The sequence below is a fragment of the Cupressus sempervirens genome, chromosome 4 (assembly GCF_028749045.1).
Source record: "Cupressus sempervirens isolate cs-2001-9-10 chromosome 4, ASM2874904v1, whole genome shotgun sequence".
Lineage (NCBI taxonomy): Eukaryota > Viridiplantae > Streptophyta > Pinopsida > Cupressales > Cupressaceae > Cupressus > Cupressus sempervirens.
Genome location: NC_143121.1, coordinates 512449453 through 512593631, shown reverse-complemented (window position 1 = coordinate 512593631; position 144179 = coordinate 512449453). Strand labels below are relative to the sequence as shown.

The following is a 144179-nucleotide window of genomic DNA, read 5'->3' as shown; positions in this document are numbered from 1 at the left end:
CTACAAAGTTGACCATTACTAAGAACCTCAATGCTACCAAATTTTCTTTTCTAAGACTATGTGCATGATTGAAAAACATTTTGAGAGCATACACAATAGTGGTTCTAGGAATTGGATTCATACTATGACACTATTATTGTTCATGCACAAGGTTGCTTCGTCTCTTGCCCATTTCTTGTAGATGTTTTCTTGAAATCCCTGATTGTTGTTCTATGTGTGTGGTTATTATTTATAAATCTAAAATTGATCTTAGTTGGTTAAAAAAGGACAATTCACCATTCATCATTTGGACTCTAAAGCAATCATGTTTTTGTTATTCCTAAGTTGATTTGACCATTGTAGACCTAATCTTGAGTGTCTAAACTTGTTGTCACTTTGAAATCTTGCATCATAGCTATCTTTGAGTTAGTAACTCTTGTCTTGTCACCAACATCAAAACTTGTGAAGTTAGAGATTTCCCTAGTGGAGAGTTTTCTTTGGGATTCTTTGATTTCATCCTTGGATTGTGGGTATTCACTTGTCTAAACATATCAATTTATCTCATATTATTAAATTTTATTACATAACATTATAACTCTTGGATAATTTCACACTTGTGAGACCAACAATGGCATATTGTGTTAACCAATTGTGAGACCTCTATTGGTTGACTAAGTTAATGAGAGTGATAGAAAATTACATTATTACACCTTATTAATTGGAAAAGTGATTAGTTTACTACCCAAGAGTGATACCAATGCTTCTTGGAATCTTCCTATTTACTAGTGTTTCCCCTCTCATGCCGATTACAACTAGGTTTCAAGTGAGTCATGATAAACAACCTCAAGTTAACTTTGTTCAATTACCCTTAGTTCCAACTCATCAAAAACGTAAAGGAAAAGAACCTATATTTGATGAAACACCTAAGGGAAAAATGGAAATTGAGTTTACTCCTCCTAGCAATCTTAGTAAATTGAACATACCTAGGCCCTCTTCACTATTTGAGCAAGACATGTTATTCACTGGAAGCAAAGATAAAAGCATGGATGCAATGATAAATGATAGATTATTGAGGCAACATGAGGTTGAACCTTTGGGATCTTCCATAACTCATGAAGATATTGATGAAACTACATCAAAAATTTACTTTTTGGAGGAAATCAACAGTACTCTCCATTTTTCGCTCCTCCTAGATTATCACCTAAATCTTCTTACCGAATGGATGATAAAATTAGACAAGATGAATTGGAAAAGATAGCATACTTGGAGAAGCAAGAGAAAAAAGTAGCACAAAAAATCAAAGAAAGTTTGGCTAGGTCTCAAGAATTTCTCAACAAAACTCCAAGAACCCCTAATTGGTCAGTTTAGTAAAGAAAGTACATATATGGAAGCCCAAGCTAGAAAAATGGCTAAAGATATGGCTCAACAAATGGTTAATGATATTATTTCTCAGAGAGGTAATGTTTTTCCACCTCCTATATCTCCTAGAGATGATGAGGAGAGATGTCTTCTACAAGAAAAACAAGCTTACATGGATGCATTCATACAACGTGAGGCAGAAAATAGAGCTCATGAAATAGCACATTAGAGACTTTTTCTTGGTGGTGGTAATGGTTCTCCACCTCCTTCTCCTCCTCTTAGAGTTACTAGACATATGTCACCTTCATAATCATCTAAGGGAAATAGGAGACAACCATCTCCTCCTCCTAGATATTAGCAAAGGCAAATATCTCCTCCAAGGAATTCACAACAACATCCTCAATTTACTACAGGTGGTTTTGGTGTGGATTATGATTTAGTAGAGAAAGACTTAGAATTTCACAAGCACATGGATCAATACATTTAGATTAATAAAGATAACTACTTCATGGATTTAGTCAAAAAAAGGTGTTCAAGTACCTTATGATTTTGATGTGAATAAGAAAATCAAGAGACAAAATCCTTCATTTCAAGAACAAACTAAGAGAAATATGAAGATGTTAATGGATAAAATTACACATAAGAATCCATTTTCTCTATAGAGTGTTTGTCCTCTACTTTTTGAGAGGATTATTCTAGAGGTTGAATTTCCTCATTATGATAAATATGATGGGAATGGAGACCCTAGTGATCATGTGAGACAGTTTAATGTTTTGAGCTTGGAATTTGCACATAAAGATGCTTATCTTATGAGATTGTTCCCTAGGAGTTTAAAAGGTCAAGTATGGAATGGTTCACTAAGATTACTCCCCCACCTAAGAATTTTGAGGACCTTGTTCAAAATTTTATTCAACACTTCTCTTACAATGTTCAAAAACTAGTTTCCATGTTGGATTTATGCAACCTCAAACAAGATTAAGGAAAACCCTTTGTTACCTTTTTGCAAAGATGGAGAAAGTTATGTTCTCGTTACTCTAGAGAAATTCTAGAAAAAGAGAAAATTTATATACTTGTGAGTAATTTGGTTCCTGAATTAAGAAATAAAATTGGAAAATGGGTGTTTGAGACCTTTCATAATATGTTAGAAACAACTTTCCTATTGAAGATGTTTTGAAGAATCAAGGAATTATCAAGCATAATAGCAAAAACAATAATAAAAATAATGGAAATAAGAATGGGAGTACTTCTTATAAAGGGAATCAACATGTGGTTAATGATGGTATAGTTGATGCACCTAAGTCTAATGACCAAGTAGTTTACAAGTTATCAGATAGTGTTCATGCTATGAAACTTGAAGCATCTTCTCAACAAAATAATAGAGATAATTCTAGATACAATTATAGTAATAGTCAAGAGAGAAGAACTTTTACAAAGATTGGTAGACCTTATGAGGATGTTTTGGAAGAGTTGGTTGATGGAAAGCTATTAACTTTGATTGAGAATTGGCAACCACCTCCTGTGAAGGGTCCACGTTGGGATGATAATGCCTATTGTAAATATCATCAGAGAAAAACTAGTCATACTATGGAAAATTGTCAAAGGTTCAAACATGATATTCAAAATTTGATTGATAATGGAAAGTTAGTAACAGATGGTGCCAATCATGCTACTAATAATGATCATCAAGCTTATAAGGATCCATTTCCTAAGCATGAAAAGGGTGAATCATCTAAGAATGGGAAAGCTCAAGTGAATTATACTTATTCTAATTAAAATTATGGATATTCTAATGCAGACAATGTTATCAACATGGTTACAATTAAGGAAAATGATAAGGATTTGAATCATCCACATAATCTTGCCTTGCATATTGAAGTCATGATTCACAAAACTCTTGTTAGACGTGTGTTGATAGATGGGGGTGTTGGGTTGAATATTTGTCCTTTCAACATACTTGAAAAGTTAGGATATTCATAACAAGATATTAATGCTAGACAAAAGGTTACTATTAGAGCTTATGATGGTAGTGAAAGACAATCTAAAGGATTGGTTGTTTTACCTATTTGAATTGAGTTAGTTGAGAGGAGATCTTCTATTTCATGTGGTTGATATTAGTACCCTTTCTTATAACATTTTATTGGGTAGACCTTGGATACATGAAATGAAAGTCATTCCTTCCACATATCATCGGTGTGTTACATTTGCACATAATGAAATTGAGATGTGTATTTCAAGAGTTAATACTTTGGCTATCAATAATATTTGAGCAAAATCACATATGCCTTTGGATAGAGTTTCAGATGAGATAGTTGAAGAATCTGTAGAATGTGTGACAGAATCTAAGACACTTCATAGTGAATTGGAGGGATGTGAGGTTGTTTCTTTGGTTGAACCTTTACTTCCTATGGAAGAAGTGGAAGAAGGAAGTGTTGTTGGAGATTGGATTTACAAAGAAGAAAATGATGATGGACCCATCTTTGATGTTTATGATGATGAGGAGGAGGAAGTGTATATACTTGATCAACAAGATATATGTGATGATTTGATCCCTTTTACTAATCTTCTTTGGGGAGATGGACATGGTTTAGTTAATGAAGCTTCTTCTTCAAAAATTCAAAATGCTTCAGATATACAAAATAGTGATGAAAGAGCATATTCAAATAAGTATAAATTGGATTTATCTTTAGAGTCTTCTACAATTAATTTGGGTATTGATGTGATTCATGCTTATGATTCTCAACCCAATATAATTAATGAGATTTCAAACTCACATATTTCTCATGACCTAGATTCTCTAGTTATTAGACAACTTTATGATTCAATAGAAAATGAGAGGAACTTGATAGACTCCAATTCTATAGTTGCCAGCAAGGATTTTATTCATTTTTTAAATATTGAGCCTTTAGAGGATGAGATTCCATCATTGAGAGTTACTCTTAACATATTAGTGACAAATGAAGATTACAAAGTTATGAGATTACAAGAACTTGAGTTACTTGATGAGAAGAGAAAAACTACTTTTGATCACATGAGATTTTATCAGAAAAGATTGTCTAAGACTTATGACAAGAAAGTTTTCCCTAAAGAGTTTTCGGTGGGAGATCTTCTTTTGCATGAGAATCCTAAGAATTAGAAAAATAGAGCTCAAAAAGGAAAATTTGAGCCTAATTGGTTGGGTCCTTTTATTATTATAGCTACTTTTGGATCAGGTGCCTATTTGTTGTCTATACCTAACGGAGATTAGCTCCCTGATCCTATCGATGTGCTTCATTTGAAAAAGTTATAACCCTGATATTCATTCTTGCTGGGGGCATCTATACATATTTATGGGTCCTAAAAAAATACAAGAAAAGTGATATATTCCAAAAATACAAAAAAAAATTATAAAAGAAAAAAGAAAAGAAATGGTATTTTTCAATATCAACAACGGTGTTCCTTAAATATCTTAAACACCAAAATAATTTTTGTTAACATTACCCTAAGAGTCTTGTCTTGATTATCATGCTTTAGTTTATACTTAATGTTGAGCTATGCTTTGATCTTTCTTTGTATGATGATTGTTCATTACTTTATATACATGTTTACTGCACTATATATGTATGTTTCTTTTATATTCCCTCCCTAGTCATTTTTGCACTAGGGGCATGTGGTTAATTTTATTTTTTGAGTGATTTGATTAGTATTGATGAGTGTCTCTATGGTTTTCTTCAGGATGCATAGCTAGAGAACTATGGACCATGAGACACATTTTTAGTTGATTTCTTGCTTGTGTGGTTTTGATCTCAAGACTTGCAATGTTTCTCAACACTACCAAATCCCATTCATATCATCATAGTTTCCTTGGTGACTAGTGATGATTGTGCGAAGATTTCAATCACATTCATATCTTCAGATTACTTCGGTGATTATTGATGATTGTGTGATCTTTTCGATAGAGTTACATTCATATCTTCATGGTTCCAACCAGTGAATGTTGTGTAGCTCAACTCGATGATTAAAACTAGGATCTTAATCTTGTCCAAAATGAGTAAGTACATAGAATGGACAGAAGCGTCATATGGACATGAATATGCATTTTATTCCCTTGTCTTTTTGGAGGTTTTGATTTGTTTGTTTACCTTTTAGAGGTTTCCTTCATCATTTCTTTGCTATTAGCTTTGATCATGATTATGCTTTTTAGTACATGTCACTTGTTTGTGATCTCAATCAAAATGCCATATCTTTCATAGTTGATGGTTTGTGAGGCATTTTACCTTTTCTTCTTTCCATCTTCTTGTCTTTCATCCGCCCCCCTTCTTTCTTTTGATTTGGGGCATGCTTTTCACACTTAGTGATTTAACCTTGGTTTCTTGATTTATATCTTGTTTATCTTTCACCATGAACCTTTTTTCGATTTGATCATATCTATCTTGTTATTGCTTAGCCTTTCCTTCATTTCGATTTTGATCTCGAGGGGGCAAGAACACTCTATTGAGCTTCAATGTTTGCACAATTGATTCAAAATCTATTCATCTTTTTCTGCTTAGCTTGGGGCGGATGATTATTGTACCTAGGGCAAGTCAATGCATGATTTTTTCATTTTCTGGGTGTTGATATTTTTCTTTTTCCTTTATATATATTTCATGAATTTTATAGTTGCTAAAAACTCTTTGGGCAGACCTACAATTATAAAACCTGCAGCGACATATTGTGTTCCAAGCACTGTAAGACCCCAAATGGCATGTTGAGGGAACAAGAGTTGGATGCTTAACCTTTATATATTTTTGACATAAATAAATCTTTATGCACACTTTATTTTATAGTTCTTTGACTTAATGTGCTTCTCATGTATGTGGACACACATTAGTCAAAGAGGGGCAAACGTATGCACCCTAAAATGGTCACCTTGACTATGTGCCCCAGTTTTATAATTTATCTCAAGCTTGAATCGATATTTACATCACCATTTCCTTTGATCAAATTAAATTATTTGAATTATTTAATTAATCATTATTATTTTACATCAATTTTCTTGATTAAATTGGAGTTAATTTATTTAATTCATTTCAAATAATTGGTTGGATCATCTTGATTTTTGTATTATTTAATTAAAGGAATTTGCTCCCTTTTAATTAAATAAAACCCCTCCTCACTTAATTTAATGTGCAACAATTATTATTTTAAAAGAAATAATTAAATAAATGTCACACTTTATTTTATAAGAAAGGGGATTATTTTAAATTTAAACTAAGTAAAAACACCCCTCATCTTATAATGTGTATGCAGTTTTACACTCTACATCTCTTAGTTAAATGCTAATTGCACATTCTCTTATGTGGGTCACACCTTTTCATTTCATTTTCATTTTCCCTCCAATTTGGGAATGCCTCTTGGCTTTGGTATATAAGGAGACCTCCTTTCTTCATTTTGGGAGGCATTTTTATTATCACCATTATTTGGAGCTTTCATGTGATTTCCTTGAGGACTTGGAGCCTTCTTATGAGAAGATCATGACTTCTTACGCTACCATTATGATATACATTTTTTGAAACTTTCTTGGAGACTTGGAGATATCTTGCATGTTCATGATCATTTGAATCTTATGTTCATTGGATGTACTTGTGAAGACCAAGGCTAATGTTCATATGAGAGCCACCACTTCAAACCTTTGAAGGTCTTTGCACAAATTAATGATAGGAAGCTATGAGTCGATTCTTGAGATCTTGCATTTTCATGGTGTTATTTTGAAGGATTTCAAGTATAAGGATTCATAGAAGTGTGTTTGCATATTTGTCCACATTTTTCACACACAACTATCATATAATATAATCTAAAAATATTTATAAATCTATAATCTCATATGTAGTTAAATATTTATAAATGTATTGCGATTAAATTGTAATGCAAAAGAAGAAAATTAAGAAAGTAAAATTAAGAAAAAATGATAAAAAGTTACATTTTTTGAAATAAAAATTTGAAAATATATTAAATCACATGTTAAATGAGTAACAAAAATTAATTTCAATTTCAAGTTTTTCTGAAAAATAGTTTTTAAGAAGCATTAAAATATATTTTAAAACTATCTTAGAGATATTTATCTATTTTTGAAAATTAGTTAATTTTAAAAATTAAATATAGATGAAGTTATAGATTTTTATACAATTTATACTTAGAAATTATTAAATATATAATTTAACATTAAAAAATTATCTAATAATATAAAGAAAAGAATGTAAATAAATTTAATTAAAATTATGAAAAATTAATATAAAATAAATTGAAGTTCAACTCCAAATGAATAATGATTAACATAAATAAAATATTTTTTTTAAAAAAAATTATTCATATATATTATCTCAAATAAATCAATTGAAAAATTAATATAAAATAAAAGAATAATATAAGAGTATAAGTATACATTATCATTGTTAAAATAATAAAGCAATCTTAACCTTTTTAAATTTAAAAATATAATGAAAGAAAAAATTATTTTAAAATAAACAAGTTAGATACCTATAAAAATACAAACTCATGTAAATAAAAGAACATATTAAGTTTGAATTATATAATCCCTAAACGAACCTACATGAGCCCTTTATTTCTGACAATATTTACTTTCCGTCTAACAACACATTAGGTATGAAATATGACAATGCCTATGATTGAGATGGCATCCGGCCGATGCAAATATGTTGCATTGTAGCTAGTGCCTGCAAGGGAGGAATTATTAATGTGCATGCATAAAAGAAAGTACAAATGGTGGGCCATGGCTAAATACTAAAACCATTAGTCCCACACACCCACCAAAGGTATGTAAGGATCTTTCATATTATTAAACTAATAAATATGTTTATATATATTGGAATCAATAATTATTCATATTAAGTTTCCTTATTCTATGTGTGTGTGTGTGTGTGTGTGTGTGTGTGTGTGTGTGTGTGTGTGTGTGTGTGTGTGTGTGTGTGTGTGTGTGTGTGTGTGTGTGTGTGTGATAAAATCAATAATTAAAAGTAATGAAAGATAGAATGGATATAGTATCTTCGATACAAGTGCAATCTTGGTGGAGGGTATTTATTGTGAATTTCATGACACGATCCAAGTATAACTTGGTGGAGGGAATTCATTGTGAATTTCATAGTATGATCCAAGTATAACTTGGTAAAGGGCATTCAGGTGGATGTCATAATGTTATTCAAGTACAACTTGGAGGAGGGAATTCGTTGTCTATGTCATAATATAATCCAAGAACTCTTGGTAGATGATATTCTATATGAATTTCATAACTCGATCTGAGCCAAGACTTGTGTAGAACATTTTTATGAATATTAATTATTTCAAATTAGATAACTTATGGAGATCATGATAAATATATGAAATATTGAGTTAGACTTTTTATGACCTTACCAATTATTTGCAATAATTATTATCCCAATCTAACCCTAATAATGGGGACATTACCTCTCTCTCTCTCTCTCTCTCTCTCTCTCTCTCTCTCTCTCTCTCTCTCTCTCTTTGGTATAATCATTATAATATAAATAATAATATACTAATACTAATATCATTTTTAATAATAATATTACTAAATATTGTACTAATATTAATATAGTATAATATTAATACTATACTATCATACCATAGTAAAATAAATAATAATATAATACTATATAAATATACTAATGCTAAAAAAAATTGAAATTTTTGACATTTCAAAACTAGCAAGACAAATCGAATATATGTTATATTATTAGATATACAAAATATTGGATATCCAATAAGCCTAGTAGGATTGGTATTTTCCTTTGGTTTTGGCTTTGAAATTCCAAACATGCATAGTCAGCCCAAAAAATGTGTTTATAATATTTCCTTTGATGTCTAGACTTCAACCATGTAGTTGATGACCTTTTTTCACCCAAAATTAATGAAATGCAAAGGGTATCTTATAAAGTATTGACAACCATTCCAAATTTTTGAGTAGCCCCTAATAATGTATCCCTATGAGTATTGACAACCAAAAATGTCTTCAATACTCATCTGCACAATAAATTAAAAAGTCTAGAAAATGTTAAAATCGATAGAAAAGGTCTTCAATATTCATCTAGACCTGTTGTCTCTATGAGTATTGACAACCATTCTGACAATTGGAGAGATTCCAATCTTACCACTAACTAATTATATATCCCTTTGTGTTTGAGATGGGCACCCTCATCATATGATAGGGTTGTTTGGTATTTTCTAAGTACTTTCTACCTAAAGTACATGAAGGAGACAAAACTAAAATAAAATAAATAGATGGCAGAAACCTTAGTAGTAGACATATGAATATGATATGAGATTCCCAAAGGATAACTGATTATAAGGGGGTTTAGCTCAAAATAAGTTTGAATATGCAATAATGAAATAAGGATAACAAATCTCAATATGTAAGCAAACAAGATATCTTACACATTCAAACCAAGATATCAAGGCACACTTGCTTGATCATAATTGGTCTTCATGGGAAGTTGTGGATGGGACACTAGCAAAGGTCATTGAATTTGCATAGATAGTTGAGACAGTCCATCAAGGTATATTATCTTGAGTCATTGCGTCAAATATTTGGATTGCATCCTCTATCATTCTATATTTGCAAGTGTTCTTTTAGCCATTCTTAAACATCACATATTAAGGGAAAATTAAGCTTGGAAAAATTAAGTCTATTTTGACTATTTAACACTTTTAGTCTAAAAGTCAAGCCTTATTTTGTGATGTCTAATTCATCTATGTTCCTCCTATAGAAGTCGCGACACCTACATAGTCTATAATTCCACATTAAACATTTTTTCCTTGTGAGCACTCCCCATGAGGTGACATTCACTTCTTTTAATTTCTATGATAACCTTCTTGAGACATATCCAAACTACTATATTCATGGCTCCATTTCTTCCATGTATATCATTTAGTGGAGTTTTTCAAGGTAGTTATAAATTCAAAAGTTAAAGAACTACTTCTTTACATTCTCTTACAAGTTAGCTAACCTCCCATTTTACTATATTTTTATTTTTATCTTTATAAGAAGTTAATGAATCGTTATGTTTTACGTATTTTTGTAAGATTGATTAACCTTTTCTTCTTTTGCGGGTTAATTATGAATGTGGGAAAAATATGCAAAAAATAGGGCACGATTAACCAAACATGACTTTTGTTTGGGATGTACTTTTTCTAGAATTCTAAATTCATGGCTAAGCTGGAGAGTTTCCAAACTATACTAAATCCATAAAATCTAAACAAAAGATTGGGTTTTTTTAAGATTGAATCTCGATGTGTTTCTCTTGTCATTAGACTTTTGAAAGCTTGGTCACATATTGACCGTTATAATTTGAAGACAACCAAGCAAGGAGAACATTAAGTTCTTTAAAAGCCTTTATTACAACACAAAAGTTCAAATTTTTACATGTACAAATACATGAGCAACATATTTAAATAATTAAATTTTAAACGTTTTAAACAACAATCAACAACCATAATGTTGTATTAGAAAGAGATAAATAATAAAATATTGTGCAACATCCAAGAAGCGGTAGGTAGACTTAAGCCCAAGCATTGGTCATAGGCTTCATTCTATTACCCTTTAACTTGCATTTTGAGGTTAATTCACTAATCATTGACTCTCTTGGATCCCCCCAAGTCCTTTTTGTTGTTCCAAAGAAGTAAATATTAAGTTGTTGTTTGCTTAGCCAACTATATCTCAAATTACAAGATGAAATCATAGTTGATGACATTTTACAAAGGTAGAGAAGTTTCAATGAATTTAATATATTGAATCCCCTTCAAGATGGCAATAAGATTTCTACTTTTTTCATCAATCCACTTGGACTGAAATATTTGGGAAAAGTTAGATTTTGATAATTTCTTGTCAATGTTAATTTGTATTAGTTGGCATGCCTTTCTTGCCTACTAATTGCACTCGGGGGCATAAAGTACTAAATAGGATTTCAATTGAAATGATTCATGGGTATTGTTGATTATCAAATTCTTTTGTAGAAAAATTAAGACTCATTTTGTAACTTTTCATTTAGCTCTCTTAATTGAGAATAATTAAGTGTTAAACATATTATTTATGTAAGTTGTTTACCCCCATGTACAATCTTCTTTATTTAATGGATTTGTTTAACTTTTTTCATATCTTCAAATAGTGAAATATAATTGATATATGCATTGGTATAATTTGTTACTTCCATGTAACTTATGTCTATTTATCTAGATTTTTTTTTTAAAAATTGTTTAAAATTATTATTGAATCTTATATGTCAAAACCATGTTTATGTCTACAACTTGTTCACATCTTTTGAATATAAAATATTTCAAATTAAAACTTCATGAAAATAAATTTAAGTATGTTCTAACTCAAAATAAACAATATTATATATTTAAAACTTGTTAAAAACTCATTAATCAATTGTTTCTTGAAAGAAGACTTAAAACTGATAACCTTGTTTTCTTCTCTAATGTTAAGTTTAATAGCTTATAAAACCGTCCAACAAATTTACAAGAATACATTTACCATCCACAAACTAAAACATACACATTTATTTCGATATTTTAAAGTGATATTTCATCTATATGTTGTTAATATTCATTGAAATCAATGTGCACCTTGCACGTTGAGAGAAGAGACCAAAAATAGGGAAGCAACATAAAAATGATTTTATATTTATTCACTTTTAAAATGGGTAAAACAAATACAAGATATCAGCTGATTTGGAGGACCACCACGAGAGTAAACGACAATGAATCCAATGGCCGCCCATAAAAAGAAAACATGAATTGGTTTGGACGCTACCCTATGCTTTATTTTTTCAATCTACTCTCATCCTATTTGTAGGTATAATCATTTTAAATTTTGCTGCTTTCAAAGAACAAATGTATGGGTGGGTGGGTGATAAAAGTCCCACCATTTTCATTTTATATTTCTAGCACTACATATTTTGAAAACAAAGGCTTCAATGCTGATTCATTGGAATATGTCAACATTATTTAACATTATAAATGTTGTGTCTCCTTAGACAATGTTTGATGCTCCTGAGCTTCTGTGACCATTACTAATGGTCAATGATGTTTCCTTCGCCTTGTCATCTTGATGCCCATCCTCTATTGTTGTTGATCCTCCATTTTGGCGGGTCACCCCTTGTTCCCCAAGTAATGGGTTTTAGATGATAGTATAGCAAGGACTTTGCTCATAGAAAGAGGAAGGGTCCCTCCATCTCTCTACACTCTTCAACTGGTGTGAAAGAGAAGCTTATTGATTAAGATCAGGTTCTTTGCTCCACTCAAAAGCATTTTTGTTGTTTTCTTCTTTTAATATTGCTTCTGAGAGCCACTTTTCCTTGCCTTATGAATATTTTGTTTTGGGTCTAGGGTTTTATATTTTCTTTTCTTTTCAAATAAAGTATAAACATGTTAGATTAACATCTTGAATTATTTAACTAGAAGTTTATTATAAAATGTTAGAGTAATGAATAATCAGTTGTATATATGGTAATTCAAGTTTGAGTTGTTGATAACAAGTGTTCAGTTTAATTGTAGTTGTGTCATAGAGTTCCAGTTTGAACAAATGACTAATTGTAGATTTGTCTCTTAGACCTAGTTAGTTGTCTAGAGTAGTCCACTTGTCTATTACTCTTATCGTGCTGTCAAACCCTCTTAGTGTGTTGTCAAATTCTTACAGTTTGTTGTCAATCTCTTTTGCAACATTTTAGGAATGTAGGTTGTTAATTCAGTTGTATAAATAGGCTTCCATTATTCAATAATATTAAGTTGCTAGTTCTTCTTCTCTTTATCTATTTTCTTCTTGTGTATTACAGCTTTGTTTTCAATATGGTATTGTTGTTCTATTTTTCAATATGGTATCAGAGCCAAATCTGAGATTCATTTAGTAATTTTTTCAAAATCATTTGGAGTGTTGAAGGTGCAATATGTTTGCAAAAGGAGGACTTGTGTGATAGAGGTTGTTGTTGCAAGTTATAGTAGCTAGTGTGTTGATATCATTGGTGTTATTTGGTAAGAGTACTCATTGTGACAGTACTCTCAAGTGTACCTATTTTTTTGGTAAAGAATTCTTGTTAGTTTTCTCTTATTTTGTGATGGCTAATCTTATAGATTCTTATCTAACTGAATCAAATAAGTTAGATGGTTCCAGTTATGTTAATCAGAAGTTCAAGATGCAGACTCTAATTGAGGGGCATAATGTTTGGGCCATTGTAAATGGCAAAGAGACCAAACCTACAACACCACGATTCATTGTCCAAGATAAAAGTCGAGATTTTCTTATGCATGCCAATAAAAGACTCAGTTATCCCTCATATAAGAGATGTTACCACTTCTAGTGGTACATGGTCAACTTTGAAAGGTTTGTATGAGATCACAAACTCAAATAGAATTTTTGGAAGTAAATGGAAGTGTTAGAAATGCAAAGTAGTGGAAAATGAGCAGAGCGAGGGCTTCCATGAAGGTGGAAAAATATTTTCAAACAAAGGTTGGGAATGGAGTTTTTCCAACAAGGATCATGAGTAATGGCGTTCCAGCAGGGAAGACCGGTAGTTTTCCAGCAAGAGAGGTCAGTACATCTAACGGGTGTGTTGCTTACGCTTTGCCCAAAGGTGGGGCATCTCTGGGAATCTCCATGTGTGCGGGTCAAAGTGGGGACAAGGCTGAGACGAGTAGGAAAGGGGATAAGGTTTCTGATATTTGAGACACACGGGTAAATGGTCCTTTTTCTAGAATTTCTAAAGGTCATCTAGATCCTCCAATAGTAGTATCTAGATCTGGACCCAAAAAATGGTCTTCCCTTTTCAGTATTAAACCTATTCATAAATCTTGTTTTTTGGGAGTGGACAACATTTCTAATATCCCCAAAGGTGAGTATGCTATATTTGTGCCTGACCCTCTTATTGATCACTCTGTGTCATTTATGGCTCAGTCTCTGGTTGGTAAGTTTCCTGGGGCTCGTCCTAATATAGGTGTGATCAGATCCTTCGTTAAGCAAAAATGGAAAGTTGGTTAGGTTGATGTTGTTGCAATGCCTAACGGGTTGTTCTCTTTTGTTTTTTCTAACGCTAGGTACCTCTCTGAAATTATTTATGGGGGTCAATGGATGATGGGAAAAGCCTCCTCAGCATTGCAGAAATGGACTCTTAATCTTGATCTTAATGAATCATTCTTTGAGTCAGCTCCAGTTTGGATTAAACTTCCAAGATTACCTTTAGAATATTGGAATGGGGATGTTTTCAAAGGACTAGCTGATTCTTTTGAGAAATTTCTTTCTATTGACCCAATGACGGCTTCAAGATCTAGATTTATCTACGTTAGAATATGTGTGAACATAAATAAAAATATTGTTATTCGTCGTGATATCATTATTCACTCAAGGCTAGAAAAATAGAAACAACCTTTAGAATATAGGGCATTTCCTTTTTGTTTTTATATATGCAAAGAAAATGGACATTTGGTTAAGCAATGTCCCCATAAGATTCAAATGGAGAAACTTAAAAAAATAAGAACAAAAAAAGGAAACAAAGGAAATAAAGAAAATATGGAAGGAGATTGTACCCAAAAAGGGTATTCGGGGGGGGGGTTCAACTTCATATCTTATTGTTGACTTTGTGTTTGTTGTGATCCTTCTAGTACAGAATCCTCGGGATGTTTGTTTGAAGCTAACAAATCAAGATCTAAAACCTCAAGGCAATCCTTCCATTTCAAATCCACCAAATCTCACTAAGCTTGAAAATAATAAATCCAAAGAAGAGGAAATAATCTACAAGAAAATTCTAGATAGTGGGGCTTTAGAATCAATAGATCTATCTCAACCAAAAATCATAGAGAAAGAGATCCTAGCAATAGAAAATATTTTAGATTCAATTTTGAACTCAAGAAGCCTTGAAGAAAATCCCTCCAAAAAGGGAAATGATGAGGTCTACACTATTTCTAAAGACTTTTAAGAGTCTGGATGGAATACAGTTAGTAGAAGTAAATGGAGTGGAAAAGAAAAAAAGGTAACAAAAAGGGAAACTCATAAGTGTCTTCATCACAGGCAGGTGTTCAAACAAGACATAGGAAAGCAGATGTTGGCACCCCCAAACAAAAACTAGCAAGGAATAGAGACAAGTTTAATAGAGAATTGGAAACTAATAAAAATATAGCAGATGGAAGACAGCCTACCATCCAAGAGATTTTTTCAACATTTAAGAAATGAAAGTTATTTCATGGAATATAAGGGGTCTAAATAGCCCCCATAAACAAGATGTGCTAAGAAAAATTGGCAAAGATCACAACTCTGATATTATTCTAATACAAGATAATAAAATGAGTAAGGAGAAAGTGGAAAAAATCAAATTGTTCAAAAATTATGGGGTCACTAGAAGTGACTCAAAAGGTGCTTCAGGTGGTATTGTTGTTTTTTGGAACTTGAATCTTTTTAAAGGTGCCCCGATTCTAATTGATAATGACCTTGTTGTGGTTAAGTTTTAGAATACTAAGATTAACTTTGAATGGGTGTTGTCCAACATTTATGCCCCTAATACTAAAGTTGGGTTGGCATCCTTTTGGAAGAATATTGAGATATAAATATTTTCCCTCAAGCATGTTGGCTCATTATGGGAGACTTTAATACTCCTTTAAATGACAGGGAAAATTTTGGAGTTGTGGCTTCTCAAACTAATAATAGAATTGATTTAATGGATGTTATTAATAGACAATCCCTAATGCACTTGGATTTGGAAGGTCATAAGTATACATGGTCAAATAGAAGAACTAGAACTGATCTCATTCAAGTCAGACTAGGTAGAGCCCTAATCTCTCAGGATTGGTTACAAAAATTTGCTTGCAGTCTTTACTCTTTCTCTAGGATAAGATCTGATCATTTTCCTATTTCTTTTAGTGCTGACATCCTTTCTAGAGCTAAAACTAGAGCCCCTTTTAGATTTGAAAGGATGTGGTATGATCACCTTGATTTTGAAAAGTGTATATGTAAGTGGTAGGATATTAAAGTTGAAGGGATAGCTTTGTTCAGAGTGGCTAAGAAGTTAAGAAATGTTAAAGAAAATATAAAATATTGGAACAAGAATGTGTTTGGTAATATATTTGAGAATAAAGATATTATCCAAAAACATCTTATGGTATTGTAAGATCAAATTCAGTTATTTGGGTATTCTGATCATCTTTTTGAGGATCAGAGTGAATTATAAGTCAAATACCATGATTTGATATCAAAGGAGGAGGTTTTTGGGAGTCAAAGATCAAGAGCTATCTATCTTATCCTAGGAGATAGAAATAATATTTTTTCATATGACTATCCTTAATCATAGAGCGGATAACATAATCAATCACATCCAAACAATAAATGGGAAGGTGGATAAAGAGGAAGATATCAAGAATGAGATGGTAGGTCACTTATCTAATCTCATTACTATAGATCCTAATCTAAAGTTGCAAGAACAAGATGAGTTGTTGTCTTTTATCCCTTCATTAAACTTGGGTATGCAAAAAAAAATGCTTTCTACAATTCCTCATAATGATGAAATCATAAAAGTTGTTTTCTCCTTTGAAGGGAAGAGTTATCCTAGTCCTAATGTGTTTCCCATGTATTTCTTCCATTAATATTGGGATGTTATCTCTAAATATTTCTCATATGTCATTAAAGAATTCTTTGGATCTCAATCTCTACTAAAAGAAATTAATGCTACCTTTATAGCTTTGATCCCTAAATCCCCTCGAGCTAATTCTTTAGATGGTTTAATCAAACCTATCATCGTATGTAATTCTTTGTATAAGATCATTTCTTAGGTTTTAACCCCTCAAGAATTTTTTTCTATTCTTCCTAGGATCATTTCCTGCCAACAAAATGGATTTCGTCAGGTAGACAAATCTTTGGCTCTATTTCAGTGGTTCATGAAAACATTCACTCCTTCTAGTCATCAGGTAAGAAAAGGTTTCTTATGAAATTGGATCTCTCTAAAGCTTACGACAAATTGAACTGTTCCTTTCTTTGCAAAATTCTTAAAGCTTTTGGGTTTAATAATAGAGTCATTAAGTTCATTTTCTAGCTCATTTCAACTTCCTCCGCTACTATGATGGTTAATGGATCTTCTTCCAAAAAAATTAAACCATCAAGAGGATTAAGATAGGGAGACCCCATCTTACTGGTGCTATTTTCTATTATTGTTGAATCTTTAGGAAGATTCACTAACAAATTTATTCAAGGATGAAACATTTACAGGCTTAAACCTTCTTCTACTAATCTTACTTGCTCTTGTCAATAGTTTGTTGATAATACCATAATGATTGGAGTTGATATAATGAAGGAAGCTAGAAATTTGAAATTCATCTTTAATATGTACACAAAGTCTACTGGTCAACTCATCAATTGAGAAAAAAAGTAGTTTATTCTTTATCAATACTCTAGAGGAAAGACAAACAAAAATATCAAATATCTTGGGGTGCAAATTTGGGTCTTTACCCTCTACCTATCTTTGTCTTCCGCTTGGAGAAAATCTTGATGATTCTTTTTGGAACTTGATAATTGATAGAATCAATAAAAAATTGTTGTGTTGGAAAGGATATTTGTTGAGTCATGTTGGTAAAATTCATCTTTTGAAGTCTATCCTCCAGAACATGCATGTTTATGCTCTTAGTTTGTTTTCTATCTTGGCTAAATTTGTTGACATTATTGATAGTATTCAGAAGTAGTTCCATTGGTATGGAGTGAAAGAAATAGCTAGGCTTCCTCTTGTCTCTTGGGAAAATGTGTGCAAACCTAAGAATAAAGGTGGTATGGGTTTAATAAATATTAGATTGATTAACAAGTCCATGCTAGCTAAATAGTGTTGGAGAATCTTTGAGATTGACAAAGAGTGGAATCAAATTTTAAAAGACAAATACCTCTTTGAAACTCCTAATCTTGAGGATTTTCTCAACTCTAATTTTACAATTCATGGATCTGGCATTTGGAACAATTTTATGAAAGGGAAATCTTTAGCCAATCAAGTTAAGAGGTTATGGAAAAAGGACTATGTTATGGGAAGCATGTTGGATCAGATTTGCTCCTCTCGATGAAGATCCATTTTTTGGTCAGCTGGCAGAGATATGTAAAAAAAAAATTGGCAATTTTGTCTAGGACTATTAGAGAATGGATAAGTGGGTCTTTCTAAAAGACTTCAATCTGGTTATTTATCTCATTGATCTAATCCTATAAACTTGGTTAGGCTGAATGTTAAAGATAAAATTGTGTGGGGTTTAACCCTGAGTGGTAGATTTTCTACTTCCTTTTTTTTTTCACATGGTTTTCAAAGACTTTGATTCCCCCTTTTGGTTTGAGGCTAGGAGTAAAATTTCAACTCCTAAGAGTAATATTTTCTTCTAGATCTTTTTACAAAATAAAGTTCTCACTCTAGACAATCTCAGTATTAGAGGTTTTGTTATTCCTAATCATTGTTGTTTATGTTGTCAATAAGATGAATATGTTGAACATTTGTTGCTTAAATCTTCATATTCTTTAGATGTTTGGAATTGCATCTTTCAATTTCTTAACCTCTGTTGGGTCTTTCCAAACAATATAAAGGATTCTTTGATCAATGGTCCTCTCCCTTCAAGAATTTAGAAGCTAGAAGTCTTTGGAATATTATAGCACCTCATGTTATTTGGAACATTTGGAAAGAAAGAAATAATTAGACTTTTAGAGATCAAAAAACCCTTGCTCATATTATTGGAGAAAAAATCAGAATAAATATAAATGAAAACTTCATACATAATAGTCCAATGATAAAAAATTATAGCAAGAAGACTACATTAGTTGGAATATGGTTGGATTGAAGAAGAAGAAAGATCAAAAGAGAGAGAGAGAATTTGTTTTGGACTGCTTTGCCTAAGGGGTGGGTCAAGGTCAATTTTGATGGTGTAGCCAAAGGTAATCCTAGCAAAGTTGGATGTGGTGGAGTCATCAAAAATGATTATGGAATCTATCTAAGTTTTTTTGCCTTCCCACTAGGTGTGCAAACTAGTCACATGGAAGAAACAATGACAGCTCTTAATGCTATAACTCTCGCTAAAGACAAGGGTTTTCAAAAGATTTGGCTAGTGGGTGACTCCAATAATATTTTTAACTATATTAAAGGGATAACCAAAGCTTTGACTTCTATTAGTCATCTAATTGATAAAATTGTAAGTATATCGAAAAGTTTCCAAACTTTTTAAATATCACATGAGTATAGAGAGATTAATAATGTTGTTGACAAGTTGGAAAATATCAATACCCAAAATGATAATGTGATTTTTTGGGAAGGTAAAATAGATATGGGAGATCAATTAATTGATTTCATAAATTATGATCATGCACCCTAAGAGCAGGGTTTATTCTGAAAGATGACTAAAAAGACTTTTAGTATAAAAGATAATTATTATAATGTCAACTCGAGCTCCCTTGTGCAGTTCTCATTCTTTTATGGGTATTCTTCCTAGTCATCTTTTTGATAAACATTAGCAAAAATCAAATTTTGAGTGAAGGAGCTACCATGGGTGGAGATCTTAACAAAGAGGAACCTAGGATCTGCAAATGGAAGAAGGATAAAGAAGATTGGAATAAACTGAAGAACGGAGGTGGGTCCAATTATCTAGAAAAACTACATGATGTTGACAAAGGGATTACTAAGAAAATTGTTAAAAGTTGGAAGGATAGATCTGTGATAATTTATGGATGAAGTGTAGAGATTATTGTTGACCTCATTGCCAAAGTTACAAGTCTTCCAAATACGAGTATGAGCTATTACAAGAAAGACCTCAAAACCTATAAAAATGTAGTTGAATATTTTCCAAAGAAACTATCTGAGAGGGCTAAGTTGATGACAGACAAAGTCAAAGGGAAGGGTGAATCAACATTTTATGATATAGAGAAAATTAAGCCTTTCTAGGTCAAAATGTTAAAGGTAATTATGGAGTATTTTACCCTAGATGGAAGATATACGACGGTGTGTAATTTCTATTTTCAAGCATAAGGTGAAGATATATTTCCCTTATTACTTATTTTGTTCTCTATAAGATAGTATTATTCATCATAGGAAGTATTCTTCTAAGTTTGTGTTGTATGAGGGCCTTATTCTCCTAATTTTTTAGCATTATTAGGATAAAAAAATTGTGTTTTTCATTAAGCCTAAGAAGGAGAATAGGAATAGAAAGAGTGAGGAACCCCAAGGGGGAAGTTGAAAAAAGGAAAAGGATTCTACTTAGAAAGAGGAGACAGTGTCTGAGATTGAGGAGGAGATTTTTGAAGAGGATAATAATGTTGAGATGGATAGTGAGTCTTCCAAAGAAGAGAGAAATGATGGGGACTCAAAATCTAAATCTAAAGAGTCTGATGATACTAAAGATTCTAAAGGTAAAAAGTAATTATGTAGATGCCAAAGGATCTAAAGCTAGGGACAAGGAAGTGGCTACCATTCTGGAAAATAGAAGTAGAGATAATAAAGAAAAAGAGGAAAGAATGGATAGTAATTTGGACAGGAAACAAAATGATTCTGAGTATCAGAATAATGGCTACCAACCTATGGGTGATCTGGATTAGAATGAATATGTTCAGGACCAACAAAGAGTGGATGATCAAATTCAAGAATAGAACAACCAGAGTGGGATTAATCAGCATGGTTCAAATCAAAGGCCTAATGACAAATAGGAATTGCAACTGGAGGTAGAGGGTCAAAATGATGAACATGATCTCACCATGGGTATTTTGGAGATTACTAGAGCCAGATATACTTACTCCTACACGATGGACAAATGGATGGTTAAGAAAATTAAAGACATGCATAATAACAGTAAGATTATGGAAGGTAAACAACCTGAATGGTGCTATTGAGGAAGGAATTGAGGAAACTTGTGATAAGGGTTTTATTGAAAATATGGTCAATATTATGGTTGATACTAAATTGTACAGTGTTATTGAAAGACTTGAGAGAAATGAAACAATTTTGATATCTATTATCATCCATAATCATGAAGGTCTTAATTCTTATGTTGCTAACCTCAAACACATATTCCTTAATGTTGGAAAGCAAAGATAAAAGTGTCATTAATGTTGAGCAAGATTCTGATGATGGTGTTGATACTAGTGTTGGCCCTAGTAAGAGAACCAAAGCAATTTTGAAGAAGAAGGTTGTTGTTGAGCCTAAGGATGTAGAGATCAAAATGATGAAGGACATCCACCTCTATTTTGATAGGATGGGTGATATAAAAAAGGAAATTGAAGTTCTTCTCTAGAAAATGATGTAGTTTGTTGTTATGTTATGTTTTATGTACTGTGGCTGGGATTTTTTATAGTTGTGAGTGTATATCCTCTTTGTTCCCCTTGGTGGGTTTCATTCTACTTTTATTTCTCTTTGGTTCTTGGGCCAGCACACTTATCTTTCAGTTATGTTATTGTAAAGGGTTCCAGGGTCCCTTCAAAACCTATTTTTTCTTTAATCAAAAATAGTTACTTTGAATGGAATGGTTAGTGACTATCAAGTTTCCATTACTAGTTTGGTTGCATCTTCTTTTGAGAATTTGGCAGTTCCTTCTATAAGAAGAAGAGAGAAAGAAGCATGTAGATAAGATATTTCAAAGTTTAGAGTCGGCTTTCATGGTGAAAGACAACAAGTCGCATAAAGGAAAGCAATGGTTAAAGAACAAAATTTGGGGTAAAATTGACAACCATAGGAACAAAGAAGAAAAAAGGTATCATGATGGGGCAACATCTAAATCAAATGTAAAGAAAAATGGAAATTGTAATTATTGTGGAAAACTTGGCCTTTGTCCTAGAATAATGAGTCCAAAAACAACAAATATGAGAATGATTTTGTGAAAAATGAAGATACAATAAGTGATAACCTTCATGATTTAAGGTTTTTTTTATTTTCATTATGCTCTTTTAGTTGAATCAAGTGATCGTAATGATTGATTTATAGATTTAGGGTCATTAATCCACATGTCATGTCATAGAAATTGGTTTAGAAAATTTCAAGAGAAAAATGATGGTAGAAAGATCTATTTAGGAGATAATAGGTCACTTGATGTAAAGGGATGTGGTGATGTAAGTGTACATCTACCTAATGGTCATGTAAAGCAACTTTCTAATGTTATGTATGTCCCAGGAGTTAAGAAGAATTTAATTTTAGTTTCAGCAATTGTTGATCAAGGTCTAAAAGTTGAATTCTGGAAAACATGTTGTCAAGTTAAAGATATGGAAAACCGAAGGTATCAATATGGGAGGTTTGTATAAACTTGATGTCAAAATGGAAAGTCATCATGTAATGACTGCTACATGTGCTATTGAAGAGCTATGGCATAAGAGGTATGGTCATTTAAATTTAAAAGATATGATTTCTCTACAAAGAAAAGACATGGTGCAGGATCTTCCAATATTTAAGGATGAACATATCAATTGTCATGAATGTGCATTAGGCAAACAACATAGAAATAAATTTCTAATAAGAATAAATGTAAAGGAAAGAAATATTCTTGAATTAGTGCATTCATATGTGTGTTGTCCTATGCAAACTCAATCACTTGGGGGAGCATCTTACTTTCTTATATTTATTTATGATTGCGCTAGTTATACTTAGGTGTATTTCTTAAGGAATAAGAGTGAAGTTTTTGAATATTTTAAAGAATTCAAAATAATGGTAGAAAAATAAACATCTCACAATGTTAATATTCTTAGATTAGATCAAGGGGGGAATGTACTTTTTAAAAAAATGTGAATATTTAAAAGATAATGGCATTCTTAAACAATATGTAGTTTCCTATGGTCCTAAACAAACTAGTGTAGTTGAAAGAAAAATATAATAATTGTTGAATGTGCTAGGAGTATGCTAAAAGAAAAGAATCTCCTTAAGTGAAGCAGTTAATACAATTGTGTGTTTCTTAAATAGAAGACCTACCAAATATCTTGCAAACAAAGCTCTTTACGAAGCTCTTCTTGGATTTAAGCCAATTGTTAGTCATTTAAGAATTTTTGGAAGTAAGACATATTGCCATATTCCGAAGGAGGGTAGATGGAAACTTGATGAAGATTCATTCAAATGTACATTTGTTGGTTATTATATTGATTACAAGGCCTACGGGATGTATAATCCTACTATTCATAAGGTATTTTCTAGTAGAGATGTTGTATTTCATGAATTTGTAGATGATGTTCAAGAATAAGAAAAGGTGGACAAAACCATTTCATTGAAACTACTTGAAGAAGGCAATGAAAGTTTAGATATTGTAGATCAACAAACTCAAGATCAAAATGGGCATGAGATAGAAAAGTTGAAGCAATTCCATCCAATAATGATATAGTAAGAAGATCCACAAGGTAAATCAAGGCACCAATTAGGTATAATGTTTATGGTTTAATGTGTATATATACATATATGTGTATGTATATACACATATGTGTGTGTACATATGTGTGTGTACATATATATGTATGTGTGTGTGTGTGTGTTTTTATTTGTACACACACACACGCACGCACACACACATATATACAAATGCATGCACTTATATCTATATCTATATATGTGTATACACACACACACACACACATATATGTATATATACATATATATTATACTTTTATGCATATTTGAGTGTATTAGGAATCTACTTCTTCAAATTGTCAAGATGAGTGCAACCTAGTATTGCATTATCTCAAAGGTAAGAGGGGAGAAATCATAAGGCCTAAATCCTAACCAAGTCACCATTTGTCATAAAATAGTGGACAAATATTTGATTAGCTACCTTACTCAATTCATCAAATGATGTGAATTTGTGAACCCTTGTTGAGTATGCTTATATTTGTTAAATATTTTTTGGTTTTTGTTCTGGTCATATTCCAATGTGTATATAGTCATGTAGGTCAATGTGGTATTTTGTCATGACGACAATACAAGATTAATTGAAGATTAATTATAAAGATTAACAATTAAGCCTTCTAGAATAGAAAAATATTAATATATGATTATTTAACTAATAGATATTAATTAAATACTTATATTTATTCAATTATTTAATTATTAATTCAAAAAATATTAATTAAAGAGTTAATTAATATTAAATCAAGAATTAATATTAACTATGCAATTTAGTAATGTATTACTTCAACATTACTTTTATTTTCAAAAGTTGCATGTCTAAATAGATACTTCAGCTCTATTATTAAATTTAATTAAAAATTAAATCATGCATTTCGAATACTCAAATATTTTATAAAGTTAAAATTGAACTTTAATTAAAAGTTCAATTGAGTAACTCGAGATGAAAATTAATAATAAGTCTTTTTTATTGGTTTTTAAGTTGAGATTATATTATTTTAAGGGTTTCTTTATTTGAAGCCCTAGGTTTTGGGTTCTCTTTTAATTAGTTGGCATTGTTAGTTTAGGGGTTGGTTGTTTTGAGGTTGGAAGATATTTTCTAGAATTTCGGAGATATGTTTATTCTTATTATAAGTCTTGTTGGGAATTTTGGAGTTAAAGAATTTATTGAAAGCTTTGGATTTTGGAGATTGAGAATTGGTCTTGGATGATTGCATATCAATTTATGATCTTATTTGTGTCTCGATAATTTATACTTAATTACCTTATAACCATTTATTACCATTTTATTTAATGCACTATTTGCCCTTGTTTTTCTTGTTTGATTATTTCTTTGAGTGAGGTCTGGTGTTATCTCCTTAGACAAAGGGAGTGGGCCTTTTTTGGGTTCCATGTAGTCGAGTGGTAGTGTGATTCTTTTAGCATTAAGAACTGACATACGTTATATTGTCATTGGATGATCCTTGTTGTCACTTCTATATTTGTGTTCATTACTTGTAGACTTTCATATTGTTCATCATGAGATGTTATCAAGTATTCTATGATACATCTCTATGTGGCATCCATTCAGGAAATGTATAGTTATACTTGTATTATATTCATGACTTGATTCATTACTATTATCTTTGTGATATGTGCAGTGGAAGATGTATTATTGTGTATGCCATGATCTATCATTGTATCTTATGGGTTTCAATTTTCTTATATGGATACAATAAATTTAACTTGATTCTTGCTATGACATGTGTATACATTAATAACCTTGTTGATATGTATTTATTTCATTATGGCTACTTAAAGGATTAGGAATATTTCATTTGGATTTTTAAATGAATTGATAAATCATGTGTTTAAGTTATGGTTAATTTTAGTGGTTCAATTAATGTAGTTAAAAGAAACTAAGTCTTAGAACCCTTGGGATAGTTTTTTGATAAGAAAAATAGGTTTTACAGGGATCCTAAAACCCAAATGTTAAAACAAAAACTAAGGTTGATAATAAGCATATAATGCCCATCCAAACAAACACAAGTCACACGACTAATAATAAGCATGAAAGCCCAACCAATCATAAAGGCCAAAGAAAAGGCTAGTTCAACTTAGATCAAAAAAGCTAGAACAAGAAAAAGCCAACTACACAAAAAATAGCAGCAAACTAATAGCTAAAGACAGGAATAAATAAAACATGATTACTCTTATTTCTTTCACTCAAGCTCCTACATCGTCTGAGCTACTTCATAGACTTTGTGAGTCTCCTCAAAAAATTTCTTCTGACTCTTCTAGGCTTCCCGGTCCAAGCTATTGAAAGTAATTTCAGTCATTGCATCCTCTTCCCCCCTGGCTCTTTCCCTATCCTTGTCCTCACTCTCTTCTTTGCTAAACTGATTCTATCCTCTGTATTCTTCTAATTTCTTGGACCTAGCTCCATTCTAATATTTTCCATTTGGCCAAATTTTCCCTTAACCTCTTCCAATTCATGATAAATCCATTTGATTGACTTGAAGTTGTCAATCATGCTATTACGAGCATTATTCAACAGATTCATACCCATTTCTCGAGCATTATCCGTTATTGCCACCATAGTTGGATCGATGAGCTCTTCAAACTGGAGTTGGTCCTATTTTTCTTCTAGAATTTGGTGATTCATTTTCTCCCTGACTATCCCCATCTTGGATGTTCTGACATTAAAATTTCTCCATGCATTTCACCTATCCTTAATAATCACTTCTCCACCCTCTTCTCCAATATTCTCCTTCTCCTGCTCCTAGGAATGAATAGGGGAAAGAGGAATAGTAGAGATATTCGGCCCTAACCCTAAAACTCCCTCTGCATCCATCTGTTTTTCCCTTTTCATTTTCTTTATAACTAGTTCCTCCCTCTTAATTTTTGTCTCCTCTTCCTCATCATCATCAAATTTTAAATCCTCCCCTTTCTCATTATTTTCCTCATCACCCTGGCCTGTAATTGTAGGCCCATGTCCTCTACGAATCTTCCTACTTGGGATAATTGGTGAGGGAAATTTTTTCTCTAACTCCTTAGCCTTCTTTCCAAAGGAAACTTTTTCCTCCCCCTTTGAACTACTACTTTCAATATCCTCATAATCAGAGGAAAAACTAGAGTTGTCTAAGTCCTAGAGGCATCTGCACCAGGTTGAGGGGATTTGCTTAAAGTCTGGGCTTTAAAAAACTAAAAAATTAACAACAATAATCTCTCATGTAGGGCAGGATTCACAAAGGGTTTTTTCTTATATCCTATGATGGCCTTGCTCATAGAAGTAAATAAGTAACAGGGGAAATAAATCTTGATGCCATGATGAAAATTTTGAGTAGTTCTCCATTGCACTCAAATGTGTGATGTAGCTTATTTTCTTAGAATGCACTTTTATCTTATTTTCCTCACAAGTTGTAGTTATGAGGAATGTTAGTGTAATATTGCACCTATTAATAAGTTTAGTTAAGAAATTAAGAACACTCGTTTATTCTCACTTACTAATAGTTGTGTATTTTCACCTTGATTTAAAAAATGTTATCGTTGTCTCATCAATTATTAGTTAAAGTTAATTAGATGCTACCTCTATTTTGTTAATTTTTTCTTTATCTTGGTAAAATTGAGTCAAATTTTCTACTAATTAGCAATTTAACTATTGAATTTAAGATCGACTATGTTAACTCACCTCCTAATGGGAATGACTTGTGAATTTAGACACTATTTCCTTGGATGATCAATATATGTATTACTTGAATTCATTAATATATGATGTAAAAGTGTTTACTTATATAGGAAAAGAAATAAGAGACCATAATAAGGAGAAGATAAGATATCACCCACCCAAGGTGCAATCACATGTCCAACATTCACGGATCATCCTCTATTGTACAATGAATTATGTGAAAATATGTAAAACATTGTAAGGATGATTATTGATAAGTTCACTTACAAATCATATGTGATAATTTCTATCATCACCTAAATTGTAATTTATCCTACACCATGCAAAAAAAAAGGTGCAAACTCCTAGTTGTCTCATATGCAAATCATTATTCATGTATTATCCTAAATAAGATAAAGTAGTGTGTGCTTAATAATATTTAAGTACTACAAACACCCCCCACCCACCACACCCCCCTCCCTTCCCACCCTTAAGATGGATTAAAATTATGGTGTTGGGGTTTAACCATTAGAGGAAAGCAAATTTTCCATTTTCAAAGTGATTGTAGAGAATGGCCCTCCTATCCTTCAAATTTTTGAATCTAGCTATAAAGAAGTTAATTGCCAAGAAAAAGATTTGAGTTGAGTCTATAGTGTATGATTCCCAATGCTTAGAGATCCAAGCATGGATCCTAGGGAGAGTGGTCTAAAAACCCCTAAATTGATTAATACCAAAATCCATATTAAGGGCATCGGTCCTCTACTCAAGATCTGTTATTGTTTTATCATCTAGATCCAATAGAAAAGAGCCCAAAAGAAAAAAGGAAAATGTGTTGTAACTTTCCTTCTAGTAACGACCCCCAAACCTCCTTCAATACTTAAAGTTTTGGTATAAGAAGGCCCATTCTTAGCAACCAAGAATCCATCACTAGAAGATAGTAGTTTAGATCCAACTGAGATACCCTTATCTTGCACAACACCAACCTTGCATTGAATTGCCCACAACCACAGATGATACACCAACATAAAAAGAGATTCTAAGATGTCCCAACCCTATAGAAGGAGTAAAAGGAAACCCCTCACCAACAGAAGATCTGACAAGGGGAGACCTATGATGTAGTGCCTGCCCCTAGTTCACATTTTGTTTTAATTGCCAAACTCTTTTAGGCTAGTTTTATACTTGATGTTTAGTAGCATTACTTTCAGATTATCAAATATTGTTTTACATTCAGTTTATTATATAGTGAGATTACTTGGTACTCTATACTTAATATATGTATGATGATTATTCAGTGTTTTCAGTTATCGATGATGATTAGTTAGACGGTTTATTATCACATGTGTCTTCTTATGGATACTTACCCCATACTGCATGTGTATGGTGTACATGTTTGTTTTCTTTATGTATGGTGTCTCTAATGTGGTTAAGGAAGGGAGTCGTAGTCACCTGCTAGTCGGGATCTACACGATGCACCACTTCCTGCCATTGCCTATTTAGCTTAGAATATTTTGTCTGTACATGCGTGGATTTTATGCAGGTTGCAGGTACCAGGTATTGACTTCCCTGAATTGCCAAGATGAGTGTACCCTATCGCATTATCTCAATGGTAAGAGAGGGGACATAAATCTTAAGTCCAAATCCTAAACCTTTTAGCCATTTGTCCTAATTGATAATTAGGACAAGTATCCTAGTTGAGTACCCTCCAAATGCGTCAAATGATGTTAATTCATGATTATAACCCTTTGTTTGATTTAGTATATGTTTTGTTATGATGGGTTTTCGTATGTATCTTTATGAGTCTTTGGTGTATTTTCTATTAATTAAGTCTAATTAAAAGATTAATTAATGATTTAATTGAATGAAAAATTAATATGATATTTTAATATTTAAATTAATTGAGAAATTAATTAAATAAAAGAATTAAATTTGGAGATAAAAGTTTAAAGATAAATTTAGAACGTGGTAATATTTATTTAATTTAATAATAATATATTTAGAGTTCATTTTTAAATAAATGCTAAAAATTATTGTTATTTAAGTTAATTAAATATTTTATCAATTAAGTTTCTAAAATAAGTTAAAAGTAAAAGATATTAAATTATTAAAAGATTTTATATCGCATGATGTGAGCATGAGTTGAAAATAAAAGAGATTAATTAAAAGATAAAATAAGTGAAAATAATAATGCTATAAAGTGTGCATGGGATTAAAAGTAATAAATGATTAAAAATAGAAGTCAAGTGGAAAAATTAAATAAAGTTATTTAATAATTCATTTAATGTGCATGAAAAGATGAATGAAAGATAATGCAAAGATTAATGAAAGTTAATTTTGAGTTGGAGTCTTGTGAGCAAGGAGTCCTCTCGAGTGAATGCACAATTAGTGCCCCGATTTGAGGAGAAAACTCCTTATCACAACTTTGGGGGTTCATTTTTGAGGGACAACGAATTTGGGAAGGAATTTTGGAGATAAGAATTTTGGGAGACATCTTTTGGCAGCGAATTTCAGAAGGAGAATTCTAAGAAAGATTTACAGAGAAAAGTTATTGAAGGGGAGCAAATTCTCTCTTAGGTTTTTGAGGACTTCGTATTAGCATCAAGATCAGGTAGGGTCTTGTGTTTGATCGCTGATTATTTACGCAATTTCCTTATTTCCTATCTTCTTCATGTCTGTGGATTATAGACCTGAATTCTCTATGATGAATGTTTAAACATTTCAATATTGGGATCTATCAGATGCTTGTCAATTAACTTCTGTATACATAGGATTTAAACGGGAAGGGTTTGAATTTAAGGATGAAATTTTAAATTAAAATTTGGAGGGTTGATAATAATTTCTCTATCAAAGTAAAGATGAAAACAATTTCAAAAAAAAAAAATATATATATATATATATACATATATACTGTAATTAAATTTATTTTATTACAATTTGTTGATTACAAACTGTAATGAAATAAATTGGAATCTATTTCTTTTTTTAAAAAAGATTGATAATGTAAATTGCATTTTTTTTGAATTGCTAAAATATATATATATATAAATAAAAATAAAAAATGCATATATAATTATGGGGGGGGATGGAATTACCCCATGCCCCACCCTTGTCGTTGTTCTGTGACTAGTACATTGTGTCGCAGGTACTGTGATGGTAGGGTACTTTGTACCCAGCCGTCGCAGGCCCTGCGACAGCAGGCACTATGGTACAGAGGCTGATAGCCTTTAAAAAGGGTTTTTTTTTTAAAAAAAATTAATACATGTTTTTTTAAAATCGCAATCATTTTATTGAATTTTAAATAATATTAAATTTATAATATTAATTATTAATAAATTTATATTATTATTAAATCAAATTTTATTATTAAGTTATATTAATAATTAAATAAATTATTAATTAATGAAATATAGTTAAATAAATTATTAGTTAATTTAATTTAATTTGATTTAATTAAAGATTACTAATAACGAAAGTATTTAACGAAGTTGTAAATTTGGTTATTGTTGTTAATCATAAATAATATTGATTTTTACTAAAATTGTAATTATTCGATTAAGATCAATAATTATTAATTTCATAACTTAAATAATTAAAGGATTATTCCTAGACTATTTTTAGGATGTTAAATCTAATAATAAGGGTAACTTTATATATATTTGAGCCAATAAATTAATGGGTTGACTTGTAAATTAGGTGGAGAATCTCATACACTTGGAACGTACATTGAAACGCAAACTGAAACTTTATTGTTAACCCTATTATGTATTTTGAAATCAACCCAAACTATGAACTGTATTGTTTTCTTTATGTTATCTATGTTTTTGGGGTTGTTTTAGATGTTGACCAGTTTAGGTTGTTACCAAAGGCTCGGGGGTTATGTGATTGTGATGTTATGATGATTTGATCTCAATCTTTTAAACCCAACCATGGTGATGTGATCAGAGTGCTCTATGATGGATGTTTATATTGTTTCCTATTGCTTTCCAATTTCCTGGTGAGAAGTTGATGGTGTATGTATTTGAGTTACCCAACTTAACCATTTTTGAGTGATCGATCAGTTATACTTGGGTTGATTTCCAGTTGCCTTGATGGGACTAAAGTGTTTTTCTATGCTCTTGATGATGTCATGTTATGACATGTTTGACTTGACCATTTTGGAGTCTTCGATCAGTACTGTGATTTATTATTGGGATACTTTCTATTTGCTCATTGGAGAACCTTTGGATATTGTGATTTATCATGGATGCCTTCAATTGCTGATAGAGAACCGTTGTGATCATTATGATTATTATTTGATACTTATCAATTGCTCGTGGAGAACTGATGTGATTATTGTGGATTATATTTATGGTGATTTCAGTCGCTTGTATAGGACTGAGGTGATTTTATTATGATTCTTTGATTTGTGATGTCATGAGCCTAGGGTAGGTTATCTATGTGTAGTTTCGGGAAGTGGCTTGCAATGGGGGTCAGGGCCCTAAGAGGCTACCTGAAGAAACCCATTGTAAGTTGTTTTAATAAGTGAAAACATCTCACCTAAATACTGACTTAAATGAACCTAATAAGATAATTGTATGTTCTCTCCCATGCCTTGAGTGCTAGTATATACTAGGATGGGGTAGAGAAAACGCTTGGTTACGACCTTGCATTCCGTAGTATGGCTTGTTAGTACAAGAGGATACTAGTGGCTGTAGGATCATAGGGGACCCGAGATTCCTAAGGGATTGCTCGGGTAACTTCCAACTTGACTTTTGCGATGACACTTTCTCACTTGCATAGTAGGTTTCCTACATGTCTTTGTGTGCCTCTGGGTCTAGATGTCTATCTGTGTTGGAACCTTTGAGATAGTATACTTTTAGGATTTCCTAGACTTAGAGAGTATCTGTGTTATGTGATTTGTTATCCTATTTGGGACTTGAGATTATCTCCTCAGCGCAATGGGAGTGGGCCATTTAGGTTCCACACGGTCGGGTGGTAGTGCTTTTTACTCTTACCATTGAGATCCGTCTATGGTCACCGTGGCTGGAGCTTTCTTGGTTGGCATTTACCTTCATTCTGTTCATGGATTATTATGATGGATGGTTAGATTTTATGATGGATGTTTCATCATTGTGTATGTATGGATGTGTCATGTATGGGGAATGGTTTCATTTATTTTATTGCACATGTATCATGGATCCGAAGAGGATGATGTATAACTATTTTTACTTATGTATATTCTTTTAATCCTTTCATACCCTATGACATGTACAATGGATGATTGTGCATTCCGAATTAATTTTCCAAGAGGCATTCGGAACAAATGTATATTATGGACATTAGACTTTCTTATTATTCTTTCATGTGGATGTAGTAGTTGTTAGACAGAATTAATTAAATTTAAATGTGACTCAACATCTTGGGATCCTTAAGGAATGTAACCTGTTATGTATGTTTGTTGATGATTACATGTTATTGCTTCCACTACTATGTGTTTGATGTGTATGTTATACTTTCTTACCCAAAAAACAATGTTTAGCAAACTTAGTAAAACTTTAGGTTAATTCTTTTGGATCCCTTGGTGGGGCATTACATATGATGTTGGGGTCCAGCATTCAAGCCAACCCTACACACAAATGAAGGAGCATAATGGGGAGGAGCCTTGACAGAGCCACCAAGTTTTGGATTTAAACTCGATGGGTGGAAAGAGACAACAGTCAGGGGCGAGATTAGAAGCCTTTTTTTATGAAAGCTAAATATTAAGCATAATAGTTGATTAAATTTTTTCTTTAAATAATAAATTGAATTGACATCATTTTTCTTTGCAAAAAATGGGTCATTAACAAGGGGCACAAGTGCCAAAGTTCTTGCATTTAGTGAGATGGGTTTTGAGGTCAGAGTTGAGTGATATTGTACATTTAATTGTAGAATGAATGCTATTGTATTATAGTCAATGAATTTTGAAATTAAAGCACATAAATTAAAGCTTTGGAAATGGTATATTGGTAATGAAGAATTAGAACAACTATTTCAATATATATGTCATTCAATACTGACCAAGGTTTAAACTCAATTATATTTTTTAAAATTTTATTTTTAATGGACATCTCATATTCAATCTAGAGTTTTAAGAAATTCTTATGAAAGAGTTCATGAAAGAATGCAATTGTTAATTAATGTTTTTAATTTAATCTATCAAATATTACAATATTTGTTAACTAGAAGTAAAAAATATGTTTTTGAAATAGAAATTTATAATTTAAAAAAGGAACAATCTACAATTTTATCATAGAAATTATTTAGATTTAATTTTGACTAATAATTTTTCTAAATGAAAATATTTTAATACTTTAAAGAGATTGTTTTAGATTATGGTAAAAACAAGTTTTGAAGGGACCCTGAAACCCTTTAACAAATGCAAAAATGATGAAACATGAAGCACAACCAAGTTTTACAAGGACCTAAAACCTACTTGTTAAACAATTTCAAAATCAGGTTTTACAGGGACCTGAAACCACAAAAAATATCAAAAAAATGAACCTAGGTTTTACAAGGACCTAGAACCTAGTTTAAACAATTGATAAAAAACTAGATATCACAACCATAAATAGAAACCATTTACCAGGACCAATAAATAAGACCGTGACTAGAACAAAAACCAAAGACCAAAGACCAAAAAAAGTTGCTATTGTAGCCCTTTGATCATTTTGAACACTTCTTTACCAATCTCCGCAATAACTTGAATGAAATTAGCAACTGATCCACTAGTAGCCTCCATAGCTCTCTTCTTGGTTCTCTTACTAGGACCCCCTCGTGACATAATTTCTTCATTGATATGCTTTCCATGACTTGCAGCAGCAGCACATATACTGGATGTAACATGTTCCATTTTATGTAGCCAAAGGTTTTGTTCATAGTCTTTGAGTTTTTCTAGTATGTTTCCCACCTAGATTTCCATCTAATTGAGGTTAACTCAGTCCATATCCTGATTTTGCTGCATATTTTCCACTTTCTTTTTGAGACTTATTAACTTGTTATACATCCATGAGTTAGCTTGCAGCATGGTTATAGCATATAGTTTTGCAATGTGCAAAAAGGAGAGCATAGAATCTTTATGAGGTGAGCCATTTTTATCCTTCTCCACATCTACTATGGCAAGAGACACCACCTTTACAGTACATTCCTCCTCCCTCATATTTATGGGGTCCTCCTTAGCCTGCTCCATCTCCTCTTTGTCATCCCTTACTTCTTTCGAATGGTCACTCTGGTTTCCCTCATCACCAACATTACCCATCTCTGTATTCTCCTCACTATTCTCTTCCTCATCCTCCTTCCTGCTTTTTTCCTTACTATCTGAGTAGCCTTCCAAATTGGAGCTAAAATCTCCCTCATTTGTGTTTTCTTCTTCCTCCAAGTTTTTGTCCTTCTTATTTTCTGAGTTCTTAGATTAAATGGCCTCTTCCACATTATGTTGAGGAGATTGTTGGGTTTCATGTTTCAAACTCCTCCTCTTAGCCTTAACAATTTCATCACCCTTACTCTTCCTAGAGTAGGTTTCAGTGGTAGAACCCTTTTTTTTATCTACCGAAGTAGAAGAAACAATGGCCATATTTTTATAGTGACCTTCTATGAGAAGAATCAACCCTTCATGCAATATAGGACGCGACTCTTTTTTCCTATGAGCTTGCAAGCTTTGAAAAAGAGAGAATCTCAAATAAAAAGGAAAAGAAAGTCTATCCTTATGCCTAAAATGATTAAGGAAGACAAAATGAAACTTATGCACTCATTTATTTCTACCATCCAGGATAAAATATTCACAAGTACATGAAAACACATCTTGCCATATGATCTTTATCTGGTCCAATTCATAGAAATCCCCATTTTTCTCCAAGTTTTTCTCCTCTACTTCCGTTTTGGGAAATTTCTTGAATGCAGCATTTGAGATGCTCGTTTGTTTGCTAAACTTAATGCCTTCCATGGGTAAACTCATAATCTCTGCTATGAATTTCTTTGTCAATTACACAGTGATGCCATGTAGAGAAACCCTATCCTTTGTCCAATTTTTAAAGAAGGTCATGGTAACATGGGGTTTAAACCCATGAAGGCACTCCAAGAAATTAGTCACCTTCCCCTTTTGCAGAATCTTCCATACATCCTCTTTGTCCTTCCATGCTTTGCAATTTGGGGGTTCCTATTTTTGTGGCTCTCCTCCCATTTCCAGAGAACTCAAAATGCTATACCAAACAAAATTTAGCAGAAGATGAAAAGAAAATGAGTTAAACATATACAATTTTTTCATTAGGACAAATAAAACCCACTTTACACTAGATACGTGCATTACCAGGATTGCAATCACACAAATGTACTTCCTCGAAGAAGGAATTCTTACAACCGTAGGCACTTTTCCAAAAATCATTAATTTACTAATCTTGGAAAATCTTTCCCACCATTGCATGAGTAGCATCATAATTAATGAGGGTTTTAAGATCCACATTTTTACTAAGGTCACTGTTCCATGTCATCTTATATCCCATTTGGACCGCATAGTTGGCAACCCAGTCAGCCACCCCATTACCTTCGCAATAAGTGTGGGATATAATCACTTTTTCAAATTTATTTATTAAAGTTCTAATCTCCATAACACTTGCCTCAATCAACCAAGTGATTGATTTTTTATTATTAAGCATATTTATAATGTTTAATGAGTCACCTTCCAACTAGAGGTAAGGACAACTAGTTTCAGCTACTAACCTTATAGTATATAGAGTAGCAGTAGCCTCTGTTATATGGCTATTTGAATTACCTATAGGGATAGCAATGACATCAATTATATTACCTGTATGATCTCTTAAGACTCCTCCACACCCTACTCTGCCTGGATTACCCTTAGTAGCAGCATCGAAGTTTCCTTTGATCTAACCAATAGGAGGAGCCATCCATCTAGTACTCAATCTTGGGTTATCTTTTTTCAAATGAGAACCTTGTGATTGCATCGAAGTATCAATTTGGAAAGTTTGATCACTTTTCCTATGAGACTTGAAATTTTCCTTTATGGCTCTAACAATATTTTGTCCAAGCACCCATCCTGGCAATTCTTTGTTTCTAAAGATTCTGTTATTTCTTTCTTTCCAGATGCCCCACCAGAGATGGGGAAGAGTAATTTTTCATAGAAAATCCACATCGGGATCCTTTGAAGGACACCTCCAACTTTTTAAAAAAAGTTCAACATTATTTTGATGGACCCAAGTTATATTCTAGTAGGTGAGAACAACATTCCACACTTGTTGACTATAAGAGCAATTCAAGAACAAGTGATTTATATCTTCAAATCCATCTTTACATAGTGTGCATCTGTTAACTACATTAATACCTCTTTTTTGCAGATTATCCTAAGTGAGGATTTTGTTTTTAAGTAAAATCCAATAGAAGATGTTTATTTTAGGAATAAGACCCTTTATCCAGGCTTGAAATTATAAAGGTTGAATACCTTTCTCTTTTGAAGTAAACAAAGAAGAGACTTTAAACTGACCACTAGGATCAGCATTCCATATCATCTCATCCTCATGGTTAGGATATAGAGAAAAAGCATTCAGACTTAGTTGTATATTATTAAAACCTTTTTCAACATCAGTCAAGTTCACCCAAGTATTGTCATGCCTATAATGTCCCACTAAAGTACCAAACATTTTCTTACATCAGTCTACTTGAGTGGTGTCTTGAAAGTCATCAATTAGAGGATGATCCAATAACCAAACATCTTCCCAAAATCTTACTTTTTGCCCATTTCCAATTTTCTATGAATAGCTCTTACCTAGAATGTTCTTTATTCCCTAAACAGCTCCCCATATAGCAGATGGAGAAAGAACATCTAGAGATAAAAGGAAATCAGCTAAAGAATTAGCATTAAAAAGGTATTTATGTTTCCATATAGTGCTTCATTCCTTATCATCATGATAAGTTCTCCAACCTTGTTTTGCCAGAGGAGCTCTATTCATACTTCTTATAGACCTGATTCCCAATCCACCATCTCTGATAGGTTTATAGATTTGATCCCATGCAATAAGAGCCATTCTCTTCTTTTCCTCAGTACCAGTCCATAAGAAATTCCTTTGAATTTTATCAATAGTATCTACAAATTTGACTGGAATTCTAAAAAGACTCAAAGCATAAGTAGGAATACTTTGAAGACGGGCTTTAAAAAGAGTAATTTTACCTGCTTGGCTCATAAAAATTCCTTTCTAGCCTACCAACTTCTTATTAAACTTCATGATGAGATGTTCCCAAAAGGAATCAGGAACCTTCAGGCCTAGAGGAAGACCCAAATAAATAGAGGGAAAAGATCCTATAGAGCACCCAAGAATTTTGGAAATTTTATTATGTCTAAGGATAGGGGTATTGATAAAAAAAATAGTACTTCTATTCCAATTAATCAATTGACTCGAAGCTAAAGAGTACAAATTAAGGGTTTGCTTGAGGTTTCTTGCTTCATTAGCTTCAGATTTATCCATAAAAATGGTATCATCTACAAACTTACCATGAGAACAAGTAAGGGGTTGAGAGTAAGGCTAAAGACCTTTAATAAATTCTTTTTGAACCAAATCCCCTATATATCTTCCCAGACAGTCAGCCATAATAACAAAGAGTATGGAGGATAAAGGGTCTCCCTATCTCAGACCTCTAGAAGGATTAAAAAAATGAGAAGAACTAACATTGACAAAGACAACTATGGATGAAGTAGAGATTAATTGATAAATAGCTCCAACAACCTTATGATCAAAACCAAAGCCTTGTAAAATTTTGGCAAGGAAGACCCATTCAACTCTATCATATGCTTTTGCAATATCAACTTTCACAATAAACCCCTGATTATTAGAGCAAGACAAAGAGTGAATATTCTCATGGGCCACAATAACTGAGTTAAGAAATTGTCTAACTGGGATGAAGCCATTTGTTGAACAGAAATAAGAGAAGGAAGCACAAGGAGCAAGAAGTAAGGACATTTGAAATAATCTTGTAAAAGGAATTACACAAACTAATCAGTCTAAACTAGTCTAGAGAGTCAGCCCCAATCTTTTTGGGAATCAGACAAAGGAATGTGGAATTGATTTCCTTAAGCATTTGTTTTGCTCCAAAAAATTCCTTCATAGCATCACACAAATCTTTTCCAACTAGTTTCCACGACTTTTGGAAAAAGAACATGGGAAAACCATCTGGACCAAGTGCTTTGTCTCCACCTAATGAACACACGGCTTTAAAGATTTCTTCTTCCTTGGGAATAGATCCTAACAATTTATTATGTTCCTTCATAACTAAAGGTGGGATCACCTTTAAAAGATCATCCTGGTGAAGAGGATTAATATTTGGATTAGCAGTCATTAAAGAAGAGAAAAAGGAAACCATTTCTTCCGTAATATCCTTATCCTCAGAAATCTTCACATCTCCCTTTTTAATGTATGAAATATGATATTTGGCTCTATGCTTCCGAGTAGAAAGATGGAAAAATCTCATATTCTTATCTCCTTCATTCAGCCATATCAGTCTGGGTCTTTGCCTCCAATAGATTTCTTCTTTAGTGATAATGTCATGATATTGGGCCAATTTTTCATTTTCCTTAGTAACAAGTTCAAGAGTATATCCTTCCTTCTATATGTTATCCTGAATGGTTTGAAGTTCTTCCTTTATACCTGCTTTATTCTAAAAAATGTTACCAGAACAATTTTTGTTCCAAATTTTAACCATCTTTTTAACATTTCTAAGCTTAGAGGAAACTCTGTAAAGAGTGGTACCTTCAACATCTATGTTCCACCATTCAACCAGTTTACTTTCAAACTATGGGTGTTGCATCCACATTTTTTCAAATCTAAAAGGGAAGTTTTTCTTAATTTTAATCTTTGTAGCAGTAAAGATTAGAGGGAAATGATCTGACCCAACTTTTTGAAAAGCTTCTAGCTTACAAGTAAACTCTTTAGTCTAATCAGGTGAGGTAAGAGCTCTATCAAGATGAACCTAAATACAATCAATGCCAATTCTCTTATTGCTCCAAGTAAATTGAATTCCATGAAGATCCATATCCATTAAACCCTCCTTATTAATAAGATCCATGAGATCCAGTCTACCTTCCAACTGACTCACACTTTCTCCCTTTTTTTCATGTTCATAAAGAGGAACATTAAAATCTCCCATAATGATCCATTGCCCAAAATAGTCATTACTTTTTATATGTGAGAGAGTATCCCAAACCTTTTTCCTAAGGTTCTTAGTATTGGAAGCATACATATTGACAATATACCACTCCTTATTGTGATCAATACTAGTAATTTTAACCACCATTAGATGTTTACTAGCATTCAAAAAAGTTCCTGAATAATAATTCTTCTTCCATAACATCAAGGTTCCCCCTAAAGCTCCTTCTGAACTGCTAGCTTTTAAACAATAATCTTTAAAAGATTTAATTTGTTCGGCTTTCTCTTTTTCCATCTTTGTTTCTTGCAAAAGAAGAAAATTTGGCTTCTGCTCTCTAACAAAATTCCTAACAACATCAAGTTTGTGCATAGCGTTCAATCCCCTAATATTCCAAGTAATAATTTTCATTTCTATTTTCTAGGAGTAAAATCCATAATAGTTGCTTGTCTACCATCAGCACTATTCTACATACTTTCCATTTCTCTGGTTTTCTTAGAGGATCTTCTTCCAGGTTTATCCGAAGTACCAACATTTGGTTTAACCTTATCTTGTTGATCCACTTTATTGCTCCTTGTCTCCACTCCCTTAGGGGCTATATTGCTCTTCTTTTCAGCTTTTCTCCTTTGATTCGGTTTATGTTTTGGATCCTTCCCTTCCTCCTTCATTTCTTCAATATCAAGATCATTCCTAAAGGGAACAATATCTTTACAATCAGGCATCTCTTGAGGAATTGATTCAAGTTCCTGATAATTAGTCACATGGGTATTTTGGGATTCTCCCTTCTCCATCAGATTTCCAGAGTCAGAATAGATTTCCCCTTCCTCTAATACATCCATCTCAACTAGATCTTCCCATCTTTCATCCTTCTTTTGATAAATAACCATTTGTTTCATTAAATCCACCATATCTTCTTAGGCATCACGTAATCCCCTTTATTTTCAATATTCTCGCTTTCTTTTATAGTCACTTCATCTTGAGAAACCAACTCCAATTTCCCCTGCTTCTCTTTGTGAGTGACCTTAAGTTTCCACACTTTCTTCTAAACTTTAGTATTCTTCACTTCCTTTTGAATGTTTGGATGATTCTTACTTTGATTAGGATAGTTTTTGACCAAATGACCCTATTTTTTACAGGCATAGCAAAAATTTGGAAGATCTTCGTAAACAATTTCCTATATTCTTTTTCCTAACTTTGAGATTAATTCCACCTTTTCTGGAAGATGATTCAAATTTTCTACTTTAACATATAGTCTAGCACTTTGAAGTTTAGATCTTGAAGTTGTTGCATTATCCAAGGCCACTAGTTCACCAAATGAACTAGTGATTCCTTTAAAAATATCTTCATGCCAAAATTCTAAAGGAAGGCTAGGGAGTCTTGCCCAGATCGGAGTGGTTAAGAAAAAAGCATCTGATAAATCCATATTTGGCTCCAATTTTTTAATAGTGAGAGAGCTTTTTCCAAATGACCACGGGCCTCCACACAAAACCATATTCATATCTTCCTTGCAATTGAAAATAAAAGAGAAGAATCCATTCGACATAGGAGCTATATCAACATCACCCTAGATAACCCATTTCCATTTAATCATTTTTTTCAAAGAATCTAAATCTAGTCTAGCCCCCAAAAATTTACCCACAAGAGTGAACTCCATGGAAGACACAGAAAATTCAACTATAGGATCTGGGATAAAGATTTGAAACTCACCTTTCTCCCAACATGATTTAGAGGTCATTGGCAGGAAGGATGATTTTCCATCAAGTTTTCTACCAAACAAGGAAGACCATGTCCTTTGATCTGAAAACCCTAACTTTCTTCTGAATTCTTCTCAATATTAGCCTCCACATTATCTAAGGGATTATTTTCCTTATCAAATACCTACCCATGCACATGAAATGCAGAAGAAGAATCCAAGGAGGGGTCCCAGACCCCACAACTAGTGGTACCTACTTCAGACAAAGCTTTTCCAGATTTTGCATTATCCAAAAAGATGCTTTCTGTCCCATTAGCATTTGCCATATTCTTCTCTAAACACCCTACTATTCCTCCAAGATCAGTACCTCCTACCAAGTTCTCCCCTACTAGTTTCCTGCCTAGCTAAGAACCAACCAATTCAAAAACACTGAGAGCGCCCATTCAACTTTTTACTTTTAAGAGATTTTTCTCACTATTTACTTTGTAATTAAAATATTTTTTACTATTTACTTTAAAATTAATATATTAACTTTAAATTTTAAAATATCTTAAATAAATCACTTTAAATATAAAATACATTAAAAACATAATTATATTTATTATTTTCATATAATATGGTATAAAATATAACCATATAAACAATTTGATATTATTATTTATTTAAAAATAGTACTTCATTTATTATAAAAAAATTTTGATTTATAGAAAAAATATAATTAATTTTTTTAAAAATTTAATACCCACCCAAATTTAAGGATAGATAAGATATGATAAGCATTCGTTCAAGTTGCAATAAATAAGCTTTAATTGTCAAATGGGACAAGCAAGTAGGGGTGGAAAAAAATTAAAGACATATAGTACACATGGTATTTTCTTGTTTAATGTTTGAAAAAATCATTTTTTCCTTGCAATTTCCTAATATGAACCATAAGATTTTAAACAAAGAAGTTTTTAAATTTTTAATAAATACATCTAAAACCTAGCCTTGAGAAAAATGTTGAAAACTTTACAAAAATCTTTAACTTAATTGGTGGACAAAAGTTTTTTATTATTTTTAATAGAACTAAATGGTTCCATAAGTTTTCATGCTTACTACATGAAATAATAACCGTTATAAATTTAACTCTTTATGTAGTTAAAATAGTAAGGCGTAATTATTAAATTATTTAAAGTGTAATGATTTGAGAATTTAAATTTATATATTATTCAATCTCATTTTTTAAAAAAGCTTAGAATTATTTATTATTATTTTTAAATAGAAAAATTAGATCTCACCAAATTCAATTGGGTAAGAAAAAATATTATTACTGTTCATATCTTTCTTGGAGCTCATCTAATGACTCGACTCTAAATATTTTAGGGAAACATCTAGTGAAACTTGATCATTTTCTTTTTTTGTTCATCTTGACTAACAATACAACCATTCTCTCAATAGACACTCCATCTTGCATTGATTGGGGCCTCTCATTATGTAGACCCAAACTATTGTATCAATTCTTTGTTATATTTTAGTGAACAACATTTGCAAACAAAGGGGTATGATTGGACCTAATAGACATTGCAAATAAAATAATAAATTGTACCATTGAAATTTAAATGGTTCATAATTTTTAATGTTTATTAATAATTAAATTTTGTGGATCTATTAAGAATTACTAGCCTATAAAAAACAAAGTCATAGAAATGTACAAAGACTTGAACCAAATATTTGCTAGTCAAATTCCTTGCAAGGGAGAAGTATGCTGGAAAAAAAAAAAAAGTCTTAAAATGAAGTTTAACATAGCCTAAATACCTTGTAGACCTGGATCAAAACATAGCTAAGAGAGGGATTTTACAAGACTTATGGAGAAGTTGAAAGGTAGTAACCCTTCCATTACCTGGCAATTTGTCAAAACTTGTAAAGATGGGAGTATATTGGTGGGTAATCAAAGAATGGAGGTATCTAAAGAAATTATTGCTGAAGCAACGAGTCTTGACATTGAGGGTATCAACTTCTATCGGGACAAGAAGCTTTCAAATTGGGTGGTTGAAGAGTTTGCAAAAATGGCTAAGGAGCACAATAGGCTAGTGAAAATTGGTAATTCATACTTTAGCCTTAGTTCCATTTCCCACCCTTGGAGATTTGTTATGTTTGTGTTGATTGAGTATCTTACTTTAAATGAGCTCTTTAGTAAGATATATGGACACCATTTTATGTTGGTTAACCATTTTAGGCATAGGGTTAGGCTTAATTTACCCTTCTACCTCAGACAATATTTGGGTAACATTATTTTAGTCATTCAAAATGATTCTAAGGGTGATCATGCTTGTCATGAGGGTTTAATGGTTCTAGTTATGAACCTTCTGAAATCCAAAAAAGTGGAGAGACTCTATCAGAGCAAGAAATCTTTAGATTGTGAGACGGAGGGAAGTGAACCAAAGGAGGGTTTTGATAAGGACATAGAGGATGAGGTTTTTGAGGTTGAGCTTAAGAGGAGGAAGAAATGTGATCTAGGGAGCTCATATAAGAAGACAAGGAAGGATAAGGAGATTGATTTTGAACAAGACATTGATTATGAAGAGGACTAGCAAGAGGGTATTGAGAAGAAAGGTACATCGAGCAAGGTTTTGGGAAACAAAGGGAAGAAATTTGAAAGGGATTTTATTCCCTCTGATGATGAAATCCTAATTAAGAGGATGGAGAGAAAAAGGAAAAAAGTGCTTTCTCAAGATTTGGATGTTGATAAAGGGTTTAAGGAGACTGAGTTGGATGAGGAAGACCAGGATTTTTTGAAGGGAATATTTGGTAACCCAAGGCTTATGATGAAGGATATTGGCAATCTAAAGCAGTAGATGTAGAACATCTCGAGAGAATTTGATTAGCTCACCAGGATGGCTAGGGGGGAGAGAACATTGGGTCAGCACATTGACAGACTATTTGAGGTTATAGGCAATATTGAAGAGGTAAAGAATTTGATGAAATGTGTTCCACCACTTGAATCCAAGAATAAAAAATTAGATCAGCTGAGAAAATACCTTCCAAAAAGAGTGGATGGTCTGGACACCAGAGTGGGTAACTTGGAGAAAACGGTTAAGAAATTGGCCGATCAGAACTGCACTATCTTGAAGATAGTGGTTGACAACTTTAACACCCTGTTGAACAAGATTGAACAAAGTAAAGGCCAAGGCTCTAAGGATATGAAAGAGGAACAAGGTCCTAGCAAGTGAACAAGGGATAATTCCAAGAATAATTATTGTGTGGAAGCCAAAATTTTGGATGATATGAAAACCTCTGTAGAAAACATGAACATCCTAGTAGACCAAGCAGCGGATCTTCTGAAGATGTAGCTATCTCGGGGCTATCTTTTTGTCATGCCCAAAATTTACAAGGAAAAACACAACTATTTTTCTTGAAAGGTAACATTTAGGACATAACATAGAGATCTAAACATTGCCATACTAGGTTATAGAAGACAAAAATTTAACGACACCTATTAGTTATGTTTATAGGGTTGTTACATAACCTCAATTATTTAATCGAATTGATCTTTATTAGTGTGTTGCAAGTTCCAAACTTACTTCAAGTTTAGACACACATTGAATTGATAACATTTCAGTATGTTTCCAATTGGAGTGGTGGAGGAATAGTTTTTACTTAAATGAAAACCACATTTCTTGCTATAGGCATTGCAATGGGTTTATAAGTCCTTTACGCATCTCTTGGGTGTTTCTTAGCTATGTTGTTTATGAAATTAATTTAAAGTTCACTTATGAGACAATTTAATAAATTCCTATAAATAATGAGTTACGTCACCTTCTTAGAAATCTCCAAAAGTCTAAGTATCCAATTCAAGATAATAAATAAATAAATGAATACTATTTAACCTACATTTATCTTTAATATGCACCTCAATAACATTCTTTATACATTTTATAAAGATGATTCACAAGATATATAAAGTGTTATATATTAACAACATACTTCATTGATTATATTACTTGAGCTATATAATAATTAACATTTAATTTATACTTTTACTATACATAACATCATAGAAAATATATATATATTATAATAGTCTTATAATAGCTATACTAATATAACTCTATTATACATATTCCTAATACCAATAACTATCCTAACAATTATATAATTCATATACTATACTTAGGATGAGGGGCCTCGATTAGTACATATATATCATATGATTTACATCTACAACTTACCACTAACCATCCACCTATACATTAATAACCGCTACTAACTTCTACCCTTGCCCTTTTCCATTATTAAGCATTTTGGTTATATAGAGATCTATACTCTAACCAAAAATTAAGCATTTGCCCTTTCTCATATACTTCCTAACTACTAACCTAACTAATCTTTAGTAACCACTAGCTCCTATAACCATAAATCTGATTTACTACTATATTATTTGCTAACTTACCACTACTAACTCATAATCATTTACTAATATTACATACCAAATTCTAAACTAACCTTACTAACTGTATACCATCACTAGCACATACATGCTAATTACTTATTTTAATATTAACTATCTTCCAAATGTTACTATTCAATTCGTTATATTTATCTACTCATCAACTAAACATGACACCACTCTAATACCAACTCTTAATTCCTCTCTATCTCCTAAATTCCAACAAAACTAAACTAAGTTCCTACCCACTTCAAGAACCGAGGTATTGATATAAACATTGCTCCTTTACCTAGGAGACCGATGGGACAAGCGGCCACTTGGGCTATCATATCCTTGCTAACATGAGCAATGCAATAAATGTGCCTAGGAGAGAAGAGGTGTGTGGATGGGAAGGGTGAGGCATGGCCCACCTTCCCTTTTCCCTAGTCATGAGTTGAAAGGGATTATTTTAAGCCCTTTTTTCCTTTAACAAGGTTTGAATATATATATATATATATATATATATATATATATATATATATATATATATATATATATATATATATATATATATATATTTTTTTTTTTTTTTTTTTTTTTTTTTTTCTTTTTTCTTTTAACAGGTTCACTTGTTGATTGGATCAACTTTCCATGGGGAATTTTAAGAGTATTTTTATATTTTCCTTGTCCTTTGGTGGAGTACGTACCCATTGAATATTTTTATATTTCATTTTCCTCTACCTAAGTCGATTTGTACATGGTGAGTATAAATTTTTTTTTTTTTAAATTTTTGATGTGACTTCTCCTTTGACCCTAGTCACAGGATTACCTTTTGTGTTTACTAAGGATAATGCTATTGTTTATTTTCTTAACCTTATTATTTTTCTATTTAGAAGATTCTTCAAAATATTATTTTAATCATTTTATTGGGTTGTAATAATGAGGAGGTTATTTTTCACTCCCCATACAAAATCCAAAGAGCTAAAAAGCAACTACAGGTTTATTTCCTCATGGGAGTTTATGCTATTTTATCCATTTTTATTTGACTTCTCTATTCAACTATGATGTTAAGAATCTTGGCATGGTAGTAATATGATGTTGCTTTAATATTCAAATGTAAGTATCTAGATTGAAAATCCTTAAACAATAATCTTAATACATGAACTCCAGTTGAAACATGATCAAGCATGAGACTTCTAGATAAATCCTTTACATCTATAATGGAACTTTAGTTGGCATTACCCATTGAAGTATTGCATTATGAAAATTTATTTTTATAAACAACCCTTTGAAATTCACTTACTTATATTTATCTATGATTCAAATGAATATGACTCTACATATGCATCCTCATTCATTCAGTGTTAAAACAATATTTTATCCTTGGAGATGATTCCATTCTTACACTAAACTATGACTATTATGATGCCATAATTCTCCCATTTAAAACATCTAAATGAATGTCATTGAAACTAAAATCAAAATACATATGATCTTAGCCATTGAAGTATTGCATTATGAAAATTTCTTTTTATAAACAACCCTTTGAAATGCACTTACTTATATTTATCTATGATTCAAATGAATATGACTCTACATATGCATCCTCATTCATTTAGTGTCAAAACAATATTTTATCCTTGGAGATGATTCCATTCTTACACTAAACTATGACTATTATGATGCCATAATTCTCCCATTTAAAACATCTAAATGAATGCCATTGAAATTAAAATGAAAATACATATGATCATCTCCCAAGCTCTGCATCTTTTTTATGAAATCGCTCCTCACAATAATGTACTTAAAATGGTTTCCAACCTCACAAATGTAATACGTGATAACATAGGTGGAGATTTCAACTTTACAAATGAAATACACAAAAGGTTCCCTTCCCTATTACATCAATAAAATCATTGGTTGCAACAACACAAATCAGATGGAGAGAGATTCTCCAAGGCATGTAAAAGGTACAATGACATTTTTTCTCCTTCAAGGGACATCTATAAGATGATCTTTCCAAGCTTTTCCCATCGCTCCCTCAAGCAAAAAATTTGCAAATACATTACAACAAAACAAAAAAGACCATGGGTAGTTTCCTCCCAACCATAGGCACCCGTAGAGACCACCCTCAAGCTAGGGGAACAAGGCTCAAACCAGGTTTCATTCCAATCTTACAAATGCATATACATCACATTACAACACTTGAATAGTTTCATCCCAAGAGTATTTCACAATGGTTCACCAATGGAACCTTGAACATAGGGTGAAGGTGTGCTTTCAAATAGGAGACTTTCCATATCAAACCATATCTACAATAAGCAATTTTTATGCCCTTTCAGGGCTTTCACAAATCAAAAAATTCCATGCCCTTTCAGGGCTTTCACAAACATCCTCCAAACATACTACTATCAGTTGTAGCTTCCTTGAAGCCCATACTCCATAAACTTCCTTTCTACACTATCTTTCCCTTATCACCCGCAAAGCAAGATATGAATGAATATGGCATACAATGGAGCCCATACTCCAAGGTTGTCAACTATATTTCAAGCCCAACTAACCCCTTCACCCTAGACTTCTCTTCCCTGCCTAAAGGGTGCATGAAGCCCTCACACCCATAATAAAACTCATGCACAAAATCATGGAAAATCAAAAGCAAGAGAACAATGAAAATTCAAACTTCATGCTCATCACAACACAACATAACATGACACAAGATGATGCCACACATTTTGCTTACAATGGAATTCTTACTACCTACATTCTCATGAATACAATACCAAGATTCAACTTCAAAATGAAAGATATTAGCTACATGGAAAGAAACGCCAACCTTGAATTCCTTTGCAAAATGGTAATGAAAGGTTGTAGAAGAGCTCCCTCCAAGCTTCCAAACCCTAAGAGTCTCTAAACTTAGAGAGTGGGTGCACACCCCACTAGTTTGTCCAAGTTCCTTAAAATGACTCCTCCACTATCCCTTTTGGCAAAAACATCAAGCCACTATCCCTTACAACTTTGTCCCTACCAATTTTGCTACCTTTGACTAAGTGGAAAGATGGAATGAACTCATCAAAAAACTCAATTTTCGAATTGGTGGAAGAATGCATTGGTTAAGGAGCCCCCTAGGCTATGTAAGTGCTAAAGTGGTCAAATTTATGCCCCTAACATGTTATGTTGACATATGAGTGGCTTATTTTCACAAAAATGGCACTTTGGGACCACTTATTGACTCTTAAAAATCCTTCTCAAGTTTGAATTCGAATTTACCTTGATGGTAACCCATCCTATCCTTTCTCCAAGTGGATTTACTTAATCTTATGAAAGGTAATTAGTTTAAGGTTAAGTATAACCATGACCAAAACCCTAGATGAAATGTCATTAACACACCAACAATTACAAGTGTCAAGTGACACATTTAAAACACATTACACATCACCATGACATGTCCCTAATGTATTTATAAGGCTAAATTTACCATGCACATCCAAGCTTACATTTATGAAATAAACACATCACAAATGAGGCTTTGAATCTTCCAAAGATTTGCCTTGGCTTGTCATGTTTACATGAGTTCAAGCCTTGATTCCTTGTTAAGTCTTATGGTTAAATTCTTGCACACTAATCTCGAGCATTAGTAGTCCAATAAAATCATGTAAGCAATATGTAAATATGTGCAATAAATCATTATCACATTCAACACTAGGGTTTCATACTTCATCATTTCCAATTAACTTTCTTTTTCTAATCATTTTCACTAAAACATTCAAAACATTAAAATATCAAATTCTACTTATCAACATTAAACTTTACTTAACATGATCAAATTAATATTCTAAATAACTTCATAATATATTTTCTATCATAGTAACAAAATATTGAATCCACGACTGTTGAGTCCCTAGGCATGTGAATTAGGTCCTAGTGCATATCGCGATCTATCCTTAACTCTAATTTACACTCAAACATTACAACTTCACATTACAAGCATTTCTGCAATTTGTTTTCTATCAAAGAAATTGCAAAAGATTAGAACATGAATGAAATCATTAAATATATCATTTAGGTCTTAATGTGCAGACATAAGTGTGGATCATCAAAATGCAAGTATTAAAATAGCATAACACTATAATCTCGAAAGTATATCAAAACATTAAATTACAAGTATCATAATGCAAATATGTCATCTATACTATGATAGATTGGGTGAGGCCTCATACTTTTTTTTTTCCTTTTGTTGTCTTTTTATGCATAGTTGTATTCTGGCCTCTTGTTTTTAGTTTGTCTAGTCTGCTCTTTTTTAAGGTTCTAAGGCTTTATGTTATCTGAGTTTCTCTACTCTTGTTTCTTTGATACTTTGTACAAGGTTTCGGGTCCTTTAAAACCTGCTTTTACGTAATTAAACATAGCTAAGAGAGGTGTAAGACCTCTATAAATATAAAATTTTCAAGGCACATTTGTTTACACTAAACACTGTATTACTAGAAGCAATCCTTCCCTTTAAAAAGAAATCATATATTAGTTGTTGGACTATACATGGGGTGAAATAAGCAAAACATATTTTATTACAACATAGGAAAAATGAACCTTTTGTTGGAAAAAATATTAATTACATATGACTAATAATTAAAAAATCAATGGAGAATTCAAATTATGGGAAAAATAATCAAAAAGTTAGGCAATCACCAACACTAAACATATCAATAGACCCTTTTCATTCATAATATGAGACCCTCTCCAAATGAAGATACACATTAACTAAGGTTGATTCACCAATTGCAAATTTTACTCTTATAGGAGCTATAGGTTTATAAATGAATCTCACTTTTTTAGAAAGAGCATTTATGTTTACTACTTTGTATTTTTTATTGTACGATAAAATAATCAATTTTTCTCACTTTACATATTATTATAAAGTCATATTCAATTATTCCAAACCAATTAAAGGAATTGTCAACCAAAGTGTTCAAATCCTTCGAGCCTAAATTCCAACCATGTTGTTTGTTTCCTATAAAAGTTTCTTTAAAAATATGAATGAATGCCTTTAATTTGCATCGTTAGGCTTAGGCCCAATTTCTATTATATTTCATACACAGACCTAGAATCGCAGGACTATAATCACCAACATATGGAATACTTGAGTTAGCTACTATTAAGAGTATATTCAAATATCAAAGTCCACATATATGCTCTAATTAAACAATAAAAGTGGGATACACATTCTAAATACCACTATTATATTTTTGGTGGTTGATAGCATATGAATCACAATATTTGACCTATTAAAAAGACATTGTTTTGACACTATAAAGATAAAAGTTTTGACATGTCACTCAATGTTTCTTACCACTAGTGTGCTTCAAGTGCCTCCCCTTGCATTGCAAGCATTGGTGGTGATGCTCTGAATGAGGGTGATTTGTCCTCTTCTAATGGTGGAGGCACTCTTTCTACTATTGTTGTACCCACCTCCTAGTTTTGCACTTTAAAGGTGGGGGTGTGCACTCTATCGATGGTTTATCTACATCACCAGGTAGTGTTTTTTGCTCTTCCTCTGTTGGCCCTGATCATGTTGGGATTGATGGTTTTGAGCCATCAGAAACCTCTACCTACTAGTGTGGTTGTTTATGTGGCTAGGGTTTCTACAGCAAGTATCCCTATTGTGTTTATTAATCCTATGTTGGTGGTCAAGGTTCTCATTTCAAAGAAAAATGATGTTGATGTTGCTATAGTTGGGGCTATGACTACTAAGTGCATTGGTTCTGCTTGTGGTTCCTCTAATGGTTCTTCTTATGCTTTGAATGCAGTAGATGGTAATAAAAAATTGAAGGTTTCTCCTTTCCATGTCAGCCATTCTCTTATTATCTCACTGGCTATGGATTTTGTGTGCAAGACATCAATTCTATGGCCTTTGAACTGTCTACATGTGCTATCATTTGTAGATTTAGAGGATTTTGGCCTTCTCTGACTCAACTTTACCATCATTAGTCATTGGAAGCCTTTTATTTCAAATATAGTTCACATCTTCCCTTTAGCCAAAGGGTTTTTTGAAACTAAGTTTGAGAGGGTTTTGGATAGATAGATTGTCCCTTGCAAGCATTTTTTTACCTGGGAAAATCACTTTCCTCTGATGATGAAGCCATGGCACACAAATTTTAACCCGTCTTTGAAAACCTTAAGCAGGGTTACAATTTGGGTTCAAAAACCCTACCTCCCTCTTCATCTTTGGGTGGATCTTATCCTGGAAAAAGTCAATGATGTTCTTGGTGACTTCTTGATAATTGATGAGGACTCATCGAATATGCTCCAATCTACCTTTGCTTGCATTCTTGTTGATATTGATGCTTCTAAGGGTTTACCTAGAGAGATTGATCTCAAGTCTCTAAGGGCTCTTGGATCCATCCTCTAGACTATGAGGGAATCCCTTTCAAATGCAAAAAGTGTTTCAAGACAGGTCATGTCGTAGCTAATTGTGGGTTAGGGAAGTCTAAATTGAAAAAGTCTTGCTCATGGTGGAAAGGTGATTCTAATGATCATTACACAGTTTTTAAGCCACCCTCCCTCCCATTTAGATAGGCATGCTAATGACTACAACATTGGCCCATGATGGTAAGTGTCCTCTCGGCTCCACTAAGGGTGTTACCTTTTTGGAAGGTATTTTTGCTATGTCTAATGGTGAAACTCAAGGTGGGTATATTGTCTTTGCTAATAGTATTTTAGTTAACTCTACTAGTGTTGTTGTTACTACTACTCCTCCTACTCCTAAGGAGATTGTTGCCCCTACTACAACAAGAAATGTTGTGTCCTATGTTGATGTTGGCTCTACTCCCCTTGGTAAGCCTATTATACCTATCATTGTTGGTGTTGGCTTGGCCTCTTTAGGTGAGCCTACTATCCTTGTCATTGTTGGTTTTAATATATGTAGATTCATTGGCTTGGCATTCTAAGGTGGCCAAGGTCAGAGATGGATGGATTATGGTCAAAGGAAAACATTGAAATAATCCCTCCTTTTGAAATGACCCTTAGATCCCACAAGCGTTGCTTCTTCTTTTTTGTGGGTGGTCATTTGATTTAGTGTTTATCCTTTTCTTGATCACCAACTTGTGTTTGTGGGGGTTGTGAGTTATTTGGCACCCCCTTCTTTATCTCTATCATGTTTTATCCTTTTTTTTGTATGTCTTTGTAGAGCATATTATATATCTTTCATAGTGGATTTCAGGTCCCTCTATTTAAAACCTACTTTGCATCGGGTTTTAGGGTCCCTTCAAAACCTATTGTCACTCAATCAAAAAAAACTATGAAGTTGTGATAAAATATGAATGATGAGAAGTGGGAGTGAATGAATAATTAGGGTTTCAAATGCTAAAGAAGGTGAAGAACATGATATAAGGTCTATAATGGTGTTTTGTACAATACTTGCCCCCTCCTTTTTGTTCAATGGTTCCTTTTTGTGGTAATGCATTTGGGCTTCAACAATTTTTATATGGTGTTGTTTCTCAATTTAATCTTTGAAGATGTGTTAGGAATTTTGTGAGGCTATGGCTAAATATAGAAAGCAGTTGGATTTGATACCATTAATTTCAAGAGGCATTTATTATTATTATTATTATTATCAAACTAAGATTCTCTCCTTGTTTATCATGGCTTGAGTTGGATCCATAGTTTTTATGTTTTTTTAGCTATTGTGGTTTTTTTAGAATTCCAAGTGCCCTATTTTATTTGATGAGGCTTCTTGTTTTAGCAATGTGAAGGATTTGTCTCTTTTCTCTTTTCAAAGATCTTGGTTAGGCTTCTATCTTTTCCTGTGAGAAGACCCTCGTATATTGTGGGCTCTTTTATGTTTTTATTTTCCTTTAGTCTTGAGTACTAGTTGTGCTTGTGCTTTTGTCACTTGTGGTGCCACTATGTACGATGTCAATAATTCCATCTCTTTTGAGGTTTCTATTCATGTTCATTGAGTTTCTACTATAATTGTTTCTAGCTTCTATATTTGTGGTCATTTCTAATGGGTGTTTCTCCTATTCCTGTTTGGTTCAAGCTATGAGCTTTTGTAATCAAATTTTCATATAGAATTTCATTTATTTGGAAATGCAATTTCTTACCACTTTCCTTATATTCTAGATTCTATACTTCAATGAAGTATTGTGTTATTAAAGTTGTAGTATTACAATCTCGATTTTATAAAAGAAAAAAGAAGAAGAAATAATAATTCCATCATGTGTGGGGTTATAGGCTCCTATATCTATTCATTCCAATGTACAAAATGCTTAATTCATTTCCAGCATTAGTAAGATAACAAGCATTGTGCATATAGCCTCCAAATTTTTCAATTTGAGAAATAAGAATTTATTCAATGCATTCACTAATTGTTTTTTTCTTTCTTGGGCAGATATTTCAATAGCATATTTTTTGAGAGCATGAGTGAAGAGTGTGATAGGTGCTTTACCATTCAAGAGGAGGATACTACATCTAATGTAAAATTTATGATCAAGGATTCTTTCAAGAGAGTTAGAAATTATACTACATTTGGAGAGAGTGCAAACATGACCCATAAAAGTAGTGACAACAGAAATTAGAGAAAATCTCATGTTCAAATTGACGGATAGATATCCAAATTGTAGGAGAAGAAAAAAAGACCTAAAAATTTAGGTACAAAACACTAATTTTTTACCTTTCGAGTGGTCAAAATTAATTTGGTTTCCTAAAATAAAATTCAATAACTAAAAGAAGAAAAAAAAAATAACTTGTTTCTAACTCTAACTAATGGGGACCAAGAAATTAATCCAAGCTAAGGTAAAACAATGAATCGTCTAGTGCTTCAAATTGAATTCTCAATGTTTTATTAAAACAATCTTATTTTTCTAAACTAGTTTGAAAGTCTTACATGAAATTATATTAGGAAGATGACAACAAGTTATACTAATTCTTATATGGAAAACACACATATTTAGGTGTGTATAGGAGTATATTTAAATCAAATTACAATGAAATCATACAATTTATATATGAGTTGCTTTAGGAAAGATTACTCTATGTGTTGGTGTTGATCTTGTATTATTTATAATCTTTGCCTATCCTTCAAGACTTTTTTATTAGTAAGACAACCAACTTCGGTTTCTTATATTATTATACATTATATTTTGTAAAGTATAAATTGATGGACAAATGCTTCTTATTTCGGTGATAATGTTTAATTATAGTATATAAATTTGTGTTTTTAAATATATTGGATGTAAAATTATTACTATATAGTAAAGTAAATGTACTAGTAAATTAATTTTAAGATTATATATAATTATATATTACATTCTAAAAGAGAAATCAATTTAAATAATTGATAATAATAATAATAATTGTATGCTAATGAAGTTGGATATTCAAAAAGCCTATAATAAAGTGGATTGAAGATTCTTATGCAAAACACTCAAAGCTTTTGGACTCTTGCATCAATGGATCAACTTAATATATAACTGCATTTTGACACCAAAAATCTCCATTCTCATAAATGGTACCACGAAGGCTTTTTTAGCATATCTAGAGGAATCGAACAAGGAAACCTATATCACCTTTCATCTTCATTATCATGGCACAAGTTTTTGATAGAGCCATAATAAAGGCTCAAACTGAAAGGAAAATTAGAGGAATTACGGTCACTTAGGTCCCTAAAATAACACATCAACAATTTGTGGATGACACTATTCTACCAAGAGAATTCACTTTGGAAGAAGCTCAAAATTTTAATTAAATACTAAATAATTTTATGAAAGCATCAGGTCAAAAAGTAAACGCTAACAAATCATAGCTCTTTATTAATACCAAAGAGGAAGTGGAAAGAGATATTTGTAGAATAATGGGACATAGAAAAGGAACATTCTCATGCAAATACATTGGTATTCAACTTGAAAAAGGCATTAGAGAGGGTAATGCTTGGAATACAATTTTAATAAAAATGGATTAAAAAATGGGAAGTTGAAAAGGGAAATGGTTAACTAAAGCAAGTAGAACAACTATGATCAAAGGAGTATATTCGGTCATTCCCACATCATATGGCATGTCTTCCCCTACCTAAAAGTGTAAAAAGGAAATTAGACTCTAACTGTCGAGCTTTGTGTTTTTTTTGCACAATAGAAATCATTTCAAACAATAAGAGATTGATGGATTAATTTTCTTTGTTATGTATTCTCTTTTAATGAATAAAATTAAATAATAATACATGGATTTGTTTTTCTCCTTCCTCTCGGTATCATTTATTAAATAGAGTAAATCCTAACAACGATCTTGGCCAAGAACAAGTGTATGAAGAACTTTTCAAGATAAAGAATGGACGCTATCAGATAAACAAGGATATCGTATAAAGAGGGAAGATAGAGAAGAATCATAAAGTGAGGAAAAAGCTATTTGGATCATGATATAAAAATATCTTGGAGGTCTTGGTTTCAAGTATACTCAAGCTTATAAATAATAATAATTAATTACAACACATAATAATTAATCTTGACTTTGGTCAGCCCCTTATCGTCGAAAAAAAAAATCTTTTTAGATATATTGGACTTGGAATTATTACCTTTTTTTTTTTGAAATACTAATAGAGATATATAAGATAGAATGATTATATATTAATGTTAATTTGTTTTTAGAATATTGATAGAAATACATTATAGAAATTAAATGATATTGTTCATATAGAGAAGCAAAGATAAAGAAACGATTATTTTATTAAATGTTTTTCTATATAGAAAAAAAAAATTATTGTAAATCTTTGCATATCATCATTTTAAACATTTTACATTTTATTATCAGAGTGTTACTATCACTATAGTCTTAGTTTATATTTAGATAACCATAAAGATATATGAGGTGACAGATGGATGGTAGAAAAATAAAATATGGAGAGTAGATAATCACAAGAACTTGCACATAAGGCAACAATTAACATGCATAAAATAAAGAGGCAAGGATTGTATTTCTAGAATAAAATCTCTAGATGGTCTCCTTACTCAACGCACGATTACTTCCAAGAGATACTCCAAAATGCAAAATAACTCATATACAAGTGTATGGAAAATAAACAAATTTGGCCTAAATTGAATAACACTATAAACAAATTTAATTATTTTGCAAGGCATAGAACAATAAAGATGAAACTATCCTATCAAATATTTTAGTGTATAATAAAAAATATAATGGAAAAAGTTTTTACATCAGCAATACATCATTATTATTTAAAATCTATGGCACTCTCTGTGTAGCCCTTACAGAAATAACAATTATATGCAAATATAACCAATATCAAAAAATAATAGATCACACAAAAAAATTACTTATTCGAAAAGAAAACAAGACATTATTGACTTTTTTTTACATTAGGTTTTAGAGGATTTACATCAGATTTTTTAAGTAATCAGAAGTATCCCGCATGTTTGGAAAATCAGGGTACAAATGAGTGGGTGCTCAAATGAGTGTAGTATCCGCGCCAAATCGCATCCGTATCAGTATCAGTATGGGTACGGATACGTGTGCTTAGTGAGGGACAATGATGGCTACAAGTCTTAAGGATATATATACCCAATGATCAAGGTAGACAGTTTGCATATCGCATTGCAAGAGATGGACTTAATCTTGATTTTAAAACTGCTGTTGAAATATAGGATGCAAAATATATTTAGAGTTGTAATTGCTCAAGCCGAGGCAGATTGTGAATCAGAGATGGTTGTTGAGTGATCTCGGCTTTTCAATAAACCAGATGTATCCATAAATCGCAAATAGGAACGATGAATCATCTGTAATAAATTCGTCAGATTTCACTAAAAGCTAACCCACAAGTTTGTCACATGTGCATCCTAGAGGGTCAAGAGATGTGTTGAGGGGGGCAAAAAGAACATGCGATTTGATGATCTCACAAAATGAAAGGTTGCTCGGGTAAAAAGCAATTCGTGAAAGGAAAGGTTTCCTAAGAGGCTCTACAGCCTCGAGAACATCACATGCAAATTCGCAATCTTCCTCAAAAATTAGTGGTTGTACGTTTAATGTAGCACAAATTTGGAATTAAAAAGCTAGAATACCAATTTCTTCTTCTTTATCAATCATTTAAATAAAATCCAACATCAAAATGTCAACATGCAGATAATAAACCAATATATTTATTCACTCTAAATTGTTTTCAAGCGAATATTTCTGCCAGCAACAATGGACAAATAAGCTAGGAACAAAATAAAGCCATAAAGAACTGGTGAGCAGTCTAAAGTTCAAAACATTGTCAGTAACTTCTTAGGAGGCAATTGCAGTAGAAAAATCCAAATAACTAGCACACATAATATAAATATTCGGGGCTCAATGAATGCCTGACGACTGTGAACTATTAGCCTTCAATTAAAACAAAGCCAAAGTGCATGCTTCATTTTGCCTTCACAATACGGCTTTTTTAAGAATCAGTACAGAAATATATGAAATAGTATTAATTTTAAACCAGATAAATTAGTGTTATCTGACAGATGAAAAATCAAATCCGCATATGTTTTCTTTACATGCTGGCCGTTCTAACTTGCTACAAATTTTTATACATGTTTTGCTTTCAATAAACAATTTGACTCCTTTATTCACATAAATAATCTTCTCTAGAAAGTTACAGTTTGAAATTATGTTGCTGGCAATTTGCATGTATCTGAGCAAGTGCAAGGCAACTTTTTAATAAACTTCTGATACACAGGTAAAAGGTATAAAACTTACAGAAAGCATTCAAAACATCAGCCAAACTTCACACCATCACAGTTCCAGAACATTTGTTTTCTGTATTTAAACTCGCTCTATACAAACCACCTGATGGCCGTAGACAAGACTCCAGAATGCCAACTAGGTTGGCATCAATAAATTGACTTCGAAAATAGGAGAACCATCAAGATGAATTGATGCCGGCATCACTAGGAAGCAAGCAGGCAGCTTGTTGACCTACATGCCTCCAGCTCATACACTGCACACACAATCGAGGATTTCGATCACATCATGACTCTAATCCTGTTCATCATCCTTATCCAGTACTTTGCCTCTTTGCTTCAATTGCTGCACCCTCCCTCAGCATTTCTTGTGCATCACGTGTCATCCCAAGGCTAGTAAGGGCAGCAGCTTGAAGATAAAACGCTGTTGGCCAATCTGGGTAGACAACCTGTGCTTGCATTGCATCGCCAAGAGCTTCTTGTCCCATGTCACTCAGAAGATAAGATAAACTACGTCTTGCAAGTACTGTTGGCGATACCATAGTTCCAACTTCAATGAACTGAAAACGACAATATTAAGCATTAACATCAGGTTTCAAGAAGGAAATAAGCCACAATTAGTTCTACTGGCTGGGTTCACAAGTAAAACTTTATAAACCCTTGCTTTTCCAACTAAGAATATTTAAACGATAGAATGATCCTGATATACAGAAAATCAATTTAAATAATATTGCAAGTTGATCAATTAACCAATTCTAAATTTGAGAAAACATTTGTATATCAAGAAAACCAATGATTTTGAATGGACTTAAACTATCTAATAACTCAATTTCCAACAGTCTTATTAATTCTTTTTTTAAAAATGACTTCCAAAGCAGACCAACCTCGATGACTCAACTTTAGCTGGGTAATTCTTTTAACCATTAACAGTTTTCCTTAAAGAGTTCAAAACATTTATGCAAGCAAAATTTCCAACAAAAAATAAAAAATTTTACAAATAGGATAAAAATTTAAAACAAAAATAATTTGTTCCAATTGTATTTCATGTTATGTATTGACACCCTTCAAATTAGTACAAAACAATTTTCATGAATTATACAATCCATGTCGATTCAAATAAGTGTACTACTTTGTTTAGGCCCTTGATTTTCCAAATATAAATACTAAAATGATAGAATGATGCTAATATACAAAAATGTCATCTGTGACTTCTCATTTATCAAAATATTTTTTAAGATAAATGTTATGACAAACAACTAATAAAGAACCTTCCTCAGCCCAAAGCATTAGAAAATCAATTTTCATAATGTATTCAAGTTGATTGTTCAGTCAACTTTATATTTGTGAAAATATATTTGGATCAATTTAACTGAAAAAGAATTTGAATGTGCCTAAAACATATAAGCATTTCATTTCCAACAACGAAGTTGCCCAGAAATTGAATTTTATGAATACAGATTTTTTTCAATGCCCTCTAATATGAATACAGCAAGATATGCTAATTTCTTAACACAAGTATAAGTTGTAAAGAAGATTTTCATTGTTAATTCTTAACCAGAACTCACAAGAAGGGTACCTTAAAAAGGTCCATACCGGCTCATGATATGGCAGTGCCCTCCCGGTGAGTGGTATAAACCGGCCCGGCTCATGAGGTGGCTCATCATGAGGTAGGGATAGGGCCGCCAACAAGGTGGGCTAAGCCTTGGGGGCGGAGCCGTAATTACTGACGGGGAGCCGGTCTATATCCCTAAAGAATAATATGGGAGGGCCGCCAACAAGGTGGGCTAAGCATACAGATTTTTTTCAATGCCCTCTAATATGAATACAGCAAGATATGCTAATTTCTTAACACAAATATAAGTTATAAAGAAGATTTTCGTTGCTAATTCTTAACCAGAACTCACAAGAAGGGTACCTTACCCGCCACCCCCCTGCCCTCTTGCAATCTCCTGCACTCATGTATCAACAATACCTTTTTTATATATTTGCAAATTTGAGACAGCATTTGCATACTATTCAATTCTTGGTCTTAATAACTATTCATGTTGGAGTTGCTACTTATTTATTGTATTGAGTCTAATCCAACTTCGATTAAGGTTTACCCACTGCCATAAATCTCCAGAGGACTGTTCATGTTTACAATGAGTTGGAGAAACAGAAGCAGGAGCATGAACGGAAGTGGGATTGGGGGTTGATTATAATTTTTTCCCTCAACAATAATCCTATCTCAAAATGATAATGGCATTAATTTATAAATATGATTCAAATTATGACTTCATTATAAAATTGAGGTTAATAATTTATGACATAATACTGAAAAGAGATCATATCTTGATTTTCTGCTCTGATTCTCCTTCGAACTATGATGATTTCCTCTTTGCATTTCCACTTTTGAAGTGCTTTCAGATCTCCCTGAATCAGAGGTTTCATCCCTAACTTGGCAATAGCAATTAAGAGTTTTTGTCTTTAATTGTATAATCATGAGAGTTTCATACTCAGAGTAATGCAATTCCAGACCACTGAAACTATTATTCTACAATCCTTCATTTACCATGTCAATTAGATGTTTACTAAGCAAGTGATGGAAGATGACAATGAAATCCAATCTATCTTGTAAAGGTTTGCTTCTCAATATCTCATCCTTACCATATCAGATAGATATACGTTTACAGGCAAGTAATGGAAGATAAATCTACAATCTGATGTATTTATAGACTTGTACTACAAACAATGCCTAGCTTATGAAGTTCGCTGTAATGCAATAAAAATGAACAGTCTTTTGCTGTATCTGATATAACAATGCTATGATGCAATTATGATGGGTGAGTACAAGTAATCCTTGCAATCTCTCAATTCGATGACAAGGTATAACTTTTGTGATCTCTTAACAAGAGACTCAATTGCTTACAATGCTGAAATTCTTGTGTCTGATATATTCTTTAACAATATGCAGAACCAATAAGGTTATTGCCTCCAGCATGATAATTGTTGTGTCTGGATATTACCTTTCACTTGTGCAATAAAGATATGTAATCTTGTTTCCAATATTACAATATAAGCCTGCAAATGATCGCCTCCGATTGGGCAATTTAAACTTGCAACCTGAGAATATCCTATACGGTTGATGCTCAATATGAGACAATCCAATAAGGAATATATAATATAAAATATCTTCAATCATGCCTTCAGAGAATGTGTCAATCCTCATGATATACTTGTGTAACATGAATGGTAATACACAATGAATAGATGTATCCCAAACCGAATCATAATTGACTTAGTTAATTACCTTAACCACTTGTTATGCTTGAATCGTACTTGTACACAAGGTTTCTTGAATAATATAATAATCGGTTCTCATATTTATCCTAAACAATTAAGAAAATTATCCGATCCCATAGCAAGATGTAAGTGCACTTATGAAATATGGGATGATGCGAGGAATGTATTGACATGCAGTTTATGGAATGATAAAGAATTGAGTTTAATTATGAAATGCAAATAAATGAATCACTCATGAAATATGGGGTGATGCAAGGAAATTCATATTGTAAATGCAGTTTATGGAGTGAGAGAGAAATGAATAATTACGAGTATGCAATCATGAATTACGTCTCAGTGACGGATGTATGATATAGTGCACTGTAGTGTGTGGTAATGCAGTAGATGGAAATCACAGACATCTCATAGAGATTGATTCTTATTAAGTCCCTAAATGGGGACATTACAGTGAGACTATGAGTGTCATGTTTTATACTCCTCTAAGAAGTGATAACTAAATATAGTATATTTTTCCACAATTGATCTCTTCTTCTCACGGAATGATATTCCATATATTTCATTTAAAAACAACATTACCCTAGTACTGGGGTACATCAAAATGGCAGGACGTCGGAACGAGTTTCCGGGATGGGGGGAAAATGAGCCTCATTTTCAGGACGGCCAAGGGACGATGGCAAGGGGAGGACAAGGCAGGCAAGAGTGTTGTATAGTATACATATAGAACTTGAAATGCTTGTTATGAAATGATGTTTCAGTAGCACATACCAAATTAAAATACTTGAACATAGCCAAATTGCAACATGAACTAGAACCATTGAACATTCAACAATAGTAACATATTACATACCCAATAGTAACATTCAAAAAACAAAAGTCAAATAGAAATCCAAGTCCCCATACTAGCAGCAGCATGGTTGCGGAATGGCGGAGGTGGGGGTACTTGGGTACGTGAGTACGTGAGTACTCAGTGCGGGGACGTCTCGGGGACAGGTACTCCGAGGTTTGGGAGGGGGGCATGAGTCCCCATGTAACACTGTTTAAAAAGAGTCACAACAATTCTTACACCATCATTGCTCTTGAAAATATAGTATACTTTTCATTTATTATTTTAGCTAGATCTACTTTTTTGTATTTCATGTGACCCCTTTTTAATTGCCTGGTTGCTGGAAATGGGCAGCTATGTATGCCACAATCAATAGTGATTAGGTGGGGGCATGACATAGAGAATCTGGAGACCACTCAGAATTACAAGTTGTACTCCTCAAACTTTAGATTATCATTATTTGAAAAAGAAAGCAAGTCAAGCAAAAAGAGTTCCATGTACTCTACAAATTTGTCAATTTATGGAATTCAAACAAGGCAACCACCCTCTTGATTTTAAACTGTAGGTTTTCATGAGAGATTTGGAGCATGGCCTTCACAAGATTTGGTGAATCTATCACTAGTATGATACAATTTAGTACAGTTGGCTTATCAATTGGAAATGGAACTCTCAACTTTCCAATCCATTTGCTAGCTTAATTACAAAGCCTGCATCAATGCCGCTGGTTATAAGATTCACACGCGAAAATAACTCATTCGAGAGCATATTTAACATCTTAAAACTCTTAAAATATACATAAAGTTTTGGCATGTGAAACTGAATCAAGTAATGAAACAATTCCCGAAACATGATTAATCCATAACCATTTACTGTAACTCGATGTAATGTCCCTTGGTAGTTTAAATTCAATTACTATTTAAATTAATTTCTATTGATTTCCATAAATATATGATACAAGTAGGGACAATCATTCACTCGTATTTCATATTAAGTAAAATATATATATATATATATATATATATATATATATATATATATATATATATATATATATATATATATATATATATATATATATAAAAGTTAATTTCATATGCTATCTATATTTCTTGTTGCTAAGCTTGATCCGATATTACTTTGTGAGAAAGGAAGTTTGAATACAATCCAAGGCGCTTAGAGGCCACTTGATAGATTGCCTCAAAGTTTATAGATCCAATCTCTTATCCTATCTTGGGACTATGCCTGCAAGGTGCTCAGGGTTGCTGATCCCTACCCTATTTTGGGAACTATCTTTTTGGGATTTAGACCATCATTCCATGAATTGCTTCAGCCTTCTTTCTTAATTACTAAAGCAATACAAAGATGTTACACACACACACACACACACACATATTCATCACTTCTTTTATCATAGTTTTAGGTTTCAGCATTTCCCTGATACATTATTGAATGAATTCAAAAGTTTGATCTAACACAAGTATTATTGTCAGTACTCAGTCCACATGTGCACACGCGCACACAAAAATCTTGTGCATTATGTATATGTATATTCACATATGAAATGTTGCATACATATTTCTCATTTTATTTGTTATTATCAAACATATACATACATACATACATGTGTGTGTGTGTAATAATTGTATCCTTGGTAGAATTAAAAGGTTATTTTAATATATAAATATCAATTCATTGATGCTTAGCAGCCAGAAATACATATGCTTTAATTCCTTCCTCCTCTTCCCTACAAAGAGTTTTTTATTTCTTTTCTAATCCCTTTTCTCCTTTTTCGTTCCTACATTTCCAATCAATATTTATATATCTTCTAAGACATGCTTCTTTCAAAAAGTCATGCCTTGCAAACAACTGATCACATCTCTTCCTAGTTACTGGATTTGCGCATCTAGGACCCAAACTGGATATGGGTCTGTACTGGGTCTGGATGTGAACCAGTTCGTGCCGGATTCATACGGGGTCTAGAATTGTCTGGATTCACAAATCCGGACAAATCCATAGGGTCAACTCTGGACCCTGCACGAATCCATGTGTATCCGCACAAATCCATCACAAATCCCCAAGGACCCACAGGCCAAACTTGGAATCAATATATATAATGCATATATGTGTGTGTGTGTGTGTACTTACGAATCCTCATGAATCAAAATGGGAAAAATAAAAAATCACAAATCCACGAATCGGATTCTCAAACCCAAATCCGACCCTGAAACTGAATCGGCAACTAAGTCAATTATTGTTCACCAACCAAATATTCTATGAAAATATTAAAAAGCAAAATTCATTTCTCCTAAAGGAAGTCAATTCCTCAAGTAGACAACCCACAGAAGATGTCAGAACAATGTCAGACTTGGTTCCCTTATACCTGCTACAACAGAATTAGGAAATATCATTAGTAATGAGAAGACTCCCTTGGAATGAACACACATATGTATAGAAATCACAATAATGAAGAAAGCAGCGGCAACAGTAAAGAATTGTGTCTAATAATTAGACAAAGAGAGCGATTAATAAAAGAGCAGTAACGGGTTGAGTGAATTTGAACCTAAATAATACCAATTCGAAGAGATATGATAGCAAATAATTGGCAGCAATTACATCAACAGAAGTGACTTAGTTAAGAGTTCAATGTTTGCAATAGTTTATGATAGAGAATAATTAATATATAATTATAATGAAGAGGCTTTAATATACTATATAATTCAGACAGCGTTTTCAAGACAGACAGCAGGAAACAAGGGGACGAGTTTTTGGGAATGGCATGGTACAGGCCTTTTTGGGGGGATAGTAGTGAAAGACAATTCAAAAGTAAGAAAATCTATAAACACAGAAAATTTTAATTATTCACATGATAGGGCATTTACCATATTCATTAAATAGCCATATTACATAAAGTTAGAGCTCAATTGAAAATCCAGCTGAGTTGTCATTCAACTTAGCAAAACTTGGTTGTTCCCATTTGAGCTTTCATTGCCATTCAGTATGTATATAACATAACAGATACAAGTAAAGGGCAAAATAAGGTCTTCTTCGGCCATCAATTGCTAGTGATTGTTTGTTTAGCTGCTGTTAGCAGGTTGCTGGTCCATCTGCCTCTCAAGTGAGTTGGAATGAAGACTCAATGCTACTAATTAGGCTACTACAAGACAAGTAATGACACTACACTAGAGTCCCTACATAGTAGCCTATAGTTTGTTCTGACTTTTGACTTAGAATACTGCATCACGCCATTCATGAGGATTTATGTTATCTTAAGCTGTGCTTTTGGTTTGTCTATGTATGTATATAACATAACAGATACAAGTAAAGGGCAAAACAAGGTCTTCTTCAGCCATCAATTGCTAGTGATTGTTTGTTTAGCTGTGTTGTGAGGTTTTCACACCATTGCCCCAAAACTTTGGGGCTCCCCCCCTTTTTCGAGCAGGCCTTGGCAATTTTTGCGAGTCTTGTAAGTCTTTGTTTGCCTTAGTGAATTTTCAGAGTTGTCCAAAGGTTTCAAATTGGTAATTTTACAACTTGGATGTCTTGGTCTCTAGGAGGGATTCGGTTTATTTTCACCTGATGCTAAACTTGATTTTTTGGAACATGTAATTTTGTCCTTAGGCCAAACAGAATTCAACAACATTTTTCAATGGTTAAAATAATATCTGGCAAGATAAAATTGCAAATTTTGGACTTAGATGGCTTTTTGAAAATTTGAAATAATTGTATAAGCTTGAGCATTTTCAAAATGAATTTGTTAGATTTAGTCGTTTTGGAAAATCTTGAATTTTTTTGGTGAAACGAAATTTTGATAGTGAAATTGAATTTAGAGTTTGGATTTCGATCGCCAGGAAAAGGATTTATTATGTTAAAAATTTGAAATTGGATTAAAGTGCAAAATCTCATTAATTTGGTTGAAGTTTTGCCTAGAAGACTTTAGAAATGTTAAAGGAAATTGGTAATTTGGAATTGAAAATTGATTTTGGCTTGCTAGATTTGATTTTAATGATATTTTAATTACCAAAATGTTGTTAAATGAAAATTTTGACATTTCCTAAGTTTAGCTTATTTCTATTTTGCAATTCTGGATCAAACTGGCAATTAAATGGGCCAATTTTACTATGGGGCTTGGTTATTTTCATGTTTAATTTAAAACTAGGTCATCTTTGGGGGTTTTAACTTAAATTTTGTTTCCCTCCAAGCAGGTCAGCCCCACTCTGGAGATCAACAAAAGGATATAAGAGGGGCTTCCCCCCTCTTATTTCCTCATTCATTTCATCTCCTCTTCCTTGGTTGTGCGAATTTTTCCTCCAGCTGGGCGAATTCTTCCTTAGCACAAATTTTTGGGGTCAGATTTTCCATTTTTTGGCAGCGATTTCTTCCTTGGTTGGGCGATTTCTGCCCTAAGGCGATTTTGGAGTTGCAGATCCAATTTTTGCAAGGTTGGGCGATTTTTTTGAGGTCTAAGATTTCCATCTTTAGCAGTGAATTCTTCCTCCAGCTATGGTGATTTTTATTTTGTGAAGAGGCAAAGCAATTTAAGGTCTAATTTTTGCATTTGAAGGCGAGTTTGGGAAGTCAAAATTCTGATTTAAGGCAGATTTTGCAAGCCATTCATTTGCTAGGGCATCATATTTTGGAGGAGGATTGAAATTTCTGAGATCAGATCTGAATTTAAAGAGGCCCGATTATTGGTAGAAGGCAGATTTATAGTAAGATTTCATTCATTTTTAGAGGTGAAGATTGGTTTTAAAGGCGGATTTTATTCCTTGTTCTTGCTTGGTTCGTTTCCCTTATCTTCTTCTTGCACTTTTCATCCACCACTTCATCATTTCCATTGATAGGCTAAAGTTGGGAGATATAAGTGTAGATTTCATGATAGGACACTTGGAGACATAAATAAGCTAGACCACCCTAGGATTGAAGTTGGGCAATATAAGTGTAGTCCACCCTAAGGTAACGAAGAGGTAGAAATAAGTGGTAATCTCACCCCTAGGATTGAAGTTTGGAGATTGAATAAGTGTAGAGATAGGATTTGGAGAGGAGAAATAAGCTAGATTCCATCAATAGAAAGAAGGTTGGAAATTGATAAGTTAGTCATATCATTTAGAACGAACAAGCAAAAATAAGTGTTTAGGATGGTAGATGTTAATGCAAACAAGAACCAAAAGGGAATGAATACCAAAAAAGACAAGGAAGACACGATGCCTAAGACCACCTTCTTCTCGAAAGTGAGGCGAATTAGTAATACCAATATCGGCACAGTGAACATGGTACAGTTGAAGGATAGATTGTGGAAAGGACAATCCCCCATGGCGAAGAAGATCTACAAGAACGAAATTGTACATGCGACGGCTTTCCCTCCTACTTTGCCTTGTCTGGAATTGGTAATGGAGTGTGCATCCTAGTTTGATATTGTTACCAAGTCCATCATTTTTGATGAAGAGAAGAGAGTGTTGGCTAACATCAGTGGACGAGTGGTCAAAGAAGTATTTAATATTCCCCAACATAGAGGCATGATAGTGGTAATGATGGATCAAGAGGCCAAGTTCTTTCAGGATAATCAGGAGGCCTACTTCATTCATCTAAAGCAAAATTGGTTACACAAAGGCAAGAAGGGAATTACCAAGTCGTCAAAGCTCACCAAGTCAAATTTCAAATCAGAATATGGCGATCTTATTGTGCTTCCCAGCTGGATCATGGGTGTGGCTCAAGGTATGCAATTTGAGAACTAGATGTACTATTTTATCAATGAGATTGAAAATGGAAAGAGAAAATTTGATTGGGCTAGAATTATGAGTGAAAATTTAGAGTTGCAACTAATGACAGTGCAAAACCAAAAGCAATTCTACATGGGATCCTATCTTTTCTATCTGACTGTGAGACTGTATGAAAATCCTGGACTTAAGGCCTTACGAGTGATTGGCAATGGGTCAGGGCAATGTTTGGTGCATGAGTGCTATCCACAACTTCATTTGCACAACACTAAAGATTATAAGATGTTTTATGACGCCTTTTCCATGAAGACAATAAGGATATTACAAGGGACACCTGCTAGGAGGCCCTCATTGGAAGCGGAAGCAAAAGTTAAGAAGTATGGGAGTTGGTTCATCCAATTTCCACAATTCACATATATCAGAGTAGCAGGAAGTATAGTTTATCACAAGAGACTTCTAAGGTACCCACCCGACAGGATAATTTTGATGGAGTTGGCTAGGCAACTTGAGCACTATGACAAGATGATGAAACTTAAAGGTGAGACAGGGATTACCTTCTCATTTAGAATTGGCAATGTTACTTTCCCCAATCTTGTCGCCTTTGCAGCTGCGAAGCAGAAGTTAGAATGGTATCATCTAGGATGGTATAGAGCAAGACAAGGATCCGATCCTAATGGTCTTATCAAGGCATCTCACGAAAACACATTCAAACATATTCCTACTATAGAAAATTTTTGGGCCAATGCATAGAATGACGTTCATGTGAGGAAGCTAGCTTTCTCAAGATTGTTAGTGGGCATGATGAGGGAAATCAAATGAAAAGGCCTTGATATTCCCGATCAACTTGAAGATGATGAAAATGTGCTAAGAGAAGATTATGATATGGTGGATGGAATAGAGTTGGGTTCAATGGATTGGATGATCATCAGGATCCTTACTTAGAGGCAATTACAAGGACAATTGATTTACACACTGAGTCATGGTATAATGAGAGGTTAAGGCAGTTACAAAGTCGGAAGGTGCGTATTACTTATGAGAAGATGAAACCAGAGAATGAAGGTCCAATGGAGTCAGTCAGACAAAATGGTGGGTGCAGTAGCCGGCAACAAGGAGCAGTTAAGGGCAAGAAGAGAAATTTGGAGGGTGAGAAAAGTAAAGAACATCAAGAGCCTCCAGCAAAGAGACATTATGCAGCACTGTCAAGGGAGAGCATAATTGAGGCTAGGAGCCGAGAGGTTAATACAAGTGGACAAGGGGTCGCAATAGAGGTGAGCTCTAATTTGGAATCAAGTGGTTACAGTGATAGTACTGAATACTCTCCTCTCTCGGAGAACCAACATGGAGATGATATGACAGTCACTAGTGAAGAAGAGGATAGGCCAATTGATATTGAGGAAGTAGGCCAAGCGCCTAAGGCCGTTGGTGATGCTCTGCTAGTCGAACCGAACCCAAATTTGAGGAGATGCACTGCACCACTATGGTTAAGGAAAATGCTTATGCCAAGAGGCGAGGTGGTGACTGTCCGAAGAATTGAAGATATTCAAGGGTTAGTGGCAAAGGAAAATAGCAAGAAACAAACAAATTGCAAAAATGGTGGCAAAGGTAATTAGAAGCGATGATGAGGGTCACCGAAAAGTTCAAATTGCTATACCAAAGGTTAGCAAGGCACTAGATGAGATTGTAGCCCAAGAATATGAGATAGTAGAGCATAACTTGGGAAGAATCATGGATGACATGGAATGTGAGGAGATCCAGGAAGGCATGGTTTCAATTAGAGAAAGGTTGAGGAAGGAAAACGAGAGGCTTGTAAAGTTGGAGGCCGAAAACAAGTATTGAAGAGATTGCCAGCTTATCCAACAGTTGCATCAAGCAGCCCTTCGAAAAAACAGCGGGAGCAACATAGAAGAGATATCAGCTCAACTGCACGAAATCAAAGATTGGATCAATGATATAATTCAAGATGGGCGAAATTTCTTGCCTTCCTCTATCTTGACATTCAAGTCATTGGTGGCTATTAGAGACAAATTCAGATCATTTGAAGGGGAGTAGAAGGATTTCCTTCTAGTCAAGGACTTGGCCATTCCCAAGCTATGGGCATTTATTGGGCTACCAGAGAGACATTTGGAAAGAACCAAGTTGGTGGATGAAGGAGGAATGAGTACAATGGAGTCTTGGTATGTTGCCTTGACCATCAGATTGAGGATACTTTAAGAGATAGGGAATGAGATTGCACATCACAGCCCAGGCATTGACACCTTCATTTCAATCATGTTGGGCGATGTTGGGGTTGCACTTGATTTTGAAGATATCAAAGAGGGGAGCATCAATAAGACAGAGTTTGGATCGAGATTGGATGAGTTGGGGAAGGTTGCCATCAAGAAGAAGCATTTGGGCACCCTTGCCTCCCTTAATGCCTTTATCGGATATGAGAAAGAATATGAGAAGGATCATGAGAAGACATTACAAGCAGCGAGCAACGTGATGAATTCAACGGAGCTCAAGATGAAGCACATGCCTTGCCCTCTCATGAAGGAAATTAACGACAGGCTAACCAAGTTCATTGCCTTGGCTAAGAAGATGAAAGAAAAGGGTAGAGTTATATTAGAAGATCATTTGATGCAAGCCCAAGTGGCAAATTCTCCTTTCTTCTTGGGTAGGATAGGTGTCTGATTTTGATTGGCTACCATTTTGGTGCCTTCTCATTGGTTGCCACTTTTCCTTTTGTTTCATTAGTCCATTGATGAGGTGACGTCTTCTCATTGGCCGATAGGGTGGCAAAACTAATTAGGGTTTCTAGGATTCGATCTAGATTGTTGATTTTGCCTCTTAATCTCTATCGTTGGTTGTAATTTTGTCACCTATATACTCAATTAAAAAGGGTTGAAGAAAATTGTTGCTTAAGATAATACCAAAATTGCTTCTTTTATCATTGTTGTGACTTCCATGGTGATTAGGGACACTTGGTGTTAGTGCACGATTTCTACTTCCAATAGTTAAAGTTAAATTTCATTGAAGTTGTTAACGTAGATTTCATTTCAAGAAAGTCGTTAAGCAAGAGTAAGAATAGATGGATAGTTGTATGGTGATATTAGTGGATGTTTGATAGGGATCTATAAACTAGGCCACTAACATCCTAGCGGCTTGCTAGGAAGCCTTGTGTGGTAATCTAGTTTTTTGTCCCTTGAATCATTGCATCTATGGAGGTAGAGCCGCTCGTAAGCTTTCATCAGATTTGATCCCCATCCATTTGCTAATCTTTCCATTCATAGGAGTAGAGGTAAAGCAGCAAGTAGTTTAGTAGTTGGAGTTCATTCAAGAAGAAGGTTAGAAAATCAGAGCATTGGTGGACATTCCCTCCATCATCACCATCAACATCATTTGGCACTAGTATACATTGCAAAGCTAGATTTCATCATCATCACAACAAAATTCCAACATCCTTGAATGAATAACATGAGCCTTCCTATGTGATTAACCAACAAATCACATTAATATAATTGAGTTAGCATCCACAGGTGTAAGGAACCTTGGAGTTTTTCTCATTTCTTCATGAGTATTTACTTTTCAACAGAGGGTTGAGTGTTTGATATTTCGTATCAAGTATTCAATTCCTATATGTTATGTAGTGGTCCAAAATTGACATCAACAAGTTGTTGTTAGCAAGTTGCTAGTCCATCTGTTTTTTAGAACGGAGACCCTTACCATGTGCCCATGAAAGCAATATCTTCATAATCCATGGGCTGATCTCATTCTATTCCTACCATGTCAAGAAGCATTTTGTTAGGCAGAGATTTTTTCAAATTTACAAGCATAGTCGAGAACTTTTGTATGCTTGGTTAAGCGGTGCAATATACTCTCTAACTACATTTTCTACTTTTTATAAATAAGATTCTTCCTAACATAGTTCCCAAACTCCCACGAGTCAAATCAAGGTTGTTGGGTCAAAATAACCTTGACTCAAACTCAGACATGTCAGGCGTGTGACTCGCTTGTCACAAGTCACAACTTGACTCACCAAATCTAAGCTAGTTGACTCAGCCACCATCAATGTAAGGTTGAGCATTTAAAAAGCATAAACAACTTTCTTTTTTTACTTATTTCTTCCTTGCAGCCCGAAAAACATTCAGTTTGAGATGCAAAAGTCATTTCTAGAATCTGAGTGGATCATAAATTTCAATAAAATCATCAAATAGAAGCTACATGTGTCATCAACACTACCCTTCCCTACAACAGCTGCAATTCCTTGAGTTCTTGCAATTTGTTTGACAAGTAAGAGATTTGATAAGTAGGAGATATTTCCATAGCAAGTCAAATTGCGATATTGCTATCAGGATTTAACTGTGTAGTTTTGAGTCAAACTCATTGACCCATGCTTCATGAGTAGTGATTCAACACGAATCCATCTCTCATGAGAATAAATGGAACACTACTCCAGCTTGAGCACACTTAACTACAGACTACGGTGTTAAGTGTTCCATTTATTCTCATGAGAGATGGATTCGTGTTGAATCATTACTCATGAAGCATGGGTCAATGAGTTTGACTCCAAACTACAAAGTTAAATCCTGATAGCAATATCACAAGTAAGAGATTTGTCAAGAAGAAATTTGGAAACTACATTTTTGGACTTTATCACTGCTGTTTTTGGCATCTTTAAAATTTTAAGAAAATGATGCACACTATGGAATTTTATGTGGTTTTCAAGGTGCTAATTTGGTCTTGGCAGTAGGGGCATTGCCCCTCAACCCTGCTAGTCCCTCAGCCCTGCTAGGGGAGCTACCCCTTGACCCGTTCAGGAAATGGGGACATCTCGAAAACTTAGAAACCTCTTAAAACTCATCCCCTAGCTGCCCATAAAATTAATGCTTGAATTTTGATAATTTATTTTACATCCACTCTCATGTGAACTCTCAATTTAAATTATTTGCACAAACACCATATGCTAAGGTTCTATGATGTATAAAAGCATGCTTTTATTCATGTTTTCATATAAATATTTATAATTTCCCTATATAATTTAAATTTTCCCTATTTTATATTTAGCTATCCCACTGTCATCCCCTGCTGTGGAGGAAAAAATCCATTGTAGAACCCCATTTCCGAGACAAGTCAAATTATATTGAAAACGCATCCCTGGGTAACACTGACCTATAGTCACATGCTAAAGGGAAGACAGGATGAAGTTGAATGGGAACCTACAATCACGTCACGATGGGAAGATTGAATGAAGTTTTATTTTCTGAACATGAAAAAAGGCAGAAAGCATTAAACAAATGTGTTCCACCATGAATCACTTTTTAAGTTTAATATTACATTTGAACAGTTTTTTGAAAGTTTAAGCTGAAAAAGTTATGCATTTTTGTGAATTTAAAAAAAAAAATCACATGTTCTTCTAAAAATTGGTGCCAAGATATTCGGCAAGTAAATCACTGCCATTTTCAACCCAAAAGTACACAGTTTTTCAGCTTTTTATGATTAAATCTTACTTTTTAATAAACTTGTGTCCATCTTAGAGATTTTAGTCCTTTCACATGGACCAGACAAAATACATGAAATATTGTCCATCTTATATGCAAATTTTCTTACACCCAATCTTTCAATATTGTGGAATCAATAAATGCACCTAAAAAACTGCAGATTAAAGTCTTTTTTGTAATGTCCCATCTTAGGAACAATGTAATATATTATATAACCACAAAAAAGAAAATAATCTGATACCACTTGTAATGTCCCCATTTTAGATAACTTATGGAATTGAGACAATTTCTTGCAAAAATCAGTTGCAAGAGACTCCTTTCCTCAAAGTCTTAATTAACACCAAGAATGATAATCTATGATGCCACTTATAAATGCTTATGCTACACAATTGATAGGATGTACATGACAATATCATTTCTATCTCAAATTTGACAACTGGATATATGCAATATGATTAGTTCTATCTATCAAAAATGATGAGCAAATATTATATAACCTGCAACTACTAGTTTGGTTGATTGGCTGCAATGTCGCTGCTGTTTCTGATTTAATCTTGACAGGTTATGAGAAGATAAGATATTCCAATCTGCATATATATATAGATCTCTGTTCTTCCTGATGTATCGATGTGACTTATGCAATGAGCCTCCTTCTGATGATAGCAATAATACTACATAATGCTGTGTCTGATATGTTGATATGACTACAATTATGAATAAGCTGCTATGTCTGATATATCGATATGAATGTGCAGCTATGAGCATGAGCATATCGCTTTTAGCAATGGGTTGCTGTTTCCAATCTCAATATATAATCTGACAACTATAATCAATGATGTTGATTCTGATCTGACAATATGAGCTGATCCTTAGATTTATGCAAGCATCTTTGAAACTTGGCCAAATTGCTCAATCGAGGTATCCAAATAGGATGTAATAAAAAATCAAAGGTTTTCTGAATGATGATGAAAGGAATGGATTTAATTGCCTATCTTATATCTTGCAAATCAAAGGGATTGAACCTCATCATGTTGACAAGACACATCTCTTCCCAATTGGCCTCCATAATAAATCAGGTTATACAAAGCATACCAATTAGACTATTTGCATAGTTGCTGTCTATGCTAGTCTAACACTTGTCATTAGTGATGCTTATCAATCTTAATTGCTGCCATCAATTACTCCCATCAAACTGCTTTGTTAACTATCTGCATCATACTTGATGGTTTATCACTAAGTTACTGGTTCAAGTTCAAGTTTGATGAACTGGTTCGCCGGTATGACAAAATTTTGGAAAGGGGTTTGGGTTCTTTCGTACAAAAAAATGTAAAAATTTTTTAAAATTATATATATACATATCTATGAAGCCTAGAAGCATAAGATAAAATTAGAATGTCAAATAGTGTCATAAAATCATTTGATTTAAACAACAAAAACACCATACTCATGTAATCATAGCATCATGAATCGTGATCATACCATCATATATTTCAAGATCAACATCAAAGATACAAAACATTAAAATTATACCATGATTCATAACAGCAAGTTCAAGTAAAACTAAGTCAAAACATTATAAAATTTGCAAAAATAATGCACTTTCTGGCCATCCGCGTGGCCCAGTTCGAACAAGTTCTACAATGGTTTGCTCTGGGCAGCCAAATTCGCCCAAGTTCAAACAGCAGAGACACAAGTTTCAACTGGAGGTCAGATTTTGAACCCTGACCACTGGGCGAACTGTGCCCGGACCAGGGAACAGCTCGAACCCAGGCCTGGTCAGGAGGGTGTTTAATCGAACCAGGGTAACTAAGGTTTATCATTAATCATTCTAATCGTGCCACGTGCCAAGAGAGTATGTCTTGATTTGTCATAGTATATGATCAGTAGCATTAATCAACCTGAAGTAATCGGATGCTTACTGTCATTATATTGATCAATAATATTAGCCTCGATTGTCATGATAACTATATTAAACATCATACTTGTTTCATCCTCATACCTCTTAATGCCATTGGAAAGTCTTCTTTATAAGAGTTCACAATTTTCCAGGTACTTTATTACTCGGACTATCTACTTGCGATGTACAGCTTACTAATAACTACCTTCTAAATATCTTAAGGTGCTCAAGCTCTGCCACTCCTTGACCCCATAAGTGTTTTATTGCTATTATATAATTAGTGCAAAGATGGGGACATTGCACTTGCCAAAGTCTATTTTTTGTCTCTTCCATGGAAAATCCGGCCTTAAGGTTCTTTTCACTTTTAAGCTGAGTAGCCAAATACTTCTATGTCCCTCCTTGGGCATATATATCTCTGTATTCGATTTGGATATTCGTCCAATATGGTCAGGATACATATTGAATACTCTATCCATGCTTACCCAAAAAATCTTGATTTTCCAATAGTGCCAAATGAGAAAGACAAATCAGATGTCTTTCAATTTAAGCGACCCATTCTTTGGGCTATCTTTGACAGCAACTCTACTATTTCTGCATTTTGCAGTCTGTTAAATTACCTTATAATTACTTATGTAGCATTTATCATTTATGTGTCTCTATTACTTTTGAAGTAATGAAAATTTCCTCTAAGAACTTCAAAAATTGTTTAAAATATATATGCATGTGTTTTTCATAAATGTCGTATCCAGCTGTATCCATATTGAGGGCCTTAAAAAATGGCCGTATCCATATTCAATACTGTATCCAAATCCATTTCCATGCAACTTTGCTTTTAAGATAACACCCATCTCCTTTATTACTTGTATAGTGGCTTTCTTGTCATGATTTTGGATAAAAAGATCCTTTCTACAGGCCTGCTTTGTATCATTTTACACACAATTCTTCAGTTTTTCTGTTTCTTCTTTTAGTTTTTTTGAGTCTGGGGATGACCCGGGGATATTTGTGGGATCTCCTAAAAGCATTACAGAAATGGGCATGCCTAGGAAAGGTCTCGGTATGGATATGTTCCCATGTATACTTAAAAAGTTTTCTATATAGAAATTCTGTTGAATGGAAGTGCATCAATGTTGGGTACGATAACAATAGAAGCCATTATTAACATTTTAAGTTGCAAGCTATACGAGAAGTATTATGGACATCCATTAGCAATGGAAGTGGCTAGTGAACAGAGCTGATAAATGGGTGTACTCCTTGATACGACATCGGTGCACACCACCGTAAAGATTTTCCATTAGAAATAATACAATGAAAAAGAAATGCCAATAGTCTGGATTAATGTGCACTGAGCAAAATAATTTCAGTGATTCACAATTCTACGTGTAGCAGTATTTAAAAGAAACTAAAAACAGAGAATAGAGTCAGAAGCAAGATTTCTATCTGAGTGATCAGTTTCTAGATTATTGAATGTTCTGATTCAAAAATTTGTTTTGATATAATAATGGCAAGTTGCCATGTGAAAGTGCTGTGCTGAAAGTGGAAATGCTTTATTGCTGACATGATAAATTGGTGAAGTATAGGGATTTCACTTGATCAATTGATAATCAAGCTACTTGCAAAGAAATAAGTAGAAGTAGATATAGTAGAAGCAAAAGGAGTATGGCACCTGAGAATAGCAGTCAATTGCAGTCACAAAATCTTTTCCTCGAAAAGCAGCATCTCCCTGCTTCTTTGAATTCAACGTCTCCTGCATTTGTTTGGTCCACATCTGAAATGAAAGCTACAAAAGCATTGTGCCATGGAAAATTAGTAATATTGGAAAAACTTGGATGTCTCAAGTACTTATAAAGAGCCTTTTAGTCCAGTAAGGATGTGTTAAAAAAAAATTCTGAAATGCAAAACAGTTATGATATATCTTCAGCAATAACATGAGCTTCAATTCAACTGATAGAAAATTTGTGGTTACATATTTTTTTTATTCTATTAGAGACCACAAATAATTGATTCACATTGGGGTGTCTTCAGGCTCAGAAGCATAACTTCTACATACAGATGATGTTGATTTAATGCTGCAATGTAGGAAAACAAAGTGCAAATGTATCCATGATTGTGCATTTGTTAAAATGAACATGATAAGCAGCAGCTTAGAGATTTGATAAGTAAAAGAGAACTGCAATTAAATAATATATGATGATCATTCAAAGAATTGTCATGATTTGAAAGTAAATGATTACCAAAAAATCTTGTCTTGTGATGTTTATAATAGATTGCCATCAGATTATATGGTACAATCAAAAATAGTAATACCATTGGAATATACTAAAAACTACTCACAATCTGTAGAAAACCCTGGAGAACACAAAACTTGGTTCCTAGAATCCAATGTCAAGGTTTGCAGGGCAGAAATTTCAAACAGAACAAAAGGATTTCTGAGTCTTACTCACCCATTCATAAAAGCATATTCAGAAAACACAATAAAAACAACCAGATCAAATCCTTGAGAATAGAGAGGATCATACGGTTGCCTAGTTTCTACAATAAGTCTCACTAGTTTCTACCATTCAATTCCTCCCATTTGTAGATGATAGTTTTTTGTTGTTTAGCTTGGAAGGTGGAGTGGAGTTGCTTTAAAGCAACTTGAGTTAGATATTTAGCAAAAGCTTTGTTTTCTATTCTTTAAAAGAATATTTCTAAGTTTGTGAGTTTGAGAAAAACAAGAAGTGATTTTATAATGATTTAAAGCCAAAAAGGGCAAGAAAACATCCTTTTCTTGCAAGCTAACTAAAACAGTTGGGCTCTATATATATAAGATTGCAGTAGCAAACTTGTTTTGTATTGGATTCCATTAGACTTTGAGAGAAAGTTAGCTGTTAAGCTGAATAGAAGATCCAACTTTTGCAGGTTTTTCCCGCATTCGAGTTTCTTGGGTATATCTCTGTTATTGTTTATTTGTGTTTGGCTTTCAGCTATTTTGCTTCTGTTATTTAGTTTCAGTTAATTAACCCATAGTATTAATTGTGATAAATCAGAGTTTATTTCAAATAATTTATTGTGCAATTAAACTGTAGCTGGGTTATGAGAATTTAACATGGTATCAAAGCTATAAGAAATTAACATGGTATTAGAGTTGTACACTCTGAATACAGGGCCAAGATTTGTGACATAGATTTGAGAGAGAAAAAATAAATGTCTCCAATTTCTTTTATGGCTATGACAACCAGTGTTCAAGTAAGAATGGGTTGCAGGGTGGCTATGGTGATCATCCTCTGGCATGGGGTTTGCATGGTGAAGATCCAAAAAGTAAGATGTGTTGCACGGAGACATTGAGGAAGAGATTTCCTAGATATGTTGAGAGGAAGAGATTTCCAAGAGAAACTAAGGAAGAAGGGGAAAGAAAATTTCAGCAAGGGAAGCAGAGGCAATTATTCTTGTAGATAGAAATTGCCATACTTTGTACTGTGAATTTTTAGATTCTTTCAAAGACAGTCTTTAGCACAAGTTTTTTCTGTGCACATTCAGTGAGAGATGGTTTCTTAGCAGAGAGAGCATTGTGAGACTGAAGTTATTTTTGTATAACTGTTGTGGCAATCTTATAGTCTGTTATTGCTCTTGAAGCTGGATAGAAGGTGCAATTGCAGGTTTTCTTTATCAAAGAATGTATAGAAAACTAGTTTGTGAAACTCTAGTACTTCCCTATTGACAAACAGATAGCAGATAACCTGACAAGGCTTTGGTGGAGAATAAATTTGTATTCTTCAAGGATAGGCTGTGTTGTGCAGAACACCTTCTTCGCTAAGAGGGAGTGTTAGTTTTTTGTTGTTTAGCTCAAAAGGTGGAGTGGAGTTACTTTAAAGCAACTTGAGTTGGATATTTAGCATCAGCTTTGTTATTTATTCTTTAAAAAAATATTTCTAAGTTTGTGAGTTTGAGAAAAACAAGAAAATTTTAGATATGATTTAAAGCCAAAGAAAGCAAGAAGACATTCTTTTGTTGCAAGCAAAGAAATACGAGCCCAGAAGGAAGCTACAGCCAGGTTCCAGCTCTCTATTGCTGCACGTGAGAAGGAATATGGCTGCCAAGTGCTGTCGTACAGCTGCAAATATGGCTGCCAGGTGCTACCGTACAGCTGCAAAGTGCCCACACGTGGCTAGAATACCCAAACCCCAACTATAACTCGGACTCAATACTACGTTCTCCAAAAGAAACAATGCACAATCTCCAAGATGCTTCTAACTACAACAAATCCAAACCACTATTTTGGGGGCTACGTCCCAAACAAGCAAAGCAAGTGGGGTTGGTGTCCCAAGTGCTGAAAGCTCAATCAGAGCCCAAATCACAAATCCAAGATGTAATATGTCAATAATGCCTTCGAACTTTGTCTTTACCTCTTTATAACCCACCAAACTTAGCTCGAACCCTAAAAGTGTCTCCATGTGGCGTTGGGTTATAAAATAATATATTTCTCATTTTTAAAGTGGTCAAGTATCCAGAAAATTACCTTTTCCCCAATAGAAAGAAATCCGTTCACCGAATTGCTCTGAGTCGAAAGAGAAATATTTAGAAAAGTTCAAGACCTTTCCAACAAGCTATTACACCAAGGGATATTCACCCAAATGAGGCCAAAAAACCCCTTATTACTCCAAAATGGCTATAACTTAGCCTTATTTAAATTATTAAAATGCTAACTTAGGAGAATATTTAAATATATTAAAATATTTCCCAAATAGCGAACTAATAACCAAAACACCTCTACAAGGTGAAACTAAATTCGTCACCTCCTGTGACTGATGTCGGATAATCTGAAATAACTAAGACTCTCATCCCTCAAAATTAGGGATACTCCTAAAAAATAGGAATGTCTCTGAATCTCCCGAAACTGAAACCATAGAATGATCTCATAGAGACTCAAGAATGTAACCCATCTCCACCTCTTAAAATGTATTAAACTCCTCCTACAATTAAGGAACTGCTCTCAATTGCTCTCCTACTGTCCGAAACTCCAGATCCAAACACTGTATACCCTCACTGAGTCCCTAAACACCACTGCCAACCTACGAGACTCTAACGATAGGCCAACTCTATCGTCTCTAATGTCCACTCCAGAAAGGGGACATGACAATCCTCCCTTCCCGAAGATTGCTTGTCCACAAGCAATGAACAAACTCCTGTTGCGCCACTCTGATATACACTCCTGAGTGTGTGAAATAAAGCAACACATCAAGAATCGCCCAATCAAATGCACTGCATAGGATAATACCAGGATCCCACACTAGATGATAGTGTTCCCACAACCAAGGTGGTAACATATTGGAATCCTTGTGAGACAAGGCGTCAAACAAAACAACACCCGGATTCCAACACCATCTTAACCAGCACCCATCCATCATATATAAATAAGGATAACTGGAAACCTCTATCATGCCATATCTCTCCGCAACCATTGTGATACCACCACGAAAGTAATAATCATCCAAAGCATCATGTCTGTTAATACCCACATCATCCTATAACCATGATCTCGGATGAAGTCTCTGTGATATAGATGTGATAGCCCATGTTGGAAACTGCTTGACATAATACTGGATCATTTGCTGGTCCCACCAACCAATCCTCCCAAACTGCTGAGTCAGGTGCCTACAGTCAATAATTCTATCCTCTGAAGATGGGAGTGCACCATCGCAACACGGATAGTATAAGTCCTACTTCAATATCCCCATAGCCTTATGAAGAGCATGGAAATCTGCCATGGAAAATCCTCCATTATCTTGCTCATCAATCATAAGAGCACTCCAACTGAGTGTAGATAACATCTGTCGAGTGACATCAAAGTGCTCAACCACTATGTCTACCCTCCTGTCATCAACCCTGAGTTGTCTAATCAAGCGATGAGGAGTCTGAAAATGATAGTTCTCAGGCATGTGTACTACCTCTGAATCTGCGCCATGGTAGAATATTGTGTCGGAGTCATGTACATCATTGTAAGGAGTATCCAATATGCATTCACTAATGCATGTATCCTCATTTATAGTACTACAACTTTGTACCTCTGAGACCATCTCCTCTGTCAATGATGAAACTGTTGTCGCCACACTATGCTCACTCTCATTAGCTCCCCATGTGTCTGCACATACAACCGAATCACGATCTTGGGATTCAGTGTCACTATGAGTACACACTATTCTGATTTCTAGGGTATGGCTAAGAAATCAGACTCATCATGACATGAAGTCTTATCACCCAATCCCTCTGAAATACCTATGTCCGGATTACTCTCTTGTGCAAACTCACCAAAATAATGCTGACCCTCTGTATTACTTGTTGTTCCATCCAAATCAACGCTGGCCTCTTCTTCCGTTGGAAGAAATAAAGTTCTAATGGATGATTCCCTTTGTTTCCTTGCATCATCTATCTGATTATGGCATTCTTTGACTCTTTGGAGATGACGTCTTGCTTGGGCAGCAAGTATCTTTGCTTGCATAGCTCTACCTAACCAATATTTATTCAACCTTTGACAATGTTTTATATCATCTACCCCAAAGTACACAAAATCAGGCTTATGATGACTTGTACCATTCCCATCATCATGTCCCATGCTTGCACCATGTGTACCCTCAAATATAGAATACAAATCATTGTTCTCTTCTTGACCAAAGGATGCCACATCTTGAGGTAACGAAGTTGTGTCACTGCTGTTATGAACTTCAGAATTATTATGATGTGTTCTAGTTATATTTTTTACCCCTTTAAGTGTATTATCATAGAAAGTCTCATGACCACCACTTGCATACGAGCCTTCATGACTATTCCCAAGTGAAAGAGTTACCATATTACAAAGAGGAGGGTGTAAGTTATCACTGCCCAAACTCAGAGTTGTGGGAGCCTCCTCCATGCTTCCATTCCAATCATCAAACAACACCCCATCTTGATTCTTCACATGCTTAGATAGAAGTGGCTCAAAGAAGTCTTCAACTTGGCTTCTATGAGATTCAAAATCAGACTGCCTGCATACTAAACTTGCCATCCCGTTCTTAAGTTGAATACCATCATCATCATTACCTCTATTTGAAATAAATGTTACCTCATGATTTGAATTGCTGTTGCAAATTTTAGAATAGGCCTCACACCTTGGTGTTACATTTCCAACATCTCTAATGGTTTGTCCCCTGATTGTAATCTCTTCCAATTTGTGACCAATGGCTTTTTTATTATCATTTAATATTTCTTTCTCTTTTTGCTGCTGAAGGGAGCTTGTAGATACCCAGTTATCATCTGCTTCAGGCACACCCATAAATTTTGTAAAGGAAAGGAGGTTGCATATCTCCTTAGGAAGAGAACAATACTGATGGTAGCTGCTCATAACTACAACATTGAATGTCTTGGCAAGAGGCATCTTACTTGTGCTTGTTAACGAAGATAAAACCTTAGAGCACCCATTTTTATTTCTAGCCATGGTATTGGCCTGTAACTGAACTGATTTCTTTTCCAACAGGCTGGCAGGTTCTAGGCTCTGATACCACTGAAAGATCCTTGATGGATCTCTTATGCTGATCTACTGTAATTTTATTATTTTTAAATTTGTTTTCCCTGTTTATTAAAATTTTCTTGTAGAACTAGACAGAAGTTGCAGAAGAGTTTGATTGTTTTATGTTTTTGATGATTTTTCAATAAGTAATAACAAAAGTACAATAACATGAACCAGTTCTGAAAATATATTCCAAATACAATCAAAGCAATTTCGCTTCAAGCAGATTTTTGAATATAAAACCTAATTTGTAACCAGATGAAGATTTACAATAATATCCAGATGATTACAACCAAGGATAAACCCAACCTGAAGGCATGAAGGAGAAATATGAGCCCAGAAGGAAGCTATGGCCAGGTTCCAGCTCTCTATTGCTACACGTGGAAAAGAATATGGCTGCCAAGTGCTGTCGTACAGCTGCAAATATGGCTGTCAGGTGCTACCGTACAACTACAAAGTGCCCACACGTGGATAGAATACCCAAACCCCAGCTATAACTCTGACTCAATACTACGTTCTTCAAAAGAAACAATGCACAATCTCCAAGATGCTTCTGACTGCAACAAATCCAAACCACTATTTTGGGGGCTATGTCCCAAACAGGTAAAGCAAGTGGGGTTGGAGTCCCAAGTGCTAAAAGCTCAATCAGAGCCCAAATCACAAATCCAAGCTGTAATATGTCAATAATGCCTTCGAACTCTGTCTTTACCTCCTTATAACCCACCAAACTTAGCTCGAACCCTAAAAGTGTCTCCATGCGGCGTTGGGTTATAAAATAATATATTTCTCATTTTTAAAGTGGTCAAGTATCCAGAAAATGACCTTTTTCCCAATAGAAAGAAATCCGTTCACCGAATTTCTCCGAGTCGAAAGAGAAATATTTAGAAAAGTTCAAGACCTTTTCAACGAGCTATTACACCAAGGGATATTCACCTAGATGAGGCCAAAAAACCCCTTATTACTCCAAAATGGCTATAACTTAGCCTTATTTAAATTATTAAAATGCTAACTTAGGAGAATATTTAAATATATTAAAATATTTCCCAAATAGCGAACTGATAACCAAAACACATCTACAAGGTGAAACTAAACTCGTCACCCCCTGTGACTGATGCCAGATAATCTGAAATAACTAACAGTCTCATCCCTCAAAATTAGGGATATTCCTAAAAAATAGGAATGTATTCGAATCTCCAAAAACTGAAACCATAGAATGATCTCATAGAGACTCAAGAATGTAACCCATCTCCACCTCCTAAAATGTATTAAACTCCTCCTACAATTAAGGACCTGCTCTCAATTGCTCTCCTACTGTTTGAAACCCCAAATCCAAACACTATATACCCTAATTGAGTCCCTAAACATCACTGCCAACCTACGAGACTCTAATGATAGGCCAACTCTATCGTCTCTGATGTCCACTCTAGAAAGGGGACATGACAAAAACTAAGTTACTGGTTCAGACTTGGGTTCGGATGCAGGTTTGAGATTTGGGTTCGAAATTCACTCAACATTGTTTTGGAGTGGGTTCGAATTCGTTTTGGGTTCGTCCATACAAAACATATGTTTTATTTATGTATGTATATGTATATGTATGTGTATGTGTATGTGTATGTGTATGTGTATGTGTATGTGTATGTGTATGTGTATGTATGTGTATGCAGCAGAAAATAAGTTCATACACCACTCTGCTAATAGTAAAGCAACATAGCAATATACACCACCATGTATATAGATTAGTGTTTTAGTCCAAATAGCATAGGTTTTCTTTGTAGCCTTTTTTGTGGTCTATTTTAGGGTTGGAGTATTGGATTGACTAAGATGGAACCAAAAAAAAATTAACAAAGTAAAAAAATTCCATCTTTTGGTAAAATTCAGCCTGGGTCCTGCTGCAGATTTGGCAATTTGCCATAGAAACTGCAAAATTTGTGTCAGGTTCGTCTAACAGAATTTGGACAGACTTTTGCAAGCATATGATAAGGACCAGACTTTTGCAAGAATGGGATCAGACTTTGGGCTTGCCAAGGAAGAATTTGGTAACATAGCATAGAAACAGTGACAGTGGAGGGATGCAGAATGCTTTAATTCATGATAGAAACTTAGTTTAGAATCCTAGACCCAAGTCCGTCCCAGCCACATATTTGGACCCACCATATGCTCAGACTCGAACTTTTACAATTATACTCCATCTCATCCACAAATAATCATAAGTTTGATTGGTATCATTTCTCCTCCTTGGAGAGTAAGAAAGGCCTAATAACAGTTTTTGTTCAAAAACAGCAGTGGGGTGAAGGGTGCCAATAGAGACAGCAGACTTGGATGTGGCAGAGCTTAGATGCTTTGAGAAGGCCGTGACCCCTTGAAGGTGGTGGGATGGCAGTGGAGGCAAGGGTGCAGAGGGAGAAAGAAGAGAAAAGCATTGCTATTTCCACAAAGAATATTACATACAAGGAAGCCAAATGACAATCATAATTAACTAGATGAAACACTGTTACTTATACAGTTTTGGCTTTCTTTTTTAAAGATCCTTTACTGGATGTACTCATTGGTTCTTGCTCATCTAATTTGATCATTCATGGACACTCATCTACTTATTTCTTCTTGCTTTCTTTCTGGTTTCCCAGAACATGTGACATATTTCAATATAGCAACTTTGTTTACTGCTGGTGATTTCAATTTCTTGTAACATTAATAATTTGTATATAACTGCAATTTAGCTCCTGTAATTAAACAAGGCGTGTTGATGTTTCAATTATTCAATTCACTGTTTTTTTTTCTGAAAAACAACAAACAAAAGAATTAATAACTTACTTCATTGGTTGTCCCTTCATCATCTTTGTAACCAACTTTTTCCAAAATTTCATGTATGGCAGTGAGATCCATTCTGGAACATGCTTCACCAAGAGGAGATAAAACAAGTGGTTGATCCAAGGATATGTCTTCTTTTGATATTCCCATCAAGACATGTGATGGAACCTAAATGATAGAAAAGCAATTGCACAGATGAAGAAATGATTAAAAGACTAATTTGAAACTCATTAGCAGAAAGTTATTAAATAAAAGATCCAGTGCAGATTGCTAGAAAGAAGCTAATCTTTTGTATGCGAAACTCAAACCCTATAATAATACCATATTTAAAAATTTATAAAAATACAGACATAACAAGCGGCTACTGCAATTCTTTGAGCTCCTCAGTGGACTGATAATTACCAGAACCACTTCAGTCTTAGCTCAGTTTTTCACTACCTGACGCCAGCTACTCTTATTTGGTACTTAGTTAAACTAAATAACTATGATATGTCTCAAATTATTACTCATTGTGAGACAACTATGATATTCAGAGCAGAGATATGACTATAATGAAAAATTTATCAAGATAAAGAACAAATCCTCTCAGAAACATCTTGCATAGTACCAGTATAAAAATGAGACCAGAAGAATGCATAACCAGCAGCATATTAAAATAATTAATGGTCATCTTAGTCATCTTAGGTAGTTTCTTTATTTGTCTTGAGTTCACAATTGTTACTTTTAGAAACAACATCTTTGTAAATCTATATATGGAGTTTTTGTCTCCTCTGTTTAAAATAACACTGATTTACCATAACACAGCAACAGATGAATCAAGCAAAATTATCGGCATACCTACAAATAACCTTACAGGCTTTCTTCTCTGATTTTTTATCTATGGGACACCAACCCTAAACCAAATTTCACTACTTTTACCAAAAAAAAAAAACAATAACGTATCCAACTTAATAGAACTCCACTATTATACAAATATAATGCATAAGGAGATCAAATATAATTCAACAAAGACATTAAAAAGTGAAAAACATCTTCATAAAAGATGCCTGTGGTAATCATAAAAGCCCATTTAGACTCAAACAACTAGAGACTTAAGAAAAATTGCCCGATTCAGTAATTAGCTCATGAGCCTTGTTCCCACAACACCATATGACGAACTGGGGCTGTAATACATGGATGACTATTTCAGCATTGTGTGTAAATAACTCTTGTATAATAGTTGTGATCCATTTACTTAGGCTGAATTATTGTTAGGCCGTGACTTCAAAATTGTTCTGACTTTAGAGTTCCTATGTCATTGTCTGCTGTACAAATCCATACTGATTTATCATTTTTTATTTATCAAAATTAAGTCCCTTCTGAATTGAATCAATCACAAAAGTTTCCTTCAATAGAATTCAGTAAACATGTCTGAACTAGGAATTCACTGTCTAACTATCCTACCAAGAACTACAGCTAACCAAGGTAAATTTAGAGACTAACAACAAATCACCCATTTCAGAATGATTCATTTACTTAGGTCGACAATACTTCACACTAATTCCATCTTTAAAGTTCCTATGTTACTGTCTAGCACGTCCATTCAAAATGTTAATCAATAAAAGAACAAAGAAACTCCTTTCAGAATTGAATCAATGAATAAAAGGTTCTTTTGACAGTATTTTTCATTCAGATGAAATTTTATGAACAAGGAATCCACATTCTAACCAATCAACTACAGAGTGATAGAGTGAACCTGAGAAAATTGACTAATCATGCTACAATATTTTATCAGCTCCATGAGAAATGACAGTTATGGCCCACATAATTCTTGTGTTAGTAGCAGTGAAATCTTGAAAGAGTACTGTTTAAGTGCCCAGTAAGAGCGGTTGTATTCATCAAAATCTACCCTGTTTCTTTCAGTGTATCAAACAATATTTGTAGAGCCTGAAGGTAGCATTGGTACAGCTCCTTTGACAGTTTGAAAGATCCTGGTGCCACAAGGTGTTTTATTTCCAATTGCACGCTAGAGTGCTGAGGGTTGGTGGGCAAGAGCTAAATAAAACATACGACTCCAGAGATGGCTTCAGGAGCAAAATTATAGAGATTGCGCTGACAGATTCCTCAGTGAACCTGGAAGAGTCCAAAACTCACTCAGACTTGCATTGTACCACCTAGTGTCCTGCAATATTGGAGGTGGCATAGATTGGTTAAAGCATCACCGAGGACGGCTGGATTTCCTTGAGATTCATTTGGTCAATCACTTGAGGAATGCAAACTATATGCATGTTTTGAGGACTTGGAGGATGGATGTCAAAGGCCCTTATTTGCAATGACTAATCCAAATTCTTGTGTTTTCATAGACTTGAAGCTTAAGACAATTCTCTGTATGGCATTGAATCAAGCATGACTATCTTGCATTTTTAAGAGGTCACCTTGCATCTTTTGTTTTCAGCAAGTGTATTTGTTGGTTTGACAATACATTAAAATATTTTTTTCTCCTTAAAAGATTTGTACATCTCCTGTTAGCATCTATGATCTATCCATCACTACTAATATTATGGTCTTCGTATCTGCTTTCTACTATCTACTGAGAATCATTAACACAACACAAACATCTATTGTGCATGAGAATGATATTGAAATATGGCATTTTAGTTTGAAGTGAGCACATGAAAATAAATAATCAGGTGCTCACTTCACCCAATGAATGGACAAGCTATACTCTCACCATGTATCTATAATGTAAATACATGGGGAGTCAGTACTACATGCATAACAGGATGCATAAACTCTGAAGATGCATCTAAATGCATGAGGGAATGAAAGACAACTCGAAACAAAGGTAGAAAATAAAATGGTCGAATCATAGGCAAACAATTGAGCTACAATAAGAAATTTCCCAACCAGGACCAACCATACCCATTAAGAATATAAATGTTATTATAGAAGATTTTGCCTCCATTAAGCATTCCTGTGGAGATAAACATTAATTTTCTTGTATTCCACCTAACAGTTAGTATATAATGATAGTCAGCTCTTGTTCCACAATCCGTGTACTTGCCCTACAATTCAAGCTACCAGGAATCGAAGCACCTAATTATTCTCAAAGAAAAATAACCCCATAAACAAAGGCAATAAAGAAGCAAGCATACTAAATTGAAATTCTTAAATTCCTGGAAGCCATAAGGTTGCAGAACCAGTGGTGAGTTTTCATGTATGTGTCGATCTTACTTCGCAGAAGTATACTTCAAAATGTTAAAAAAATTAAATGAGCCAATTTTAAGGTACCAAATTCTACAGTTTAAAAAGAGAAACTAGTGCCCCACCTCTATTTGTTTCTGAAGTGAAGAAAGCGCTGCCACAAGAGATTTGGCATTAGGCCTCTCACGAGGCTCATATTGTAGGCATCGTGAAGCCAAGCGCACTAGCTCAGTTCCATCATCATTGGAGAAATGACCTTCGAGACAAGAGTCCATCAACAGCAAAAAGTTTTTACCTCTTATAAGATCAAGTGCCTGCAAGAAATTCACTTCTATCAACACATAATGAAACTAGAATATGATGCCCAAAAGAAAAGAAATGTGAGCAACAATGAATCCGGGGTAGACATAACTGTTGAAGGGCAAGACAGAATCTCAAATGCAAGAAGTAACTGAGAATTCCTGATATCTCAACTTATTTCCATGTTGATCTTTATCTGTCTATGCCATGTCAAACTAAATAACCAAAGGATTCATTTTTATCTGCTTTTGTCCCTAGAATTCTAGTAGAAGACTCCCTATAAAAAGTGCTGTCCTGCCATTTCAAAATATTTAATAACTTGGCAATGTTCTTTTATATTCTTGTTTTTAATGAAACTATTGGAGGCTCTTATCTGAAAAAAGAGCCTACTGAAAAAGAAACTTTCTTATTGGAAAAATACTAATTAGGTGTTAAACATAATTACAGGAATAAATGGCTGCATTCTTCAAGTAACAATATGAAGGAGAATTTTGCATATGATATTGCGTAATGCAATGGGCTTGTATGGACATTTAAGCCAATTTTGTTACTTTAGAAGACCTCAACATTTGTTTTATTGCACCTTAATTCCCCCATGACCACAAAAATATCTGTTTTGATACAAGACCGAAATTTCTGATGGAACAGTGCTAAAAAACCATCAGATCCTGGGATTTTATTCGGGTGGAAAGGTCAAGACCGTATCTAAAAATATTCATTGCACTCCGCTTGCTTCTGCTGTCATTCCCTTAAGTAATTTGTAAATTGACATGTAATTTTAAGCCCTTCATTTAGATATGTATATTTTGTTATTCCAATCCTCTGAGATGTGTTTATGTCCTGAGAGCTAAGAGCTAACATATCCAAAAAACAATGGTATTGGAGTAGCCTTCTCTGACCCACATTTCTATGGATCTTTTCCTCTAGTAGCATCATTCTCTCAGTTGGGAAAGCAAAATGTTATAGTCAACCCTTTTTTTCCTGCGCAGACAGTTTCCAGGAGAATCCATTATCGTTGGTTTGTTTTTGCAAAACTGCAAGTTGATTGTGCAGATGTTTTAACTGTTAGATAATATTTTCCAGCACCTACAATATATTTTCAAGCACTGGAGTTTTCCTCAAATTTTGCAGTTCGTATCCTTTTAAATGGTTTTCCTTTTTGGCCACAATTTTTTCCATTGATAGCAAAATCAAAGCTACCCATCACATAGATTCAAAATTAAAAGCCATCACATAGCTACAAAATCAAAACCAGCAGTTACATGACATGTTCATTCTAGGGACAATTTCCACCACAATTTCTTGAATGTGTAAAAAGCCTAAATTTTTATGCCAAATCAATATCACTTCAAACCTGGGAATTTACACTAGGGCACGAATAGCCTTCCTCCTAATTGCATTAATAGCTTTCCTCCTTGAGTCCGGAGATCAAAGTTGAAAAAATATTTTGTGACATGCACTACTCCTGATGCACAGCCCTTGCTTGAGAGCATAGCTTTGAACAAGGAGGTTCATAATGCTGCAAAAAAATCATTTTGCAAGTTTTGGTACTTTGGCGAAATTTTATTTCTTGTCACCAGGTAATTATTTTTTATTTGATTGTTTAAGTTCGATTTTAAAATTTATAGTTTGAAATTCATAATGAATTGTTATAATTTTCTTACACATACTTGTTAGTCTATTTGGTACAGGTTTCCTTACAGGCAAGGCATGATGGATGGTGTATCCATTTGTGAGTGGAGGTTTAAAGCTCCTACTGATGCTAAGTTAAGTGGCCCCTCTTGTTAGAAATGATTAGGGATATAACAGTTGAGTTAGAGAACCAGCGAGTGTCTTGGAGCAAAACGGGTTCCACCATCATGATAGGTGGTTGGACCAATAGGAGGAATAGGACACTCCTACATTTTCTTGTTTCCTGCAGAGGTAATTAATCATTCTACTTTCCTAAATGCATTGAATAAACTAAACTTTGATTTATGATTATTATTTGAATTTTGTAAATGATGATTTATTAATTGGTTGTTGATCATTATTTTGCTTTATTTTCAGTACTCACCCTATTTTTGAAGTCCATTAATACTTCCTCACATGTGAAAAATGTGACATACTTATGTGAGGCTATTGAGGAAGTCATACATGAGGTGGAGAAAGATGTGGTCCAGGTGGTAATGAACAATGCAGCAAGTTATGTTGCTGCAAGTAGACTTTTGATGGAGTGGCACCTGAAAAAAAAACTGTCTCCATGTGCAGCCCATTGCCTTGACCTCGTATTGGAGGATATTGGCAAAGCTTGAATGGGCGAAAGAATGTGTTGATAGGACCAGAAATATCTGCAAATTTATCTACAATCATGCATTGGTTCTTAGCATAATGAGGTAGTACAGAAGGCAAAAGGAGTCGAATCATTCTTGTATCACAAGATTTGCCTTAAGTTTTATCACATTAAAATCCATGATACAATCAAAGGCACTCTTGAGGCACATGTTTGTTGGTGAGGAGTGGACTTCCTCATTCTATGCTATGACCATTGTAGGGATGAGGCAGATTACATTTTTGATGAGCTAGGTTTTTGAACCCCTTGTACAAAGATTGTGCAAGTACATTTATTACAGTTTCATATTTAGTATTTACTTTTAGTTCATATGCATATTTTTGTTTTGTTTGCAACTTTGCAATTTTGCTTATTTTATGCACACGTGTGAATTAATCATTTCTCTTTAACAATATTTATTGGTCACTAAACCCCTAGTAGTTCTACGAGTAGTTGATGGGGAGATGCCCTTTATGGGCTATATATATGAGGGCATGGATAAGACCAAGGAGGCCATTAGATTTGTATACGGAGGAGATGAGCATAAGTATGGTCTCATTTAGACAAAAATACATAGGAGATGGCACCAACAGCTCCACAGGCCCATCCATACAACCACTTTTACCTCAATGCAACATTCCACTTCTGGCCTATTTTCAAGACGGATGAGGAGATTCTTAGTGGGCCATATTCAATGGTACAATGGATGTCTATTGGTAATACCACATCTACAATGCACGAAATGGAGGCATTTGATAATAGAACAGGGGAGATTTTCGAAAGCCAAATGTGCAAAATCACTCACACGGAATTGCAACCAAGTAGAAATATATGTTAAGTGCATAATTTGATTTTATAATCTAGCCTTAAAGTTGGAAATGAGACTGATTTTTTTTCCTATTCTTGAATTCAGATAGATAGATGGTGGCAAATATTTGTACCTACAATGTCGAACCTTCATAAAATAGCCATCTGCATTTTGAGCCATCCATGCAACATTTCGGGATGTGAGCACAACTAGAAAATTTTCAAACACATTCACTCAAAAAGGTGCAAGAGGCTGTCCATGAAGAGGTTCGATGATCTAGCCTTTCACCATTTCAACCTTCGTTGTAGATGAGACAGCTATTGTATAGTGACTCCAGCCCGATCACGCAAGAGTAGGTCAATCCAGAATTCTAGTGTGTCACTTAGTCTACTGATCTTGTCTTACGGATCAACATTTCAGCTCACACTCTGTGATCCGTCATCAACTATTTATTATTTTTGTCTTTTCGTGAGCCTCCTCCTCCTCTATCTTTTTAAGAACTAGTCTACTACTTTATTCACTTATTGCTTATGCCCTCTTTTATGCTCATTTTGATGATAGATCATAGGGTGTGATCTAAAATGTTGATGCAAAAACAGTTACACAATCAATCCAGAAACAATATTGCAAACAACAGATGTTGGTCAGAGTGGCACCTCACAAGCAAAAACTATGGTTGTTCAATCATCCAAGACCTGTCTTAGACATCTTTCTAGGAGTGATTCAAGGTACTCTAAGGCTGAGCCCTGAGCCTGAGCCATAGGATTGTTTTTTTTTTCACATATGTTTGGAACATTTGATGTCATGGATTTCATATTTCATGAGTTCTGTATACATTTGACAATATTTATAATTTTATAAATCTAAGTTTGCTATTTCCTTCAGCTACAAATTACGTTTGTACTTATGTAAGTGATGCATGTTTATGTGTGCCATTAAATTAGCTTCTGATTGATGATGTTATTGTGTCTTTAAGCTTTATTCAATAATGAGGCATGAAACAAGTTTTAAATCTTTAAAAATCTCAAAAAAGAAAATTCAAGGGTTTTTTTCACATTTCCAAGTCTTTGGCAAGTTGTTTTGCCAAGTCATGAGTCACAAGTCGAGTCAGCTTTGCTGAATCCAAGCTGATTTTGAGTATGGGAACTTTGAGAACCCAACAAAGGAAGACGAAGAGTTACAACTAAGAATTTCACTTTAGATGTTCCTGCAGGGAATTGAATTTGGGACTCCACAATGAAAATTCAAAGTTTTAACCACTTAAAGAGTCCCTTGGACTTGATTTAGTTTACAAAATTTCAGTGCAGTTCCCAAATCCAAGATAACATTTTCCATACTTAAAATTTTAGAATTAGTCATTCACCATATACCATACAATTGAAGAAAGACATAATTAATGTAAGAGATAAATAGATACTCTTTTTGTTTAAAAGAGTGCTCTTTACTCAAATTATCAATTGTCCTATTCTTTATGGCCCTGTGGGTGTTGCTTTCCATTGATATAAATGTATTTACTTGAATAGTCTCATAATCTCAATGCATATATCAACATTGCAGATGATTGGCCACTAAGCTTAGTCTTTGTTCTTACTTCTCCCTATTTTGTTTTGGTGAAATAATAAATGTTGTTACTCTGACTAATTGTGATGTATGCCAAGGTCACACAATTTGGCCCTAGGAATCACTACGGATTAATTGTAAGTATTGAGTCAACAATTGGCTGTAATGTGCCTTTGACTTAGAAATAAAATGTCTAAAATATAAGAAACTTAAGGATTAGGTGACATTAAGCACACAGCACTCAAACTTAATGTGCATCAAAATCTGAGAGGTGCTCAAGTGGTAAATCAGTGAGGTTTACCAAAAACCAAATTCTTGTTTCTGAAAGAGATGTTAATGTGGAATGTTGAATAGTATGCTACAACGACATCTGTGTCCATTCTCAATTTTAAATCATCTAGTTCAATGAATATAAATTTCTGCAGGGCTCCCTTGGGATAAGAGTTCTAACATGGAGGTGGTTTCTAAATAAAAGTAGATTTCTAAGGAGTGTCTCTTGGTTGTAAGGAGTTTGTATTGTTCTCCTGTTGTTTCTCAAATGACAAAGATATTGTAGTCAATATACAATACAAAGAAAAAACTTAATATGAAGTGCTCAACTTATAGCGAAAATCCTCCCCTTTTTTAGTTTTCTACCTTCTTGAAGAATTCTACTTCTAGCAAATTTGCTATTAAGATTTTATGTTTTAATTTTTATGCACCGGATAGTACAGTCTGTCATATCTACATTATGAGGATGTCATGTTCCTATCCCATTGCCATCTTCAAGACAGTACCCAGACCTTGGGGATGCATCCCCATGAACACTATTCACTGGACTAGGAAATCACAAAATGAGAAGAGACCAAAACTTTGAGAGAACTCACAAGCAGAATGCTGATCATAAATGATGAGCGAAAACAGTAAATTTTATAACCTTGCGAAGATTTCAAATATATTATATTATAGCTTACATTGGTATGCTGCCTCTAGGGAACAAAAAATCTGTTCCAGTCAATGGAAATATAAGGCACAAGACAAGATATAAAACTCGCTATAAGTACAATGATACAATTCGGTGAACTTATGATGAAAATTTCTACTGTTGGTTTTACAATAAACTACTTGCACAATGTCATAAATCTATATTTTTTATTATTATTGCAAGACAAAAGTAGATAATATCAAAAAGTTCAATGGGATCACTAATTTATTGAATGAAGCAATTAAAAAACAAATTCTGAGGTTTCTTCCATTGATGAATTATGTATCTACATTACAAGTATTGAGATTTCCTCTATGACAAATTATGTATAACCTCTATAAAAAGCCACAGAAATAGATACTTTCTAATTTTTTTTGAACTTTAATAGATGTATTCACTACAAAAAGCATCAAAGATGCGTTAAATAAAAGCTAATTTACATGACTTGGTGGAATGTGCTTCCCACTCAAAAGATCCAGCAGAAGCGTCCCAAAACTATAGATTACACTTTCAGGTGTTACTCTCCCTGCAAATAAATAAAAGAAAATAATAAGTGATGGAAAACTAATAATAAACAAACAAAACCTGAAAAACTTTAGCACATGTATTGATAAACAAGCAATCAATTCTAGCTAAACAAAATCTAATACTGTAACAAGTTAATAAAACTGGCATGTGTTCAATTTTAAGGGAGTTAAACTATATTAAGTAAATCACCAGCAGGTCCAACACATACAGAAGGAACATACCTAAATACATTGAATCAGTAGAATGTTCCATTTATTGGGTACACGATTGACAGTGCCATATGGGCTCAGGAGGGAAAGAATATATCTTGAAAAAGCATGGGATGAAACTAAAAATTAGTTGTTAAAGGGTTAATTATAAAGTCGTTAGAATAAGAAAGGCCAAAGAGAGCTCATTAGAAGTTGCTAAGACTTGTTGGATCCTTAAAGCTCGGCCCAACCAAAACACTTTGAAAAAGACTTAGGTGGGCTCAAGATGGAAAGAATAAATCTTGAAAAAGCACGAGGTGAGACTAGAAATAAGTTGTTAAAGAGTTAATTATAAGGCCATTAGAACAAGGAAAGAGTGAGCTCATTAAAAGTTGCTAAGACTTGTTGGGTCCATAAAGCTTAGCACCAACTAAGACACTTCAAAAAAGGCTTAGGCTAGTAACACAAAACTGTTGAAGATTGTAACTGCTATAGATATCTTTATCTCTGATTTTGTCATATGTTGCAATAGAGATAATATAGTATCCACAGCTGAAGAATATATTTATGATAATATTTGAGATAATATTATTTGGAGAAACATGTGTCATGCGAAGAATCTTGTATTTGGAAATTGAAGAGACCTTCAGGTGTAATATGAAGAGTCTCATTTCAATTTATATGGGTGATTGCTTAATGTATTATGATATGGTATCAAGCGAAAAAGCATTGTACTGGATCATTTATTATCAATAAAAAATATATTTTTCTGGTGTGGCTGGGTCTTTCCCTTCAAGTGGAATGGTTTTCCCAGAATAATCCCTTGTATCTTTTGTGCCTTTTTATTATATCTTTTATTGCTGTTTAACTTTATGTTCTGGACAAAACATTAACAAAAACTGTTTAGAAGAGATGAAATAAATATCCAAGAAGCACAACAATCTAAACTTTAAGACAGACCAATCCATTAGAGGCCAGGCATTTGAGAGATGCCATGTCTGTCACGATCAACATTAATAAATATGATCGAATTGTCTCATGTTTATGTAGTTCCCCCCACATTTTTAAGCATAACTCACAGTTTCATGGAGTTTCCTGACAGGGAGAGACAGGGTTATGGAGACAGAAGGACTAAGGGCCTAAATGTGGGGACAGCAACACTGGCAGCAAGCGCGGGTGACACCAATATACAAATTGGGATGAATTAAAATCTTTAAGGCAAAATCTACAATATAACATCTTAAGGAGTGTCCCATGAAAGGCAAGCTAGTTTTCACAAAGTTAAAGGTGGTGTTCAATAATAATGGCATCCCCAATGAAGATAGCACAGGTGGGGTGCTGTGGAGTCCCAAGTCTCAAAAACGTCCCCATATAGGGGACATGGGATTTTTTGGGAGGGGAGATATATCCCCATGGAACACTAGTTCACTATAACCCTTATTTATTCCTGCAATGAGGCAAACAATGGAAGACTTTGTTCTATCTTCTTGGGCTACCCCTGTACTTCTTTGGACAGTTTTGATGGAGTGGGGATATTATACTTTCTCCTTTTGATGTCTTTTTCTCTTTGGGGACCTTTTGGCTCTTCTTTTGGGGCTTTTCATTTATTGAAACCATATTCATTTTGGATTGACCTTGCATTCACTCATGTAGTCACGGAATGGTGATGGCCCACCCCCTCCTTCAAATGGCTGCTGTCCTATTGAAATCTCAATATTGGCCCTTGAAGGTAGTGCAATACCTACCTTCTCCTTCAAAAGGAACCTCTCCATTCTTTAGACACTTTCATAATTATGAGGCCATTAACCTACAGGTTATTTTACTCGTTTTTCCAAGATTTCCTTGCTTCACAACTTTTGAGCAACCTTCACCTATTTGATACCAACCTCCCCCAAACTAAGGTCATTCCTCAACCTCTTTGGACCTTGTCAATCCTTAGACATTCTTGCTACAACATTTTCCATCATGAAAATCACCAAAGGAGTCATTCAATTCTAAATTGCAAGAAAGGGCACATAGTGAAATGGCTATTATCTATACCTTACCCACAGAGAGTTTGGTTTTCTTCGCATGATAAACTATACTCTCTATTTCACTTCACCATCTCCTTAAAGCCTTTCCAAATTTTAATTTGTTGCATTCAGCTCTTCCTGCAACTACTCTTAGAAATCCATGAGGAATAACCATGGCTTGTCAATTATCAAATACTGGAGAGAACACACACAAACCAGGAAATGTGTCATCAAATCCTTAACCCACAGTCCATGGTCAAAGACTCAGAAGTAAACAATTATAACTTCCAACTGTTTGCAACTTGCAGACAAAATATGTAGTGTATTTGCACGTCTACCCAAACAAGCGTGAGGGAGAAGTTAGTCCCTATACATTTAAGAATATCTTTTTATACCAACTTGATATGTATTTTGAAAGCTAGTAAAGAAACCAGCTCATATTTTATACCAAACAAAAACCACAAAAAATGGGATCCAAATTATAGCCTCTACGAAACATGAAAGAAATGTATAGAGATTAATACAAAAAAAAAAATCAACATACCAGTTCTCAAGTATTCAGGAGGAGTGAAAGCTAAATTTGTGCTGTAACTTTTCCCATCTCTACTATTTTTCATGAGACCAAAGCATGAAAGCCTAGGATTGCCACCCTGCCAAAAGTCAAAATAACAATGAGAAGCAAAACCCACAAAAATGGAAAAGCCAACTTCAATCACTAAATTAGAAAAAGCATGTTTTCTTTAACTTGAAAAAATTACCTGGTCAAACAAGATTCTGTAAGCATTAAGGTCATGATAGAGCGCCCTTCCTTTGCTACTACAGTATTCTAGTGCCTGTGCCAAGTGAAGAGCAACCCTCAACCGCATTGCCCATTGCATAGGCTGCACCTCCCCTACACCAGTAAGAACACAAAACAATCATTAGATGAGAACTCTATAGTTCATAAATCCTGAGTTGTCAAAGAGGAATGGGAGGTGTATAAATAAGAAAGTATAATAAATGGGAAAAACTAAAAAGCATTTTTAAATAACTGTTGTACTCTGCGCCTCCATTTGACCATTTAAGATAACATAATGATAACAAGACGAGAATCTTTAGAAGATAATTTCTGTGTTTTGGAATTAATTTGTTGAGGTATATGTACAAAAGCGAATTAATAGAAAGAAATCAATTCTTATTAATAAAATACTTTGCTATTGAGTCTAACAATCAGAGACAAGATGAGAATCTTTACAAGATAATTTCTATGTTTTGGAATTAATTCGTTGAGGTATATGTAAAAAAGCAGATTGATAGAAAGAAATCAATTCTTATTAATAGAATTCTTTGCTATTGAGTCTAACAATCAGAGACCTGGTAACCTTGAACTGAAGAATGCATGGGCGTTGTTGCCCAGCTGTTCACAGTAAACAGCATTCAATCACAAGTGAATGGGAAAACTAGAATAAATAGGCAACCTGGTATAGTACAATTCTTTATTTGGTTTACCTGTTACTACTTTGTCCTTACGTTCTACGACCAAAGGATGAAGAATCCGAATGGACTAGAATGACAAACTTAATTCATGATTAGATACTTGGTAAACTACTTTTTTCATTATAATCACAATACTTGAAACAAAGCATCATGATTAGACATTAACCCAAGTATTCACTATAAACCACACTCAGTCACAAGGATCCAGAAAAAGATGAAAAACCTCATGCATGTGCAACTCGGTATGATGCAATTCCTAGGTTCTACAGATTCTCGTTTCAAACAAGCTATTTTGAACATATTCTCTACGTCAAAAAATTGGTGGTGGTATTTGTCGATTAGGAAAATGCAATAAATAAGTTGATGTTTGTAGCTGCCTGCAGGAGATATCCTGATTAACTGGATGGTGCTCTTTCATATACTTGCATTTAGAAATATGAAAAGATGTGTGTTTGAGACATGCATTCGGAAATATGAAATGTCACACATTTGGAAAATGAAAAGACTTTCGGTCATGATATGAAGAGTCTCTTAATTAAACGTATGTATCATTGCTTTGTGTGATGAGTAGGGTATTCAAATATAAACATTACCCTCAGACCTCTATTTTATTTAATAACAAAGGAAAAAAATTGGTGTGGCTGGATTTTTCCCTCAAGTTGGGAGGGTTTTCCCAGGATAAATTGTTGTCTCTTTTTGTGCCTTGGTGTTCTTTATTTTGTCTATGGCTGTTTATCTTTATTTCTGGGCAAAACATTAACATGGTTGAGCTGGTTGCTTGTATTCTTTAGCTGCTTACTTCTGACATGTTAGATGGAGTTGCCATGTTATCATTTGATTTTCTAAAATGTTGACTCTTCAAGACAAGCCAATCAAATGAGGCATGATTTATTGATAATGGGCTGCAGCAGTATTTGGCAGTATGGTGGCTAAATTGAAAAAGCATTCACTGTTGATGGTCTATGTTTATGGACAATGTCACATAAAAGCTTGGCAGTTTCCTTTTATTCGTTTATTATTCCGTCCTTGTTTTAGTCTGTTGGCAGTTTTTGTGACGTTAACACGTAGCTGGGTAGTGGAAACTTTTTTGGAAAAATACTAAAGTATTGGTGTGAAAATAGACAGGTACAGGTTAGAATAATAATTAAATTAATTAATCAATGACTTGGCAGAAATTGTATTACTTAAGATATTGTGGGAAATGAGTCGGGTGTGTTATTGAGACAGAATGATGATATTGAGTAGATACATGCTAAATAGTTGTGAATGATGGAACTATTTTAAACAGAGCTGTGCATTTTGAAAAGCATGTATTATCAGATCTTGCTAAGCATCGAGAGTATTATGGTAACTACGTGGCTTTTACAACAGTGTAATGTGTAACAGCAAGAGGATCTGCCATTGATTCTTGATGCGGTGTTTAGTGGTGTCTTAAGTTTCAGACAAGTGCATGTGGCATTGCTGTGAGTGCTGTGGTGCTGAGGGAGATGATGTTCGAGGTTTTCTTGGTCAAAATTGGAATCGTCAAGAAAGATTCTTTGCTCTCTAATCCTCAGGAGGACTGGCCCAATTCTTTGACTACAATAAGGAGATAAGTATTTTTTATTCTGTCTTTGAATTTTATATGGTTAATTCATGCAATAGCATAGGGAAGAGTGAATCATATGTGCTTCTAGCACTAATCTGCATATTTCGTTTCAGGACATAGGTTGAGTCTATTACTAATCTCTCTAAAATGCTTCCAGGATGGTTCGAGAAGCACAAGGATGATGAGAGATTGCATTTCATGGGAATTAAATTCTGAGAATCAAATACATAAGTTAAAAGCTTCAAGATCAGCAAGCTAATGAAGCAGTGTGACTGCAAAAGCTCCTTGTTTGGTCAAACGTTGGAGTCAATTAATTTATTGTGATAATCAAGCTGTGAGCATGATGTCCCTGTTGAGAGGGACTCTTGGCTGTGTTAGGTTTTAGCCCAGAAATCAGATAAGCAGCAATAATGAACAACCAGAATAGATGCAAGAAACACAGAAATATCCTAGGAAAACCTGGAAAACCCTTCGAGGATGAAGGGAAAAACCCAGCCACACACAACAAAAGATTATTTTATTGATGATAAAATCAAGTGTAGAATCCTTTCGCTTGAAACGAAATATATAACCAATAAAGAGACCCTTCACATAACAACCGAAATTCTCTTCAGTTTCCCATTACTCCTATAATTAATTACAACTCTTTGAATATGCATGCCTCAACAAATGTGAATGACACATGTCACTTACAGTTAATATTACAATAAATGTCATTGTCAGCTGAAGGTGACCACAATGGTAATAACGTCTAGATTTCGAGAGATAAAGATCTCTACGCACCTATAATCTTTAACACTCCCTCTTAGCAAGAGAGAGATCTTTAGCTGAACAGTCACACAAGGCTGCAACCAAAAATGCCAATGACAAATTCTGATCATACAGATTCAAAACATAATTCATGGAATCACTCAACATGCAAACCCTGAAGGAAACATAACCAGTTTTCATCCCAGATTCTCTCGATGTGATATTGTCGTGGAATCTCTCAACATGACAAATTTGTAAGACTCACAAGTAAGCCTTTAATCACAGATTCTCTCAACGTGAACTCTCATGGAATCTCTCAACATGACATCCAACTCCCATCACAGAATCTCTCAACATGATGACATCATGGACTCTTTCAACATGATGTTCACTATTGCATAGTGAAAGAATTATCATAGCTGATCTTACAATCTCATTTATTCACACAAGAATAGAAATAGGCATAAAAATAAGACTTAGTTCCATTTAAGTCTCAAATTTCACAAATATACCATAAGCATATATGAGAATGAAGGGGATTGCATAAGTACTCCCTCTTAATTATAAAGCCTCCCTTTGAAGCTAAAACCTCTCCCTCTTAATCATGGCTTTTCTTGTTGCATCTTGCTACAAAGAGAGATTATCAACTATCAATGCTAAAAGCACTCACTTTCAAGCAATATAACCATAAATACTTATCACTTTGTGGTCTCATCTCAATAAGCACACATACACAACGAGATTCAGAGTAGTGCCTCTATAGCTAATCTAAAACTCGTAGCATCAATATAAATTTTCGTATAAAAATATGATATTAATACCACATGGATAGAAAATAGAACGTAGAACAGTAATACTTATCTCAAGCTATGATCTAAGTCCAATAAAAGATTGGTGTATGTCTCTATTGCAAGAACTATTTCTCCTATTATTGCAAGTGGTGAAACAAACACTTTAATTCCTTGACAATAGCTTTGGGATGAAGATGCCATTCAAATCCTTGATGAATACTCAGGCCACATCTTCTACAAGTTTGTATGCTGCTGCAAGGCACAATCCCTAATTTCAGCAAAACACATTCTCAATTCTGGAAAGTTTCAACCTTTCCAGAGGAATCGTAAGAATTTAATTTGGATCCCCTACAATCCCACAATTTGTTCCACGGCCCACCAACACCTTCTCCAGGCTTAAATTGGTGCAACTTTGGTTGTGGCAGGAACAATTGACACTATAGAGTCATATTTGTCAAGGTTCGATCTCTGATTATGAGGCTTTCTCCTATGACCCTCACTTTCTCTTTTGCCTTCAGCACCCTTGCTATTGTGCATAACAATTTTTATCTAAAGACACAAACATGAAATATATATGCCTGAAGAAGAACGCGTCACACTATAAAATGATCATATGAGAAGAGTATCAAACAAAAGGCAACTCTCTAAAATACTCTTCTCAACACATGAAATCATAGGAATTGTTATGGTGATTATAATGACCGCCCAGAATAATAAAGGGTGGACATGATAACGTCACTACACATAAACGATGAGACACAAAGATCCATTATATTAACAAAATAAAAAAACTGTCATTGATACTTTCCAAAAAAAATGAATAAATAGAAAGAAACAAACAACAGCATATAATAAGACAAAATGTTACATTGTCACAAAGCATGTGAAGGGTAAAGATTGACGACAAAGGAAGACGATCTTGAGTCAAACCACAAAGCAGTGCTACAAACTCTCCCACTGAATGAGACTCATTGAAATAAAAGACACCACGTGATTATTCATTCGTCCACATGTTAGTTTTTTTTTTGTGATCGATAATGGGCCAAAGCCTAGATTAATTATTATTATTTGTTCTAATTAATTATTATTATTATGTGGTTAGTTCAAGTAGACTCGAACCCAAGACCTCCCACATGAGAGGCTCACAAGTTACCATTGTATTGTAGGCTTTTGCCTCATCCACGTGTTAGTTAATTAGGCAATAAAATAGATAAATTTATTTAATTGTGGAGATGATAGAAAAGGGAAAAATATATATTATTTATTTATCCTAGAAGGTATTAAAATAAGAGACCCAAATAATAATTTGACCCTTCGACAAATTAATGCCAAGAGGACACAGTGATTGAATAATTGACAAAATCATTTACTTGGATGGATAAAAAGAGTGATCAAGGAAAAATTGATGAATAATTATTGAATTCGAAGACTTAATGAGAGAAAGACAGAAATCAATGAATGATAAAGACCAAACGAATGACATAGAGAAATAATTAGTAAAAAGTGTTGCTCCAAGAGGTGACCGATTTTTCATGTCTCCGGTATTCTCAACATCAAAAAATTGGTGGTGGTAAATATTGATGTTGATTGTGTATGTTGAAGATCTTGCCATCATTGGAAGCAATGTCTATTTAATTCAACAAATAAACACTAATATTTGTTCTACTTTTATATGACAGATCTAGGAATGCTTGATATATTGTTTGTGCGTAGAATTTGTTTTATCTCATTAGTTTTGTATAACAAAACCAAGTATAACAAATCTCTTCTAGAAAAACTAAGATAGTCATATTGTAATCTAACATCTACACCTATGCAAGTTAGGTAAAGTTATCTATTGGCACTAATTCACTACTTGTCAATAAATCCATGGCTCGGCAATCTATAGGTGATTTGAATTATATTATTGCTATCTAGCCAGACTTGTGTTTTCAGTAACTTATCTCTCCTAGTTCATGTCTAAACATCAAGAGAAACTAGTCCTTCAATATATAAAACAATCTCTTGAACTTGGCAATTTCTATCTGTTGATGTTTGATAGTTTCAATCGGGTAAACCTATTATATATGAGATATAATTACATATGAGATATAAGTTTATAAAATGAGAAAAATTAATATAATAATGATATATATATAACTATGATTATATTAATTGTCAAATTGATGAACAGACATGTCCCATGAATAGACATGTTTGTTCTTTGCCCTTGCCCATTATAAATAAGAGGTCGCTGCCATTTGGAAAGTACATACTAAATATATGGCAGTGCTTAGTACATCTACAGCGATCCCGGAAAACCAACATGGTATCAAAGCAAGCTTTCTTTGGGCACATGAGAAGTTTTATAAGTTACAGAAGCAGTGTTGTACAAAATTGAGAAATTTTGAAAATTGTTTTAGATATCAAAGTATTTGGATCAAATTTAAGGAAGGTAGAAATCATTCATTCTGTGTCAAAATGAACTTCTATGGATTATTAAGTTATTGTTGATAGATGAAATCAGAATTTAATAGCCCACATCAAAACAAGAGTAATTGCATAAAATGGAATAGAGTACAAATCCTTCGATATAAATATAAGTGTGTCTTCATTGATATCGGGGCTCATATTTTTTGATTACATAATATCTCACATCGAATTAGAAGTTCTTTCTTCCGCAAATGATAATCTATAAATTAAGGAAGATAATGGAAGCTCCGTAAATCCAACTTACGAAAAATGAACTCACCGAGAAATATTGGGAGTGTCATTATCTTCTACAAATAACATGTGTATCCCGCAGACACCTCCGCTATGCTAGGCAGGGCAGACATGGTGGAAGAATAAGCCACATTCACATTAACACTCGAAACAAACGTGGGTGTTTTGGATGTGAAACTAAACAACCTCTGGTTCATCAAATTATTGGGCATCATGAACGATAGAGGGTAGGCATTAAACTACAAAACCCTATTATGCAAATTCACGAATCAGGGACCACAGAAATGATTCGTTTGCTCTCCCGTCAGAATTTTATATTGAACAAAATGAATTGATAAACATGATATTCAATAGATACAAGCAAATAGGGTCGAAGAGGTGAATCTGTGAATCTGTCATCGCTAGCAGAAGGTATGTCGAACAGTCAACCCTGTGACGTAGACTAAGCACAAGACCCGATGCCATGGAATGTGTTTTGATAAAAGAAGGGAAATCCCCGAACACAAATTTATTAAGACATTTTGTAAGTCAAGTTGCACAAAAAGATACTTACATGCATCATTTAAGGATGTGCAATGTTATAACATTGGGTCATTCCCGTGTATGACTGCCACGAGGACTAGAGAGTCCCCCTATGAAAGATAACGTATGTATAAAGGTATGAGTTCATTTCATAAATATTGATTTCTATGATCAATGTTTATTAGATATTATATTCAATTATTTTGAAATATTTGTCAATTCAAAAGGATAAATATCTAATAAATATAAAATGCATATATATGCGAAAATATCTTTTAATTTAATAATTTGACATTATTAAATGTAAAAGGATTAGTTGATGTGCAACAAGATAGTAATATAATTACTTATGGATATAAGTGAATATAGATGAAAGTACTATATTGTATTGGAATGATCTTATATTATTATGTAAGACTGTTCAGTATACTTGAGTATTTTATTTAACTAATCAATGAAGTCTCTCTCTTATTTGTATTTTTGTATATACTATAAGAGGCATGTGCCTTGATTTTTTTCTTTTGAGAATGTGATTGCAAGAAAAGAGGGAAATTGAGATTCAAAAGGAGACTGATATTTCATTAAAGGCAACCTTGGAAGAGAAGGAGCAGACAGAGGATATGATTCAGTCAACCTTTGGTGATCTCGAACATATTGATTCAAAGGGAGTAAACCAAGTTGTGATGGATTCTCCAGTGATCAATAAATTGTAGCGGTCAAGTGGATTGTGATTCATGAATATACCTCGTGACTATGTGATTTAATGGGCCTACCCCCTATGTACATCATGAAGAAGTGAAGACTTCCAAATGATGTCACTTCTATTTGCAAAAGTTACTGTAAGGTGGCGATCTTACAATAGCTTGTATTATGAGATCAAACAAATTGAGTATATGGTGAATGTCTTGCATCTCAAAATTTTGGAAGGCCATTGCTCAAAGAGAATTTGGTGAATATCATTGATATTTTGGGAGGCCAATACTCTTGATATCAGATGTGATATCAAATCTTATTTTGAGTATTTGATGAATATCATTGATATTATGGGAGGTCAAATACTCTTGATATCAAACCTTATTTTGAGTACTTGGTGAATATCCTTGATATTCTGGGAGACCAATACTCTTGATATAAGATGTGATATCAAAACCTTTTGAGTACTTGGTGAATATCATGTGTTGATATTTTGGATCTAGAAGACCAATACTCATGATATCGAATGTGATATCAAATAGTGGGAATCTTCTAAGACATCAAATGAGATATCCTTAAAATTGTTATTTATAATATTACGTTGAAGTAATATTTATTCTTATGTGGTTATCCTTCTAAGCTAAGAGGGAGTGTTGATGTTTGATAGCTTTAGTCAGATTAACCTATTACACATGAGATATAAGTTTATAAAATGAGAAAAATTAATATAATATGATATATATATATATATATATATATATATATAACTATGATTATATTTATTATTATATTAATTGTCAAATTAACGAATAGACGTGCCCTATGAAGGGACACGTCTCTTCTTAGATCTTGCCCATTATAAATAAGAGGTCACTGCCATTTGGAAAATACCAACCAAATACATGGCAGTGCTTAGTACATTTGCAGTAATCCCAAGAAAACCAATAGTATCAAAGATATGTCAATTCCAATAGAGTTGAATCAATTGATGCAAATAAATCTACAAGTGGTATGTCTTCTCTTGGTTTAAGAGTAGCTTCCTAGCAAAGAATGCTATAATATTTAATTGCCTCATCTCCCACGAATGCAATATACAAGGCAATCATCAGTGTAGGTTGTGAGGCAATACGGTTGTGAAGGATATTTATCAATCTTCAACTTGATCAAATAGCACCAACAACAATTTCTTGTGACAACCAGAGTGTTCTCAAGATGGCAAAGAACCCAATCTCTCATGCCAAAACAAAGTACACTTAAGTTCCCTCACCGTTGCATTTGCTTGTTAGTTTAAAATGAAGACATTTCTCTATATTATTGGCTTGAAATAATGAAAGTTACTTACACAATGAGCAAATCACTTTATAAAGATAAGCTTGTCAATCTTAGAAGTATACCTAGGGATTGTATCAAGATTGGTCATTAAGGAAGTATCAAATTAGTTAAGTTAGAGTAGATATCTTAAATGCATTAATCTAATATCAATATAATTTATTACTCCTTTATGAATTTATATATTTATTAACTTTTATACATTGTCTATATTTCTATAAAATGAATATTATTTTACAATAATTAATTAAAAGTATACTAATATTATCAATTATAATTAACAATTATTTTTTGTGTTTTCCATTCAAGAAATAAAATTGATTGTCAAAGTAGTAAGGCCAAGACAAAGAAAGAGAGGAACAATGAAAAACCTACTCCAAAGGGCTTCATCTGAAATGTTCCCATGTTGGAATAGGATTTATTAATAAATCAAAATATAAAAAATTAAAAATAAAATTTCATATAATTAAAATTAAGTTAAATGAATGGTCAAAAAAGGAATGAAATGAAAAGTTGCGTCTCCCTCTAACATGATATATAGAAGGATGAGAAAAGAACTTCATTTGGTGGCAAGTGGGGTATGGAGGAATCAAGGAAGCATTAATGGAAGAAGAAAGACATGAGAAGAAAATAAGGAAGTGACTCTTTCAAAGGGGCAGGGGCAGCAATGATGAAGGGTTCTAACCTTTCGAAGGGCAGTCATTATGAAAGGTTGTGACCATTGTGAAGAGGTGTGACTTCCCCACACAATGGACGATATAAAGAGGAGAAGAATTCATTCGAGGAGGAGATACATGGGAGATCAATTTGGGGAATAATATATTAACTCTCAAAGGCAACAATAAAGAGTGGTGATTCAATGCTTATGAAAGGTGGAGACTTGTCAATCACCACTCATCCATACCTCAAAGCATCAGTCAAGGAAGATCAAATAATTGAGCAATAACACTCATCCAAGAAAGCAATAATCAGCATCCAAGGAGAGAAAGTTGTCAAACTTGATATTTGCAAGATTTACAACCACCCCAAAAAAGGGACATTACACAACCAAAACTGAACTTTGATAGGACCTCTTCACACAACCCATGTTTGGCACATGGGGTTTTTATGCTTGGGAACTCATCTAGGGATATTTTGTATGGAGGCTCTCATTTCCTTGTTATTAAAACAAATAAAAAAAGAAAAATGGATAGCACTAATAGCTAATTTGGCAGCAAGTACTTCCCAAGAGATGCCTAATCATGTAGTAGAAAGAGATTAGGTGGTACTCATTGGGGCAATAAACAAAGATGAGTTTTAACTGTAAGTTAAATATGTTTGCAAAAGAAGTGGTTTGTCTCAAACCTAGTTTTGAGGAGATATAATTTTATCATTGCTAGAGATATTTAAATTCAACAATAGATCATCTATCAAATGTGAGCATCAACCAGGTTCCAACATCAACACATAAGATTCCAAGTGCCTTGACTCTTGTTCTATTTAGCAATCTTTTTGATGAAATTGCTTGTAGGTGTATATGTAAGCTTGCCATGTTTCATTTATCATTAATGCTAGTGTGCGCATGTGTGTGAATTATACAAGTTGTACCTCCCCATATTCAACTATGATGTCATTGTTGTATGAGAAGTATGGGAAGCATGCGTGCTTGAGTAGGGGAGCTTTAGTGAAAGGAGGCATTAATGGTTAATGTGTGGTTATGGATGTCGGTGGCCTCACTAGCATTGCAAGTGCCACAAAAAGAAAAATTGGTGCATTGAGGGATTTCAACAACAATGTAGGAAAGATAATAGAGGGCTAATATGTTTCACCTGAAAATGGGAGGCTTGAAGTGAGAAACAAGTACACCATCCCAATTTTCAACAATGGCTCTGCTCACCAAATGTTCGAAGGGGCTTATTATTGGTATTTGGCTCCCTCCCTTGGCAAGGTTTGCTAACTACTAGTTGGTTCTAAGAGGCCTAAGTGTGACAAGGTTTCTAGAAGAGGTGTTTGAGATAAATGACGACTTGTCTATGAGAAAAGAAGATTGGTAGATGGTATATTGTTTTTCTATTAAATGCTTGCAGTTTATTTTGTTACATATTAGTACGGTATAGTAGATGATGTTTCGGGCACGAATACAATTTATACTCTTTTTTGTTGTTCTTTTGTTAGACCACATTATTATGATAGTGTGAAGTATGCTTTGTACTATTAGTTTTTTATATTTATAGAATGCGTATGACATTCATTGGTGAGGAGACCAACAAAACCCCTGCTAAATAAATCTAGATGTATATAAGTATCATTTTTGAATTATGTGTTATTTGCCTTCTACAACCACCCATTTACTAAGTTTTAATATTAAAATATATCATAATGTGAAAATATATAATATGAATATTAAATTACTTGTAAATATTAATATTAAATTTAACTAGTTTTTTATTTGACATGTAAATGGTCATCATATTTAAGCCAATGGGTTTTTGGAAATACACACCAATGCAATCCACCCCTTGATGCCATTGTAGTTACAATTTTCAACATAATAAAGTGACCAATATTTTTTTGAATGGTTGTCGATTTGTTGTGATGCTGCACCCTAATCTAGGGGTTATAATTTATTCGTTTGGGCTTATATTATAAAGCCATGCTGCAGTATAATTTTTACAGTTTGTTAAATAAAAATTATATAAGAAGGCCCAATAACAAGGATAGCATCCACAGCAACACACCCTAAAATGGAATTTTCCCATATTTTTAAAACAAAATCACAAACAAAAGCTAACAACATTCCAGAATATCATCAAGAGCATTCCAATAAACAAATAACACCTCAACAAGGCTCCTACTGTCCAGCATCTCTGTCAAAGTTTACAATCCCTCACTTTAGCCAAAGATACTTCAAAGAATGTGGTTCTCAGCATATTCCCCCTCCCAGTTAAACATCCAAAGATTATTCAAAAGAAAGAGCACCAGCTTTAGCCTAGTCCCACTCACTAAACATCCAATGAAGGCCTCTAAACACAGTTAAGTTAAAAGCATATTTCATCGTGCAACTGGAGCATCAACAATTAATCTCTCAATACCACCCCTTCAACCGAAGCATTCACACACAAGGCAGCATTACCCAAGTAGGAGGAAAGAAGGTAATAAATAATAAATACACGTACACAATTAAAGAACATAAATAGATAAAGTAAAATTAAAATCGCCTAATTCCACAATATACCATAAATAAAACATTTCTCAAGTCTAACACACTTCTTTGAATCTCTTCCCCTGAACCTAATCCAATCTCTCACCACATAGACACAAATAGGAATTATCATTTTTGAGGTCCACTCCTTGATTTTCCCCTTAAAATTTCCTGCTTTCTTGTGTATCAAGCTATCTCATCTCAATGTGTATGTGTGCACCACTTGTGATTCCATTGGCACAAGACACACCATGTGTAGGGATGCCATCATCATCATAAGCCATAGAGAGTCGTTTTAGGGTTTTATGGAAAAAAAATTTAAAATTTAGAATCCTTTTTTAAACTGAAAAAATGCTTATGCAGCCCGGATGCACTTCAATTGCGCTTGATGTGCATCTGGACAGCATCTAGTTGTGCTTTTGCATCATATGCGGGGGCTGCCGGTACAAATCCAGTCAAAGAGACCATAACCACTTCTATAATTGCTTCAACAAAAACCTCTGTGGAATAGTCAATGGCACAGTTAGTTAGTTGATTTACAAATTATATAGTGAAATAATAAAATTACCAAATTAATAGCATAAACACTTGAAAAATTACATTGCCAAGTCCACACAATTGAGAACTAGTGGGTAAAGCATTGGGATCTCATCATGGAGACTCGACTTCAAAACCACACAAGTAAAATATAAGGTGGAATTCTAAGTGGTGGCTCTTGGTCTTCCATTGTTTGCCTTGTAGTGGTAGTTTACAAAACAAGTGCAATCTAGATGTTAAAGTTTATAAGAAACTGAGTATTGTATTACTCATAAGGATATTAGTACCAGTTGGCTCAAATGCTTGTTTGAGATATATAAACTATTAGACATTTTTTTCTTGTTGCATTGACTCAATAATCAATTAATCTATAAAATAAAAGATAAGATTGGTTTTTTGAATTCATCTGGGACTAACTATGCTTCAACTCATTACCTCTATTAGGATAATTCAATCAAATTTCCATTTTTGCCGCATCTTTGATTCTTCTAACTTTCCACTGATTCTCTAAAGCTTTAAGTTTCTACACCACCATATGAATAGGATGATTGTTGAGCTTCTCGCATTCAGCTAATGGGAATTGATTTACCCATTGTTGAATATTTGCAGCATACTACTCGATAAGTGTTTGGAAGGATCAACCTCTCTTGCCAACAAGGGAAAACCATGCATGAAAGGAAACTCAGAGACATATTTTTTAACTATCATCTCTCAATGGTCTTTGGCACTCCAATTTTTATTTCTCAGGCTCTCTTTTCTAAAAAACTTAACCAGTTTATAGTACCTGGAATATAAGGTATGAAAAGTTTTCTCCTCCACATTTTCCCCATTGAGTATTTAGGATCTTCTACCCCTTTTCAATTTTTCAACATCTTTTCTAATTTGATCCTCTTGATAACCGTTCATCTTTAATGGTTTCCCATCAGACAGCCTTATTTGGCATCCTAGAATTCCACCATGTAGCCCTGTGATGAACAGTGTAAAAAGATGTAAGAGCACTCAGAGTATGACAGTTTAGTTAATCAGTTTGCACTTTTTTTTCCTAGACAAGCAAAGAAAGACGTGAGTAATTGACACTTAGCTTTACCTAGCCTAATACATTTCTAGTCCAATTTAGGAAACTGTGGTAAATAGTTTACAATACTGCTATCATGTCAGAAATGAAAGACTACTTCAGCAGCAACCTTCTATAAAAATCTTCCACCCATCCCCTATTTCATTCTTCACAATTTTGTTTTGAAATGTTTCAGGTCTCTAACTTACCTAAAAACAAGCAGTAAGAAGAATATAGCAAGAGAAATTGTGATTTAAGTATTGCAAGAAGTGTTATGAATAAGAAATTTTTTAGTCACTATTCATTACTTCTTGGTTGCAAATGATGGCATATGATGCTGGCATCACAAATGACAAATGTTTACTTTACCAACCAATAAATGATAGATAAGAAATCAAACTAGTCGCCCTAATGTGATAGGTACTCCCACTACCCAAGCACTGCATACTATCTAGTAAAATAAATATATCATTCTCATAAGTAGGAGATAATTTCACCACTGTGAGCATCACCTAGATCCAATGAGTGCTAAGTGTTCCATTTATTCTCATGAGAGATGGATTCATGTTGAATCAGTACTCATGAAACATGGGTCAATGAGTTTGACTCAAAATCACACAGTTAAATCCTGATAGCAATATCACAATATCATCCTGATATCAATATCACAATATCATTCTCAATTACTTAGCATTGTCTGTGTTTACAGCAATAACAACATCATCATGATTTGTCAAATTTCAGTATTGCTTAAGGCTTAACATTGTCGTAACACACAGCTCCAGCAATAGCAGTGTTGTAAAAAGTTAACGGAGAGCAGATAAGCCTATGGAATCAAATAATCTGATGTCTGGAATAAACAGGAGACATACAGCATGCTTCAGGTGAAAAACTGACATTGCAATCATAAAAAGGACCCAATTTTCAGATCAATAAACATTAAACAAGTAGCAAGTAGTTCAATTCTTTTGTTGATTCTTGAATTCTAATTAAAGAGTTTATGGATCAACAGATTGCAAAAAGCAACAATCCAATATACATATGCACACAATATGCATAAATCCGAGTGCACACAGAGAAAATATAATGCAATCACTTGAGCACTAAAACATATTAGCTCAATTTGTTCTACTCAACTCTAGCAAAAATACTAGAATATAGAAATCACAAATGCACTGCTGCAATTTTTTAATGGAAGCAATTTCATGATTATCAGTAAAACTTGTGGTCAGAATTTGGCCTCACTAATTCATGGCTGGGTGGCTCCAGCCAACTCCTATAAATCCTACTGAACTTTCTTATATACTCAAAATATCAAAGAATTTAAAAAGTTGAACTCAAATTTCAGCCACAAACTGCAATGTGAATACACAAACCAATTCTCCTCTACAAATTTGCCACATTTTTAAAAACTACAGGTAAATAATATGTCCCTGTAGGTTCTTTGGACTACATAAAATCTAGGAATGAAGTGGCATTACAATAATTACAAATAATTTAAAAGCGTGAGGACATTACAAGCAGACTACCTTGCATATCATTCCAGGTTACAAACAAATGACTTAGCCTCTTAGATATGCGATAGAACCAAAATACATTAAAATAGCATAATTCTTGCACAAATGTCAAAAAGGAACAGTTAATTCACATCAATCACCACATTGTTCTTTATGAACAAAGGTGAGTTTTTTGAAGGGCCCAAATTCTTTTATGAAAGGCAAAAGATAAGATGATGAAGCCCGGGGAAAACAACAAGAAACAATCGACATGGAACTGTCAGCACTTAGGCTTCTTTACATCAGCAATCAGACATCAAACACCAAACTGGCAAACCAACCTCACATTAGGGGAGAACAATTGTATCCAGCAGTTTAAAACCTAACCACTCTTAAGGAGTTTTGGATAACCTCAATTACATAAGAAACTTTACATAAGAAACATAAGAAACTTTACAGGACATTAATAGGGATAAAATTGTCGTCACCTATCTAAAAACGGAGTTCCCATTGCATAACTTTGTGACACTGCGAGTTTCTATAATTGTTTCTAAGTTCACGTTTTCATAATTTTCTATGGTTTTAGATTTGTACTATTCTAGACTTGGAGAGAGATTAAATCTCACTTGTTTTCTTTATCCAAGAAGGAAAGGAGCAATCACCAGACTTTTTTCCTTTCAGTTTCACCAGAGAGGACAATAAAAAAATTTAAAAGGGAAAAGTTGTGGCATGTAGGAATAAAGATTTAGCTCAATCAGTAAACCAGATATAAGCCCCAAGACTCCCAACTAGAGAATAGCCCACTACGTCTCAAGAATATTTTTATCAAAAATTGGCATATGAGATAAAATTTGATGACCAACATGGGTTAAATGGTGTTAAGCCCATCTAAAATTAAAATGCCTAAACTTTTTTCATGAGATCTGTATATTTCTATAGCCATATGACATGTGAGCTTGAAGACAGATAACCAAAGTCTGGGAACATAACATAGAGATGAATAGATATAAACATACAAGTTTGCTTTCAACAACAGATCATGAGTTGACTTAATGGGGCTAACATTCCCACAATTCTCCAAACATGAATTTCTCATAACATACTTTCTGAATAGTATAACTCTTAACAATAATTTGTTTCTAAGTTCACTTTCACCATAGGCGTTTGTGGTCATGGATTTGTACTAATGGTATCACAGAGCAGCTCACAAGGTCTCAAGAATATTTCACACATAGGATCATAAAGGTTTGCCAGCTGTGTAACATCTCTCAATAACCAGTTTTCTTGTAAATACTTAGGTTATCCTAGATTTTTCAGTTCGTTTAATTACCAATATGGTAAAGTAAATTTTTTATGTAAAGTTCATTTTCAACAACAGATTATGAGATGACTTAATGGAGCTAACATTCTCAATATTTATCCAAATGTGAATTTCTCATAACATACTTTCTGGGTAGTATAACTTTTAACCATATTTGTTTCTCAGTTCACTTTTACCATAGATTTTTATGATCTTCGATTTGTACTAATGGTATAACATCGCAGCTCACAAGGTCTCCAGAATATTTCTCATTAAAATTGACATAGGATCATCAAGGTATGCCAGCTGTAACATGTCTCGATAACCAGTTTTCTTGTAAAAACATAAGTTATCCTAGATATGTTAGTTGAATCAGTTTCCAATGTGGTAAAGTAAATTATATATGTATATCATGTAGATTCCTTGTTATGTGTCTTTGGTGTTTATGTAACTTGAAAGGGTACCGTCAGTCCTAAAAGAAATTCTTCATATGTATTGAAATGAGGATCCAAACATGTTTTACATGCTGTTATTGTACTAATAAATTACAATAACAGTTAATTTTATGCGTGTTGTGAATAGCAGAATATCCTGATGTCTGGGTTAGAGCTTTGAGCAGTTTTTTACACTCCACTTGACGATGTGGATTTTCAAGAGCAACCATCTATCTCCCAAGATTGTTTAGATGGGCTTCTGAGATAAATCTAGTCTCAAAAGGACTTCATTAGACTGTACACAGTCTCTTCCTTGGTGATCAACAAGGACAGTAGATCATATTGTACTCCTGACTCTAATGCAGACTATATTCATGTTCTCCATGCTACCTTCTTTTCTCTTGTTTCTATCAACAGTTTTGACAAAGCACCTTCCTATTGGATAAGCATTTCTTGGTAAGGCTTGTGTATGCATACTCTCAGTTATTGTGTCATACCCATGGCTAAGTTGGTTCTCTTGCTTCATTGCTTAAATTTCATTTCCTTTGTTTCTGGTTTATGGGCTTCCTTGTAGCACCCTAATTTTCCTATAACTCGCATTCCTAAATCACGTTAGCCTACTTTGGGCACTAATGTGATATCTACTTTTTTGTATTTTTGAATCATATATGTTTTTGAAAGTTGATGTGTGATTGTGTACCTGTTAAATTATTAGCATTTATATGGGTGATATTACTACTACTCCCTCCAATAAGCATCACTCACCCCCTCCAATAAGCATCAGATATTGATGAATAATTTGTGTTTGTGTAAGTTTTTTTTGACGATTTATAAACCTTCTGGGAGTGCAATTACAAATCGATTTCCCCTGATTAAGATGGCATTTGCTCTTATAATGTTTGAGGAAATGCAAACGAGTAGACATGGGCAATGATATGCCGTCGAAGACGCTCTTATAACTTAAGTATTATAAGCATAAAAAGGGTTATTTTGTTGGCATATTCATATGTTCCTAAACTTTATTTTAAATAAGATTATCATCCACAAGAATCACAGACTGACTTGAGTTGTTCACAATTGCAGAGTAACTTATTTTAGAGTTCCAATATCATTCAGGTAACTAGGATATCTTCTATATTTAAGACTATCATGTAGGTTCACTGATTTTGAATGGCATATCACCTATTTATGTAAATGTAACACTTAAGGTGACATTAAGTCAGAGTGAATAGGTCCTAATCACAACAAACAATTTGTCACTAAAAACTTTAACTGACAACTTCAGATAGGCATAAATATAAACCTGTACCTTCAATAATGTTCAATTTTGTGATATACTTTGAAGTTTGAACATTCTCACATATGATAGGCTAAGGAAGAACTCTTTGTATTTCAAGTTAAATGCTTAGTGTATTGGCTTAATCTATGAGCATTAGTTGTTAACCCATCAGATCTATTACATGTGTGGTATCATTAACTAACCAGACACATTTACAGCTCCTATTGTACTCTAATTCTCCACAAGGTACACTCCATTCTTTTCAGAAGTCATCGACTGCAAAAGTGTATGCATATCATATAATATGAACTCAATTTTAGAAGCCACAAATAGAATATGTATCTTGAAAGAGGGGTGATGTTGTCAACATTTTTCACATTTTTTGTTAGTTAATTGTTGGCAGTCTTCATTTTAGGATTATCAGGCTAAAGCAACACAAACATGACATTCAGAAACTTTCATATATCTTGCTGAAACACAAACACTTTTCATCCTTTCTTTACATGGAATGTTTTTAAAAATTTACTAGATGAAAGACACAAACATACAATGAAAGAGGTGTTTGGCCAGGGTATCATTCGGCATATATTCTGCCACCAGTAATCGTTCATCCCCATCACAACAGCATCCTATCAAATTTACCAATCGTTCATGGCGAAGTTGACCCACAGACCTTGCTTCCTCCTGCATTTAAACAATTGTCCTTGATAATCTCATAATGGGAAGATTGAAGATACATCACATAGCATACAGCAGATACCTACTATATTAATAAAAAGTGTATTGTAAACTACGCCGCACCATAAAGAAAAGAAAGGAAGCAAAGTCATTCAAAAAGCCAGATATTATAAGAAGCTTTGACACTAGATGATAGGAAACAAAACAAAAAAAAGACATTCTGGCTCTTGCATAAAAATATGGAATCAGCGATTTCTTAAATAGCAACCAAACTTTTGCTAGTAAACAACCATTGAATCCAATCCATATTTTCATGATACAGCAAATGAAAATGTCAACAATATGAGAAGAAAAGAAAAGCAGTTTGCAAAATTAACCCTCAGACAAGGAAAGGTCTTGGTCCCAAATATATTATGTTGAAGCTGTGGAGTCATATTCTGCAGAAGCTACTTTAATTTGGAGCACATAGAAAAAAGAAACAGAGAAAATTCTTGTTATGATTAATACAGATCGTCACACTACATCTATTGAAACTGAAAACGTGAGAATATCCAGGTTAAGAGCCAATTCACTCATAAGATAGAATATACTAGTACAATGGGTAGCAGCTATGTTACCATTTCTCTTGCCCCACCCCCAAATGCGGATGAGGATGGATCCGGAGGCGAAGGTGGAAGCAGATGCACTTTGGAGGCGCCCAGGAAACGCATCTCAGGGCTGTGGATGCCCTGTGGGTGTGGTCCAGTGCATCCACGGCCCTGAGATGTGCTTGCTGAGCGCCTCCAGAGGCATCCAATGTACATCCAAATGCATATGGGGGAGAAAAATATATAAATAACAGAGACAACAAGAAAACTTCTGAAGTTATACATGCCACAGTTCACAGTTCACAAAGTTTCAAAGCAAATTTGTTTTGTTATAACAAAAGATTATTTTAAAGCAGATTGCATTTAGTTCATAGTTTACAAATGCCTATCTAAATAGAAACAATAAACAAAAATCCCAATGAACTGCTCTTTGCTGAGTTAAACTGCAGTTTTGTGCCTGGGCAGCGATGCAATGATGAACTCCTCCTAAACTGGAGTTTGAACATATACTGAATGGGGAAACAAGAATGGTCAATGGCTTCTTCAACAAGGAACTTTGACCTAGGCAATGCTTTGATAACTTTGCCTTAAAAAATGCCCAAAAGCAGTTTATATATATATATATATATAAACGCATCCAAACCCCCAAGAAAAAAATAATGCCCATTGACACACCCGATTCTCGTACCCGCATCCGCATGAGCACCCGAATCAGAAACTGAGGGCAGCAGGATTAGGTCTCCATAATAGCTCATTTCTGAGGAAGAAAAGCAGTAGTGCTCAAATAAAAATAACATTCTTTATTATATAATGAGTGAATTGAATTGTTAAGAAAAAATATTCCTAAAAGATTATTTTAAAAATTTCTACATTGCTGTGCATTGTTGATTACCCATATAATATTGTAATCATAAAGCTACGCTGCATGAGAAAATTCAAAAAAAACAAAGGATTGTTGCATTAAAAGTCAGTAATAAGGAAGACACAGCACTTTAATCACAAGGTAATGTGATTGTCACAAGTCTCCAAAACATTTCATATGATTTCTCTTAGGTTCTGTTTCCTTTTCCAAGCAAGCCCTTAATTAAAATTTAACATTGATATTGAACATTGTCTTGCGTAAAAATTGAAACTAAATCATTTCAATGCCAGTTATATTAATAATTGTCATTATCTACTGTCAAGACTGAAGACACAACCAAAATGTGTAATATTAATATTGGAAGAACATCTTTCCCTTACATGGGAAATAAGGTTTTAAGGCATTGTCTGAAAAGGAATAAAAGTAGTTATTGCCTTGGTGGATGTCTTAAAGACTGCAGCCATCAGAATTGAAGCTGTGAATATCTATAATCATATAATCTGCTAGAACAAATCGACCGAGATTAAAATGAAATTGACTACACGGTGCTTAAGGGACAAAACGACAGCTAAAAGATGATCCTCGAGGGATGTATCCTTATTCAATACCATACTGACCAAGCCTAAAGCACAATATCAAACCAGACTCTTTCCTCAAACCAATTCTCAATTATTATCGTACTATTATTTATATTTACCAGCACTAACAAATAGTAGCACTAGCACAAACTTGTTGAAGTTTTTCAATCATAGACATCTGGAGACCAACGATTTCTTCCAAAACTCTTAGAATACAGTGGGATCTTATTTGAGCAGAGAGAGAGAGAGAGAGAGCCTATTTCCAAGGATGATGAAAGTAGGTCATGTAATCACTTCAATGTTTAAAACAACCAATACTACATGCTAAAATCTAAAAGCACAAACATGTCAAAATGCATCACTACATACTATAAGAATAGACATGCAAAAAGAAGAGATAACAGTTTGGCAAATATTGAAGATCAAGACCATGCCTACAAATAAAAGCTACCGCTAATCTATTACAGTACACTGCAGAAGACGAAAGATCAACATCTTCATCCACAACCATGAGAGAAAAGACAAGATCTCACAATGTCTATACAATATGGCCTGGACTGACTAGGCCATCAGAGTAAATGGGACACCATGAAATAAGATGCTCTGTTATCCCGGCTTTTTAAGGAGATGAAAGGCAGCATACTTCATCTTGCTATATAAGTTGGAAGAGTGAACTCGCACCCAACTACCCAAGAAAAGTTCTACAGTCATGAGACCATTGATATTAAATAGTTGAGATAGAAGAATGTGTCACTAGCAACTTAAAATTCATGTCACATACCGAACGTAGAGAAAGTGGAATGGCCATCACCACATCTACCATGGACCTTTCATTATAGGCACCAGTCACATTTATCATCCTCCTAGAACCCAACTCACTATTTTATCATTCTCGCCAACATCACCATCCTTTCTACAAAATTTGACATAGATCAAGCAAAATATCCCATATTCCGCAAGGATATGCTCCCCCTTCAAAAAGCATGTTTGCACACCACGGCACCCTGAGGGCATAAGAGAAGAGACAAGGACAAAATGCCCCCCAACCCACGACCTCTTACCACCACCATCACCAAGGTGAAGATTTCTGAGGCATCCTTTTGAAATAGGGAATGTCCCCAAGATGTGTGAACTTTATGAAGTCCCTCAAACATCTTAAAGACTCTAGGAAGTTGCTATAAACTACGCAGCAATATAAATTCATATTTTTTATTAATTTTTTGGAAAATATGAAACAAGAACTCTATGTTATGATAACGAGTTTGATGGCACAACCTAAATTTGTGCTCGGTGGTCAGGGCTCTCCCCCTTGACCCCACTGTATTGCACCAAGGGCATAGCCCTCTAGTAGAAGAGCTACCCCTTGACTCATTAGGAACACTAACCCCAAACCCCCACCCCTACTTAGATTTGCACCACCAGCCACCAATCCCCCATTGTCCCCAAATTTGAGTACTTGGTCCCACCACTCCTAAATTTGGGTCCTTGTTCCCCTTATCGACAGAGCTCCACAGGACACTGCAATATTCCCTTCAAAGAGACATTACTAATCATACTTACATATATTTACAAGATCAAAAAAATAAAATATAGGGACCTAAAATTCCCTTTATGGAATTAATCAAGCCCATAGAGCAAAGAATTGATCAAGAATGACCTCAATAGTAATTCACTCTTCAAAATCATTAACGATAGGGGAAAATAGAGAAATAAAACCAGCATCTCAAGAACCAGATCTAGGACTTCATGATGATAACACAAAGAAAAATCATTTACACATAATAAATCATAGAAAATTTAGACATAGAATTCTCAAATCAAATAAAGTAACACACTCGAAAGTGGATGGAATGATTTGTTGGGCCAGACATCCTCCTCAACAAGGCCCCTTGGTCTTCAATAAAAAGTTCATTTCTTTTCCCACTATTCAGTTCTTGATCAGAACTTAATGTCAGGTGTCAGGTTCCCAAGAGGAACCAGAGACTTAGCTGGGCAAACTTTGACCTAAAGTTACAAATTTTAAAATCTGAAAATTCCAGCTCTGAATCCACAGTTATGTTGTTAACAGTAACTTCATGTTATACCTGACAAAACTCTGAAAATTTGAAACATGAGATCTGCGCTGAAATATGAAATAATACCTGTAAAGCGGAAACAGAAGCTCTAATACTACTGTTAAGCGCACAGATTTGAAATCTGCTGATATTCTTTAGACTAACAACACAAATTTCAATGTTTGGGTGCTGAAAAACAGGATCTGAACTCTTAAGAGAACTCAAGCTATGGAGCATTAACCTAAACCTAACAAAAATATGAAATACTCGTTAAGATGTGAAAATGCAAATGCTACAAATTTGAATCTCTTGTTATGTGTCCACAAAACTAGTACAAAATCTGAAATCTGGAAATATTAAAAAAGCTAACCATAGAGAAATCTGTGTATCTGAAACTCGACTAGACAGCATTTTGGTCCTTGCAATCCTCACAAAAATGGTGAGAGATTAGTTTGAATTGATTCACATAAAAACTGCTAAGAGGTAGGAATGTTGCGGTCGAAAAATTGAAAGGCATGCTTTTAGAAAAATAATAATAACTATTGAAAAAAATACTAATCAATATGTATTTAAGCACTCTGAGAAATTGTCTAACCCTAAAAATATTAGCAACCTTACCTCCTTACAAGAAATGCTTAATATATTATATAATGCAAGTTAAAGTGTTTTGTGTGCTCATGAGGAACAAGATTGAGAATCGTCCGTGTGACAATAATACTATCACAGCAGGGGGCAGATGATATTGGGGCCTTCTTAAAACAAACAAAGTTAAACAAGAAGGTACACAACATCAAAAACTGAAATAATGTTTTTTTACTCTGTAAGATTCTGCTTCTGTCGTGGAGAGAAAAGCTGACCATTGTTTCTTTGTCTTCTATCAACCCAAGAAAGAATAACACCCTTCACATTCATCTGATAAACTTACCACTAAAAAGGAGGGCATGAGAAAGTACCATGAAGATGGTATCAAATTTCAATCCAAGCAACACAAGCAAAGGTTTCATTGCAGTGCGGACCTTCCCAGAAAAACCTCAGGCAACCAGGAATGACTTTTGTTTGTCAAAAATACCACCAGCATTTTATTTCGATTTTCATTTGCATCCTATGATGTTTGTATACAAAGGGCAAGGAGCTAAATTCCAAGTGTCATTTTGCATGAGGGTTTCCCTGTGAGGTTAACCCTTATCCTGTTTGTAAGTAATAGAATAGCTATCTTGAACTGTGAGAGCTCGTTATGTCCATGATAATCTCTTGTTATAACTCTCTCCAAGCTCCAGTAGCGTCCGAGCAGCATTTTCAGCATAGCAGCAAACCAATTGTTGGACGGGAATAAAGGTCAGAGGCTCATCCATCACCTGATAATCTAATGCATGAAAATCTATGGTCCTATCTAGATAATTAATCAACAAAACCTGACAACGTAACTCAAGAGTAAGAAGCAAGATGACCAGGAAGAGTAGCAAGAGGACCTTCCTCTTCACAAGTAAGAGCTGGAATCGAAACAAAAGAGGGAAAATCCTTGAAGGTAAGCAAATCTGAGAGCCAACTCGATGGATGACAGATTTCATCATGGAAGGCAATGTCATTTCCAATAAAAAAATTCTTAGGTGAAGGATCATAGACATATACACAGTAGACCTTGGACTATTCATCGTATCCAACTAGAATACACTTGCAGCTCTTAGGTTCTAACTTATGTTGAATCTCACCTAGAAGGTGGGCTCATGCATCGGAACCAAATATTCAAAGATATTATGTGTCTAATTTTTTACAAATAAAGCCTTCATGAAGAGAACATACCCTGATATTTTAAGTAAAGGTTTGATTGATGATGTGGGTGGCATGGAGCACAGCTCCCCAACAAAACTTAAGATCCGTGTAGTTGGCATGAGGTGCACATCAAGCTAATTCCATAATAGCAAAAGTCTTATGCTAGGTAACTCCATTCTGTTATGGAGTGCAGCAAACTGTATGCCGACAAGTGATGCTATGATCACTAAGAATTCACTAAAACTCCCTAAATCATTCACCTTCCTTTTCTGATTAATGGCATTTAATCATCCTCTCAAGTTGATTCTCTAAAAGAGCTTTGAATTCTTTGAACTAATGGAGTTCTTTATCCTTGCCTTTGATGCAACAGATCCAAACGAATCAAGAATGGCCATCAAGAAAGAAGAGGAAGTGCTTAGCTTCGAAGTTGAAGAATTTCAAATAGGCTCACAAATGTAATTAATAATTATGCATATTAGATGCTGAGAAGCTCAATGACTTTTGTACTACAAAGAAGATTTTTCAATAGTGCTTGCCAAATAGCAACCTTCACAAACTCTGCTTCGAGGACTAATGGAAGCTCTGCTTTGAGGACTTATGGAAGGAATTCCTCTAGACGTGTTGAGAGTGCTCATGTTACAAATTGACCCATAAGCTGGTGTGACCCAATCTATGATGCCAAAGAGAGCTTGTATCATCCACTAGTGATCATAGCCACAAATTCTAATGTTTTGCATGATGCATCAAAACTGCCACACATGTACATCTGGCCTGGCTCACAGCAAATCCAAAAGCAACTAACTTGAAGCTGTTATCTATGTCTTTCATAACCCACTTGTCTAGCCAGAATTCAGCTTTCTTGTCGGTTAATGATATAGTAGACAAATACAAGGTTGACCCATGTCTAGTAAATGTAACACTTGTTTGAAAGTATGATTGTTGATGGCAGATGCTGATGGAGACATCACTACTTCCAGATATGGCAGGGGTAGAATCATCTCCTGTTGCAACCTGTTGTACTTGATGTAGTGTGGAGTAGTTGGAGAGCATGCTCCTATGACTAGACATGTAATGATCTTCTCCAAAGTTGACTACACATTTCATAGATGTTTTGGAATTAGAAAAGCTGTAAAGTTTCTCTGGGTTTTCCAGCTCAATTATATATTTCCATTCAATTATTGTAAAATGCAACTTCAACATTAGTATTTAACAGAAAATTTATATCTCACTTTTCATTGGACCGCTTTGCCATTCCTTCCATGTTTCATTCTCTTCATTTTTCAGTGTTAACCTTTGAAACTGTCATTCCTGTACTGACAATGGTATCTCACCAAGTCTTCTTATCCAAAGGACTTTAATTCTCAAAAAAAAAAAAACCTAACTATGCTTGACTGCATTGTGGAAAACACTAACTGGGTCTCAAATGATGTTAACCTACACTTACCATGTGCTTTGTGTTGCATTCAGTGGTTTAGGCTAAATATTGTTATCATGCTACTAGTTTTTTTCTTATTATAGCATTGCATCAGAACAGATCCCTCAATATTCTGCAAGAAAACTTGTCAAGAAAACCATCATGGAAAATTATTTTAACTCCAAAATTTCTGTTAAAAGTCTGGAGTGAGAATTAAGAATGAATCGGAAAGCTCTGCCTTATTCCTAGTCAGAGTCATAGTCAAAAAAGACTCCAAACTCATTATAATATAGTCAATCAAAATAGTGACCAGGAATTCTGAATCTAACTATTATTTACAAATATCAAGAAATATAATTATGGACTTCAGAACTAGTGTACAAGAATACATAAGACGAGAAAAGAACAATGGAGGAACAAAACTAGTTAAAATGATGGATTGAACCCTTTCAATGTACAGCGAGGAAGAACCATGCAATTTCATCATGGACAAGCTGAAAATTAATTATTCTAGGGAGAGAAGTAAAAATTGGTTGGGAACTTGGGAAGAGATCAAATGTGACGTATTGATTGTATATTTAATGTTGTATTAAGGAAATGGTTAATAATATGAAGAGGAAATTACCATGCTAACTTTAGTGCCTTTAGTTGATAGTCTCACGAACCTTGTATTATTGGGTTAAGCATAAAAAATATTGATTTTGAATCTCCGTACAGTTATTACGTTATGGTTTAATACGGCTTGGTTGTCCAAATTCAGAGGCAGAAACCCACAGTTGCCGTGCCTAGAAAAGATCTAAAGTTTGTTGGCAGCGGAGTCGTTCAACTGTAGCGTTCCTTTCCCATATTCACTGTCGAGTTTCTAATGAGTAATCACAGCTTTTAAGGTGATACAAATATATTTAATTTGTCTAGTTGGAAAACAACAAATATTTCCAATTTGTCTAGTCGGTAAACAGCAAATATCATATCCCGGGCATTGTGTGAGACGATATAGCCAAGTAATCTGGTTGGGAACAGCAAACAAAGGCATCTGTCCCGGACATTTGTCATTTTCAATGTAAACCACAAACTGACACCCTAAATATAGGGATGACTCGATTCTAATTATACGAAGCTGAAGTATACAAATGACAAGTAAATTTACTCTAATTATACATATCTAAAAGATGTTGAGACGTATTAGCCCCCTAGACCTTATATTGGATCTTTCACATATCGTACTTATAAGCATCTCTAAGTAGATATGTATTTCAGATATCTACGTTAGCTTATCAAGCTTTTACATAAATGCATACAGAATTAATAGGCATAATGAATACTTTTACATGTTAGCGACAGTCAAAGATATGTTTTTCATCCATTTCCTACAATACGTCTTCCCCCTTCCCGCCATTGTGTTTACGCCCAAATGAGACCAAATTTTCGAGGTAAAATAGCATTAGAAGGCAAAAACCAGAATCGATTGAGCAAAAGGCACTACTAAATCATAAAGTTTTACCATAAATTGACGCGGATCAGGCCAAGCTGCTTTGTGGAAGCGCTTGACAGCAATAGGACGGCCATGGAGCAGGCCTTTGTAGACAACATTGGGAGCCTTCTCGCCATGTTCAGACACGATGTTGTCGGCACGGAAGCCCCCAGTGGCCGCTCTGAGCTGCTCCACCCCGAACTCTGCGAAAACGGGCACAGCGGCCCACTCGTCCTTCTTCCCCTTTTCCTTCCCTTCCCTCTCCTCATCCCCCTCGCCCGACCACGAAGACGATGTCCTCCCATGTCCCGGCCACCAGCAGTTGCTCAATTTCCAGCACCTGCAACCCATTCTCATCCTCATCCTCATTCTCATCTTCATCCTCATCCGCCCTCCACAGGCTTTCCCGTCCTCTTCTCCCTCCCCTTCTCCTTCCCACTCGTCCTCCTCTCTCACTGCTTTCTCCTTCACGTATTGCATCCTCCCGCTTCCAAATTCCTCAGATTCAAACTTCAGATTTCAGTCAATTCCAGAATGCAGGCACGTCAAGGAAAACAGAGCTGCGTGTGGATCCAGTCGAACTCTTATACGCGAATTGTAGATACGCGAGAATTCTGATACCCATGATCCTAACCTAGCTTTAATCTTTCCCGCACGCTCAAATTCAGGCAATTGCTTTTGTGGGTGGCCCTCGTTTCACCTTTTTTTCTCACTGGGCAGCAGGGGATCTCCGATTGCTTACCACTTCCTTGCAATAAAAAATGACCTGGGGTCTCCCAAGCCCGTGTTTGTCATCATATTTGCCATGTTTTGGCATCATAGTCGGGGCCTGGGCGAATATATATGATAAATAAATAATGCTTGTGCTAGGGAATGCGAAAACACAGATTTGACCAAGTGGGGTCCTAGCCTTCAATTCTTAGAGGATGCCAGTTGTGACCCGTTTGCTGCTCTCGATATCAATCTCGATTGCCCCATCACATGCATATACTTATGCCAGTCCATGCCTCGGACGTAGTGCACTAATGTACCTCCTGTACGGAAAATTATAATCCCCATTGCCTAGGGATCTTTGCCTCCATATATTCTCTTCTCCCTAGAACCCTCCTAGGGTTTTCTTTTTCTTATTTCTTACCGGAGTAGGTCTATTTCATAGCAATTGGGAAGTGCTCAGATCACCATCTCTATAGCATCTTCATTTGGTGTTGTGTATATTTTTAAGGAGAATGTTTCAATAGAGTAATGTACTAACAAGTGGACAGGTTTGGTTCATAGGGTATATATAGTTTGTCTTTGATGGCATTAATGTGTAGATGTTTCCTATCCATTATCATAATTTTTTCACTTGGTATTTATTGTCATATATTCCATATTTACATCAAAAACACTATCTTATTGATGGACTAAAGTGTCAAGGGGAAAGGGTTGATAAACGCATTTCAATAACATCGATATAAGTTGTTGATTTGTTGATTTGATACTTACATTTGATCTAATACCCATACTTTTTGGTTTAATGTTCAATTTTTTTTACTACATTGCACGAATAGTTGTGACTTGTAAGTGGTTGTTGCTTTGATAATTACCAATAATTAAATTGAATATGCTCTTAGTTATAAAAAACAATCAGACTTTTGATAACACATCAATTGCATAAGTATGGGGTATCTTGTTTGCACGATGATTGGTCTCCCTTTTTGGGGAGGTTGTTTTGGATATATTGGCAAAAAATGTTGATGTGGCATCATATTGATGATGTGGTCTTGAAACTCTAGTTAAAAGCAAGGGACTTGCCAAGTAAGTTGTTAAAAATTAGAAGTGATTTGAAATTTTCACATAGAATTCTTAGAAGTGTGAAGTTTGGGTGCTCAACTACTTGGTCCTCTCCTTTACTTATTCACTCAAGAGAATCTAGAATGGTACATAAAAGATTCCCAATATTCAAATTTTTAAACTTAAATTTTGACTTTCTCACCTCTTTCATGATACTTGTGAACCAACATTTATTTTTATGTAATGCATTATTATCTCACGGTATTTCAAGACATTAAATGCATAATAATTGATTAGATAATATACGGTTAGGAATAAAGAATAAATAGAACAAATAAAGTACACTACTTTAAAGGAACAAAAGAATTAGATATACATAAACAAATCCCAAAATTCAAATTATCAATTTGATTTTCTTGCCTCTTTCATTCTATTTGTGAGATAATTATTGTAATATATTCTTATGTTATGGCATTTAAAGACATTAAATATGAATCAATTGCATAAGAGGCATTTAGTAATCAAAGATAAAAAAGAAGTGATTCTAACCGATTAAAATCCATTATCTATCCAAAAGAAAGTGTTGATCTAGTGCCATTGGTTGAAACCCCCATCAAACTTAATGCTTAGCAACTTTCTCTTAATTCTCTAGTTGAGAGGGCAAAGCTGGTTAAGATTGTCAATCACTCTTTGACTGACAAGAATATGCAATTGAATGGTTTGAAGCCTTCAGGGATGGAAATTTCTCCAAACAAGAATAGGACTGAGCCCCCTTTTGTTGATGTCGCCAATAAAAGAAATAAGAAAAGAGAGGGCAATGATAACCAGATATTAGCCAACTCTAATGGTTATAAAAATACACAAGGAGATATCACTAATTGTTTTAACAGACTTTATAACAATGGAAAGAACAACTCTAAAAATCATGAACATGGTCAACATCCATGGCTAGAATGTTAAAGGATTGGAGATGAATGATAGAAAATACATTGTCAGAAGATGGTGCAGTAAGCTTATACAAAAAGATTTTATATGATTACAAGAGATTAAAGTAGTTGGATTTTAGGCTCACACTATATTAAAAATGCTTTGGGATCATGTCACTAAATTCTATTCCAACCGTGAAAGAGGGAGGGGGGATTTTCTATTCTTGTGGGACCTAATTGGGTGGATTATATAGTTAATAGAGGGGTTTCTCCTTGTCATAGGGCATTGTGGATTGTATTTAGTAAAGATGGTCAAAGTTTTGAGTTGTGTAACTTCTATGTACCTAATGACTATAGAGATAGAGCAACACTATGAGAATGGGCTACAACCAATTTGTCTAATACCAGGTGGATCTTTACTAGTGATTTTAATATGGTCAAACATAGGGAGGATAAAATAAGAGGTAACTCTTATGGTTGGAAAGGCAATGAGTTATTCTTTTGGAACAAACTTAAGAGGAAGTTTAATGTGTTAGACCCTTTAGAAAATAGAAAAGCTAAATTTCAAGATATTTGGTACACTCAGTGCAATAATCAAAAGGGCTCTAAAAGGGTGTATTGCAGATTGGACAGAATCTATGCAAACTCCGCTCTTCTATGTTTTTACTCTGATCCTGGTCGCTCACCTATCATAGTTACTCATGCTTCTCTCTTTGACCATTCCCCTATCTCTGTGAAGATTGGGTTGCAAAATGAGATTCTAGTTTCTAGGGTGATTATCAATAAGCCCTTTAAACTTAAATATTTATCTTCTAAAAGACCAGGATACAATTGGTGCTCCCATGCAAGTCACTGGTATTTATAAGCTGGTTAGTGGTGGTGTTCAACCAAGAGAAATGTATAGTCTGATAGCGGTAGTACCAAACACTAGGATAGAGATGATGTCAGAATTCAAGAAGAATACTAACACCTACCAAAGCAGATAGATCAAGAGTAAGTGAAAAGATCAAACAAATGCTCCTAAAAAGTAGATAGTTGTAGCAAGTATTGATAGACCATTTATGCCCCCTTGGGATTGAAATCGAAATGAAGTAAGGGGAATGCAGAAATGAGCTAGATATGAATAAATTGAGATATAGCAATGTTTGAGATGATAGATGAATGATTAGAACCAAAGAGTGACTATAAGAAATTGATAGAATGCCCTATTTTGACCAAAGTTGACCATGAAGGATAAATCATAAAAATTAGGTCAAATCGAGTAGAAAGATGATTTAGATGTGAAAAGATGAATAAAAGTAGATATGAAGCATAGAAATGATGAAGACATGAAGAAATGAAGATGCCCTAGCAATGATTTGAAGATTAGACCTCAAAGGGTCAGCTAACCGCTCAGAAAAAAAGTAGAATTTTAAAAGACAATTTCGACCATCAAGATGAACTTAGATTTTGATTTCGATCCTAAAAATGAATCCAAGATGTTGAAATGATTTAAGAAGTCAAAACTTTATATAATGTGATGATAAGATAGAAAATAGATGAAGTGATAGATTAAGAAGGTGAAAAGACATGAACAAGAAGAAATTAAAGAAATGTATGAAAGGAGTTAGCCGATATGTCTGCGAAAAGATGAAGAGAGAGCTCTCCCCATATGCAAGAATGCAAGACTAAGCTAGAGAATGAACCTAAAATGCAAGCTAATATGAAAAGTGGTTTACCAACAAGAAGTGCATAACATTTAGACTCTTAATTTCATCATTGAGCATTTATCAAGGACTTCATGAGATCATATAATTATCACTAGCATAACTATGAGAATATGAATATGATCAATATCAGATAGGTATGTGGAAATCCAATCCAAAAATCAGAGACATGTAAGTCAAGATAACTATGTGATTAGATTCCTTAAGTTTGATTTAGCAAGATTACACCTGTATCAAGGCATAAGTGCCAAGATAACCCTGAGTGCGATCTTGCAAAAAATAGTCAAGGATGATACATTTGTAAGTCAAAATGTTGAATAGGACAAGCATAGACAAACAAAGTATACCCACAAGCAGAAATCAAGAAAATATGTCCCATACCCCCAGTCTTCTAGTCAATGACATCCTCGAAAAACTATTAGGGAGGGAACACATGGCAAAGAAATCATCGTAGACAGCACACAAAGTAGATAAAGATCAACATAGCTCAATTGTTTAAGTGTTAAAGTGTGTGTGTGTAAGTCACTTGGCCATTTCTTCAAGACTTGATTTTGATAGTGAGAAATATCACGACAACGGAGATGATAGGTAAACAATCTAAAAAGTGTTGAAAAACACTTGATGTCAAGGTGGGGGAAGTGTAGAGAAACACTATTTTTTGAGTTGTCAAAGAAACCCTAATGCACAAGAATACCTCAATAGGCTAAGTAGCTATGCCCCCGAGACGAGGACAAGAAACAATTCCAAGCTAGGAAATGTGTAGTGAAATGGATGATTGAGACTGATAGACATAGCTGCAAGGGTTTCAAGTAGTGCCTGTTTCGAGGTTTTCACCACTTGATAGATTTTTTTCAAGACTTTTTTCAATTTTTTTGTATTTTTTTATTTTTGATTTTTTTGGTGATACATCAAAGCACCTATTGCTAGGTTTTCACTAAGATGATCATTTTTTCAGAACATTTTCTAATTTTTAGAATTTTTTCAACATCATATATGATTTTTTTGGAATTTTAAGAATAATTTAGAGATTACTAGTTCTCAAGCAAGATCACATCATTTTCTTCCAATGTGTGGCAAGGTGTAGGACGTGATGGAGTAGAAAGTTGGTGGATAGACAAAGATGGATAAGAAAGGAATGTGAAGCAAGTGAAAGTGATCCTCAAGAACAGACTCTTCAAGAGTACCCAAGCCAAGGAAAGAGGTGAAATAGTCATATGAAGCATATTTTGGATAAGCAATGGAAGTAATGAGAAAGATAGCATGTAGGATAAGCAATGAAGCCAACAAGTGAGATAGCATAAAGTGTGTAGTCCAAAAGAGTAGCCATCTTAAGAGACCTATGAGAACCATGTTTCATTTATTATGATCAAGACCAAGGGGTCAACTAGATGGGATGCCAATGGGATAGAGCAATAAAAATAAAGCTCAAGATGGAGGCTATGAGGGAATGAGAAAGCACAAATAGAGAATCTCATGGATAAGATAGCCAATATGCAAAGATAGCTTAACATTGTGAAGATCAAAGAGAGAAGAGGGGATAGATGGATGGTGGAAGAATTACGCATGACGCTTGTTTGCCAAGTTTTCATCATGGTACTTATCCAAGGTGTCACAAGAAGTAGTTTCCACCATAGGATGGATTTATTTCTCTTTACTTTTGCTACCAAGGTGCCACAAGAAGTGGTTTTCACCAAGGCACATTTTCATTTTTTTAATTTTTGATTTTTTTGATTTTTTAGAAAGAGCTCAAGCTTTTTGAATGTAGATAGTGCTCCTATAGGAAAGATAAGTCATGATAAGCCAAGACCATAGAAAGGTGTGCTCAAAGATGTTGATAGGGTGATGAAAGAGAAATGGTAGTAGGAAGAATATATTGAGGATAAGAGTTCATGTTTAGAAAGTAAGTGTAAGCTTTAGAGGATTTCATGAGGGTAGCTGAAATATTGGACAAGATCAACATTGATACACACCTTGAAGGGTATCGGAACAATGGAGGAATCATGGATGAAATAGCTTGAGATTTAGATGTATGAGGTGGTAGAAGAGATTTGGAAAAAAGTGGAGTGGAAGGCTTTGGAATATTTTTAGGAAGATTTTTAGAAGAAGATGGAATGGAAGCCTTTGGAAGCTTGAATGTCAACTTTGATGTATTTTCAATATTCAAGTCTTTTAAAAGAGACTTGGGAATTCATATAGCTTTAGATTTTCCTTTGGATACTTCAAAACACATTTCTTCAATAATGGGTTTAGGAACCCATATTTTCTTTGATTTAGCTTTTTTAATAGTAGACCTTTGCGGTCTCTTTTGTGCATTCTCCTTCTTAGCATTCACATGTCGATTAGATGGGACATAGTGATCTTTCTTTTTCAATGGATTCTTATGTTTATTCTCACTTCCAAAGGATTTGAGATTTGTGGATTAATAAGGATGATATGACTGGTTTAGATGTATAGATGGGTGAAAAGTCATCAAGGATGAATATCTTTGTTGATCTTGAGGTATTATAGGAGAGCTAGGGAATGAGCTAGGAGTGAATGTAGGAGATGGAGGAACATAAGGCCCCAATATGGATGGAAGGTTTGAATGCTTTAGCTTAGATGGATAAGGACCAAGGATAGATTTAGAAGATGCAAAGGGATAGTGAGAAGGGATATCAACATCTTTAGAGTGAGCAACATGGTCAAAGCCATCAATAGACTCGTGAGTACCTTTGATAGGAACAACATTTTTAATAGAAGCACTGGAAGCTTGAGCACAATTTTGAAGTGGATGTGGAGAAGTAGAACATGAGGGGATGATTTGATCTTGACAAGTAGCTTTGGATAGCATATGAAGAGAACTTTTCTCATAATTTTCAGTAAGCTCAAGGGAGATAATGGAAGTGGTGTCTTCATCATACTTAGGAGGTGGACAAGATATAGGATATGGAGGGGAAAAATCTTTAAAGAGATGAAAGGATGCTTGATCTTGATCTTTCTTGACATTAATAGATTTTTCTTTTTGAGAGTCCTCTTGACATGGAGCCACTTCTAAGGACAAGGGAGAATGAAAAGTGAATGGAGTAGTGCTTGGATTAGGCATAGTAGTGCATGAAGGTTGAGGATGTTTAGGAGTAGTAGCATGGAAAAGGTTTGCCGCCAAGTGAAGGTTAGCTTGAGTTTCTTTTAGAGGTAGCCCTTGAGGATACATGTAGTCAATGTAGAAAGCATTAGGTTCTTTATTTGAAAGAGGCATGTTGGAAAGCTTTGAAGTTTTGGGAGATGCACAAGTGTTGGAAGAAGCGGAGGTATCAAGGAAACCATCATTAGACATAGGTTCATTAATATGATATTTCTCAACAAAAGTATCCTCATCACAAGAATCATTAGAGGTATCAATAATCCCATTATCAATAAGATCTTGGATTTTATGTTTCAGCTCAATGCAATCTAAAGTACTATGCTCATTATGTTGATGATAAGCACAATAGATATCCAAAAATGGGTTTCCGTATGAGCTAGAATTAGGTAATGTGATGATCTTATTGCCAAGAAGATTTTGCAAAGTGTCATCATAAGAATCTTCCAAGGGAGCAAAAGTTCTATTAGAAGTATGTCTAGAGTCATTTTTTTGTTTCTCAAGTGAATGGTATGCATCCATGTCTTCATCATTATCTTGGTCAAAGATAGGTCCATCATGAAATTTTAGCATAGGCTCAAAGGAGGTATCACTTGCTTGTTCTCTAAAGAGGTCTTTGGATCTAGAAGATGAAGACATTTGATGTCTTGAAGTAGAGCATGTAGACCTAGAAGAAGAGGATGACCTCAAAGAAGGTGACTCACATGCATGTAAAGACCTTAAGGAAGATTCATGTAATGATGCAATCTTCTCCTCTAACCTTTTCTCAAGTTTAGACTTCATTTCTGTCATGCACTTAGAGAGATGAAGGTAAGAAAGATCATTTGTCTCTTCTAGTTCTTTGTATTGCGCATATAGATCTTGAAACTCTTTAGTGACATGGAGAATATCATGATCATCTAGATTTGGTTGAGGTTTGGTAGCACAAGCTTTGAATTCCATAGTGGTAGATGTAATCACCTAAAAATGGTCATCTAGACTATTAGCCCCCTTTCAACATTTTGGCTAAATTAATTTAATCATTTACCTAGACCAAATTGCTAATAATCAATTTATTTGATTATAACCTATAGTTTGACTATGCTATCCTAAGTTCATTATTTGATTAAAAGAACATGTCCCCTTTTAATTAAATAAAACACCCCATTCTTCTAACCCACTTAAAGTGCACACATAAAGTCCTTTTTCTATTTTGCAATTAAAAGAAAAGGCTTTGTGACTTTTGTCTTATATGACAAGTCAACTTATATTCTATTGGTTGACTTGTGTGTGCACATGGATCACTCCTCTTTTCAAATTCCACTGTTGATCATCCACCATCTCCATCTTGATCTCTACCATCCGTATGACTTTAAAAGGGAGAGAGCTTTCCCCCTCAAAGAATCCAATCCTCATTTTGAATATTGTTATGCTGTAGGTTTTCTAACAGGTCTCTTTGGAGCTTTGTGGAGAACTTCTATTTCTTGTCTACATTCTCTCATACCATAGCATTTTAGCTTAGATTCATGTTGCATGTTAGTTTAGCTTCCATTTTGCAATAATCTATCTCACATAGCTTAATATTTATATTGTAACACTCTCATACATGTTTTAGCATAGCTCCACTTTGCATCTCATTCTAGCTTAATCTTCATTTGCATTACATCCTTGAGGAACTCCTTGGGACATTTGCATTCTTGCATCTTGTCTTTGGAACCTCCCATTGCATGGTTTACTAGCAAGAAGAGTATCTTTAAAGCTCATCTGAGAGCCTTCTTATTCTTGAAATATACTCTCTTGCACTCCGTGGATAGGAGCTCTAAGCTGGCATCCAAGCATTCCAAACTCATGGAATCGTTTGGATAGAAGGTTTTAGAGTGTGACACATAAATGCTTACAACACTATAGACAAACAAAGTATACCCACAAGTAGAAATCAAGAAAACATGCCCCATGCCCCTAGTCTTCTAGTCAATGACATCCTCGAAAGACTATTAGGGAGGGAACACATGGCAAAGAAATCATCATAGATAGCACACAAAGTAGATAAAGATCAGCATAGCTTAGTCGTTTAAGTGTTAAAGTGCGTGTGTGTAAGTCACTTGGCCATTTCTTCAAGACTTGATTCTGATAGTGAGAAATATCGTGACACATCGGAGACCGTAGGTAAACTATCTGTAAAGTGTTGAAAAACACTTGATGTCAAAGTGGGTGGGGGTAGTGTTGAGAAACACCATTTTGTGAGTTTTCCAAGAAACCCTAATGCACAATAATACCTCAATAGGCTAAGTAGTTGTGCCCCCAAGACAAGGACAAGAAACAATTCCAAGCTAGGAAATGTGTAGCAAAATAGGTGATTGAGACTAATAGACATAGGCGCAAGGGTCTCAAGTAGCACCTGTTTCCAGATTTTCACCACTTGACAGATTTTTTCAGGACTTTTTTCAATTTCTTGCATTTTTGTATTTTTGATGATACATCAAAGTGCCTATTGCTAGGTTTTCACTAAGATGATCATTTTTTCAGGACATTTTCTAATTTTTAGGATTTTTTTCAGCATCATATATGATTTTTTGGATTTTTTAGAAGGTCTTAGATATCACTAGTTCTCAAGCAAGATCACATCATTTTCTCCCAATGTCTAGCAAGGTATAGGATATGATGGAGCAACAAGCCGGTGGATAAGCAAAGATGGATGAAAAAAGAGTATGAAGCAAGTGAAAGTGATCCTCAAGGACTGACTCCTCAAGAGTACCCAAGCTAGGGAAAGAGGTGAAATAGTCATATGAAGCATATTTTGGATAAGCAATGGAAGTAATGAGAAAGATAGCATGTAGGATAAGCAATGAAGCCAACAAGTGAGATAGCATGAAGTGTGTAGTCCAAAAGAGTAGCCATGTCAAGAGACCTATGAGAACCATGTTTCATTTATTATGATCAAGACCAAGGGGTCAACTAGATAGTATAGCAATGGGATAGAGCAATAAGAATAAAGCTCAAGATAGAGGCTATGAGTGAATGGGAGAGCACAATAGAAAATCTGGTGGATAAGATAGCCAATATGCAAAGATAGCTCAACATTGTCAAGATCAAAGAGAGAAGAAGGGATAGATGGATGATGGAAGAATTACGCATGATGCCTGTTTGCCAGGTTTTCATCATGGTACTTATCTAAGGTGCCACAAGAAGTAGTTTTCACCATAGGATAAATTTATTTCTCTTTACTTTTGCTACCAAAGTGCCACAAGAAGTGGTTTTCACTATGGCACATTTTCATTTTTTTCATTTTTTCATTTTTTTTTTCTTTTTGTTTGAATTTTTAGAAAGAGCTCAAGCTTTTTGAATTTAGATAGTGCTCCTATAGAAAAGATAAGTCATGATAAGCCAAGACCATAGAAAGGTATGCTCAAAGATGTTGATAGGGTGATGAAAGAGAAATGGTAGTAGGAAAAATATATTGAGGATAAGAGTTCATGTATAGAAAGGAGGTGTAAGCTTTAGAGGATTTCATGTGGGTAGCTAAAATATTGGACAAGATCAACATTGACACACACCTTGAAGGGTATTGGAACAATGGAGGAATCATGGATGAAATAGCTTGAGATTTAGATGTATGAGGTGGTAGAAGAGATTTGGAAAAAAGTGGAGTGGAAGGCTTTGGAATATTTTTAGGAAGATTTTTGGAAGAAGATTTTTGGGTAATGATCCTAAAAATGCTTCATTGTCTAGGCAACCAATTACTTCCAAGATCCCCAACTATGATCTTGTTAGCCAACTACACCGCACAGTTCACAAGTTTGGGAAAGATTGGCACTTGCAAATAAATCTGGCACTTTGGGCCTATAGAACCTCTATCTGTACTCCTACAGGGGCTACGCCCTTTTCTCTAGTCTATGGCTCTGAGGCTGTTCTCCCATTAGAAGTTGAGATACCTTCTTTGCGCGTCTCCTTACATGGGTTAATAACTGATGAAGATCATAGAGCTATGCGAGTACAAGAATTAGAGACTCTGGATGAACATCGCAAGGCTGCTTTTGATCACATGAGAGCTTATCAGAAGCACGTCTACACAATATAACAAGAAGGTTCACCCCCGTGAGTTCCAAGTTGGTGAACTCGTGCTTAGAGAGAATCCCAAAAATCAGCAAAATCGGGAACAGAAAGGGAAATTTGAACCTAACTGGTTGGGTCCTTACATTATCATAGCAGCATTTAGGTCTGGTGCTTACCAGTTGTCTACATTAGAGGGTGAAGAACTTGCAGAGCCTATCAACATCCTACACTTGAAGAAGTTCTATACTTAGAGGCTTGCTACTCAACTATCTTGTATATATCTATGATCCTGAAAAAGTCCTAAAAAATTAGAAAATGTCTTGAAAAAAATGATTATCTTAGTGAAAACCTAGCAATAGGCACTTTGATGTATCACCAAAAAATTTTAAAAATACAAAAAAATTGAAAAAAAGTCCTAAAAAAAATTTGTCAAGTGGTGAAAACCTGGAAACAGGTGCTACTTGAGACCCTTGCACCTCTGTCTATCAGTCTCAATCACCTATTTTGCTACACATTTCCTAGCTTGGAATTGTTTCTTGTCTTTGTCTTGGGGGCACAACTGCTTAGCCTATTGAGGTATTCTTGTGCATTAGGGTTTCTTTGACAACTCACAAAACAGTGTTTCTCAACACTTCCCCCACCTTGACATCTAGTGTTTTCCAACACTTTTCAGATAGTTTACCTATGGTCTTCGATGTCGTGATATTTCTCACTATTAGAATCAAGTCTTGAAGAAATGGTCAAGTGACTTACACATACGCACTTTAACACTTAAACAACTAAGCTATGTTGATCTTTATCTACTTTATGTGTTGTCTATGACGATTTATTTACTATATGTTCCATCCCTAAGAGTCTTTCAAGGATGTCATTGACTAGAAGACTGGGGGCATGGGGCATGTTTTCTTGATTTTTGCTTGTGGGTATACTTTGTTTGTCTATAGTGTTGTAAGCATTCGTGCTTGTCCTATTCAACACTTTGACTTATAAATGTATCATCCTTGACTGTTTCACAAGACAACACTTGGGGTTTATCCTAGCACTTATGCCTTGATACAGGTGTAATCTTGCTAAATTAAACTTAGGGAATCTAATCACGTAGTTATCTTGAATTACATGTCTCTGATGCTTAGATTGGATTTCCACATACCTATCTGATATCGATCATATTCATATCCTCATAGTTATACTAGTGATGGTTGTATGATCTCATGATGTCCCTAATAAATGCTCAATGATGAAATTAAGAGTCTAAATGTTATGCACTTCTTGCTAGTAAACCACTTTGCATATTAGCTTGCATTTTAGGTTCATTTTCTAGATTACTCTTGCATTCTTGCATATGGGGAGAGCTCTCTCTTCATCTTTTTTGTGGACATATCAACTAACTCCTTTCATATATTTCTTTACTTTCTTCTTGTTCATGTCTTTTCACCTTCTTAATCTTTCATTTCATCTCTTTTCTATCTTATCATCACATTATATAAAGTTTTGACCTCTTAAATAATTTCAACGTCCTAGATTCATTTTCGGGATCGAAATCCAAATTCGAGTTCATCTTGGTGGTCAAAATTGTCTTTTAAAATTCTACTTTCTTCTGAGCACTTAGCTGACCTTTTGAGGTCTAATCTCTGAATCATCACTGGGGCATCTTCATTTCTTCATGTCTTCATCATTTCCATACTTCATATCTACTTCAATTCACTATTTCATGTCTAAATCATCTTTCTACTAGATTTGACCTAATTTTTATGCTATATCCTTCAAGGTCAACTCTAGTCAAACTGGGGCATTTTATCAGTTTCTTATAGTCATTCTTGGGTTCTAATCATCTATCTGTCATCTTGGACATTGCTATATTCTAATTTTCTCATGTCTAGCCAATTTTTGCATCCCCTTACCTTATTTCAATTTCGATCCCGAGGGGGCAGAAATACTCTATCACTGATTGTTACAACTATCTATTTCTTAGGAGCATTTGTTTGATCTTTTCACTTGTTCTCGATCTATCTACTTTGCTAAGTGTTAGCATTCTTCTTGAATTCTGACATCATCTTTTCCTAGTGTTCAGTGCTACCACTATCAGGCTGTACATTTAGGACTTGCTATCTTTTTCTGCATTTCGTTCTTCAAAATCAGATATCTATATCTATCACCACCTACTTGGCTTTCTATTTTCTTTGACATAATGTGTTCCCAGATCGATCATGCATTAGTCAAAGAGGGGCAAATGCAATCACCTAAAAATGGTCATCTAGACTATTAGCCCCCTTTTCAACATTTTGGCTAAATTAATTTAATTATTTACCTAGACCAAATTGCTAATAATCAATTTATTTGATTATAACCTATAGTTTGACTATGCTATCCTAAATTCACTATTTGATTAAAAGAACATGTCCCCTTTTAATTAAATAAAACACCCCATTCTTCTAACCCACTTAAAGTGCACACATAAAGTCTTTTTTCTATTTTGCAATTAAAAGAAAAGGCTTTGTGACTTTTGTCTTATATGACAAGTCAACTTATATTTTATTGGTTGACTTGTGTGTGCACATGGATCACTCCTGTTTTCAAATTCCACCGTTGATCATCCACCATCTCCATCTTGATCTCTATCGTCCGTATGACTTTAAAAGGGAGAGAGCTTTCCCCCTCAAAGAATCCAATCCTCATTTTGAATATTGTTATGTTGCAGGTTTTCTAACAGGTCTCTTTGGAGCTTTGTGGAGAACTTCTATTTCTTGTCTACATTCTCTCATACCATAGCATTTTAGCTTAGATTCATGTTGCATGTTAGTTTAGCTTCTATTTTGCAATAATCTATCTCACATAGCTTAATATTTAGATTGTAACACTCTCATACATGTTTTAGCATAGCTCCACTTTGCATCTCATTCTAGCTTAATCTTCATTTGCATTACATTCTTGAGGAACTCCTTGGGACATTTGCATTCTTGCATCTTGTCTTTGGAACCTCCCATTGCATGGTTTACTAGTAAGAAGAGTATCTCTAAAGCTCATCTGAGAGTGTTCTTATTCTTGAAATATATTCTCTTGCACTCCATGGATAGGGAGCTCTAAGCTGGCATCCAAGCATTCCAAACTCATGGAATCGTTTGGATAGAAGGGTTTAGAGTGTGACACATTTCTAGTGTATAGTAGATAGATAAATAAGCATGTAGGAGACCAGAGGAAGCTAATAAGGTGACACAAGATAACTTGATGTCCAAACTAGAGAGGTAGATTATTCACTTGCCAATATAGTAAAGATAGAGTAAAGTGACTTGTCAAGAAAGTGTCCAAGTTACTTATGACACTAGTGACTCAAGTCAAGAGCTAGGCAAGAAGCCAATAGCCAAGTAGATAGAGCAAGTGAGGTGACAAGTGAACAACTTTCCCAACCTAAGAGTGCAGTCAAGAAATCAAGGTAACCATTTTAGCAAAAGGATAACTAGTAAGCGGACATAAACCATGAAGACAAAAAGACCAAGAGCACTAAGACCAAAGAGCCACTTTAATCATGTTCAAGAACTAGAGACATAGAAAATAAAAATCAAATGATGAGACTCCCCTTAGCAAGCAACACAAGAAAAATGTTAAGACTTGATGCTTTGACTTGGTTGACAAAGTTTGACAATAGTTGATAGCATAGCAAGTTTGATGTTCAAAAACAATTTCTTTCCAAGCAAGATAGTGACACATGAAGTAGTCTTCAAAAAATAAAGCAAGGGACAAAGCAACCTTGCATGATACAAGCATATCTGAGGTCTTAAAAGAAATCCCTAGAATTATCATCATGTGTATGTTCAAAAGATTTTCATAGATATACCACATTAGAGAAAACATCAAGCAATATCTACCTAAAGGACATGGTTAATTACTCAACAACTTGGCCCATGCTTGATGCTCCTTCACCTCACACCAAGTGGTTTCCCACAAGTGATATTGGATTTGTCATAGAAATTTCATAAGCATAACCAAGGGAACATAGATGGTGAGTGTAAAATCTTGGGCCGATCCGGGTAGTCCATTAGGATCGATCCTTGCACTAAGAAGTTACTAAAAAAGGTAGTTACTAACATAGGGTGTTTAGATAGGGCTTCCGTTCATAGTGTTCCTCTTGCTCTCAATTACGGGACACCTCACCTTTCGATGAGTAACCGATCTCACAACCACAAGAGTACCTTAAGCATTCTTTCCTAGTGATCTCCCTATGGTCGAAATCCCATAAGCGATCACACTAGGAAAAGACAAACACTACGTCTACCAAGGTTTTGTGTCTTTGATAGCTTTGATTTTATAGTGAGTTGGAAGATCCAGGTAATCTACTTGTCCCCACTTGGGTCATTCCTCTCAGGTTACCCGAGAGCAGGCCCTCTAAAGGATTCTAAACTACACAAAGAGTGGATCAACTTTTGGAAGTCAAGATTTTTGATTCACAACAAGGGTGAAGAGCATACTCTCTTATTCCAATCATTTTCTCCCAAACAGACCAAGAAGATTTAGTTGCCTCTTACTCTTGAAACCAAATGGTAAGTCAAGATTTCTGATTCACCACAAGGGTGAAGAGCATACTCTCCTATCACCAAAAGATCCCAATCGTAAGTTTTAATGTGCCTAAAAATAAAAAACTAGTATATTCCACACATATAAAAGTAAAGAACAAGAAAAATTGGGTTTTTATGCGTTGGGCAGCCCTATAAACAATCATTAGTATCCCTTGTGCATTTGAAGCTTTGACATGCATTCTTTTTATGCTAAGTTTCAATTTTTTCACAAGGATGGCAACTTGCAATCACAACTTGTTAGCACCACAAGTTAGTGTGAAATAACATTAAAAAATACAATAAAAAGTGGTTAGTTTCTTCAAAAATCCAAATTTATCTTCCAACCAAGTGCATGCAAAGAAAGTGCAAGTTAATCACAAATGCTCTCATTTTTACTCTTTGCTTTTAACCTAGTCAACATGATTAGATTTTTTTTGCTATGATTTCGGACCCAAAAATAGAAATGAAAAGAAGAGACCCCTACTAAAAACTAGAGAGCTTTCCAAAAATGCAAGAAATTCAAAAAAAATCTCTTCATTTGTGCCCTAGGGACCCATTTTGTCGAAACATGTTAGATTTATCAAACCGGGTTTTTTATCCCTAATACAACCTCAAAAGTCAAAACACAAAGAAAGTACCCCCCTTAGAATTCAAAATAATTTCTAAAAATGTAAGTTTTTCTAAAAAATATGCTGATTTGCGATCAAAAATGACTTTTTATGAAAAATAAAAGAAAAATCATAACTCTTGTAAATCATGTAAAAATGCTCTGAAAATTGGATTGAGACATGTTGGACACATACCCAACCAAAAAAAATAAATTTAGAAACAAAATCCAAGCGGTTTAAAAGATATGATCAAATCTTTAAACCAACTAGATTTTTGGCCTTCAAATCAATCTACTTATGGGTTGGCCTTAAAACCAAAGTGATAATTCTACAAAAGTACTTGATTAGATCCAATATGCTGCTATAAAAAGCTAAAGATGACAAATAAAAGCAAATGGAGCTAGAAACTTGATTCAAGTGGTGGGTGCCAAAAATGTACACTCGAATTGTGTCACACTCTAAACCCTTCTATCCAAACAATTCCATGAGTTTGGAATGCTTGGATGCTGGCTTAGAGCTCCCTATCCATGGAGTGCAAGAGAGTGTATTTCAAGTTCAAGGGCTCTCAACTGAACCTTCAAAATACTCTTCTTGCTAGTAAACCATGCAATGGGAGGTTCCAAAGACAAGATGCAAGAATACAAATGTCTCAAGGAGTTCCTCAAGAATGCGATACAAGTATGGAAACTAAGCTAAGATGAGAATGAAAAATGTAGTTATGCTCAAACATATATGAGAGTGTTACAATCCAAATTTTAAGCTATGTGAGATAGATTATTGCAAAATAGAAGCTAAACTAACATGCAACATGAATATAAGCTAAAATGCTATGGTATGAGAGAATGTAGACAAGAAATATAAGTTCCCCACAAAGCTCTAAAGAAACTTGTTAGAAAACCTATAGCATAACAATACTCAAAAGATGGATCCTTTGAGGGGGAAAGTTCTCTCCCTTTTAAAGTCGTACAGACGGTAGAGATCAAGATGAAGATGGTGGATGATCAACAATGGAATTTGAAAAGAGGAGTGATCCATGTGCACACACATGTCAACCAATAGAATATAAGTTGACTTGTCATATAAGACAAAAGTCACAAAGCCTTTTCTTTTAAATGCAAAATAGAAAAAGGACTTTATGTGTGCACTTTAAGTGGGTTAGAAGAATGGGGTCTTTTATTTAATTAAAAGGGGACATGTTTTTTTAATCAAATAATGAACTTTGGATAGCATAGTCAAACTATAGGTTATAATCAAATAAATTGATTT

General features: G+C 34.2%; 1 protein-coding gene and 1 long non-coding RNA gene across 2 annotated transcripts; one reads left to right on the top strand and one right to left on the bottom strand.

Annotated features, from left to right (window-relative positions):
* Nucleotides 1–14212: 14212 nt before the first annotated feature.
* Nucleotides 14213–14703, top strand: LOC149562184 (uncharacterized). Its single transcript, XR_016363485.1, has 2 exons — nt 14213–14282; nt 14413–14703. It is a non-coding gene; the product is annotated as an uncharacterized LOC149562184 (long non-coding RNA).
* A 43298-nt stretch (nt 14704–58001) lies between these two features.
* On the bottom strand, nt 58002–127012 carry LOC149562183 (serine/threonine-protein kinase BSK5-like). The gene is made up of 9 exons (XM_089825729.1): nt 126231–127012; nt 117335–117470; nt 98412–98545; nt 98198–98303; nt 95366–95451; nt 89108–89296; nt 85803–85967; nt 77136–77249; nt 58002–58839 (listed from the first exon to the last, which is right to left on the bottom strand). The coding sequence occupies exons 1-9, from the start codon at nt 126678–126680 to the stop codon at nt 58594–58596; spliced, it is 1626 nt and encodes a 541-aa protein (XP_089681855.1). The 5' UTR covers nt 126681–127012; the 3' UTR covers nt 58002–58593.
* Nucleotides 127013–144179: the final 17167 nt, after the last annotated feature.

Bases quoted from the DNA above. Each gene is read 5' to 3' on its own strand.
- LOC149562183 (XM_089825729.1), bottom strand. From the start codon at position 126,680: ATGCAATACGTGAAGGAGAAAGCAGTGAGAGAGGAGGACGAGTGGGAA. The intron at 98,546-117,334 runs GTATGTTTGTGT...TTACTGGTGTAG, and splicing joins GGCCAAACACCTCTTTCATT to GGGAGGTGCAGCCTATGCAA. The intron at 95,452-98,197 runs GTATGTTGATTT...ATTTATTTGCAG, and splicing joins TCCTGAATACTTGAGAACTG to GGAGAGTAACACCTGAAAGT.